The sequence below is a fragment of the Salmo trutta genome, unplaced genomic scaffold (assembly GCF_901001165.1).
Source record: "Salmo trutta unplaced genomic scaffold, fSalTru1.1, whole genome shotgun sequence".
NCBI classification, from domain to species: domain Eukaryota; kingdom Metazoa; phylum Chordata; class Actinopteri; order Salmoniformes; family Salmonidae; genus Salmo; species Salmo trutta.
Genome location: NW_021822480.1, coordinates 129,131 through 234,854, shown reverse-complemented (window position 1 = coordinate 234,854; position 105,724 = coordinate 129,131). Strand labels below are relative to the sequence as shown.

At 44.4% G+C, this 105,724-nt stretch overlaps 4 protein-coding genes, 2 long non-coding RNA genes and 1 pseudogene across 8 annotated transcripts; 4 read left to right on the top strand and 3 right to left on the bottom strand.

Moving 5' to 3' along the window:
* The first annotated feature begins 752 nt into the window (after positions 1-752).
* On the top strand, positions 753-3,058 carry LOC115182384 (uncharacterized). The gene is made up of 3 exons (XM_029744001.1): positions 753-1,480; positions 1,578-1,593; positions 1,879-3,058. Exons 1-3 carry the CDS (start codon positions 1,287-1,289, stop codon positions 2,293-2,295), a joined length of 627 nt encoding a protein of 208 aa, XP_029599861.1. The 5' UTR covers positions 753-1,286; the 3' UTR covers positions 2,296-3,058.
* A 49-nt stretch (positions 3,059-3,107) lies between these two features.
* LOC115182385 (serine/threonine-protein phosphatase 6 regulatory ankyrin repeat subunit B-like) lies at positions 3,108-8,107 on the top strand. Of its 3 annotated transcripts, XM_029744004.1 has the most exons (7): positions 3,666-3,995; positions 4,310-4,397; positions 4,553-5,508; positions 5,737-5,839; positions 6,996-7,074; positions 7,694-7,761; positions 7,864-8,107. In XM_029744004.1, the coding sequence occupies exons 4-7, from the start codon at positions 5,765-5,767 to the stop codon at positions 8,044-8,046; spliced, it is 405 nt and encodes a 134-aa protein (XP_029599864.1). In that variant the 5' UTR covers positions 3,666-3,995; positions 4,310-4,397; positions 4,553-5,508; positions 5,737-5,764; the 3' UTR covers positions 8,047-8,107. The 3 variants fall into 3 exon arrangements, with proteins under 3 accessions (XP_029599862.1, XP_029599864.1, XP_029599863.1); XM_029744002.1 differs by lacking the exons at positions 5,737-5,839; positions 6,996-7,074; positions 7,694-7,761; positions 7,864-8,107 and adding an exon at positions 3,108-3,505 and having other exon boundaries at positions 3,787-3,995; positions 4,553-5,174; XM_029744003.1 differs by lacking the exons at positions 3,666-3,995; positions 4,310-4,397; positions 4,553-5,508; positions 5,737-5,839 and having other exon boundaries at positions 5,878-7,074.
* A 13,106-nt stretch (positions 8,108-21,213) lies between these two features.
* LOC115182381 (polysialoglycoprotein-like) lies at positions 21,214-81,583 on the bottom strand (annotated as a pseudogene).
* LOC115182386 (uncharacterized) lies at positions 24,711-25,404 on the top strand. Its single transcript, XR_003873728.1, has 3 exons — positions 24,711-24,765; positions 25,080-25,167; positions 25,327-25,404. It is a non-coding gene; the product is annotated as an uncharacterized LOC115182386 (long non-coding RNA).
* Positions 60,255-63,628, top strand: LOC115182387 (uncharacterized). The gene is made up of 3 exons (XR_003873729.1): positions 60,255-60,651; positions 63,188-63,275; positions 63,596-63,628. It is a non-coding gene; the product is annotated as an uncharacterized LOC115182387 (long non-coding RNA).
* On the bottom strand, positions 67,398-73,814 carry LOC115182383 (uncharacterized). The gene is made up of 2 exons (XM_029744000.1): positions 73,365-73,814; positions 67,398-67,941 (listed from the first exon to the last, which is right to left on the bottom strand). Exons 1-2 carry the CDS (start codon positions 73,784-73,786, stop codon positions 67,416-67,418), a joined length of 948 nt encoding a protein of 315 aa, XP_029599860.1. The 5' UTR covers positions 73,787-73,814; the 3' UTR covers positions 67,398-67,415.
* A 15,561-nt stretch (positions 81,584-97,144) lies between the features above and the next one.
* On the bottom strand, positions 97,145-99,200 carry LOC115182377 (polysialoglycoprotein-like). The gene is made up of 4 exons (XM_029743996.1): positions 99,095-99,200; positions 98,841-98,906; positions 98,589-98,672; positions 97,145-98,454 (listed from the first exon to the last, which is right to left on the bottom strand). Exons 1-4 carry the CDS (start codon positions 99,192-99,194, stop codon positions 97,271-97,273), a joined length of 1,434 nt encoding a protein of 477 aa, XP_029599856.1. The 5' UTR covers positions 99,195-99,200; the 3' UTR covers positions 97,145-97,270.
* Positions 99,201-105,724: the final 6,524 nt, after the last annotated feature.

Sequence of the window (105,724 nt, the reverse complement as noted above, 5' to 3'; positions counted from 1 at the left end):
TTTTAGAAACATAAAATTAGGGTTGTGTTTCATGTAGACTTACCCTGGTGTGACGTTTTTATAACCATGTAAATCTCACTGACAAGGTGACTTTTAATATATTCGGCTCTATTTACGCTCAGATTAGAAGTAGACATCATGCAAAACTACAAATCCCTGCAAGCTCCTACACTTTATCTCTAGCTGACACCTTTGCTAACAGGTTTTGTATCTATTTGAAACTTAACAGTCCACAGAATTGTCCATTTAAAGAAATGCAGCCAATTTATGTTACATTTAGCTAACATTAGATAGTTAATCAATTGATTCTTATTTGTAGTTCTTTATGATAGCCACATTAGCAGCTACTTAGCATTTCATGTTTGGGGGGTAAATACAGGCGAATATATTGATAAGTCACCTTGACCTAGAGATTTACACAGATATCAAACTGTCACACCAGGGTAAGCCTACACAAAACAGCCCTTATTTTAAGTGTTTCTAAAATCCCCTATGGGAAAAATGAATGGTGGAAAAACAATTTCCCTGTTTGACCGGTAGGTTTAATGGGTATTATGACTCGTACTGTCGCACTCTATAGACCTCACCCTCATAGACCTGGATGAACCCATCAATGACACTGATGTTATGAAGGAAGTCAGGTATGTGATTTACACTAATGACATATTTGTGACTGGTTGCAGGATCACATATTCCTACAAATTCAGTCTGTAGTAGGTCAAAGGTCACCGCCTATGGAGAGGTAGGCCCAGAGCCATGTATTTGGAAAGTTGGGACATTCAAATATCTGCATTGTTGCATTTACATCAATATGTATACATTACATGACACAGTATAATCAAATATATCCATATTTGGCTCCCCATGGGCAATATTGACATTTTAAACAATGCTATGTAACAGAAAATCTATTTTATAATTGACTTGTAATGAAAGGCTCAAAGGTGTTAACATGGAGTCCTTTCTAAAAGTTTGCCAAATTCTCTAAATATATAACTCTGGATAGGCAGAGTCATCTCAGAGTATTGGAACCATAGAATTCCAGTGATTCTATTCTAACTCTAGAATGATTAATTCTACTTCTATTATTCTAATTCTATAATTGGAGCACATCCTCACACTATAGCACATTATAGTGACCTTAGAGAGATTCCTTTTTCTGTATCTAGATCTGATAAAGATCACAGAGCGGTTGAGAGACAGACCAAGTTGAGAGACAGATATCCCAACTCTGTCACTAGAGGCTGAAGGAGAGATTGAGATGCAGGAGGCTGATCTGAAGACAGATGGCACGTCTCAGTCACAGAAGGTTGAAGGAGAGATTGAGTTGGACGATGCTGTTGCCATCCCATCTCAGTCACAGAAGGTTGAAGGAGAGATTGAGTTGGACGATGCTGTTGCCATCCCATCTCAGTCACAGAAGGTTGAAGGAGAGATTGAGTTGGACCAGGCCGTTGTCATCCCATCTCAGTCAAAGGAGGTATGATGTATTGTGTTTTGTGTTTTAATGACACAGTGAAGATTAAAATGACAAATTAATTTTCCAAGCTTGAGCTAGTAAAGGTCTTCTAATCTAGGAGGCCAAAGGAGAGAGTGAGTTGAATCAGGTTGATCTGAAGACAGCCACATCAACTGACACTGGGGGTCGAAGGAGAGAGTGTGATGCAGGAGAGTGATGATCTAGAAACAGCCGGTCCATCTCAATCCCAGGAGACTGAATGAGTGGCAAAGGCAAATGCTTCCAGATAACACTGTGTGTGTGTGTACATGTCTGTTTGTGCGTGCAGACAGTTGTTTGTAAACAGACATTGTGTTAACAGTGCAATGGCGAATTTGATTGAATTCCAGCCTAACTCTGCTTTCTGTTGTCCCCATCAGGCTGCAGTGGTGGGCTTCACTAACGTGACCCCCAAGGCTGCAGCCTCCCAGACCAGCCTCACCCTCAGGGGAAAGAGAAGCTACCCAGAGCTAAAGCACCCAGAGATTTCCACCTCGATAATATACAGGTCTTTGCTTCTCGACTCATCTCTCACCTCCTCTAACATGGTCACTGAGAGCATTATCTTCAACAGTCCACGCCCATCAGAGGAGAATGTGAGTATTCAGAAGGTGCTCCCTGCTGATAAAGTTGACATCCTCCATGGTCAACCAGTGGAGGAGTACATCGTCAAAGCTGAGCAATGCATCACTCAGGTCATTCAGGATGCAGCTGTGACATATACTGCCGTGCTGGATAAAACCGACACTTGTGGGAAACTAAATCCTGTCTGTCCATGTTTCCACAGAGAATATTGAGGAGGCATCCTCTGATCTATTTGGTGCTATTATTTCCGACCTGCATGAGGTATCTGAGGTCAATAAAGGCCTCCATGTGTACGAAAGCAGGTCGCAAATTGTTCTGGGTGGAAGTGAGTTCAGGTTCCCAGAAGATTTATACCAAAACCCTGCACAAACTGAGGAAGCTGTTCACCTCACACCATCTCACTGCAAATCGAGCTCTATGACACTGGACTACTTGTAACTGAGACCACTGTGGAGGTATCTCCTGTATGGAAGACAGACAGTAATACCTCTATGTCCTCAGCCTCAGCCCACCAGCTCACCCTCGACACCTGCACTAAAGGGTCATCAAACAGGTGATCTTGGTGCTGAGATTGGAGACTTCAAGGGAAGACTGCTTCGCTTCCGTTGGGGAGAGCACGTCAAATGCGTCCTTCGACTTCAACCAGAAGTTGGACTCGATCATTTCGAAATTGGAGGACCTCACCATTTCGAGTGACGTGACGTCAGCCCAGACTGCCACGCTCACGCGATCTCGTTGTGCAGCCAGCAGAACCTCTAACATTTCCATCCAGAGCTTTCATAGTGCTGAGTTCCGAGCTACGGCCAAACAGATTGTGCGTGAGGCCATTCTCAGAGCTGCTAGCGAAGCCAACTGTTCTTTGCCACAGAGCATGCCTAGCATCACCTTCTCACACCATGTGGTTTCTACAACTCAAGATATAGTGAATATGATCATGCAAGACCTTGAAAGTGTATCCCAGTACACAGTGGAGGACGCAGACTCCTTCCCACTTGGAGAGAAAAAGCTGCGGTCCAAGCTCAAGCCCAGAGTTGTCTTTGACAACTCATTTTTTGCTGCTCAAATCATGTACCACAGAGTAAAGGATAGACTGACTGTCTTTTTGTCTTTTCCACCCTTGTCTGTCACCACAGCCAAAGATGTGCTGAACTCCACCCCTGTGGAGACACTCAGATGCTCGAAGTCCCCTGACACTGCTCTTGTTAAGGACAGGAGCCGCCCTCCGTCTGTGAGAAGTGAGAAGCCATTTTCAAAAGTCAGTTTGACTAAAAGGTCTAAAGCCCTTGTGTCTTCGAGTGGCTCCTCCACAGACCACCATGTAATTGACACATGCAGTGAGGATGTCACTCTGCCCACCAGGAGTGTGTCAGTTATGAGCGATACCAGTTTGAAGAGAGCCTCTCATCTCGATGGTAGTGGATTGTAAGTGGTACCTCTTTTCATCTGTATAGGACTTCATTGTAACATGATACATTGCGTTTTATGATGTGAACTTCACTGGTTGTGTCCAAAATGGCACCTTCTTCCATATTTAGTGCACTACTTTTGACCAGAATTAGACCATATGGGCCCTGGTCAAAAGTTGTGCACTATAAAGAGAAGAGAATGCCTTTTGGGACGCAGTGACTGCTTTCCATTGTTGCGTCCTCTTCTCCCAGTTATTGCACCCAGGTCGGTCACACCAGCTTGCTCTTCTTACTTAGACACCAGCAATGCCGCAAGTGACATCACTCATGGTGTTGTGGCTGACCTTAATGCTACTGAGGAATTCCCTGCCAGGGGCCTTAGCCCGGCTGATGTAAAGGCTGACGGCATGGCCCGCCTTCCCTCTGCCAGTGGGGAAGAGACTAAGAAGAACAGGAAGTGGCGCTTCCTACCCAAAATTGGCAAGATTCCAAAGATCAGGATGAAGGTAGGGGGCTCTGTGTTTTGAGATTACCTCTGTAAGGCAGGTTCTGAAATGTACCCTACAGATTCACTAAACCCCTATTGTCTCAGCATTAGAACAATGCTGTTGTCATTGTCTTTAGGAGGTTGAGTGAGGCCGCTGTAATACAATCCTAATACACATGGGAGAGAGTCAATGTCTGTGTACCCTATTCCTTATATGGTGCACTACTTTTGACCAGAGCACTATAGTGCCTTACGTAGCCAGTAGGGCGCATTTTGGGATAGATACCATATATTTTACACAGGCTCAGTTGTCCTGATGTGTTTTGTCAACAGCTGTTCAAGACAAAAGGGGAACCGAAGAGCCACCCTGAACAGGATGCGCTGCCTACCAAACGTCTCAGAGAGACTCGTATTTCACAGAGTAAGTGATAAGCATCGATAATGTCATGTTGATGTATCACCCTCTGGCCAGCTTGTTAAAACAGTGACTACAGATACAGGATGGACAGAAAGGCAGACAGACAGACAGACAAACACACACGTTCATTTTCTGATTATGAAATATTCTTATCACAGATGCTGAGTGTGAGGTTCCAGAGGTTCCATCCACTTCCCCACCCAAGGAGGACCTGACAAGCACACTGGCCCCTGCTCCCCAGGAGTCCCAGTCCCGTAAACGCCCTCTCATAGTCAGGGTTGTTGCATCCCCACACCTACCAGTAAAGCACCACAGGCTAGTATGAGCGGTAGCTCCGGGTTGTAGTGAACTAACACCTGGCTACTAAGTAGATGTGTCTTAGGCTTTTCTGGGACCATTCCCATTGTACAACTTCCTGCAGTAGAGCGCTCATAGGCTTAACTATGGCAGACATATTTGGAATGAATTTGCCATAATAGTTAAGTAAGGAAAGAAAAGACCTGAGCTCAGTGGTGTTTGTAGGAATGGGAGCCTTCTCAATAGCTTCAGTTTTCTGTTTCATGGGGTGTATCCCCTCTGCATCTATCACATGACCTAGATAGGCTGTTCTGGAAGAAAGAACATTTCTCTCTTAACCTTCAGATTGCAGACTTTGTCTTTTTAGGACTTCAAGATTTCTCATGTGCTCTTGTGTCACGCCCTGTGTTAAGTGTATCATCAATATAACAGATTACCCCTTCTATACCTTGTAGGATCTGATCCATAATTTTCAAAAAAAAATATCTGACACACAGGCAACACCATAAGGAAGCCTGTTGACCTTAACAACCCCTTATGTGTATTCATGGTGAGATAGTGCTTAGACCGCTCCTCTAACTGTACTTGCTCGTATGCCTGTGACAAATCCAGCTTTGTGAACGTCTCATCCCCGGCCAGCTTTGTGAACAAGTCCTGTGTTTTTGGTAAGGGATTCTGATCTACTTCCATCCACGGATTGATAGTTACCTTGTAATCTCCACATATTCTTACAGTATTGTCTGTTTTCAGGATACACACAATTGGAGCAGCCCATTCACTGTAGTTAACTGGAGTGAGGACCCTTTCTGACTCCAACGTAACTAGCTGTTTTTTAATATTTCTCTAAGTGCATACGGCACTGGGCGAGGACTGCAGAACTTATGTACAGCCCTATTAGTTACAGGTAGCTTGGCTGTGATACCTTTTAGCATTCCTAGCTCTGGCTGAAACAGAGAAATATTTTTCACACAAACCATCTACAGCTGTTACTGTGTACACGTGACCAGTCTAGCTTCAACTGACTGATCCAGTCTCTACCCAGCAGGGCAGGACCATTGCTCCTCTGTGATGGAATGACGTTCTTTTCCTCTCTCGCTGGTGTGCGTTGCCCTGATCATCGTTGCTTCACTCGTCTTCCTGCAGTCACAGTAAGGAGGCCTCCTTCTCTCTCTCTCTCAGTAGCATCCAGGTGCTTATTCCATTTCACTTGTCTCGTTTAATTGTTTCCCACTTTACGCGAGCGGCATGTCCTGGCTATGTGTCCTTTCTTCTTGCACTCCAGACACTCAAAATCCATGTAGCGGCACTCATCTGGCTTGTGCCCTTTTCCCACGCAATGGTAACATGGTTTACGGGTTGCCTCCGTTTTCTTGGCAACGCTTTTCTTCAACTGCATTTGCTTTGAAAGTATTTTGTGTCAACTGCTGTGTGCTTTTCCTTGTTACTTCAAAAGAAAATCCCATATCCACAGCCAGTGCTAATGTTAGTCTTGTGTGAGCTACATTCAGTAAACGGTCTCTCAGCGCTGCACTTTTAACACCGCACACAAATATTCACGTTCTGGCAGACTCAATTTACATGTGACTGAGTTTTCTTAAACTAGCCAAGTACTCACTAATCGACTCCCTCGAGTTGACTCCTTGCATGAAACTTGCATCTTTCAGCAATACAATTTGTCCTCGGTATGTAGTGACTTTAACAGCGCAACCACCTCTGTCAACATTTTTTCATTTGGTTTTTGTGGTGCATTAAGTCCATTAACAAATTGTAAGTCTTTCTGCCAACAATCGTCAGAAACATGGTTTTAGACATATCCTTGTACTTGAGCCCATTAGCTTCAAAACTTTCCTCGAAGTGGAAATCCTCGGCCTTGCCGAATGACCTCTTCCCTGCTAGCTTTTCTACACAGACTGTCTCGATGGATGTAGCACTTTCTTTCTCGCTCTGTTCCCCTTCGGACAAAAACTCCGGTACCTCATCGCCAATCTGTTGCATCCCTGGTTAAGGGAAGCGGGTTGTTTTTAGTTATTGTAAAGAGAAACTCAACAGTATAAAGCATTAACATCACGAAGACGACAGTGGTTACTAAATAGCTGGTTCCAAGCTGAGTCCATCTGCACCCTTTCAAAGGAAACATTGAATATCTTTAGTTACAGTGTGTAGCCTAGTTAGAGCCATAAATATCCAGCTGTCATCTGGGGTATCCAAGCCATGACAATGTATAAACGAGTACGATTAAAATCAAATGTATCCATAATGGCTGAATTTGAAACAGCTATAACGCTTCTTGGCTCTTCCCTACAGGACAATGAGAAGCGGACACCGTTGCATGCCGCTACCTATCTAGGAGATACAGAAATTCTAGAGCTACTCATACTATCAGGTAAGGTTATCATTGAAGAGAAGGATTACGCAATGATTCATGTCCATCGGACTTTGACTTCTGTTTTGATGCTTGTTGTGTTTGCATGTGACCGTTTCCCTCATACTTACCACCATTAAGATCTTATGTGCAGCCGATGTATTTAAAAATGTAAAAAAAACATTCTAATGAAGGCCATTGACAGCTGAAACGTCCCGATTTTAACTTGATTAGTGAAGCATCAAGATTTTAATTGTGAGCGAGAGTCGCACCTGTTACTCCAATGTCCTCATGATTTTGGGTTGCACCTCATCTCACGTTGGCTGAGCTCCTTCTAATCCTCTCCACTCACTGACATAACATTTTCATCAAAGTGTTGCTGTGTAATGAAAGTCCAATTCCCAGAATAGCTCAACAAGAGGCTTTGACTACGTTCTAAATGGCTCCCTATACAGTGCACTACTTTTGACCTGAGCCCTATGGGTAGGCCTATGGGTCCTGGTCAGAAGTAGTGCACTATGAAGGTATTAGGGTGATGTTTTGGACACATCCTTTCTGTGCTCCAGCTATTTAAGATGTTGCCTTATCAACCCCAGAGTGTCTGTCCCCTGTCGGTCTGTCCCCTGCCTCTGTATCCCAGGAGCCAGAGTAAATGCCAAAGACAAGTGTCTCAATACTCTGCACCGGGCCGTGGCTTCCTGCAGTGAGGTACGTGTACTGATAGACACCTGTGCTTTACTGTTAAGTGTGTTGTGATTTTTAAATGCACTTTAAACAAAGTTGAACATGATTTGAACTGTGCTCCTGTAGGAGGCAGTCCAGGTGCTATTGAAACGCTCCGATGTGAACGCCAGGGACAAGAACTGGCAAACGCCGCTACACGTCGCTCCAGCCAATAAGGCGGTCCACTGTGCCGAGGCCCTGGTCCCTCAACAATGTGAACATGTCGGACCGGGCACACGGCGCTGCACCATGCAACGGACACCTTTGTAATGATGGCGCCGGAGAGGATGGCTGCTGTGTCATGGGCTCTTAACCAACCGTGCTATTTAGTTTGTTTGTTCGCATTTTTTGTAACTTATTTTGTACATAATGTTGCTGCTACCATCTCTTATGACCGAAAAGAGATTCTGGAAATCAGAAAAGCGATTACTCACCTTGAACTGGACGAAGAATTTCTCTTTAATGAGTCGGGTGAGAGGGATTTACTCCACACACAGGCCCTCATCCGCAGGAGAAAGAGACGGAAAATATATTGTGGAAAGAGATCGGGATGCCTTGTGAGGATCCGCCAACGAGTGGCTTATCTTTTCCTATTTTGTTGCCTTACAACCTGGAATTAAAATAGATTATTTAGGGGTTTCATTTGATTCCCACAACATGACTACCATTTTGAAGATGCTAAATATTTTTTGTGAAACAAACAAAAAATAAGACAAAAAAACGGAAAACTTGAGCGTGCATAACTATTCACCCCCCCAAAGTCAATACTTTGTAGAGCCACCTTTTGCAGCAATTACAGCTGCAAGTCTCTTGGAGTATGTCTCTATAAGCTTGGCACATCTAGCCACTGGGATTTTTGCCCATTCTTCAAGGCAAAACAGCTCCAGCTCCTTCAAGTTGGATGGGTTCCACTGGTGTACAGCAATCTTTAAGTCATACCACAGATTCTCAATTTGATTGAGGTCTGGGCTTTGACTAGGCCATTCTAAGACATTTAAATCTTTCCCCTTAAACCACTTGAGTGCTGCTTTAGCAGTATGCTTAGGGTCATTGTCCTGCTGGAAGGTCAACCCCTTGTCCCAGTCTCAAATCTCTGGAAGACTGAAACAGGATTCCCTCAAGAATTTCCCTGTATTTAGCGCCATCCATAATTCCTTCAATTCTGGCCAGTTTCCCAGTCCTTGCCGATAAAAAACATCCCCACAGCATGATGCTGCCACCACCATGCTTCACTGTGGGGATGGTATTCTCGGGGTGATGAGAGGTTTTGGGTTTGCGCCAGACATAGCATTTTCCTTGATGGCCAAAAAGCTACATTTTAGTCTCATCTGACCAGAGTACTTTCTTCCATATGTTTGGGAAGTCTCCCACATGCCTTTTGACGAACACCAAACGTGTTTGCTTATTTTTTTCTTTAAGCAATGGCTTTTTTCTGGCCACTCTTCCTTAAAGACCAGCTCTGTGGAGTGTACAGCTTAAAGTGGTCCAATGGACAGATACTCCAATCTCCGCTGTGGAGCTTTGCAGCTCCTTCAGGGTTCTCTTTGGTCTCTTTGTTGCCTCTCTGATTAATGCCCTCCTTGCATGTCTGTTCGTTTTGGTGGGCAGCCCTCTCTTGGCAGGTTTGTTGGGGTGCCATATTTTTTCAATTTTTTTAATAATGGATGTTCAAAGTTTTGGATATTTTTTTTATAACCCAACCCTGATCTATACTTCTCCACAACTTTGTCTCTGACCTGTTTTGAGAGCTCCTTGGTCTTCATGGTGCCGTTTGCTTGGTGGTGCCCCTTGCTTAGTGGTGTTACAGACTATGGGGCCTTTCAGAACAGGTGGATATATACTGAGATCAATTGACAGATCATGTGACATTTAGATTGCACACAGGTGTACTTTATTTAACTAATTATGTGACTTCTGAAGGTAATTGGTTGCACCAGATCTTATTTAGGGGCTTCATAGCAAAGGGGTTGAATACATATGCATGCACCACTTGTTCTTATTTATTTCACTTCACCAATTTGGACTATTTTGTGTATGCCCATTACATGAAATCCAAATAAAAATCAATTTAAATTACAGGTTGTAACGCAACAAAACAGGAAAAACGCCAAGGGGGATGAATACTTTTGCAAGGCACTTTATATCCTACCAACGGGACATAAAAACATTTAATAGCTCATGTTTCACCAAGTCGTGGCTGAACGATGAGATGAATAATATACAGCTGGTGTGTTATACACTGCATCGGCAGGATAGAACAGCAGCCTCTTGTAAGACAAGGGGTGGCCGTCTATGTATATTTGTAAACAACAGCTGGTGCACCGATATCTAAGGAAGTCTCAAGGTTTTGCTCTCCTGAGGTAGAGTATCTCATGATAAGCTGTCGACCACACCATCTACCTAGAACGTTTTCATCTGTATTTTTCGTAGCTGTCTACATACCACCACAGACCGATGCTGGCAATAAGACCGCACTCAATGAGCTGTATACCTCCATAAGCAAACAGGAAAATACTCATCCAGAGGCGTCGCTCCTTTAATGCAGGGAAACTTGAATCCGTTTGACCTAATTTCTAGCAGCATGTTAAATATACAACCAGAGGGAAAAAAACTCTAGACCACCTTTACTCCACACATAGAGACACGTACAAAGCTCTCCCTCGCCCTCCATTTGGCAAATATGACCATAATTCGATCCTCCTGATTACTGCTTACAAGCTAAAATTAACGCAGGAAGCACCAGTGACTCGGTCAATAAAAAAGTGGTAAGATGAAGCAGATGCTAAGCTACAGGACTGTTTTGCTAGCACAAACTGGAATATGTTCCAGGGTCCTTCCGATGGCATTGAGGATTTCACCACATTAGTCACTGGCTTCATCAAAAAGTGCATCGATGACGTCGTCCCCACAGTGACTACGTACATATCCCAACCAGAAGTCATGGATTACAGGCAACATCCACACTGAGCTAAAGGGATGCCACATTCAAGGAGCGGGACTCTAACCCGGAAGCTTATAAGAAATCCCGCTATGCCCTCCGGCGAATCATCAAATCATGCTACACCGGCTCCAATGCTCGTCGATTGTGGCAGGGTTGGCAAACTATTAAAGTGGGTAGAGCTGCCGCTTTCAAGGAGCGGGACTCTAACACGGAAGCTTATAAGAAATCCTTCTATGCCCTCTGGACTTCCTGACGGGCTGCCCTCAGGTTGTAAGGACAGGTAACAACACATCTGCCACGCTGATCCTTAACAGGGGGGCCCCTCAGGGGTTTGTGCTCAGTCCCTCCTGTACTCCCTGTTCAATCATGACTGCATGGACAGGCACGACTCCAACACCTTCATTAAGTTTGCCGATAACACAACAGTGGTTGGCCTGATCACCAACAACGACGAGACAGGATATAGGGAGCAGGTCAGAGAACTGTCCATGTGGTGCCAGGACAACAACCTCTCCCTCAACGTGATCAAGACTAAGGAAATAATTGTGGACTACAGGAAAAGGATGACCGAGTATGCCCCCATTCTCATCGACGGGGCCGTTGTGGAGCAGGTTGAGAGCTTCAAGTTCCTTGGTGTCCACATCACCAACAATCTAACGTGGTCCAAGCACGCCAAGACAGTCGTGAAGAGGGCATGACAAAACCTATTCCCCCTCAGGAGACTGAAAAGATTTGGCATGGGTCTTCAGATCCTCAAAAGGTTCAACAGCTGCACCATCGAGAGCATCCTGACTAGTTGCATCACTGCCCTCTATGGCAACTTCTCGGCCTCCGACCGCACTACAGAGGGTAGTGCGTACGGCCCAGCACATCACTGGGGCCAAGCTTCCTGCCATCCAGGACCTCTATACCAGGCGGTGTCAGAGGAAGTCCCTAAAAATGGTCAAAGACTCCAGCCACCCTAGTCATAGACTGTTCTCTCTGCTACCGCACGGCAAGCGGTACCGGAGTGACAAGTTTGTGTCCAAGAGGCTTCTGAACAGCTTCTCCCCCCAAGCCTTCTGACATCTAATCAAATGGCTACCAAGACTACTTGCATTGCCCCCCCCCCTTTTTATGCTGCTGCTACTCTCTGTTATTATCTATGCATAAGTCACTTTAATAACTCTAGACACATGTATATATTACTTCGACTAACCGGTGCCCCCGCACATTGACTCTGTACCGGTACCCCTTGTATATAGCCTCGCTATTGTTATTTTACTGCTGCTCTTTAATTATTTTTTACTTTATTTCTTAGGTATTTTTCCTAAAGCTTTATTGTTGGTTAAGGGCTTGTCAGTTAGCATTTCACTGTAAGGTCTACACACATGACAAATACAATTTGATTTGATTTTGTTTGAGTATATTGCGTTGATTCGATCACAATTGCCACAATAAAGGGAAACGTTGGTAGTGTTAACTAACATGGAAAACTCTAGAAAGTTGAGTGAAGTTCTATCTTGTGCTTCTCTCTGTGGGCTGATATTTCTTCTGCGCTCTGTATGAGGCAGTCTCAGGCTACTGCGCACTCGAACACGGGCTCAGCTTAGAGGGAACATTGCTTTTGACTAAAAACTTGTTGGCTGCATTTGCAGTTCATTTTGGTTGTGTTTTGAATTACATTGTGTCCAATAGAAATACTTGTAAATAATGTATTGTATCATTTTGGAGTCAATTTTATAGTAAATAAAAATAGAAAATGTTTCTGAACACAATCATGAATGAATCATGAGAAATAAGTGAGAAAGTTAGAGACAACGATCATACCCCTGAAACATGCTAATGTCTCAACATTACCAATAACTGTAGTTTAGCATTTTTTGGTGGGTATGATATTTATGCCTATGTTAATTCATTGTCAATTCATTAATTGTGCTCTTATTTAATACCATGGCAATATGGGATCACTCACATCACGCTAATTAAACTATCACCACTGTAGGAACTTTGCAAGAGTGAGTTAGAGAAAGAGAGATGGCGCCGACTCTCACACCCTGATCTGTTTCACCTGTCTTTGTGATTGTCTCCACCCCCCTCCAGGTGTCGCCCATCTTCCCCATTATCCCCTGTGTATTTATACCTGTGTTCTCTGTTGCCAGTTCGTTTTGTTTCGTCAAGCCTACCAGCGGTTTTCCCTCTGCTCCTGTCTCTCGATTGTTCCTGTTCCTACCGGACGGCAGGCAGGCTCAGGGTACGCAGAGGTCAGTAATCCAGATAGGTGGGGCAAAGGTACAGGACGGCAGGTAGGGTCAGGGCAGGCAGAATGGTCAACACAGTGTTGACCATTCTGCCTGCCCTGACCCTGAGCCTGCCTGCCGTCCTGTACCTTTGCCCCACCTATCTGGATTACCGAGCCCTGCCTGCCCTTGTCTTTTGCCTGCCCCTGGTGGATTAATAAACTGTTGCTATTCTGACGTTGTCTGCATCTGGGTCTTACCTGGAACGTGATAGACTGAGAAGGCTGACATCTTACGAGTCGCAACCCGACGTTGCTATTTAGGGCAAGTCCAAAGGGGGAGGGGTGTGCCTCTCCATAAACAAAGTAAATCTCAAGGTTTTACTCACCTAATATAGAATAGCTCATGGACATTTGTATCTACCAAGACAGTTCTCATCCGTAATTATCACCCCTGCACAAGCCAACACGACCCTGGCACGCAACGAACTGTATGGGGTGATAAACAAGCAAAAAAACGCACACAGAGGCAGCGTTTCTGGTGGGCAGAGACTTTAACATGGAGAGACTTACAGTACAATCGTTCTACCTCACTTCTACCAACACGTCTTTGCGCCGCTATGGGTGCTAAAACACTGGACCACTTTTATTCTACCCACAGAAACGCATACAAGGCCCTTTCTCGCCCTCTAGTGATGCGCTCAATCATGAAGTGGTCCAAAGAGGCAGTTTCGAGGCTACAAGACTGTATTGCTAGTACAGAATTTGATATGTTCCGGGATTCATCTGATAGCATTGAGGAGTTTACCACATCAGTCATTGGCTTCATTAAGTGTATGGACAACATCGTCCACATGAAGAAGCATACTCGAGGCTCCTTTGACAAGACTGCTTTGTGAGTACAGAGGGGAAATAACTATGTGAGAATGCTGTTCATAGACTACAGCCCAGCGTTCAACACCATAGTCCCCTCCAAGCTCGGGACCCTGGGACTGAAGACCTACTTCTGCAACTGGATGCTGGACTTTCTGACGGGCCAGCCCCAGGTGGTGAGGATGGGCAAGAACACCTCTGCCACACTGACCTTCAACACGGGAGGCCCTCAGGGGTGTGTGCTTAGTCCCCTCTTGTACTCCCTGTTCACCCATGACTGTGGCCACACACGTCTCCAACACCATCATCAAGTTTGCTGACGACACAAAGGCGATGAGAGGTCAGAGACTTGGCATTGTGGTTCCAGGACAACCTCTCCCTCAATGCCAGTAAGACCAAGGAGCTGATCGTGGACTACAGGAGCAAGAGGGGAGAGCACATCCCCATCCACATCAACAGGGCTGTTCCTTGGCGACCTAACATGGTCCACACACACCCGCACAGTCATGAAGAGGGCGCGCCAGGAGGCTGAAATATTTGGCACGGGCACTCGCATCCTCAAAAAGTTAAAGGGTCTTGCTCTGACCCTACGCACAATCACTAGACTGTATACAAAGCATATGCACACTCACACACACTACATTCACACTCCCACACACACACACACACACACACACACAAACCGACACAACCCAAACACACATGCATACACATTACACACTCTCACAAACACAGACCTTTACACTCATCATTTGCTGCTGCTGCTCTGTTCTTTATTTTGCTATTATTATTATTATTATCTATCCTGATGCCTAGTCACTTTACCCTGCCTTCTTGTACATATCTACCTCAAATACCTCGTACCCCTGCACACTGATCTGGAACTGGTACTCCTTGTATATAGCTTTATTCTTGGGTATGTTATTCCTTGGGTTACAATATATACAGTACCAGTCAAAAGTTTGGACACACCTTCTCATTCCAGGGTTTCTTTATTTTTACAATTTTCTACATTGTAGAACATCAAAAGTATGAAATAACACATAAGGAATCCTGTAGTAACCAAAAAAAGTGTTAAACAAATTAAAATATATTTGAAATTCTTCAAAGTAGCCACCCTTTGCCTTGATGACAGCTTTGCACACTCTTGGCATTCTCTCAACCAGCTTCATGAGGTACTCACCTGGAATGCATTTCAATTAACAGGTGTGCCTTGTTCAAAGTTAATTTGTGGAATTTATTTCCTTCTTAGTGCGTTTGAGCCAATCACTTGTTTTGTGACAAGGTAGGGGTGGTATACAGAAGATAGCCCTATTTGGTAAAATACCAAGTCCATATCATGGCAAGAACAGCTCAAATAAGCAAAGAGAAACAAAAGTCTATCATCATTTTAAGACATGAAGTTCAGTCAATCGGGAAAATTTCAAGAACTTTGAATGTTTCTTCAAGTGCAGTTGCAAAATCCATCAAGCGCTATGTCTCTCATGAGGACCGCCACAGGAAAGGAAGACCCAGAGTTACCTCTGCTGTAAAGTTCAAGTAACAGACACATCTCAACATCAACTGTTCAGAGGAGACTACGTGAATCAGGCCTTCATGGTCAAATTGCTGCAAAGACACCACTACTAAAGGACACCAATAAGAAGAGACTTGATTGGGCCAAGAAACACAAGCAATGGACATTAAACCGGTAGAAATATGTCCTTTTGGAAAAGCAATCCAGGTGAAGCTGGTTGAGAGAATGCCAAGAGTGTGCAAAGGGTGGCTACATTGAAGACTATATAAATATAAAATAGATTTTGATATGTTTAACACTTTTTTGGTTACTACATGATTCCTTATGTGTTATTTCATAGTTTTGAGTTCATCACTATTATTTCACAATGTAGAAAATAGTCAAAATAAAGAAAAACCTTTGAATGAGTAGGTATGTGCAAACTTTTGATTGGTACTGTGTATAGATATATATATATATATACACTGCTCAAAAAAATAACACTAAAATAACACATCCTAGAACTGAATGAAAGAAATAATCTTATTAAATACTTTTTTCTTTACATAGTTGAATGTGCTGACAACAAAATCACACAAAAATAATCAATGGAAATCCAATTTAATCAACCCATAGAGGTCTGGATTTGGAGTCACACTCAAAATTAAAGTGGAAAACCACACTACAGGCTGATCCAACTTTGATGTAATGTCCTTAAAACAAGTCAAAATGAGGCTCAGTAGTGTGTGTGGCCTCCACGTGCCTGTATGACCTCCCTACAACGCCTGGGCCTGCTCCTGATGAGGTGGCGGATGGTCTCCTGAGGGATCTCCTCCCAGACCTGGACTAAAGCATCCGCCAACTCCTGGACAGTCTGTGGTGCAACGTGGCGTTGGTGGATGGAGCGAGACATGATGTCCCAGATGTGCTCAATTGGATTCAGGTCTGGGGAACAGGCGGGCCAGTCCGTAGCATCAATGCCTTCCTCTTGCAGGAACTGCTGACACACTCCAGCCACATGAGGTCTAGCATTGTCTTGCATTAGGAGGAACCCAGGGCCATCCGCACCAGCATATGGTCTCACAAGGGGTCTGAGGATCTCATCTCGGTACCTAATGGCAGTCAGGCTATCTCTGGCGAGCACATGGAGGGCTGTGCGGCCCCCCAAAGAAATGCCACCCAACACCATGACTGACCCACCGCCAAACCGGTCATGCTGGAGGATGTTGCAGGCAGCAGAACGTTCTGTCACATGTGCTTAGTGTGAACCTGCTTTCATCTGTGAAGAGCACAGGGCGCCAGTGGCGAATTTGCCAATCTTGGTGTTCTCTGGCAAATGCCAAACGTCCTGCACGGTGTTGGGCTGTAAGCACAACCCCCACCTGTGGACGTCGGGCCCTCATACCACCCTCATGGAGTCTGTTTCTGACCGTTTGAGCAGACACATGCACATTTGTGGCCTGCTGGAGGTCATTTTGCAGGGCTCTGGCAGTGCTCCTCCTACTCCTCCTTGCACAAAGGCGGAGGTAGCGGTCCTGCTGCTGGGTTGTTGCCCTCCACGTCTCGTGATGTACTGGCCTGTCTCCTGGTAGTGCCTCTATGCTCTGGACACCTTGCTGACAGACACAGCAAACCTTCTTGCCACAGCTCACATTGATGTGCCATCCTGGATGAGCTGCACTACCTGAGCCACTTGTGTGGGTTGTAGACTCCATCTCATGCTACCACTAGAGTGAAAGCACCGCCAGCATTCAAAAGTGACCAAAACATCAGCCAGGAAGCATAGGAATTGAGACGTGGTCTGTGGTTACCACCTGCAGAACAACTCCTTTATTGGGGGTGTCTTGCTAATTGCCAATAATTTCCACCTGTTGTCTATTCCATTTGCACAAAAGCATGTGAAATGTATTTTCAATCAGTGTTGTTTCCTAAGTGAACAGTTTGATTTCACAGAAGTGTGATTGACTTGGAGTTACATTGAGTTGTTTAAGTGTTCCCTTTATTTTTTTGAGCAGTGTATATATATTTTCTCTAGTTTTGTACACTGCATCGTTGGGGTGGGCTCGTAAGCAAGCATTTCACGGTAAAGAGTTGATTTGAGAGGGAATGACAAAGAGCGAGGGAGTCCAAATGTATTCTGACCTAGTCTTTAGTATGAAACCATTTTTAATGAGACGAGTACAAAACATTAAAGGAACAGTTGTCTCCATGTCTCGTCCGTACCTGGTAGAGTACTCGGGTGGGGGTCCCGCAAAGTTCATCCCAATGGCTGGGGGAGGAGGGTAGGCCTCATTGGTCATGTAGGGACATATCTTTTCCAGAGAATCTACCAATTTTCCTTCCTGAGGAAATTGCAAGAAATTCCCGTTCAAACCAAGTGCTATTTAGAAGCATATGTTTTATTTAACCAGGTAAGTTGACTGAGAACACATTCTCATTTACAGCAATGACCTGGGGAATAGTTACGGGGGGGTGAATGAGCCAATAGTAAGCTTGTGGATGATTAGGTGACCGTGATGGTATGAGGGCCAGATTGGGAATTTTGCCAGGACACCAGGGTTAACACCCCTACTCTAACAATAAGTGCCATGGGATCATTAGTGACCACAGAGAGTCAGGACACCTGTTTAACGTCCCACCCGAAAGACAGCACATGTCCCCAATCACTGCCCTGGGATATTATTTTAGACCAGAGGAAAGAGTGATTCCTACTGGCCCTCCAACACCACTTCCAGCAGCAACTGGTCTCCAATCTAGGGACTGACCAGGACCAACCCTGCTTAGCTTCAGAAGCAAGCCAGCTGTGGGATGCAGGGTGTTAAGCAGCGAATAAAATCCAACATGATTATACCACTCTACATGGAGAAACATACACTAATGGGTTCTTGTATTTGTTGCTATTTAATCAACTCAAAGTTGATGTAGCCTAGTTTTAACCGGTCTATGCGGCACTGTTGGCCGACGGGTCAAATATTAGGTTATTACAGTAGCCTACCTTTCACTGAAAGATGCATTTTTGGTCCTTTCCTCTCCCCTTACACCTGGCTATCAAGGGAATTTGGGAAGGTTGTGGCTGTTTATACTTCGGTTATTGTGATGATTTTGTCAGAGGAATAACCATTCTTCGGCTATATTTACATCAAATCTTCTCAGGCCTACCTATTGCATCTGTTCTTCAGCAATAAAGTCAATTATCAAGTTAATATTCATTAAGTCACAGCATAAATTAAACGTGAGCCTACACAATCAAATTAACTTGTCAAGACCCTGCCATTCTTCTCCGTTATTACTTTTATTCAAGACAAAATACCCCCAGTTCTTGCATTATTTTACAGACTTGGTCAGAAAGGGTAACTGATTTTCAAGACCCAGACAAAAAAATGTAGAATAACATTCAATACACAAACTTAGGCTACATAACAGGGGTGGAAATCCCAGGGGGGACGCGGGATACACGACCCCCCCATCCTGGGAAAAATATGATTTGTCCCCCCCAATATAACACTGTAAACATAACTCTGTAATTTAAATAATATGAATAATACGCAATGAAAGCAATTGTGCTGATTATAGACACTTAATAGCGCTTTTTTAAGTTTCAAAAGATTGCGACCCCCCACCCTTTGCCTCACAATGGTTTGATCCACTGCCAGTTCCTTAGTTGGCAAGGTAACAGAGGGTTCGTATCTACTGTCTGAAAGGCACTCAATGCACGTGACTGACATGAGGTTAATCCAGTCAATCGCGCCATAGCAATGTTTTGTTTTATGTTGGCAGGGTTCACACACACACACACACACTAGCTGAATTTGCAGAGCTAGCGCGCAAATATTAACTATTAAGCTAGCTAGTACCTATTCCATTTATGTGGCGTCGTCAAAGATGGAATCTTTGCGATCGTCAATTTATTCCAAGATCAGCAATGTAAGTTAGTGCTTCAAAGTCCCTGTGATAAGGTTAGCGATAAACTGAAGTCCAAACTGAACAGAACTACACTCTCTTCTACCATTGTCTTAAATATATTTAATGGTCTCGTTGCAAAAGCTAAATTGTCGCAAGGGAACTTTTATTTTATTTCACCTTTATTTAACCCGGGTAGCAAAGATTATAGCAAACACCACTGAAACGGAATTTGTTCTCGCTAGCTTTGCAAATTCAGCTATTGTTGGAAGCCAGCCAATATGAAACAAACGGTTAACATTACAAAAGGTTGCAGCATATGTTGTGTAAATGGTGAACTCATACAGCTGTCAACTCTTGTCACTGCAATCCGTTTCACATTTGCTAGCTACCTTTTAGATCGAAGCCCATATAGAATGATAGATGATAGAAGCCCATCTCCTACTGTAAATAAGCTACACACTGTATGTGTGTGTAGCCAGCCAGGTAGAGAAATGGCAGAAAAAAGACGGACAGAGTATTTTTCAGTACACCAAAACGCAAAGTAAAAACCCTAGTAGCCTAATATCTCAAAGACTAGTTGATAAAATGTTCATAAGAAAGAAGTGAAATGCTAATGAAAATGTTTCACAATGTCATTAGGCAGAGCAGGCAACATATGGCACACAGACAGCAGAGCTGGGGACAGACTGAAGGAGACGGAGTCTCAGGTAAGTTTGTTGAGTCTTTGTTTGGCAACATTATGAAAGGTTCTCCATTTTTTTGACTTGTAAAATAGGAACATAATTGTAAAATGCCATGGATACCCCCACTCTCAACTTACACTGGTGACTGAACTAAGATTTGTTAAAGGCAATGGTATTGCTGTTGTGATTAGTTGTGTAGTTTTGGGTACCGGTAGTTAGGAGTACGGCAAACACCTTATTTCTTTGGTTCCTCAATATACATTTACCATATTACAACGTAGGCTGTGTGTTACAGCACTACTTTTGGTGTCCCCCTCAGGAATTGCTCTTGAGAACATTTCATGTAATTGTCCCCTCCAAAGTTGATAGATTTTCACCCCTGCTACATAAAATAACCTGGAAGGCCTACCCTGTAGCAAACAAAATAATTGCATAGGCCGTAACGGTTTAACTTGCTTCAAAACAGGCTGAATTCAGGTTGGCATAAGTGAGTAAAGCGTTGCCACAGAAATTGTTTTGAATTAAAGCAGATACCTACCGGTAGCTCAAAAGTTGGAGCCAATTTTGTTGCTGTATTAACTGCATTTAAAGGTTGCGTGTAAATGCTCTTTGAATTCATGGCGACTATAAGTACGTTATACTACGACGCACACCCCGAGCGTTGATCATGCGGATAGAGAAGGCCTGTATGAACAGACTTCACCTCATGCTTTTCATAGAAATTAACCGGTTAATTTCTCCCATGTAATCGGAGTGGGTGGAAAATCCTGGTAAAACTGTTCCCCCCCATCAAACCCTAGGTTAGAGGCGCTACAAGCAACTCTGGGAGAGCTAGGACCTGATAGCAGCCTGCCAGCTAAAACAGGTTAGCATTGACTTATTTAACCGGAAAGTTTGGATTGTCACTGGGATATGAAGACCAACCGCCAAAACGATGGGCTAATGAGACGAGAGCTGGTTTCACATGTAAGCATTCACTAATAGGAAACCAAGTCAGTCAGGAGAGAAGACACCCAGCAGAGTAATTTAAATGAAAGTTGACAACCGTGATATTAGTTAGCACTGAAACCAATAACCCCGATTCTAGCAACATCCTCATATGTACCAACCCCAGACACTGTGTTCCACAACCATCAAGTTAAAATGAACTAGAACCCATTCCACATCATGTGATGCTACTAGCATAAATTGACCAACACTTAGCAAATGTAGCTTAAACACAGGGGTCAAAGTATTAATATATTGCTGAGGCCAAAGCATGGTTATAATGCAAAATAAATGTTGCCAAGTAGGAACCGCCAAAACAATACTGAGGACACAAGTATTACAGTTAATGTTTAATTGAGCCAAAACAAGCAAATGCAGTTACACAAACAAACAACCTGGACTAGAGTACCCATGAACTCTTGCATGGACCCCGAGCACCATGTCCCACGTCAGATATCCATGTTTGTGGTCAACGGGGGCTCCGATGAAGCGGTGAACAGTTCCTTAGAGGTAGCGTCGTCAGACGGGCCGGTCGCAGCTTCAGAGGTAGCGTCGTCAGACGGGCCGGTCGCAGCTTAAGAGGTAGCGTCGTCAGACGGGCCGGTCGCAGCTTCAGAGGTAGCGTCGTCAGACGGGCCGGTCGCAGCTTCAGAGGTAGCGTTGTCAGACGGGCTGAAACACAGGCTTCTAGCGAGGGCAATTTTGGGGCTTCACCATGTTTCATTGAAATGTACAGCTGTGTGTCGTCCGCATAGCAGTGAAATTTAACATTATGTTTTTGAATTACATCCCCAAGAGGTAAAATATATAGTGAAAACAATAGTGGTCCTAAAACGGAACCTTGAGGAACACCGAAATTTACAAAGATTGAGGATCTAGGGAGGGTAAGCTGATCCTACATCAGTGCACAGGGGAGACTTCTATCCAGAGCCAGGTACACAGCTAGCAGGTGACAGGCTTCAATGGCCTCAGCCCCCAAATTCTTTATTATCTGCTGTGTTAACATCATGAGGATGTCATCTAGCAACACCACTGTTACTGATATCTGTCTGTTCATGTGAAGGTTATAGTCGTCCAGCAATCTGCTCATATCCTCTCTGTTTATCCTCCTCTAGCTACCAACGGTCAATCATCTGACATTCTTATATCCTCTCTGTTTATCCTCCTCTAGCTAACAACGGTCAAACATCTGACATTCTTATATCCTCTCTGTTTATCTTCCTCTAGCTACCAACGGTCAATCATCTGACATTCTTATATCCTCTCTGTTTATCCTCCTCTAGCTTGATCCTAAATGTGATCAAGTACAGATTGGCCAACTCTGAGAGTTCATCTGTTGGGCAGAATGCAAGTGAGGAGTGTCTGATAGCCACTAACATGCTAGACTCTCTACTGGAGAGCCTTGACCTGTTGCCTGACATGAGCGCTGCCGATGAGATCACAAGGACAGAATGCCATACCTCTAACGCAATGGACAAGACAGGTTCACAGTCAGCGCTTGTGAGCCAAATAGAAATAAACATATCTGACACCAGTATCATAGTGAAAACTATAATGGACACATTGAAGACAGACGACCCAGAGATGACTTCAGCAGAAGAAAATCTGGATAGGCTCCTGTCAATTGAAGCCCTTCAAGATGCATCTGGCAACCTGATCGCAAAGGTCCATGGTCTCATTCAGGAGATAACCATAAGCCGCCAGCTTCAATCCATGACTGGCCACAGAAGCCTCTCTCAACCAGCGCTGCCAAAGCCAGCACTGAGGAAGCTGTCAAAGGACGATGCGTCAGAGCTCGTTTACAGCTTTGCCCAGACTTCTGTTAGCAGACTCCTGGGGCAGTGTTTGGGTAGGCCTATGCCACCCACCGCTGACAGGGTTTTGGATAAGGTCATCAAGTTGATGACAGACATGGTGATGGACAGCCTGACTGATTTGTCCAAGTCTGCAATGGAGGATGGTAAGTGAAAGTACCTCTTTTCATCTGCATAGGACTTCATTGTAACATGATGCTCAATACATTGCGTTTTATGATGTGAACTTTGCTGGTTGCGTCCAAAATGGCACCTTCTTCCATGTTTAGTGCACTACTTTTGACCAGAGCCAGACCCTATGGGCCCTGTTCAAAAGTTGTGCACTATAAAGAGAAGAGAATGCCTTTTGGGACCTAGTGACTGCTTTCCATTGTTGCGTCCTCTTCTCCCAGTTATTGCACCCAGGTCGGTCACACCAGCTTGCTCTTCTTACTTAGACACCAGCAATGCCGCAAGTGACATCACTCATGGTGTTGTCATGACGTTGGCCTGTGGGTAAGGTTTATGACCCCCCCATAAATACCTTTCTCCCTTCCCCTCTCTTTCTGACCCTACTGAAGGACTGCTGTCCTGAAGGAATGCTGTCCTGTTAAATATAGAGAGTCTGGGAACATCAAACAAATGGGGAAAGGAACCATATTTTGGTAATAAAACCAGTTGGAAATATGCTTTGGAACGTAATGAGTATGGATGTCAGTTCGTTTGTCATCTGAGACATTATGACTGATGACAGGACGACATAAACTGTACCTGGGAAAGTATACACCCTCTAGTTATCAGAGCCACATGGAATTGTTATGCAATTGAAATGTTTGATATTGAAATTGTTTGTTAGGAGATTAAATGTAATTTTAGCTTCCAAATGAGAGAATTGGGTTTTCATAAAGAAAGTGCCCTGCTTGATCAGTGGCCCACCCCTGTGAAGAGACAGGGGTTATAAACGATGAAACACATCCTTCCCCCTCTCCACTATATAAGCCTTTGACGAAAAGATAACCACATGTTCCAGTACGAGAGGTGTGCAGCCTCTACGTTAGAAGGACACACGTCAAGTACAGAACTAAGCCAACCTCGGCGTGAGCTTTGGTGGCGAATGGTATGAACTTTGAGCTTAATCACTACAGAAGTGATACTTCCTAGCCGTTGAGTTAGCAGCGGCCGCTGAAGACGTGGGCTAGGAAAGGACGGACGACGGATCCAGTCTAACAAACAGACGAAGATACCACCACTTATCCAATTTACCACCAGAGACATTCTTCCGAGGACAGGAAGATCTGTTGGCCAACCCGGCCAGCATCTACGACCAATCTACCGAAGCGCAGCTCAGAGTAAATATTTATTGCATTTTCCTTTTCCAAATGGGCGGTAATTTAGAATGCATAAGATAATGTATTTACGATAGCTTAGCTGCTGTTTTTGTTCCTAAGTCTTCCCGCTCTTTCATTCAAGCCCAACCCCCTTTCCTTTGTGTAACCAGCTTTCATACAGGTTCCGTCCACCAGGACGTTTTCTGTATGACATCATTTGTATTCTGTGTATTTGTAATTCTGTGTGATTAGTTTAGGTATTTAGTAAATAAATAATTAAACCCAATTTTGTATTGCTGATTCAACTTGTTAGCCAGGGTTCGTGAAGATAGCGAAGAATTTACAACTTTCATTATGAGACTGAAAATAAGATAAGGGTTAATATTGACTGCTATCGATGTAAAATATTACTAAGTATTTTAAGAGTTTATTCGGAAGATAACGGCTCTATAAACGTTATTCCGTGGTGCCCCGACTTTCTAGTTAATTACATTTACATGATTAGCTTAATCAGGTAATATTAATTACAGAGAAAGAATTTTATAGGTTAGCATGTCATATCACTTAATCCGGCATAGCCAAAGACACGACAGTGTTGTGGCTGACCTTAATGCTACTGAGGAATTCCCTGCCAGGGGCCTTAGCCCGGCTGATGTAAAGGCTGACGGCATGGCCCGCCTTCCCTCTGCCAGTGGGGAAGAGACTAAGAAGAACAGGAAGTGGCCCTTCCTACCCAAAATTGGCAAGATTCCAAAGATCAGGATGAAGGTAGGGGGCTCTGTGTTTTGAGATTACCTCTGTAAGGCAGGTTCTGAAATGTACCCTACAGATTCACTAAACCCCTATTGTCTCAGCATTAGAACAATGCTGTTGTCATTGTCTTTAGGAGGTTGAGTGAGGCCGCTGTAATACAATCCTAATACACATGGGAGAGAGTCAATGTCTGTGTACCCTATTCCCTATATAGTGCACTACTTTTGACCAGAGCACTATAGTGCCTTATGTAGCCAGTAAGGTGCCTTTTGGGATAGATACCATATATTTTACACAGGCTCAGCTGTCCTGATGTGTTTTGTCAACAGCTGTTCAAGACAAAAGGGGAACCGAAGAGCCACCCTGAACAGGATGCGCTGCCTACCAAACGTCTCAGAGAGACTCGTATTTCACAGAGTAAGTGATAAGCATCGATAATGTCAAATTGATGTATCACCCTCTGGCCAGCTTGTTAAAACAGTGACTACAGATACAGGATGGACAGAAAGGCAGACAGACAGACGGACAGACAAACACACACGTTCATTTTCTGATTATGAAATATTCTTATCACAGATGCTGAGTGTGAGGTTCCAGAGGTTCCATCCACTTCCCCACCCAAGAAGGACCTGACAACCACACTAGCCCCTGCTCCCCAGGAGTCCCAGTCCCGTAAACGCCCTCTCATAGTCAGGGTGTTACGAGCTATCTCCAGAGCCGTCTCTAAACCATTCAGAGGAGCTTTTGGGAAGAAGAATTAGCCAAATGCCTGATTTTATTACTATTTTAATCAGAGCCTTTATTTAATAAAACATTACTGCATTGATTTCTGTCTATAGTAGACTTACTGTTTGAGCAAGATAATGGTAAAGTACTTCAAACCACACAGTCAAATGTATTTATAGTGAAGCACTTCATATATTTTTTATTTTATTTAACCTTCATTTAACTAGGCAAGTCACTTAAGAACAAATTATTATTTACAATGACGGCCTACCCCGGCCAAACCTGGATGGATAAGATGAACAGGGAACACTTTGTAACACATTCTATGAAGCCCATATCTATAATGCATACACTCAAGTTTACTCATCATTGGGAAAGGTAGGCCAAACGGCCTTTACTCATCATTGGGAAAGGTAGGATGTGTGTTGGACACATCCTTTCTGTGCTCTAGCAATTTAAGAACAGATGCCTCCTTCCATCAGCCGTATGCACCTTGTTCAGTATCAGTCACTTTACAGTACTGTAGTTCATGATCTGGTTCTACTTAGTTTATGACATTCCTCCTCGTTCTTATAGGCTGGAGCAGACTTTGTTTGTCTCAAAATAAGACCGGTTTAAAATAGTTTTAGCCTGTTAAAGCAGGGTTTCCCAAACTTTTTTTTTCAAGGTGAAGGGGGAGGTTCAGACAGAGCTAAAGGACGTCCATTTTTTTTTGCACTGACCACAGACGTGGTCAAGTGTAAATATGACTTCTTACATGAGCCTGACAGTGCATCTCACGAAAGACTGAACACTATCTCAGGCTAACATAGTTTGGAAAGCAATTGGCTATTGCTTCAAAGAGAAGACAATGAAAAGACTAATCTGTCTTTTAGTTATCAAAATTCTCAACTTAATTGAGCGAACAGTATTTTTGGCATTGGCTATATCCCCGGTGAGTGTGCATATTCACTTTCTTTATCCCTGGGTCAGTGCCACTTGAAAGTCATATTGAAAAAGATTCTGCTAATCTCTTGATAAGAGAATTATCTATTAAAGGTAAATGAATCAATAGACCATGATGAATTATTAGTCATACAGCATGGTTAATGAATAATCAATGTAATGATCAATGTAGGGATCGATAAGTTTGATTAGTTCTGGAAAGTCCAGGAACCACGGGATAGGGAAAGAAATGTGTGTATTCAATTAGGAGGGACACCAGGAGACACATGGTCCTGGGAGTAAAAGCTTCAAAGCATTTCTAACCTTGAGGGAAAGGAACAGGCGAGCTCGGGATAGAGATAAACAGTGTGAGAAGTCTATGGGGAATGCAGGTCACCAACAGTTTGTGTGTAAATGCATGTGCGTAAGAAAGCAAGAACTATATAATGACTGTTTTGTTATCCTGACCTCAGAACGTTCTCTGAATAAAAGCTACAGATACCTTTTGCAGAAAGCTGAGTCCTTGCCTAATTATTTTAACCCATTGTCTTACAAACCTTGGGCATTAGTCAAGGCGAATTGATTATTGATTATTATCATCAAAGATATAAAATTCCTTTAACAATTGGTCCTTCGAGCGGGATCTCAAAAACTGCCGCTGTCGTTCCAAGGAGACACCGAAACCGTGCACGGGCGGATGAAATATCCGTAAATCAAAGACCTGGCCCTTTACTGTGGGTTCTTTACAGGCCGGTGGCAAATTGGTATGCGACAGAGGTGGTGACGAGATTCAATGAACATTGAAAAACTCAGCTGCAAATGATAAGGTTATTAGACTTTATTCATACTTTTGGGGAATAGCACCTGTATGATTACATTAAATAAGGGGTGAGTGATATACCTATAGGTTTGCATTGCATGGTAAAATGAGTGATACACCTGTATGTCTGCATTGCATGATGGAATAAGGGACACAATTGGGTGTTGGCATTTGATGAGGAAGCGATTGTTGAGAGTGTAAGGCAAAAGCGAATGTTGTGAGTGAAAGGTACTCTGGGTATTAGACGCTGAGATTGATGAATGTTATAGCTGGTGACCTGGGCTCAGAAGTTCGTGTGGAGAAAAATCGGTTTTAAAGGGAATCAAGTATTCTGCGCGAATAGAAGACAGGAATCAGTTGTAAATTCAAAATCTCATTGATGTAGAGGATTTTAATGTACTCTGGGGGTTAGACGCTGAAAGTCGGGAATGTTATAGCTGGTGACCTGGCTTCAGAAGTTCGCATGGAGAAAAATCGGTTTTAAAGGGAATCAAGTATTCTGCGCGAATGGAAGGCAGAAATTAGTTGTAAATCCAAAACGACGAATTCGAAAACGACGCAGGGTCCGAAATCGACCCTGAGCAACTGTGGCCACTGCATAAAACTAAACTAAGTCTTATGGTGAGAACCTGATAACGTAAAAGGGTTAAAAGTCCATAGGGGGATAGTCGGTACCTAAATACGGCTTTGGGTCTGATATCTATGGGTGAAGTGAGACCTAATATGGTGGAGTGAGATACAGGTATTGGTGTCAAGAGTTACATGAAGCAACAGATAAATAGGCTGTTAACTAGGGCTTTACGACCCCTGGAAAGTAGTTTATAGTTGCATACGTATGCAACCTAATGTCTGATCGACAGTCCCCGCTGTAGATAAAGTTTCGAGAGAGATAGAGTGATTATGCTGGGATGAGTGAGTGCGTGTGAGGAGAATTCTGTCAATAAATCGCGAGGAAAAGACAGACAGTAAAACCTAAATATAAAACGGGTTGCAGTGTTTGCCTATGAGTGAGATAAAGACCGGGTTAGGATAGATACGTATAAATCATTCTAGCAGAACTACTCTATAATTGAAAAGAAGGTTAATAACGAAAACATATTGCTAGAATCAACAGTCGCAAGAAAAAAGCCGTTTGTCCTTTTTGAGCGATGAGATAGAAGCAATTTGTAATATAGAATAATTATTCCCCAAATTGAATAGAAGGTTCATAACGAAAACATATTGTTAGAATCAACAGGCGCAAGAGACATCATTAATAACGATAAAATAGAATACACCTAAAGATTAACAACGAGTAGACACTGATCGTATTTGGTTCGGAGTTGTATAAATTAAAGCACATAGTTTAAGGATCTTACGAATAATATTTCTAAAACTCTAGATTGGGAGAAGAAGCAGAATAAATACGAGGGTACTTTAACGACATGGGTAGTAAATCCTCTAAGGAGATCCCGGTATTGACGGGAGTTGAACGTTTTATGCTGGGAAAAGATAAAAGGAACATTTATTTTGGGCCGAAATGGAGGAAGAAATACGATTTTGATGGGTGTTTGAATGTTGAAAGATTGGAATTAATGTAAAACAAATACATAAGGTCAGTGGGGGTAAGACGGAGAAGCAGCGCACAGAGGGGCTTGACACCGCTCGGGTTTGGCTGGCAGAAGCTAGAAAGAGAGCGGAGGGGGCCAAAAGTAAGGGAGTTACTAAAAATGAATGTTTGGGTAGCCAGGAGCAGACAGAGAGGAGAACAGGATTTAGCAAACTTATTGAGAAAAGTGAATAGAGACACTGTAGACAGAAGGGGAAAAACAGGGAGACGCGCTGACAAAGACGGAGAGAAGAGGTGTTTTAATTGCGATAGAACAGGACATTTCACCAGACTGTGAACATTGTATCCGAGCAGGAAAGAACTACCGAAATTGTAAACATGAACAATAGCATTGTGGTTCAGTGGTAGAATTATTGCCTGCCATGCGGGGGACCCGTGTTCGGATCCCAGCCCAGGCACCATGGGACTAAAATTAAATGTAATTATTGTTATGTTTTGACTGGAACGATACGGTTGTTAGTGTTCGTTTAAGATAGAAACCGAATGTTTTGATAGCTTGTTTAGTTTAAATAGGAAGACAGATTCTTTCAAAATAATAGCGAGGCGAATTCGATAAAGTACGTTGGTTGTGGTCTAAATGGCCTGCTTAAAGGATTTATAGAGAATGGGAGTTGTATTTGAATGACGGAATCAAGGAAAAGGCAGTTACTTAAATCTAATGAATTATAAGGAGCGGAAATTAATAATTGCGACAGAATTGTGGCGATATACATGATATTTTTTTTAAACCCTTGGACATTTCATAAGACTATAAACCAATACCTAGAGAGATTAAAGGACGTGTCCAACGCTAATAGTGGGTTAATAGAACCCCCGGTAGTGGATGGATTTGATGCCCCGTGTTATCAGCAATTAAAAAATTGCTTTCCTCAGTTGAATGCGTCCCGAGATAAATCGTGCCACCAAACAGAACCTCGTAGGGGGGGGGCTAGCAGATTTGAGGGAAGTAAAGAGATATGCTGTACACTATGAGCAACTTGGCAAAGGGGAGAAAGAGAAGAAGGAAAGGAAAGGAAAGGAGCAGAATATCTGATGGCCACTCTAGGAGAGATTGCAGGGAATGGTAGAGGTGACAAAAGAGAACAGAATAGCAGGAAAGGAGAGAAAGAGGAATACGAGTGTTTCAATTGTCACAAGCTAGGACACCTTGCTAGACAGTGTAACGCACCGTGTAACTGCTGCAGGGGGGGAAACCATTCTGGTAGAGATTGTAACAAAAACAGAGACAAGCAAGGCCAGAGAGGGAGTAGAGACAAAGAAAAGAAGGTCAGGCGCCCCCAGCCAGACTCAGAGGAGGAGGATGGGGCATGACTAACTATGGAGAGCGGGGGAACAGACACTAGTGAGGGGAAGGACGATTTTCAGAATTTAGTTATAAACAGCGATTGTGAAGTTTTTGAATTGGCTACAATTGATTTGGCAGTACAACAAGAACAGAAACCCTATTTGACACTAACAGTAATGGGAGAGAGAATCAAATTTCTGTGTGATACTGGGGAGTGTCTTGTTTTCAGAGTTTTAATAAACACATTAAATTCTTTTGATAGGGAATGTTCTGGGAACATGGGATATAAAATGTAGATGAAGTTCTAAGCCTTAATTTGTTTAATGTAATAAGAAACCCGGTTCTGAAAGGGTGGTATGACTTGTTGACCCCTCTGGTGACTTTTCCTGTGTGGTCTGATCAGCCACATTGAAGAGCCATTTGGATGGTGAATTAAGGTCATTGGTGATATTGATTTTAAGGGAATTTGGAGAACTGATAATTATGATGGAGTTAAAGTTCTTAGACACAATTGACAATTTGAACCAATGAGAAGACTAAAAGGGCAAAGCCTTAGACTAAGGGTAGGGTTCCTTAAGTCTATTTTCCTAGAACAATAAGGGTAAAATAATTTTTTGGTGGAGGAAATCAGATTAGTCATTTTGATCTGATTATGTAATTTGAAAATATTTTGACCAGTAGCAGGGGTATTTTTTACATGATCTAGATATGTTTATTTTCCCTTAGGAAGTCAGCTGTTGTTGAATTCAGTGTAAGAGATTTATGAATATATTTTGTTGTGAATAAGTTTAATAATGGTAGACTTATGTCAACAGGACAGGGATACATGACATCTGTAGGTGATCCAGGATTATTGAGGGTATCGAGATAAATTTAAGTAGATATGCAATATCTAGACAGGTTGATTTTTCTAAAGTTCAGGAGTGCAACCAAGGAGACATTTAGTCAATATTTGGAAACAACCCAGATTTGATACTTTCTGTTATGAGAAAAAGCTGGAGACAGATAGAAGGGCAGACAGAGAGATCCTCCCCTGCACTGCTGAAACCTTGAGGGTTGGGGAGTAGCAGGAAGAAAGAAGGGGGGCCAGCAGGAGTAGATAGGAAGAGAATTTGGTTCACTTAGCTTTAGGATATTAATTCATGGAGAGACTATCGGCTCCATTGGCAGGCATGTATTTTAGTTTTGATTTTAAGTTTAAGTTTATGTTTGGTAAAATCGCTAGGAGGAGATATGATCATTTTGTTGAAAGTAATTGTTACCCTAACTAAAAGAGCAATGAAAGCTTAGTTGGTTTCAGGTGTTAGACTCTGAACCATTGCCCAGACACTATTCTGCACAGTAGGCCGAAATAGTAGCATTGACTAGAATTGGTGAAATAAGAAAGGAGAGAAAAGTTACTATTTACACAGACAAGCACATAGACATTTAAAACCATACAAAGCAGCATAGATAAATCTTAAAGACGATAAGAAACTAGACAGAGAATTTTTACAGAATAGCCGAGGATGAAGGCCCCAGGGAGAATTGGACATGTGGCAAATGAAAGGGGGCATCCTACAAGAGAAGATCTGACATAAGGATAATTTACTTATCCTACCAAAGAAATTGTATGGATACGCAGCAATATTGATACATAGGCTAAGCAATGTATCAAGGGGAAGGAAGTATAGTAGAGTAGTTAGGAAAGAGTGATGGCCTAGAGGATAATTACTTAAAAATAAAAAATACATTTGTAAGAAGATCCATTCCAACATTTGGAATTGGACTTATTGAAATATTCCGAAAGGAGGGGAAGAAGGGATGTTTGACAAGAATAGATAAGTATAGCAAATGGGTAGAAGCGTTCCCAACTTACTTGGTTGGACATGATTATGGTAGCTAAAATATTAAGTCAAGATATTATCCCTAGAGTTGGTTTACTAGGAGCCATCTCTTTAAATGATGGATGACAGTTTAACCTTTTGGGGATAGGGGGCAGTATTGAGAATTTTGGAAAAAAGATGTTCCCATTTTTAACTGCCTCCTACACCAACTCAGAAGCTAGAATATGCATATTATTGTTCAGGTTTGGATAGAAAACTCTGAATTTTCTAAAACTGTTTGAATGGTGTCTGTGAGTATAACAGAACTCCTATGGCAGGCAAAAACCTGACAAGGTTTCAAGCAGGAAGTACCCTGTCTGACAAGGAGTCGTGCGTCTTGCATCTTTTTATTGAAAAGTAAGGATCTTAGCTGTAACGTGACAATTCCCAGGGCTCCAATAGGCTCTCAGAACCCGCGAAAAACCTGAAGGTTTATGAGGGAGCCTCAGGCTGAAACACATTATCACCTTTTGTAAGTGGCTGCTCAGAGGACCTTTGAATGAGGCGCGTGCACGATTCGCTCCTGAGGAGAAATTTTATTCGGCTGTTTAGGCTCAATGCATATTCCCGGTCGGAATATTAGCACTTATCTACGAGATAAATGGCATAAAAATTGGTTTTAAACAGCGGTTGACATGCTTCGAAGTACGGTAATGGAATATTTAGACATTTTTGTCACGCCAATGCGCCATGCGCGACACCGTGAAGAAGCATTCTGATAGTGTCTAGAACTCACGAACAAAACGTCGCTGTTTGGATATAACGATGGATTATTTGGGACCAAACCAACATTTGTTATTGAAGTAGAAGTCCTGGCAGTGTATTCTGACGAAGAACAAGCAAGGTAAGAACATTTTTCTTATAGGAAATGTGATTTTGGTGGAGGCTGACTTGGGTGGGTATCTAAATAGCTAGCCCTGTGATGCCGGGCTATGTACTTAGATTATTGCAAAATTGAGGAGGTGAAACTGCTGGCCTCTCATGGATCAGAGGTGTCCTGTAAAGACAAGAAGGCCTACACCCCTCTCCACTCTGCAGCCTTCAGCGGCATGATCAGCACGGTCAAGTAACTCCTGGACCTTGGGGTGGATGTGAGTCAATTCATACATACACCTCCCCGCATTCAACTGTGTAGTCGCTGTTCAATTACAACGCCACGAAAAGACAGAGCTCTAGTGTGTTGGAGAATGATTTCCTTTCAAGTAATGAAGATATGGAGGTTGGGCCAGGGGGTTGGGACCAGTGTGTTGGGGCCAGGGATTTTTCATAAGAAAGTAATGAAGAGAGGTTGGGCCAGTGCGTTGGGGCCAGGGGGTTTTCATAACCAAGTAATGAAGAGATGGAGATTGGATCCAGAGGGTTGGAGACAGGAGGTTGGAGCCAGTGGGTTGGGACCCAGTGTGTCGGGACCCAGTATGTCAAGTTTGCTGACGACACGAAGGCGATGAGAGGTCAGAGACTTGGCATTGTGGTGCCAGGACAACCTCTCCCTCAATGCCAGTAAGACCAAGGAGCTGATCGTGGACTACAGGAGCAAGAGGGGAGAGCACGTCCTCATCCACATCAACAGGGCTGTTCCTTGGCGACCTAACATGGTCCACACACACCCGCACAGTCGTGAAGAGGGCGCGCCAGGAGGCTGAAATATTTGGCATGGGCACTCGCATCCTCAAAAAGTTAAAGGGTCTTGCTCTGACCCTACGCACAATCACTAGACTGTATACAAAGCATATGCACACTCACACACACTACATTCACACTCCCACAAACCGACACAACCCAAACACACATGCATACACATTACACACTCTCACAAACACACACCTTTACACTCATCAGTTGCAGCTGCTGCTCTGTTCTTTATTTTGCTATTATTATTATTATTATTATTATTATTATTATTATTATTATCTATCCTGATGCCTAGTCACTTTACCCTGCCTTCTTGTACATATCTACCTCAAATACCTCGTACCCCTGCACACTGATCTGGAACTGGTACTCCTTGTATATAGCTTTATTCTTGGGTATTTTATTCCTCGTGTTACAATATATACAGTACCAGTCAAAAGTTTGGACACACCTACTCATTCCAGGGATTCTTTATTTTTTTTACAATTTTCTACATTGTAGAACATCAAAAGTATGAAATAACACATAAGGAATCCTGTAGTAACCAAAAAAGTGTTAAACAAATCAAAATATATTTTATATTTGAGATTCTTCAAAGTAGCCACCCTTTGCCTTGATGACAGCTTTGCACACTCTTGGCATTCTCTCAACCAGCTTCATGAGGTACCCCCCTAGAATGCATTTCAATTAACAGGTGTGCCTTGTTCAAAGTTAATTTGTGGAATTTATTTCCTTCTTAGTGCGGTTGAGCCAATCACTTGTTTTGTGACAAGGTAGGGGTGGTATACAGAAGATAGCCCTATTTGGTAAAATACCAAGTCCATATCATGGCAAGAACAGCTCAAATAAGCAAAGAGAATCAAAAGTCTATTATTATTTTAAGACATGAAGTTCAGTCAATCCGGAAAATGTCAAGAACTTTGAATGTTTCTTCAAGTGCAGTTGCAAAATCCATCAAGCGCTATGTCTCTCATGAGGACCGCCACAGGAAAGGAAGACCCAGAGTTACCTCTGCTGTAAAGTTCAAGTAACAGACACATCTCAACATCAACTGTTCAGATGAGACTACGTGAATCAGGCCTTCATGGTCAAATTGCTGCAAAGAAACCACTACTAAAGGACACCAATAAGAAGAAGAGACTTGCTTGGGCCAAGAAACACGAGCAATGGACATTAGACCGGTGGAAATCTGTCCTTTTGGAAAAGCAATCCAGGTGAAGCTGGTTGAGAGAATACCAAGAGTGTGCAAAGGGTGACTACATTGAAGACTCTATATAAATATAAAATAGATTTTGATATGTTTAACCTGTCTGGGCAAGGTGGGACGTTTGCGTCCCACCCTAGTCAACAGCCAGTGGAATCGCGTCGCGCGAATTACAAAACCTCATAAATGCTAAAACTTCAATTTCTCAAACATATGACTATTTTACATCATTTTATAGATACACCTCTCCTGAATCGAACCACGTTGTCCGATTTCAAAAAGGCTTTACAGCAAAAGCAAAACATTAGATTGTGTTAGGAGAGTACCCTGCCAAAAAAAAAAAAACACTGCCATTTTCAAAGCAACTAGATGCATCACAAATACCCAAAACACAGTTAAATGCAGCACTAACCTTTGACAATCTTCATCAGATGACACTCCTAGGACATCATGTTACACAATACATGCATATTTTGTTCGATAAAGTTCATATTTATATATAAAAACAGCATTTTACATCGATGCGTGACGTTCAGAAAATATTTTCCCTCAAATGCTTCCGGTGAATCAGCGCTACATTTTACAAAATTACTATTCGAAAACATTGTTAAAATGTAATATTGTCATTCAAAGAATTATAGATTAACATCTCGTGAATGCAACCGCATTGCCAGATTTAAAAATAACTTTGCTGGGAAATCACACTTTGCAATAAACAACGTGGTATGCTCAGAAAAATAGGCTAGGCGATACATGTTAGCGCCATCTTGGAACCATCTAAAATAAAAAAATTCTCTTGTAAATATTCCCTTACCTTTGATTATCTTCATCAGAAGGCACTTCCAGGAATCCCAGGTCCACAACAAATGTAGTTTTGTTCGAAAAAGTTAATCATTTATGTCCCAATAGTTCCTTCTTGTTAGCGCGTTCCGAAGGCTACTCATAATGTACTGAAGCACGCGGGACTTGTCGTCACGAATGTGCAAAAAATATATATTTACGTTCGTTCAAACATGTCAAACGTTGTATAACATAAATATTTAGGGCCTTTTTCAACCAGAGCTTCAATAATATTCAAGGTGGACGATTGCATTGTCTTACTAAACGTTTCGGAACAAAAGGTTTCCCATGGGCGCCCGCGTCATAGTAGTAATAGCCCTCCCCCTGTGACCAAATTCCCAAGCCTCTCTTTAGGTCAGTTTCTACCATAGAAGACTCAAACCACTTTGTAAAGACTGTTGACATCTAGTGGCCTTAGGAAGTGCTAAATGATTAATAAGTCCCTGGGTCTTTCAATGGCAAAGGTTTGAAGTGATTCCACACATCAGATTTCCATTTCCTGTTAGGATTTGTCTCAGGGTTTTGACTGCCATATGAGTTCTGTTATACTCACAGACACCATTCAAACAGTTTTAGAAACTTGAGTGTTTTCTATCCAAATCTACTAATTATATGCATATTCTAGTTACTGGGCAGGAGTAGTAACCAGATTAAATCGGGTACGTTTTTTTATCCGGCCGTGCAAATACTGCCCCCTATCCCCAACAAGTTAGCACGTTTTTGGTTACTACATGATTCCATATGTGTTATTTCATGGTTTTGAGTTCTTCACTATTATTTTACAATGTAGAAATATATATATTCTCTAGTTTTGTACTCTGCATCGTTGGGGTGGGCTCGTAAGCAAGCATTTCACGGTAAAGAGTTGATTTGAGAGGGAATGACAAAGAGCGAGGGAGTCCAAATGTATTCTGACCTAGTCTTTAGTATGAAACCATTTTTAATGAGACGACTACAAAACATTAAAGGAACAGTTGTCTCCATGTCTCGTCCGTACCTGGTAGAGTACTCGGGTGGGGGTCCCGCAAAGTTCATCCCAATGGCTGGGGGAGGAGGGTAGGCCTCATTGGTCATGTAGGGACATATCTTTTCCAGAGAATCTACCAATTTTCCTTCCTGAGGAAATTGCAAGAAATTACCGGGCTTCCCGTTCAAACCAAGTGCTATTTAGAAGCATATGTTTTATTTAACCAGGTAAGTTGACTGAGAACACATTCTCATTTACAGCAATGACCTGGGGAATAGTTACAGGGGAGTGGGGGTGAATGAGCCAATAGTAAGCTTGGGATGATTAGGTGACCGTGATGGTATGAGGGCCAGATTGGGAATTTAGCCAGGACACCAGGGTTAACACCCCTACTCTAACAATAAGTGCCATGGGATCTTTAGTGACCACAGAGAGTCAGGACTCCTGTTTAATGTCCCACCCAAAAGACAGCACATGTCCCCAATCACTGCCCTGGGATATTATTTTAGACCAGAGGAAAGAGTGACTCCTACTGGCCCTCCAACACCACTTACAGCAGCAACTGGTCTCCAATCTAGGGACTGACCAGGACCAACCCTGCTTAGCTTCAGAAGCAAGCCAGCTGTGGGATGCAGGGTGTTAAGCAGCGAATAAAATCCAACATGATTATACCACTCTACATGGAGAAATATACACTAATGGGTTCTGGTATTTGTTGCTATTTAATCAACTCAAAGTTGATGTAGCCTAGTTTTAACCGGTCTATGAGGCACTGTTGGCCGACAGGTCAAATATGAGGTTATTACAGTAGCCTACCTTTCACTGAAAGATGCATTTTGGTCCTTTCCTTTCCCCTTACACCTGGCTATCAAGGGAATTTGGGAAGGTTGTGGCTGTTTATACTTCGGTTATTGTGATGATTTTGGCAGAGGAAACAAATCTGAATCTCTGATAATCTAACAGTTACGCTGTAGCGGAGATTCAGCACAATGGATAGCGCCGCAGTTGATCAATTGCACGTGAATCTAAACCCGCAGTTTATCATGTGCCATTCTTCGGCTATATTTACATCAAATCTTCTCAGGCCTACCTATTGCATCTGTTCTCCAGCAATAAAGTCAATTATCAAGTTAATATTCATTTAGTCACAGCATAAATTAAACGTGAGCCTACACAATCAAATTAACTTGTCAAGACCCTGCCATTCTTCTCCGTTATTACTTTTATTCAAGACAAAATACCCCCAGTTCTCGCATTATTTTACAGACTTGGTCAGAAAGGGTAACTGATTCTCAAGACCCAGACAAACAAATGTAGAATAACATTCAATACACAAACTTAGGCTACATAACAGGGGCGGAAATCCCAGGGGGGACGGGGGATACACGACCCCCCCATTCTGGGAAAAATATGATTTGTCCCCCCCAATATATCACTGTAAACATAACTCTGTAATTTCAATAATATAAATAATACGCAATGAAAGCAATTGTGCTGATTATCGGCACTTAATAGCGCTTTTTTAAGTTTCAAAAGATTGCGACCCCCCACCCTTTGCCTCACAATGGTTTGATCCACTGCCAGTTCCTTAGTTGGCAAGGTAACAGAGGGTTTGTATCTACTGTCTGAAAGGCACTCAATGCACGTGACTGACATGAGGTTAATCCAGTCAATCGCGCCATAGCAATGTTTTGTTTTATGTTGGCAGGGTTCACACACACACACACACTAGCTGAATTTGCAGAGCTAGCACGCAAATATTAACTATTAAGCTAGCTAGTACCTATTCCATTTATGTGGCGTCGTCAAAGATGGAATCTTTGCTATCGTCAATTTATTCCAAGATCAGCAATGTAAGTTAGTGCTTCAAAGTCCCTGTGATAAGGTTAGCGATAAACTGAAGTCCAAACTGAACAGAACTACACTCTCTTCTACCATTGTCTTAAATATATTTAATGGTCTCGTTGCAAAAGCTAAATTGTCGCAAGGGAACTTTTATTTATTTATTTTATTTCACCTTTATTTAACCCGGGTAGCAAAGATTATAGCAAACACCACTGAAACGGAATTTCTGCTCGCTAGCTTTGCAAATTCAGCTATTGTTGGAAGCCAGCCAATATGAAACAAACGGTTAAAATTACAAAAGATTGCAGCATATGTTGTGTAAATGGTGAACTCATACAGCTGTCAACTCTTGTCACTGCAATCTGTTTCACATTTGCTAGCTACCTTTTAGATCGAAGGCCATATAGAATGATAGAAGATATGATAGAAGCCCATCTCCTACTGTAAATAACCTACACACTGTGTGTGTAGCCAGCCAGGTAGAAAAATGGCAGAAAAAAAGAAAGACGGACAGAGTATTTTTCAGTACACCAAAACGCAAAGTAAAAACCCTAGTAGCCTAATATCTCAAAGACTAGTTGATAAAATGTTCATAAGAAAGAAGTGAAATGCTAATGAAAATGTTTCACAATGTCATTAGGCAGAGCAGGCAACAGATGACACACAGACAGCAGAGCTGGGGACAGACTGGCAGAGACAGGGAGTCTTTGTTTGGCAACATTATGAAAGGTTCTCCATTTTTTGACTTGTAAAATAGGAACATAATTGTAAAATGCCATGGATACCCCCACTCTCAACTTACACTGGTGACTGAACTAAGATTTGTTAAAGGCAATGGTATTGCTGTTGTGATTAGTTGTGTAGTTTTGGGTACCGGTAGTTAGGAGTACGGCAAACACCTTATTTCTTTGGTTCCTCAATATACATTTACCATATTACAACGTAGGCTGTGTGTTACAGCACTACTGTGTGTCCCCCTCAAGAATTGCTCGAGAACATTTCATGTAATTGTCCCCTCCAAAGTTGATAGATTTTCACCCCTGCTACATAAAATAACCTGGAAGGCCTACCCTGTAGCAAACAAAATATTTGCATAGGCTGTAACGGTTTAACTTGCTTCAAAACAGGCTGAATTCAGGTTGGCATGAGTGAGTAAAGCAGTGCCACAGAAATGGTTTTGAATTAAAGCAGATACCTACCGGTAGCTCAAAAGTTGGAGCCAATTTTGTTGCTGTATTAACTGCATTTAAAGGTTGCGTGTACATGCTCTTTGAATTCATGGCGACTATAAGTACAGTATACTACGACGCACACCCCGAGCGTTGATCATGCGGATAGAGAAGGCCTGAATGAACAGACTTCACCTCACGCTTTTCATATTAATTAACCGGTTAATTTCTCCCATGTAATCGGAGTGGGTGGGAAATCCTGGTAAAACTGTTCCCCCCATCAAACCCTAGGTTAGTGGCGCTACAAGCAACTCAAACCCTAGCGTCGTCAGAGGTAGCGTCGTCAGACGGGCCAGTCGCAGCGTCGTCAGAGGTAGCGTCGTCAGACGGGCCAGTCGCAGCGTCGTCAGAGGTAGCGTCGTCAGAGGTAGCGTCGTCAGACGGGCCAGTCGCAGCGTCGTCAGAGGTAGCGTCGTCAGACGGGCCAGTCGCAGCGTCGTCAGAGGTAGCGTCGTCAGACGGGCCAGTCGCAGCGTCGTCAGAGGTAGCGTCGTCAGACGGGCCAGTCGCAGCGTCGTCAGAGGTAGCGTCGTCAGACGGGCCAGTCGCAGCGTCGTCAGAGGTAGCGTCGTCAGAGGACATGCGCCTCAGCTTCTCCTCAGAGGACAGGGCATCATTTGCCTGAGAGCTACCATGGTTTGGAGAAGCTTGGGATTCTACTTCATTAGTCTCTAAATACTCTAGAGAAAAAACTAAAGGAACAGTTGGGTATTCTACAGCAACACATCTGTTCCACACGGTCTAGGCCGAATTGCCAGTCGAATGTTGAACATCAACCCAACACAGTTTTCAAAGTATATGTTTCAGGCCGTACCTTCTCTGTCTTGTTTAGCGTCAGACCCTATGGATCGGAGCAAGGCCAGGGCATGCTCAATGGAGACGTCATTTGATGACAGCTCTGAAAAACGTAGGTTAAGGTACACAAGCAAAATTACCAAATCAAAGGCTTTGACAACGTTATTTAGACTGAGTTACTCTATGGTGTTGAATGAGTGTCAAACACAGCAGCACCATAGACACAGTGACAAAGAACATAGCTAGAAGGGTTGTGGAAAGAAACACTTACCTCCAAGTCTCCTCTGCAGAGAGACTTGATCTTGCTTCTGGGACTTTCCAACAGGGTAACAAGAAACTGAGGAGAAAGTGTTGACAGAAGTTCAGTTCACACAAAACAGCTACATATATTAATAATAGCAGTGAAGAATAAAAGATGACCAATGCGGAAGAAACAAATCCCTTCAATCCAAATAAAATGTTAGTGAACCAACCTTTGACAACCCCCACAGTCATCACAAAGAGCAGCAATTCTCTCACACCTCCCATGATCATGAGAATAGTCTGTGTTATCAACAGGTAATGTCTTCACATGGCCTGTATGAGGCTTATATAGGCCACTAATGACCGTTTACCTGACAAACATGACTTAACGATCAATTAACAAGCTTGATTGAGGTGTTACATTCAGATAGAAATAGACCATGTAGAACATATGTTGATTCTTTGGTGGGCAGGCAATCTTTTCTACTCCATATATTGCATTTATATCTGTAATGTTTAACCCTAATGGTCTCAGAATCTTCAAAGATATTAGGGGGAAATAAACACTGTACCCAAATCCACTTTTTACAATGTTCCTGGGAAATGGGTAGGCCTCCACCATATAGTCCTTCACAGTTTTACAGCTGTGATATATTTATTTATTTACATAGATCACATACTTAAATATATATATATGTTAGCTGTAGGTAGCTTTGGGATAAAATTCCCATATTGTATTGTTACTAACATAAATCATAATATATCATATTTTCCTCATTTGCTCTGTAGGAGGTTCGTCATATGAAGGACATTCAAGTGGATGTGACCCCTAACCTGACATAATGTAAACGTTATACATTAAGCTCTCTCCCTCAGTGACATGAATTAGTATATTTCATATTCTCAGAACCCAACAGTAGGTTTTAATAGTGGCAGTAATAAAGCCTCTTGAAAAAGCCGAATCTTGACCCAGAAATTATAAAAAACTATCGGCCTATATCGAATCTTCCATTCCTTTCAAAAAAAATTGAAAAAGCTGTTGCACAGCAACTCACTGCCTTCCTGAAGACAAACAATGTATAAGAAACGCTTCAGTCTGGTTTTAGACCCCATCATAGCACTGAGACTGCACTTGTGAAGGTGGTAAATGACCTTTTATTGACGTCAGACCGAGGCTCTGCATCTGTCCTCGTGCTCCTAGATCTTAGTGCCGCTTTTGATACCATCGATCACCACATTCTTTTGGAGAGATTGGAAACCCAAATTGGTCTACATGGACAAGTTCTGGCCTGGTTTAGATCACATCTGTCGGAAAGATATCAGTTTGTCTCTGTGAATGGTTTGTCCTCTGAAAAATCAATTGTAAATTTCGGTGTTCCTCAAGGTTCCGTTTTAGGACCACTATTGTTTTCACTATATATTTTACCTCTTGGGGATGTCATTCGAAAACATAATGTTAAATTTCACTGCTATGCGGACTACACACAGCTGTACATTTCAATGAAACATGGTGAAGCCCCAAAATTGCCCTCGCTAGAAGCCTGTGTTTCAGACATAAGGAAGTGGATGGCTGCAAACTTTCTACTTTTAAATTCGGACAAAACAGAGATACTTGTTCTAGGTCCCAAGAAACAAAGAGATCTTCTGTTGTATCTGACAATTAATCTGGATGGCTGTACAGTCGTCTCAAATAAAACTGTGAAGGACCTCGGCGTTACTCTGGACCCTGATCTCTCTTTTGAAGAACATATCAAGACTGTTTCAAGGACAGCTTTTTTTCCATCTACGTAACATTGCAAAAATCAGAAACTTTCTGTCCAAAAATGACGCAGAAAAATTAATCCATGCTTTTGTTACTTCTAGGCTGGACTACTGCAATGCTCTACTTTCCGGCTACCCGGATAAAGCACTAAACAAACTTCAGTTAGTGCTAAATACGGCTGCTAGAATCCTGACTAGAACCAAAAAATGTGATCATATTACTCCAGTGCTAGCCTCCCTACACTGGCTTCCTGTTAAGGCAAGGGCTGATTTCAAGGTTTTACTGCTAACCTACAAAGCATTACATGGGCATGCTCCTACCTATCTTTCCGACTTGGTCCTGCCGTACATACCTACACGTACGCTACGGTCACAAGACGCAGGCCTCCTAATTGTCCCTAGAATTTCTAAGCAAACGGCTGGAGGTAGGGCTTTCTCCTATAGAGCTCCATTTTTATGGAATGGTCTGCCTACCCATGTGAGACGCAGACTCAGTCTCAACCTTTAAGTCTTTACTGAAGACTTATCTCTTCAGTAGGTCCTATGATTAAGTATAGTCTGGCCCAGGAGTGTGAAGGTGAACGGAAAGGCTGGAGCAACGAACCGCCCTTGCTGTCTCTGCCTTGCCGGTTCCCCTCTTTCCACTGGGATTCTCTGTCTCTAGCCCTATTACAGGGGCTGAGTCACTGGCTTACTGGTGTTCTTCCATGTCGTCCATGGGAGGGGTGCATCACTTGAGTGGGTTGAGTCACTCACGTGGTCTTCCTGTCGGGGTTGGCGCCCCCCCCTTGGGTTGTGCCATGGCGGAGATCTTTGTGGGCTATACTCGGCCTTGTCTTCAGACGGTAAGTTGGTGGTTGTAGACATCCCTCTAGTGGTGTGGGGGCTGTGCTTTGGCAAAGTGGGTGGGGTTATATCCTGCCTGTTTGGCCCTGTCCGGGGGTATCATCGGATGGGGCCACAGTGTCTTCTGATCCCTCCTGTCTCAGCATCCAGTATTTATGCTGCAGTAGTTTATGTGTCGGGGGGCTAGGGTCAGTCTGTTACATCTGGAGTATTCTCTTGTCTTATCCGGTGTCCTGTGTGAATTTAAATATGCTCTCTCTAATTCTCTCTTTCTCTCTTTCTTTATTTCTCTCGGAGGACCTGAGCCCTAGGACCATGCCTCAGGACTACCTGGCATGATGACTCCTTGCTGTCCCCAGTCCACCTGGCCATGCTGCTGCTCCAGTTTCAACTGTTCTGCCTGCGGCTACGGAACCCTGACCTGTTCACCGGACGTGCTTGTTGCACCCTCGACAACTACTGTGATTATTATTATTTGACCATGCTGGTAATTTATTAACATTTTAACATCTTGACCATGTTCTGTTATAATATCCACCCGGCACAGCCAGAAGAGGACTGGCCACCCCTCATAGCCTGGTTCCTCTCTAGGTTTCTTCCTAGGTTTTTGGCCTTTCTAGGGAGTTTTTGCTAGGGAGTTTTTCCTAGCCACCGTGCTTCTATCACATGCATTGCTTGCTGTTTGGGGTTTTAGGCTGGGTTTCTGTACAGCACTTTGAGATTTCAGCTGATGTACGAAGGGCTATATAAATACATTTGATTTGATTTGATTTAAGGTGTGGCTGCATGTTTGTCGTGGACGCATCGTCACTCTTGATGTTCTTTTTCCAGATTGCAAGTGAAACACCTTTAGATGTGGTAAGTGCCAGTTGGTAACTTTTCCTCACACTTGCTTGTTTAAGGTATGGATGCAACACCCCAGTATGTCTGCAGGGGCTGGTCACTGAGATGTACCATGTTACACATGCTACTAGACTAACCTTCCAAGTAAATATGTTACAAGTCTGAACTGGCCGTCCTTGTCTTTCCTCAACTAATTGAAAGCTCAGTGACAGACATCCTGAACGACTTTGATGTCAGAGCTCCCATCAGCCCTCTACACCTCGCTGTGAGTAAAGCCTACCTGCTCCTGTAGTGGTCTCCATATGACAAATGGCACCCTATTCCCTATTTAGTACACTACTTTTGACCAGATCCTTATAGGCCCTGATCAAAAGTAGTTCACTACATAGGGAATAGGGTGCTATCTGGGAAGCAGGCATGGTGTTGATTTTCCACAGGAAGTTGACTGTCCAGACAGACTCACACACCAAATTCCTATCTATTCCTGATTTGTGTAAAATACATGCATATTCTACACAGTGATGATGAGGATGATTTCCTTATTTTGCCATTTGAGTTAATCAACCTCAGAGGAGAAGTAGAGTGTTTGTTTCTCAATCCCACGCTTGGCAGGGACCTCCGATGTTGATGCTGGGCGGGAGCAAAAATGGGCTCCCGATTGAAAGACTCCGGTCTACTTTAGAGGTCTAGCACTGTATTTCTGTTCAGGCGTACCACTGGTCTACTATAGGACATTGATTATATATCTATTCAGGCGTACCACTGGACTTTGCTTGAGACTGTGTTTGTGTTTCTATTCAGGCCTACCACGGCCACCACCATGCTATGGAGGTCCTGGTTCAGTCTCTACTGGATCTAGACGTGAGGGACAGCCAGGGGTGCACCCTCTGGACCTGTCTGCCTTAAAAAGCCATGTGGAGTGTGTTGACGTCCTCATCAACCAGGGAGCCTACATCCTGGTTAAAGACTTCACCCTGAAGAGGAACCCCATCCACACTGCAGGTACACATAGGATATCACATAGAGCTTCTGTAATTAAAAAGTTTTCCTGACCAAGATGGCCATTTGTTTGGTCATGTTGCTAGGACGACAATATCCACTCTAGGGATGTTACATGGGATAGTGTGAAAATGCCCAATAGACACTGATCTAAGGTCATTTTTTGTCATGTTCTCCACTAATGATTGAGGATCTAGGGAGGGTAAGCTGATCCTAGATCAGTGCACAGGGGAGAATTCTATCCAGAGCCAGGTACACAGCTAGCAGGTGACAGGCTTCAATGGCCTCAGCCCCAAAATTCTTTATTATCTGCTGTGTTAACATCATGAGGATGTCATCTAGCAACACCACTGTTACTGATATCTGTCTGTTCATGTGAAGGTTATAGTCGTCCAGCAATCTGCTCATATCCTCTCTGTTTATCCTCCTCTAGCTACCAACGGTCAATCATCTGACATTCTTATATCCTCTCTGTTTATCCTCCTCTAGCTACCAACGGTCAATCATCTGACATTATTATATCCTCTCTGTTTTTCGTCCTCTAGCTACCAACGGTCAATCATCTGACATTCTTATATCCTCTCTGTTTATCCTCCTCTAGCTACCAACGGTCAATCATCTGACATTCTTATATCCTCTCTGTTTATCTTCCTCTAGCTAACCAACGGTCAATCATCTGACATTCTTATATCCTCTCTGTTTATCTTCCTCTAGCTACCAACGGTCAGTCGGAGTGTTTGCGTTTGCTGATTGGAAATGCTGACCTCCAGAGTGCAGTGGACGTTCAAGACGGGAATAGACAGTAAGTCACTTGGGTTTTGGGTACAATTCCTGAAATAAAGAGATTTTGACACTAGCCTGCTTCCCAAATGGCAACCTATACCCTACTTGGTGCACTACTTTAATCCAAAGCCCTATGGGCTCAGGTCAAAAGTAGTGTACGGTATAGGGAATAGGGTTGCCATTTGGGAATCAGCCTGGTTATTACCAGTTTTTTGTCTTTTCCACCCTTGTCTGTCACCACAGCCAAATATGTGCTGAACTCCACCCCTGTGGAGACACTCAGATGCTCGAAGTTCCCTGACACTGCTCTTGTTAAGGACAGGAGCCGCCCTCCGTCTGTGAGAAGTGAGAAGCCATTTTCAAAAGTCAGTTTGACCAAAAGGTCTAAAGCCCTTGTGTCTTCGAGTGGCTCCTCCACAGACCACCATGTAATTGACACATGCAGTGAGGATGTCACTCTGCCCACCAGGAGTGTGTCAGTTATGAGCGACACCAGTTTGAAGAGAGCCTCTCCTCTCCATGGTAGTGGATTGAGTGAAAGTTGTGAAACTCTTGTGGCTCTACAAGACAGAACAGTGGCAGTCAGCCAAGAAGGCTTTAGCAAAACTGCAAAGAAGACGTTCAGCTTCATCCTAAATGTGATCAAGTGCAGATTGGCCAACTCTGAGAGTTCATCTGTTGGGCAGAATGCAAGTGAGGAGTGTCTGATAGCCACTAACATGTTAGACTCTCTACTGGAGAGCCTTGACCTGTTGCCTGACATGAGCGCTGCCGATGAGATCACAAGGACAGAATGCCATACCTCTAACGCAATGGACAAGACAGGTTCACAGTCAGCGCTTGTGAGCCAAATAGAAATAAACATATCTGACACCAGTATCATAGTGAAAACTATAATGGACACATTGAAGACAGACGACCCAGAGATGACTTCAGCAGAAGAAAATCTGGATAGGCTCCTGTCAATTGAAGCCCTTCAAGATGCGTATGGCAACCTGATCGCAAAGGTCCATGGTCTCATTCAGGAGATAACCATAAGCCGCCAGCTTCAATCCATGACTGGCCACAGAAGCCTCTCTCAACCAGCGCTGCCAAAGCCAGCACTGAGGAAGCTGTCAAAGAACGAAGCGTCAGAGCTCGTTTACAGCTTTGCCCAGACTTCTGTTAGCAGACTCCTGGGGCAGTGTTTGAGTAGGCCTATGCCACCCACCGCTGACAGGGTTTTGGATCAGGTCATCAAGTTGATGACAGACATGGTGATGGACAGCCTGACTGATTTGTCCAAGTCTGCAATGGAGGATGGTAAGTGAAAGTACATATTTTCATCTGCATAGGACTTCATTGTAACATGATGCTCAATACATTGCGTTTTATGATGTGAACTTTGCTGGTTGCGTCCAAAATGGCACCTTCTTCCATGTTTAGTGCACTACTTTTGACCACAGCCAGACCCTATGGGCCCTGTTCAAAAGTTGTGCACTATAAAGAGAAGAGAATGCCTTTTGGGACGCAGTGACGGCTTTCCATTGTTGCGTCCTCTTCTCCCAGTTATTGCACCCAGGTCGGTCACACCAGCTTGCTCTTCTTACTTAGACACCAGCAATGCCGCAAGTGACATCACTCATCGTGTTGTGGCTGACCTTAATGCTACTGAGGAATTCCCTGCCAGGGGCCTTAGCCCGGCTGATGTAAAGGCTGACGGCATGGCCCGCCTTCCCTCTGCCAGTGGGGAAGAGACTAAGAAGAACAGGGAGTGGCGCTTCCTACCCAAAATTGGCAAGATTCCAAAGATCAGGATGAAGGTAGGGGGCTCTGTGTTTTGAGATTACCTCTGTAAGGCAGGTTCTGAAATGTACCCTACAGATTCACTAAACCCCTATTGTCTCAGCATTAGAACAATGCTGTTGTCATTGTCTTTAGGAGGTTGAGTGAGGCCGCTGTAATACAATCCTAATACACATCGGAGAGAGTCAATGTCTGTGCACCCTATTCCCTACATAGTGCACTACTTTTGACCAGAGCACTATAGTGCCTTACGTAGCCAGTAGGGCGCCTTTTGGGATAGATACCATATATTTTACACAGGCTCAGTTGTCCTGATGTGTTTTGTCAACAGCTGTTCAAGACAAAAGGGGAACCGAAGAGCCACCCTGAACAGGATGCGCTGCCTACCAAACGTCTCAGAGAGACTCGTATTTCACAGAGTAAGTGATAAGCATCGATAATGTCAAATTGATGTATCACCCTCTGGCCAGCTTGTTAAAACAGTGACTACAGATACAGGATGGACAGAAAGGCAGACAGACAGACGGACAGACAAACACACACGTTCATTTTCTGATTATGAAATATTCTTATCACAGATGCTGAGTGTGAGGTTCCAGAGGTTCCATCCACTTCCCCACCCAAGAAGGACCTGACAACCACACTAGCCCCTGCTCCCCAGGAGTCCCAGTCCCGTAAACGCCCTCTCATAGTCAGGGTGTTACGAGCTATCTCCAGAGCCGTCTCTAAACCATTCAGAGGAGCTTTTGGGAAGAAGAATTAGCCAAATGCCTGATTTTATTACTATTTTAATCAGAGCCTTTATTTAATAAAACATTACTGCATTGATTTCTGTCTATAGTAGACTTACTGTTTGAGCAAGATAATGGTAAAGTACTTCAAACCACACAGTCAAATGTATTTATAGTGAAGCACTTCATATATTTTTTATTTTATTTAACCTTCATTTAACTAGGCAAGTCACTTAAGAACAAATTATTATTTACAATGACGGCCTACCCCGGCCAAACCTGGATGGATAAGATGAACAGGGAACACTTTGTAACACATTCTATGAAGCCCATATCTATAATGCATACACTCAAGTTTACTCATCATTGGGAAAGGTAGGCCAAACGGCCTTTAATTATCATTGGGAAAGGTTGGCCAAACGGTCTTTAATTATCATTGGGAAAGGTAGGCCAAACGGCCTTTAATTATCATTGGGAAAGGTAGGCCAAACGGCCTTTAATTATCATTGGGAAAGGTAGGCCACACGGCCTTTACTCAACATTGGGAAAGGTAGGATGTGTGTTGGACACATCCTTTCTGTGCTCTAGCAATTTAAGAACAGATGCCTCCTTCCATCAGCCGTATGCACCTTGTTCAGTATCAGTCACTTTAAAGTACTGTAGTTCATGATCAGGTTCTACTTAGTTTATGACAGTCCTCCTCGTTCTTTTAGGCTGGAGCAGACTTTGTTTGTCTCAAAATAAGACCGGTTTAAAATAGTTTTAGCCTGTTAAAGCAGGGTTTCCCAAACTTTTTTTTTCAAGGTGAAGGGGGAGGTTCGGACAGAGCTAAAGGACGTCCTTTTTTTTTGCACTGACCACAGACGTGGTCAAGTGTAAATATGACTTCTTACATGAGCCTGACAGTGCATCTCACGAAAGACTGAACACTATCTCAGGCTAACATAGTTTGGAAAGCAATTGGCTATTGCTTCAAAGAGAAGACAATGAAAAGACTAATCTGTCTTTTAGTTATCAAAATTCTCAACTTAATTGAGCGAACAGTATTTTTGGCATTGGCTATATCCCCAGTGAGTGTGCATATTCACTTTCTTTATCCCTGGGTCAGTGCCACTTGAAAGTCATATTGAAAAAGATTCTGCTAATCTCTATAGTCATATAAAGTATAGTAGAATTGCACGATAAAACATATTTTAAAAAGGCCAATTATTTTTTCCTGTAAAGAGAAACATATCTGATATAGCCTAGCCTTACTCCATCACGCGCTGCAATGAACAGCCGTTTTTTTGCAAACGGTGATTGAGTTATATTATTAGCCTAAATGATGACTATCCAATTTACTAATCACATTAGCAATAGTTAGCTATCTTACATAAGTCTGTAAATGTGATGATGCATAGAATGCTTTATATATTTTTTATGGTGAAAATTAGCTTCCCCTTAACTTGAGACTCGCATGCCTATGATCAGGACAGTTAGGCCTAAACACTCTGTTTTCCTTTGCTAATGTTTCCACCGTCCGTCCGTCCGTCCGTCCGTCCGTCGGCTGTCAGTTATGTCGATGACTGTGTACATACTGCACGCCAATCACCGACACCGGAAGTCCCATGACCGTCACAGCCCTAGTTGTATGCTTAAGTTTGTTCAAGAGAAGCTTTGACGCCAGATTTTTGCAGATTTTGCTTTAGTTTTCCTCAGCCTGTGTTTTGTTTCTCTCTCCTTTTCCTGTTAGATGGTGAGACTGCTTCTCTCCAAGAGACAAGAAGGACCGCCGAGCAATCCACTGGGCTGCTTACATGGGTAATGAGTTGACCACATCATTTACATTCTGACTAATGTCCTTATCCCAGTGAGTGAATGAATTGGCTGTGTGTTAGCCTCACAGCTCAGCTGTATGGTCTACCTCTAGTGTGTTATTATGTCAGAATGATGGACTAAGTATGTTGATAAGATGTAGGTTTTCAATTGTACTAACACGATGTAGGTATTGCTAATGGTGACGTGTACCACTGTAAACTAACCTCTCTCCCTCTATATCTCAGCCTATCTCTCTGCATCTGTCTCTCTCTCTCTCCATCTCTGTTTCTCTCTCTGTCTCTCTTCCCCTCCCCCATAGGGCACATTGAGGAGGTGAAACTGCTGGCCTCTCATGGATCAGAGGTGTCCTGTAAAGACAAGAAGGCCTACACCCCTCTCCACTCTGCAGCCTTCAGCGGCATGATCAGCACGGTCAAGTAACTCCTGGACCTTGGGGTGGATGTGAGTCAATTCATACATACACCTCCCCGCATTCAACTGTGTAGTCGCTGTTCAATTACAACCCCACGAAAAGACAGAGCTCTAGTGTTGGAGAATGATTTCCTTTCAAGTAATGAAGATATGGAGGTTGGGCCAGGGAGTTGGGACCAGTGTGTTGGGGCCAGGGATTTTTCATAAGAAAGTAATGAAGAGAGGTTGGGCCAGTGCGTTGGGGCCAGGGGGTTTTCATAACCAAGTAATGAAGAGATGGAGGTTGGACCAGGGGGTTGGGACCAGTGTGTTGGGGCCAGGGATTTTTCATAAGAAAGTAATGAAGAGAGGTTAGGCCAGTGCGTTGGGGCCAGGGGGTTTTCATAACCAAGTAATGAAGAGATGGAGATTGGATCCAGAGGGTTGGAGACAGGAGGTTGGAGCCAGTGGGTTGGGACCCAGTGTGTCGGGACCCAGTATGTCAAGTTTGCTGACGACACGAAGGCGATGAGAGGTCAGAGACTTGGCATTGTGGTGCCAGGACAACCTCTCCCTCAATGCCAGTAAGACCAAGGAGCTGATCATGGACTACAGGAGCAAGAGGGGAGAGCACGTCCCCATCCACATCAACAGGGCTGTTCCTTGGCGACCTAACATGGTCCACACACACCCGCACAGTCGTGAAGAGGGCGCGCCAGGAGGCTGAAATATTTGGCATGGGCACTCGCATCCTCAAAAAGTTAAAGGGTCTTGCTCTGACCCTACGCACAATCACTAGACTGTATACAAAGCATATGCACACTCACACACACTACATTCACACTCCCACACACACAAACTGACACAACCCAAACACACATGCATACACATTACACACTCTCACAAACACACACCTTTACACTCATCATTTGCAGCTGCTGCTCTGTTCTTTATTTTGCTATTATTATTATTATTATTATCTATCCTGATGCCTAGTCACTTTACCCTGCCTTCTTGTACATATCTACCTCAAATACCTCGTACCCCTGCACACTGATCTGGAACTGGTACTCCTTGTATATAGCTTTATTCTTGGGTATTTTATTCCTTGTGTTACAATATATACAGTACCAGTCAAAAGTTTGGACACACCTACTCATTCCAGGGTTACTTTATTTTTTTTACAATTTTCTACATTGTAGAACATCAAAAGTATGAAATAACACATAAGGAATCCTGTAGTAACCAAAAAAGTGTTAAACAAATTAAAATATATTTTATATTTGAGATTCTTCAAAGTAGCCACCCTTTGCCTCGATGACAGCTTTGCACACTCTTGGCATTCTCTCAACCAGCTTCATGAGGTACCCCCCTAGAATGCATTTCAATTAACAGGTGTGCCTTGTTCAAAGTTAATTTGTGGAATTTATTTCCTTCTTAGTGCGGTTGAGCCAATCACTTGTTTTGTGACAAGGTAGGGGTGGTATACAGAAGATAGCCCTATTTGGTAAAATACCAAGTCCATATCATGGCAAGAACAGCTCAAATAAGCAAAGAGAAACAAAAGTCTATTATTATTTTAAGACATGAAGTTCAGTCAATCCGGAAAATTTCAAGAACTTTGAATGTTTCTTCAAGTGCAGTTGCAAAATCCATCAAGCGCTATGTCTCTCATGAGGGGGGCCACAGGAAATGAAGACCCAGAGTTACCTCTGCTGTAAAGTTCAAGTAACAGACACATCTCAACATCAACTGTTCAGAGGAGACTACGTGAATCAGGCCTTCATGGTCAAATTGCTGCAAAGAAACCACTACTAAAGGACACCAATAAGAAGAAGAGACTTGCTTGGGCCAAGAAACACGAGCAATGGACATTAGACCGGTGGAAATCTGTCCTTTTGGAAAAGCAATCCAGGTGAAGCTGGTTGAGAGAATGCCAAGAGTGTGCAAAGGGTGGCTACATTAAAGACTCTATATAAATATAAAATAGATTTTGATATGTTTAACACCCTTTTTTGGATACTACATGATTCCATATGTGTAATTTCATGGTTTAGAGTTCTTCAGTATTATTTTACAATGTAGAAAATAGTCAAAATAAAGAAAAACCTTTGAATGAGTAAGTGTGTCCAAACTTTTGATTGGTACTGATATATATATATATATATATATATATATATATTATTCTATAGTTTTGTACTCTGCATCGTTGGGGTGGGCTCGTAAGCAAGCATTTCACGGTAAAGAGTTGATTTGAGAGGGAAAGACAAAGAGCGAGGGAGTCCAAATGTATTCTGACCTAGTCTTTAGTATGAAACCATTTTTAATGAGACGAGTACAAAACATTAAAGGAATAGTTGTCTCCATGTCTCGTCCGTACCTGGTAGAGTACTCGGGTGGGGGTCCCGCAAAGTTCATCCCAATGGCTGGGGGAGGAGGGTAGGCCTCATTGGTCATGTAGGGACATATCTTTTCCAGAGAATCTACCAATTTTCCTTCCTGAGAAAATTGCAAGAAATTACCGGGCTTCCCGTTCAAACCGAAAGTGCTATTTAGAAGCATATGTTTTATTTAACCAGGTAAGTTGACTGAGAACACATTCTCATTTACAGCAATGACCTGGGGAATAGTTACAGGGGAGTGGGGGTGAATGAGCCAATAGTAAGCTTGGGATGATTAGGTGAACGTGATGGTATGAGGGCCAGATTGGGAATTCAGCCAAGAAAGTGAAATGCTAATGAAAATGTTTCACAATGATGTCATTAGGCAGAGCAGGCAACATATGGCACACAGACAGCAGAGCTGGGGACAGACTGGCAGAGACATTGAGTGTCAGGTAAGTTTGTTGAATATTTTTTTGGCAACATGAAAGGTTCTCCATTTTTTGACTTGTAAAATAGGAACATAATTGTAAAATGCCATGGATACCCCCACTCTCAACTTACACTGGTGACTGAACTAAGATTTGTTAAAGGCAATGGTATTGCTGTTGTGATTAGTTGTGTAGTTTTGGGTACCGGTAGTTAGGAGTACGGCAAACACCTTATTTCTTTGGATCCTCAATATACATTTACCATATTACAACGTAGGCTGTGTGTTACAGCAATACTTTTGGTGTCCCCCTCAGGAATTGCTCTTGAGAACATTTCATGTAATTGTCCCCTCCGAAGTTGATATGATTTTCGCCCGTGCTACATAAAATAACCTGGAAGGCCTACCCTGTAGCAAACAAAATAATACATAGGCCGTAACGGTTTAACTTGCTTCAAAACAGGCTGAATTCAGTTTGGCATAAGTGAGTAAAGCGGTGCCACAGAAATTGTTTTGAATTAAAGCAGATACCTACCGGTAGCTCAAAAGTTGGAGCCAATTTTGTTGCTGTATTAACTGCATTTAAAGGTTGCGTGTACATGCTCTTTGAATTCATGGCGACTATAAGTACGGTATACTACGACGCACACCCCGAGCGTTGATCATGCGGATAGAGAAGGCCTGTATGAACAGACTTCACCTCACGCTTTTCATAGAAATTAACCGGTTAATTTCTCCCATGTAATCGGAGTGGGTGGAAAATCCTGGTAAAACTGTTCCCCCCCCCCCATCAAACCCTAGGTTAGAGGTGCTACAAGCAACTCTGGGAGAGCTAGGACCTGATAGCAGCCTGCCAGCTAAAACAAGTTAGCATTGACTTATTTAACCTGAAAGTTTGGATTGTCACTGGGATATGAAGACCAACCGCCAAAACGATGGGCTAATGAGACGAGAGCTGGTTTCACATGTAAGCATTCACTAATAGGAAACCAAGTCAGTCAGGAGAGAAGACACCCAGCAGAGTAATTTAAATGCAAGTTGACAACCGTGATATTAGTTAGCACTGAAACCCCAATTCTAGCAACATCCTCATATGTACCAACCCCAGCCACTGTGTTCCACAACCATCAAGTTAAAATGAACTAGAACCCATTCCACATCATGTGATGCTACTAGCATAAATTGACCAACACTGAGCAAATGTAGCTTAAACACAGGGGTCAAAGTATTAATATATTGCTGAGGCCAAAGCATGGTTATAATGCAAAATAAATGTTGCCAAGTAGTAACTGCCAAAACAATACTGAGGACACAAGTATCACAGTTAATGTTTAATTGAGCCAAAACAAGCAAATGCCGTTACACACACAAACAACCTGGACTAGAGTACCCATGAACTCTTGCATGGACCCCCGAGCACCATGTCCCATGTCAGATATCCATGTTTGTGGTCAACAGGGGCTCCGATGAAGCGGCGAACAGTTCCTCAAAGGCATGGTCAGAGGGGCCAGTCGCAGCTCCAGAGGTAGCGTCGTCAGAGGGGCCAGTCGCAGCTCCAGAGGTAGCGTCGTCAGAGGGGCCAGTCGCAGCTCCAGAGGTAGCGTCGTCAGAGGGGCCAGTCGCAGCTCCAGAGGTAGCGTCGTCAGAGGGGCCAGTCGCAGCTCCAGAGGTAGCGTCGTCAGAGGGGCCAGTCGCAGCTCCAGAGGTAGCGTCGTCAGACGGGCCAGTCGCAGCTTCAGAGGTAGCGGCGAACAGTTCTTCAAAGGCATGGTCAAATGGGCCAGTCGCAGCTTCAGAGGTAGCGTCGTCAGAGGACATGCGCCTCAGCTTCTCCTCAGAGGACAGGGCATCATTTGCCTGAGAGCTACCATGGTTTGGAGACGCTTGGGATTCTACTTCATTAGTCTCTAAATACTCTAGAGAAAAAACAAAAGGAACAGTTGGGTATTCTACAGCAACACATCTGTTCCACACGGTCTAGGCCGAATTGCCAGTCGAATGTTGAACATCAACCCAACACAGTTTTCAAAGTATATGTTTCAGGCCGTACCTTCTCTGTCTTGTTTAGCGTCAGACCCTATGGATCGGAGCAAGGCCAGGGCATGCTCAATGGAGACGTCATTTGATGACAGCTCTGAAAAACGTAGGTTAAGGTACACAAGCAAAATTACCAAATCAAAGGCTTTGCCAACGTTATTTAGACTGAGTTACTCTATGGTGTTGAATGAGTGTCAAACACAGCAGCACCATAGACACAGTGACAAAGAACATAGCTAGAAGGGTTGTGGAAAGAAACACTTACCTCCAAGTCTCCTCTGCAGAGAGACTTGATCTTGCTTCTGGGACTTTCCAACAGGGTAACAAGAAACTGAGGAGAAAGTGTTGACAGAAGTTCAGTTCACACAAAACAGCTACATATATTAATAATAGCAGTGAAGAATAAAAGATGACCAATGCGGAAGAAACAGACAGTCAAATTTGAATCTCCAACTTATAAAGTTAAGCATATTTCCCAAACAAATCCCTTCAATCCAAATAAAACGTTAGTGAACCAACCTTTGACAACCCCCACAGTCATCACAAAGAGCAGCAATTCTCTCACACCTCCCATGATCATGAGAATAGTCTGTGTTATCAACAGGTAATGTCTTCCCATGGCCTGTATGAGGCTTATATAGGCCACTAATGACCGTTTACCTGACAAACATGACTTAACGATCAATTAACAAGCTTGATTGAGGTGTTACATTCAGATAGAAATAGACCATGTAGAACATATGTTGATTCTTTGGTGGGCAGGCAATCTTTTCTACTCCATATATTGCATTTATATCTGTAATGTTTAACCCTAATGGTCTCAGAATCTTCAAAGATATTAGGGGGAAATAAACACTGTACCCAAATCCACTTTTTACAATGTTCCTGGGAAATGGGTAGGCCTCCACCATATAGTCCTTCACAGTTTTACAGCTGTGATATATTTATTTATTTACATAGATCACATACTTAAATATATATATGTTAGCTGTAGGTAGCTTTGGGATAAAATTCCCATATTGTATTGTTACTAACATAAATCATGATATATCATATTTTCCTCATTTGCTCTGTAGGAGGATGTGGATGGCTGCAAACTTTCTACTTTTAAACTCGGACAAAACAGAGATGCTTGTTCTAGGTCCCAAGAAACAAAGAGATCTTCTGTTGAATCTGACAATTAATCTGGATGGCTGTACAGTCGTCTCAAATAAAACTGTGAAGGACCTCGGCGTTACTCTGGACCCTGATCTCTCTTTTGAAGAACATATCAAGACTGTTTCAAGGACAGCTTTTTTCCATCTACGTAACATTGCAAAAAATCAGAAACTTTCTGTCCAAAAATGACGCAGAAAAATTAATCCAGGCTGGACTACTAAATTACTTCTAGGCTGGACTACTGCAATGCTCTACTTTCCGGCTACCCGGATAAAGCACTAAACAAACTTCAGTTAGTGCTAAATACGGCTGCTAGAATCCTGACTAGAACCAAAAAATGTGATCATATTACTTCAGTGCTAGCCTCCCTACACTGGCTTCCTGTTAAGGCAAGGGCTGATTTCAAGGTTTTACTGCTAACCTACAAAGCATCACATGGGCTTGCTCCTACCTATCTTTCCAATTTGGTCCTGCCTTACATACCTACACGTACGCTACGGTCACAAGACGCAGGCATCCTAATTGTCCCTAGAATTTCTAAGCAAACGGCTGGAGGAAGGGCTTTCTCCTATAGAGCTCCATTTTTATGGAATGGTCTGCCTACCCATGTGAGAGACGCAGACTCAGTCTCAACCTTTAAGTCTTTACTGAAGACTTATCTCTTCAGTAGGTCCTATGATTAAATATAGTCTGGCCCAGGAGTGTGAAGGTGAACGGAAAGGCTGGAGCAACGAACCGCCCTTGCTGTCTCTGCCTTGCCGGTTCCCCTCTTTCCACTGGGATTCTCTGCCTCTAGCCCTATTACAGGGGCTGAGTCACTGGCTTACTGGTGTTCTTCTATGCCGTCCATGGGAGGGGTGCGTCACTTGAGTGGGTTGAGTCACTGACGTGGTCTTCCTGTCTGGGTTGGCGCCCCCCCCCCCTTGGGTTGTGCCATGGCGGAGATCTTTGTGGGCAATACTCGGCCTTGTCTTCGGACGGTAAGTTGGTGGTTGTAGACATCCCTCTAGTGGTGTGGGGGCTGTGCTTTGGCAAAGTGGGTGGGGTTATATCCTGCCTGTTTGGCCCTGTCCGGGGGTATCATCGGATGGGGCCACAGTGTCTTCTGATCCCTCCTGTCTCAGCCTCCAGTATTTATGCTGCAGTAGTTTATGTGTCGGGGGGCTAGGGTCAGTCTGTTACATCTGGAGTATTCTCTTGTCTTATCCGGTGTCCTGTGTGAATTTAAATATGCTCTCTCTAATTCTCTCTTTCTCTCTTTCTTTCTCTCGGAGGACCTGAGCCCTAGGACCATGCCTCAGGACTACCTGGCATGATGACTCCTTGCTGTCCCCAGTCCACCTGGCCATGCTGCTGCTCCAGTTTCAACTGTTCTGCCTGCGGCTACGGAACCCTGACCTGTTCACCGGACGTGCTTGTTGCACCCTCGACAACTACTATGATTATTATTATTTGACCATGCTGGTCATTTATGAACATTTTAACATCTTGACCATGTTCTGTTATAATATCCACCCGGCACAGCCAGAAGAGGACTGGCCACCCCTCATAGCCTGGTTCCTCTCTAGGTTTCTTCCTAGGTTTTTGGCCTTTCTAGGGAGTTTTTCCTAGGGAGTTTTTCCTAGCCACTGTGCTTCTTTCACATGCATTGCTTGCTGTTTGGGGTTTTAGGCTGGGTTTCTGTACAGCACTTTGAGATTTCAGCTGATGTACGAAGGGCTATATAAATAAATTTGATTTGATTTGATTTAAGGTGTGGCTGCATGTTTGTCGTGGACGCATCGTCACTCTTGATGTTCTTTTTCCAGATTGCAAGTGAAACACCTTTAGATGTGGTAAGTGCCAGTTGGTAACTTTTCCTCACAATTGCTTGTTTAAGGTATGGATGCAACACCCCAGTATGTCTGCAGGGGCTGGTCATTGAGATTTACCATGTTACACATGCTACTAGACTAACCTTCCAAGTAAATATGTTACAAGTCTGAACTGGCCATCCTTGTCTTTCCTCAACTAATTGAAAGCTCAGGGGCAGACATCCTGAACGACTTTGATGTCAGAGCTCCCATCAACCCTCTACACCTCGCTGTGAGTAAAGCATACCTGCTCCTGTAGTGGTCTCCATATGACAAATGGCACCCTATTCCCTATTTAGTACACTACTTTTGACCAGATCCTTATAGGCCCTGATCAAAAGTAGTTCACTACATAGGGAATAGGGTGCTATCTGGGAAGCAGGCATGGTGTTGATTTTCCACAGGAAGTTGACTGTCCAGACAGACTCACACACCAAATTCCTATCTGTTCCTGATTTGTGTAAAATACATGCATATTCTACACAGTGATGATGAGGATGATTTCCTTATTTTGCCATTTGAGTTAATCAACCTCAGAGGAGAAGTAGAGTGTTTGTTTCTCAATCCCACGCTTGGCAGGGACCTCCGATGTTGATGCTGGGCGGGAGCAAAAATGGGCTCCCGATTGAAAGACTCTGGTCTACTTTATAGGTCTAGCACTGTATTTCTGTTCAGGTGTACCACTGGTCTACTATAGGACATTGATTATATATCTATTCAGGCATACCACTGGACTTTGCTTGAGACTGTGTTTGTGGTTCTATTCAGGCGAACCACGGCCACCACCATGCTATGGAGGTCCTGGTTCAGTCTCTGCTGGATCTAGACGTGAGGGACAGCCAGGGGCGCACCAACTGGACCTGTCTGCCTTAAAAAGCCATGTGGAGTGTGTTGACGTCCTCATCAACCAGGGAGCCTCCATCCTGGTTAAAGACTTCACCCTGAAGAGGACCCCCATCCACACTGCAGGTACACATAGAATATCACATAGAGCTTCTGTAATTAAAAAGTTTTCCTGACCAAGATGGCCATTTGTTTGGTCATGTTGCTAGAACGACAATGTCCACTCTAGGGATGTTACATGGTATAGTGTGAAAATACCCACTAGACACTGATCTAAGGTCATTTTTTTGTCATGTTCTCCACTAATGATTGAGGATCTAGGGAGGGTAAGCTGATCCTAGATCAGTGCACAGGGGAGACTTCTATCCAGAACCAGGTACACAGCTAGCAGGTGACAGGCTTCGATGGCCTCAGCCCCAAACTTCTTTATTATCTGCTGTGTTAACATCATGAGGATGTCATCTAGCAACACCACTGTTCTAGAAATCTGTCTGTTCATGTGAAGGTTATAGTCGTCCAGCAATCTGCTCATATCCTCTGTTTATCCTCCTCTAACTACCAACGGTCAATCATCTGACATTCTTATATCCTCTCTGTTTATCCTCCTCTAGCTACCAACGGTCAATCATCTGACATTCTTATATCCTCTCTGTTTATCCTCCTCTAGCTACCAACGGTCAATCATCTGACATTCTTATATCCTCTCTGTTTTTCCTCCTCTAGCTACCAACGGTCAATCATCTGACATTCTTATATCCTCTCTGTTTATCTTCCTCTAGCTACCAACGGTCAATCATCTGACATTCTTATATCCTCTCTGTTTATCTTCCTCTAGCTACCAACGGTCAATCATCTGACATTCTTATATCCTCTCTGTTTATCATCCTCTAGCTACCAACGGTCAATCATCTGACATTCTTATATCCTCTCTGTTTATCCTCCTCTAGCTACCAACGGTCAATCATCTGACATTCTTATATCCTCTCTGTTTTTCCTCCTCTAGCTACCAACGGTCAATCATCTGACATTCTTATATCCTCTCTGTTTATCCTCCTCTAGCTACCAACGGTCAATCATCTGACATTCTTATATCCTCTCTGTTTTTCCTCCTCTAGCTACCAACGGTCAATCATCTGACATTCTTATATCCTCTCTGTTTATCTTCCTCTCGCTACCTACGGTCATTCGGAGTGTTTGCGTTTGCTGATTGGAAATGCTGACCTCCAGAGTGCAGTGGACGTTCACGACGGGAATAGACAGTAAGTCACTTGGGTTTTGGATACAATTCCTGAAATAAAGTGATTTTGACACTTGTGATGCATCCCAAATGGCAACCTATACCCTACTTCGTGCACTACTTTAAACCAAAGCCCTATGGGCTCAGGTCAAAAGTAGTGTACGATATAGGGAATAGGGTTGCCATTTGGGACTCAAACTGGTTATTACCATTTTTTGTCTTTTCCACCCTTGTCTGTCAGACGTGGTCAAGTGTAAATATGACTTCTTACATTAGCCTGACAGTGCATCTCACGAAAGACTGAACACTATCTCAGGCTAACATAGTTTGGAAAGCAATTGGCTATTGCTTCAAAGAGAAGACAATGAAAAGACTAATCTGTCTTTTAGTTATCAAAATTCTCAACTTAATTGAGCGAACAGTATTTTTGGCATTGGCTATATCCCCGGTGAGTGTGCATATTCACTTTCTTTATCCCTGGGTCAGTGCCACTTGAAAGTCATATTGAAAAATATTCTGCTAATCTCTATAGTCATATAAAGTGTAGTAGAATTGCACGATAAAACATATTTTAAAAAGGCCAATTTTTTTTCCTGTAAAGAGAAACATATCTGATATAGCCTAGCCTAGCCTTACTCCATCAAGCGCTGCAATGAACAGCCATTTTTTTGCAAACGGTGATTGAGTTATATTATTAGCCTAAATGATGACTATCCGATTTACTAATCACATTAGCAATAGTTAGCTATCTTACATAAGTCTGTAAATGTGATGATGCATAGAATGCTTTATATATTTTCTATGGTGAAAATTAGCTTCCCCTTAATAACCTCTTATGGCTAGGGGGCAGTATTTTCACGGCTGGATAAAAAACGTACCCGATTTAATCTGATTATTAGTCCTGCCCAGAAACTGGAATATGCATATAATTATTAGCTTTGGAGAGAAAACACTCCAAAGTTTCTGAAACTGTTTGAATGGTGTCTGTGAGTATAACAGAACTCCTATGGCAGGCAAAAACCTGAGATGCTTCTGTTCAGGAAGTACCCTGTCTGAACATTTCTTGCCCTTCTTTATTATCTCTATCGTTTACAAAGGATCTCTGCTCTTACGTGACAATTCACACGTCTCCAATGAGGTCTCATAGCCCGGGAAAAACAGGAATGACGTAATTCAAAGCCCTGGCTGAAACAAAGGAGAGCAAAAGCTAAGTGGTCACTCAATGGTCTAAGCCTTAGGCGCGTGACACGCCCCGCCCCCGGCTTTCGGTTTTTCCTTAGTTTACAGACAGGCAGATTCCCGGTCGGAATATTATCGCTTCTCTACGAGATAAATTGCATAAATATTGGTTTTAAACAGCGGTTGACATGCTTCGAAGTACGGTAATGGAATATTTAGAAATTTTTTGTCATATTTTGCGTCATGCTAGTGGCCGAGATTTAGCGTTGGGATAGTGTCTAGAACGCACGAACAAAACGTCGCTGTTTGGATATAACGATGGATTATTTGGGACCAAACCTACATTTGTTATTGAAGTAGAAGTCCTGGCAGTGTATTCTGATGAAGAACAAGCAAGATAAGAACATTTTTCTTATAGGAAATGTGATTTTGGTGAAGGCTAAACTTGCAGGGTGTCTAAATAGCTAGCCCTGTAACGCCGGGCTATGTACTTAGATTATTGCAAAATGTGCTTCATCCGAAAAGCTATTTTAAAATCGGACATATCGAGTGCATAGAGGAGTTCTGTATCTATAATTCTTAAAATAATTGTTATGCTTTTTGTGAACGTTTATCATGAGTAATTTAGTAAAATCACCGGAAGTGTTCGGTGGGAATGCTAGTTCTGAACGTCACATGCTAATGTAAAAAGCTGGTTTTTGATATAAATATGAACTTGATTGAACAGACATGCATGTATTGTATAACACAATGTCCTAGGTGTGTCATCTGTTGAAGATCATCAAAGGTTAGTGCTGCATTTAGCTATGGTTTGGGTTTATGTGACATGATATGCTAGCTTGAAAAATGGCTGTGTGATTATTTCTGGCTGGGTACTCTGCTGACATAATCTAATGTTTTGCTTTCGCTGTAAAGCCTTTTTGAAATCGGACAGTTTGGTTAGATAAAGGAGAGTCTTGTCTTTAAATAGCTGTAAAATAGTCATATGTTTGAAAAGTGTACGTTTTCGGATTTAGAGGAGTTTGAATTTCGCGCCCCGCCCATCATTGGATATTGGAGCAATCGTTCCGCTAGCGGAACGTGTAGATGTAAGAGTTAACTTGAGACTCGCATGCCTATGAGCAAGACAGTTAGGCCTAAACACTCTGTTTTCCTTTGCTAATGTTTCCCCCGTCCGTCCGTCCGTCCATCGGCTGTCAGTTATGTCGATGACTGTGTACATACGGCACGCCAATCACCGACACCGGAAGTCCCATGACCGTCACAGCCCTAGTTGTATGCTTGAGTTTGTTCAAAAGAGGCTTTGATGCCAGATTTTTGCAGATTTTGCTTTAGTTTTCCTCAGCCTGTGTTTTGTTTCTCTCTCCTTTTCCTGTTAGATGGTGAGGCTGCTTCTCTCCAGAGGAGCCAACATTAATGCTTTTGACAAGAAGGACCGCCGAGCAATCCACAGGGCTGCTTACATGGGTAATGAGTTGACCACATCATTTACATTCTGACTAATGTCCTTATCCCAGTGAGTGAATGAATTGGCTGTGTGTTAGCCTCACAGCTCAGCTGTATGGTCTACCTCTAGTGTGTTATTATGTAAGAATGATGGACTAAGTATGTTGATAAGATGTAGGTTTTCAATTGTACTAACACGATGTAGGTATTGCTAATGGTGCTGTGTACCACTGTAAACTAACCTCTCTCCCTCAGCCTATCTCTCTGCATCTGTCTCTCTCTCTCTCCATCTCTGTTTCTCTCTCGGTCTCTCTCTCTGTCTCTCTTCCCCTCCCCCATAGGGCACATTGAGGAGGTGAAACTGCTGGCCTCTCATGGATCAGATGTGTCCTGTAAAGACAAGAAGGCCTACACCCCTCTCCACTCTGCAGCATTCAGCGGCATGATCAGCACGGTCAAGTAACTCCTAGACCTTGGGGTGGATGTGAGTCAATTCATACATACACCTCCCCGCATTCAACTGTGTAGTCCCTGTTCAATTACAACGCCACGAAAAGACAGAGCTCTAGTGCGTTGGAGAATGATTTCCTTTCAAGTAATGAAGATATGGAGGTTGGGCCAGGGGGTTGGGGCCAGGGGGTTGGGGCCAGGGGGTTGGGACCAGTGTGTTGGGGCCAGGGATTTTTCATAAGAAAGTAATGAAGAGAGGTTGGGCCAGTGCGTCGTGGCCAGGGAGTTTTCATAACCAAGTAATGAAGAGATGGAGATTGGATCCAGAGGGTTGGGACCCAGTGTGTCGGGACCCAGTATGTCAAGTTTGCTGACGACACGAAGGCGATGAGAGGTCAGAGACTTGGCATTGTGGTGCCAGGACAACCTCTCCCTCATTGCCAGTAAGACCAAGGAGCTGATCATGGACTACAGGAGCAAGAGGGGAGAGCACGTCCCCATCCACATCAACAGGGCTGTTCCTTGGCGACCTAACATGGTCCACACACACCCGCACAGTCGGTAAGAGGGCGCGCCAGGAGGCTGAAATATTTGGCATGGGCACTCGCATCCTCAAAAAGTTAAAGGGTCTTGCTCTGACCCTACGCACAATCACTAGACTGTATACAAAGCATATGCACACTCACACACACTACATTCACACTCCCACACACACACACACAAACCGACACAACCCAAACACACATGCATACACATTACACACTCTCACAAACACACACCTTTACACTCATCATTTGCAGCTGCTGCTCTGTTCTTTATTTTGCTATTATTATTATTATTATTATTATCTATCCTGATGCCTAGTCACTTTACCCTGCCTTCTTGTACATATCTACCTCAAATACCTCGTACCCCTGCACACTGATCTGGAACTGGTACTCCTTGTATATAGCTTTATTCTTGGTTATTTTATTCCTCGTGTTACAATATATACAGTACCAGTCAAAAGTTTGGACACACCTACTCATTCCAGGGTTTCTTTATTTTTTTTTTACAATTTTCTACATTGTAGAACATCAAAAGTATGAAATAACACATAAGGAATCCTGTAGTAACCAAAAATGTGTTAAACAAATCAAAATATATTTTATATTTGAGATTCTTCAAAGTAGCCACCCTTTGCCTCGATGACAGCTTTGCACACTCTTGGCATTCTCTCAACCAGCTTCATGAGGTACTAACCTGGAATGCATTTCAATTAACAGGTGTGCCTTGTTCAAAGTTAATTTGTGGATTTTTTTTCCTTCTTAGTGCGTATGAGCCAATCACTTGTTTTGTGACAAGGTAAGGGTGGTATACAGAAGATAGCCCTATTTGGTAAAATACCAAGTCCATATCATGGCAAGAACAGCTCAAATAAGCAAAGAGAAACAAAAGTCTATTATTATTTTAAGACATGAAGTTCAGTCAATCGGGAAAATGTCAAGAACTTTGAATGTTTCTTCAAGTGCAGTTGCAAAATCCATCAAGCGCTATGTCTCTCATGAGGACCGCCACAGGAAAGGAAGACCCAGAGTTACCTCTGCTGTAAAGTTCAAGTAACAGACACATCTCAACATCAACTGTTCAGAGGAGACTACGTGAATCAGGCCTTCATGGTGAAATTGCTGCCAAGAAACCACTACTAAAGGACACCAATAAGAAGAAGAGACTTGCTTGGGCCAAGAAACATGAGCAATGGACATTAGACCGGTGGAAATCTGTCCTTTTGGGAAAGCAATCCAGGTGAAGCTGGTTGAGAGAACGCCAAGAGTGTGCAAAGGGTGGCTACATTGAAGACTCTATATAAATATAAAATAGATTTTGATATGTTTAACACTTTTTTGGTTACTACATGATTCCATATGTGTTATTTCATGGTTTTGAGTTCTTCACTATTATTTTACAATGTAGAAAATAGTCAAAATAAAGAAAAACCTTTGAATGAGTAGGTGAGTCCAAACATTTGATTGGTACTGTATATATATATATATATATATTCTCTAGTTTTGTACTCTGCATCGTTGGGGTGGGCTCGTAAGCAAGCATTTCACAGTAAAGAGTTGATTTGAGAGGGAAAGACAAAGAGCGAGGGAGTCCAAATGTATTCTGACCTAGTCTTTAGTATGAAACCATTTTTAATGAGACGAGTAAAAAACATTAAAGGAACAGTTGTCTCCATGTCTCGTCCGTACCTGGTAGAGTACTCGGGTGGGGGTCCCGCAAAGTTCATCCCAATGGCTGGGGGAGGAGGGTAGGCCTCATTGGTCATGTAGGGACATATCTTTTCCAGAGAATCTACTAATTTTCCTTCCTGAGGAAATTGCAAGAAATTACCGGGCTTCCCGTTCAAACCGAAAGTGCTATTTAGAAGCATATGTTTTATTTAACCAGGTAAGTTGACTGAGAACACATTCTCATTTACAGCAATGACCTGGGGAATACTTACAGGGGAGGGGGGTGAATGAGCCAATAGTAAGCTTGGGATGATTAGGTGACCATGATAGTATGAGGGCCAGATTGGGAATTTAGCCATGACACCAGGGTTAACACCCCTACTCTAACAATACCGGCCCCTAATTGTTAACTGCACTGAGTGGACAACAATTACTTAATATTCAAACGTAGAGCCAATACACAAAACATTCTATACCAGAGCACCATTACAGTTCATAGCTATATACAAATATACAAGGTGCCATATAGGAAAATAGTCCGTAGATCTCAGTCTGAGTTGAAGTGTTCAGGTGTTCAACTTCCAAAAATGTCAAGAGTATGACGTCCAAAAAATGTATGACTACGACATCAAAGAATGTAAGAGTACAACATCAACGAATCAGAGGTGCACGTGATTCAAAGATGGAGCACTGTGTATGTGTGTGTGTGTGTGTGTGTGTCTCTCACTCCGCCGACTCCAGGAGCAGACAGAGTTTATTGATAGGTCTCTGTAAGATATTGGTCTTGGTCTTAACCATGACGCTCCGGACAAGACCTTTGGCCCCTGGCAAAGCTTCCACCACACGCCCCATTAGCCAAGAGTTCCTAGGGGCGGTGTCGTCGACGATGACCACAAGGTCACCAGGACTAAAGTTTCTCTTAGTTTTGTTCCACTTGTTCCGCTCCTGCATAAGTGGAAGATACTCCCTGATCCATCTCTTCCAGAAGAGGTCAGTAATATATTGTACATGCTTCCATCTCCTTCGTGAGTATAGGTCGCTTCTCTGGAATAGTCCTGGTGGCAGGACTGGCTTTGCTTTCAGATGAAGCAGATGGTTCGGAGTCAGGGGTTCTAGATCATTAGGGTCATTTGTTACAGTTGTGATTGGTCTGTCGTTCATGATCGCCTCAACTTCACACAAGGCTGTCTGCAAAGCCTCATCATCCAGTACTTGCTCTTTAAGGACTGAATAGAGGATCTTTTTCACTAGTCGGATCAACCTCTCCCATACCCCCCCATGGTGGGCTCCAGAAGGAGGATTGAATGAGCATGTCACTCCTTCCTTCAGTAATTCATTTTGAATCTTGTTGTGATCCAGCTCTTTCAGAGCTTCTCCTAGCTCTCTGTGTGTTCCAACAAAGTTGGTGCCATTGTCTGTTCTGATACTTGTGACTGGGCCCCTTCGACAGATGAACCTGCGCAGGGCATTAATGCAGGAATCAGTATCCAGATAACTAGCAACTTCTAGATGGACAGCTCGACTCACAAGGCAAGTAAAGATCACACCATACCGCTTCACATGAACGCAGCCTCGCTTCACCTCTATGGGGCCGAAGTAATCTATGCCCACATGGGTGAAAGGCGGCCCTCCACCACTGTTTTGCTTTCGATAGGTCACGGATCATAGCAACCCTATTAGCCACAAAGGTATGGAATCTCTTGGTATCGTTGCGGATGTATTTTAGCACAGACTGGCTGTCTGTCCAGAAAGTTGAATCCTCAAGTTCAATCTGGAGCTCCAACCTTAACATCCTGTCCACTCTCACTGCCAATGTTGCTGCAGCAAGTTCCAGTCTGGGGATCGTCATCTGCTTGAGTGGAGTGACCCTTGATTTCCCCAGTATGAATGCAATGTGGACCTTTCCCATACCGTTTGTGAACCTAAGGTAGCTTGCCGTGCCATAACCTTGCTCACTTGCGTCACCGAAGTGATGCAGCTGTGCGGTCTTGACTTGACCAAAGTTCTCAGGCATCATACACCTGTCTATCTGGAAAGCTGGTCTAGCTCTGAGAGCCATCTCTTCCATGAAATAGAGTGTTCTTCGGGGATGACTTCGTCCCATCCACACTTTAGCTTGCAGAGCACTTGAAGAATTTGCTTTGCCTTTAATACGAATGGGGCGAGGAAACCTAATGGATCATAAACAGAGCTGACAGTAGAGAGAATACCTCTTCTTATAAGGGGTCTGTTCTTGACAATGACTCGGAAGGTAAACGCATCTCTTTCAATGTTCCATCGGATTCCAAGTGCTCTTTCAACAGGCAGCTTTTCTCTGTCCAGGTCCAGTTCTTTTATCTGCTTGGCTTTGTGTTCATCAGGGATAGAAGCCAGCACAGCACGGCTGTTGCCGACCCACTTGGTCAATTTGAACCCACCCTGAGAGCACACATCCATGAGGTTTTTTGTGAGAGCTATGGCTTGTTCTTCTGTGGCCACTGACTTGAGGCAGTCATCAACGTAGAAGTTGGACTTGACTGTTTGAATCACTTCTTCATCGTACCTCTCACAGTTGTCTTCTGCAGTCTTTCGTAGTGCAAAATTTGCACAACTTGGAGAGGATATAGCACCGAAAAGATGTACTGTCATTCTGTACTCCTCCAATCTTTTGTTAGTGTCACCATCCGGCCACCATAGGAATCGCAGGAAGTCTAAGTCATCTTCATGGACACGTACTTGATGGAACATTCCTTCGATATCTGCCATCATGGCAATGTGCTCTTGCCGAAATCTTAGCAAGACTCCTATAAGCGTGTTTGCCAGGTCAGGGCCTTGAAGGAGTTCACTGTTAAGAGATGTACCTTTATAGGATGATGAACAGTCAAACACCACTCGTATTGTTCCTTTGCGCTTATGGTGAACGCCATGGTGTGGTATGTACCATACCTTGCCTTTCTCTCTGAGAAGCTGTTCTTGTGGTACCTTCTCGGCATAACCTTTTGTTATCATCTCTTCCATGAAGCCTTTGTACTCTGCAGCATAACCTTCATCCTTCTTAAACTTCCTGATGATATTTAGAGCCCGCTGCTTTGCCATGTCACGATTGTTCGGCAGGACTACCTGTTTGTTGCGAAAGGGCAACGGTAAGTAGTAGTGACGGTCTTTGAGGGTTATGGAGCTTGATACTATCTCCATAAACTTACGATCCTCAGCTGACATCTCACTTTTCTCTTCATACTCTCTCTCAGGGAAGTCATGGTTGTATTGATTTACAAGAAGAACCCCCAGGTCGGCCATTGAGATACGATTGGCCATCACCGTAGGACATCCAGATTCTTCTGCCATGGTACAATTGTTAAGAGGACCGTTCATCACCCATCCAAAGATGGTTTTCACTGCATACGGTCCGTTGCCTTGGCTATTTATGATTTGCCAGGGTTCCATTGCCTTTGGAGCATTTACGCCAATCAGGAGTTCGACGTCGGCATCAATTTCCTTCAACTGAACCTCTTTCAGGTATGGCCACCTTTTGAGATCTTTCTGAGTGGGAATGTTCTCTCTTGTCACTGGGATCTTATTTTGGGTGTAGACCTTTGGTAATGCAAGAAATGTGTTGCCTTCCACGTTGCCAATCTCTAATCCAGATATCTCAAAGCTCTTGGTAGGACTCTCCTGCCCCATTGTGCGTAGCAGAATTTCAGTCTCACTGCATTTAGCATTCAGCTGCCTCATAAGTCTTTCCGTACAAAATGTTGCAGAGCTACCAGAATCAAGAAACGCATAGGTTAACACAGACTTGCTTCCATTTGCCACCTTTACTTGAACTGGCACAATTGCAAGTGCACAATCTGTACCGGCCCCGGTATCTTCACCAGCTTCCAGTGAGACAAGAGCACTGCTGACAGTCTCCTCCCGCTTTACTGCTACACCACTCATATCTGCCGTTTGAGATCTAAATCTCTCTCTTCCTTCAATGTGCATGATAGTGGGGTGCTTTCTTTGACAGCTCTGACAGGTCATCCTTCTTTTACATTCTTTGCTTAAGTGTCCTCTCATCAAACAGCCAAAACAAAGGCCTTTTGATCTCAGAAACTCAACCTTGGATTCGTGTGGCTGTGCCTTCACCTGTTGGCAGTCGACCAATAAATGCTCTCCAGCACAAAATACGCATGAGATACTGGGAGCGTCAGAAGGGTAGGTGCCTGGTCTCTTTACTTTTAATGTTTGTTCTTTTAGAGGTTTTTCAGAGTCACAATCTGCCACTACAGCTACTGCAGTGGCAAAGCTGCTTCCCCTACTCTTGGACTTGAACTGCTGTTTAAAGTCAGCTTCTGTTCTGGTTTTTAAAAACTTTTTGTTGGACAGGGGATCTTGAATATCTCCATACAACGGATCATGCAGTATTTTGGCCTGTTTTTCCATGAACGTCACAAGGTCACTGAACTGGGCCCTCAGGTGTCTTCTCTCTAAAATATCACATGCTGTAGACCTCCATTTTTCCCTTAGTTTGTAGGGAAGTTTTGACATGATCAACTTTATGTTGGAGGGAAGATTAAGCTCTTCCATGTTCTGTAGGTCTTGCATAGCGTTACAGCAACCTCTAAGATAGAGTGCATAGCCACCCAGTCCCTTTCCATCATCCGGTTTGATGTTTGTCCAGTTCCAAGCTTTTTCCATGTAAGCAGTGGTGACTTTGATTTCATTGCCAAAGTGTTCCTTTAACAACCTCTTAGCCTCTGCATAGCCTCTTCTGGCTTCCATATGCAGACAACTACGTACCAGATCCTTGGGCTGACCAGTGGTGTACTGTTCCAGGTAATAGAGCCTATCCTGGTGACTGCTCGTCTTATCTTCTATACCATGTTCAAATGCACGCATGAATGGCCTAAAGTTCAGAGGATCACCGTCAAACATAGGTATCTCCCTAACAGGGAGTGTGGCCTGTTTGTGCTGTAGTACAAGAAGGTCAGCAATTTCATTCTGCCTTTGCATGACAGAAGAGAGGTTATCATGGCTGGTATTATCGCTGATACCCGCAGTGTTGATTCTGTGTTGATTGCTAGACCTTGCTGTTGGCTGCTGAAGGATGTGGTTCATGACTGTCCTCTGAATAGGTTTTGATGGCTTTGTTGTCGGTTGTTGTAAAACCCTTTGTAGTGGGGTCTTTGGAACTGCACATAATGCAGCAAACTCAACAGGTGATGGTTCAGGTTCCACATAGACCTCAGGTACCTGGTTCTCAAAATAAGAGTTCATTCCATCTTCTTGGCTTAGTAAATGGGCTGCCACAGCATGGGATTGAGAAGTACACTCAACACTCTCCAGGACCTTCAGTTTGGCATTATATGCTGCTATGTCCGTTTCCAGTGCCATTTTCTCCATCCTAACATTCAGTTGAGCTTTCTCCAGTTCCAGTGCATGCTTGTCCTGTAATGATGCTTGGCGAGCTAGTAGAGCTGCTCGTTCTGCCTCAGCTTTTAGGCGTACAGAGGTCACTGAGGAAGCCGTCTTAGAATACTTTGTTTTACTTGATGTTTTTGACACATTGGAAATGCTGTCATGTGGTTCAATGAGCGTTTGTGGCTCAACTTCAGCTTTTTTCCATATTTCCACCTTTTTCAGGAAATGTTCATAAGTTCTCATTCTTGGTTGATAATAGTTAATGCTCTCCTGTTCTTGTTCCTCCTCTGTGACCAGCTCTAGCACAGATTCATGAGCATTCTTAAAGTCATTGAGAACAGCATCAAATGCTTCAAGACTCTCATTCACAGTTTCAATGTTTCCTCCATCAACAAGAAGGATTTTTATTTCATTCATTTTGCGTGTACACACTCCAAGTTTGCCTCTCCGGGCTGCATAGAGTGAATTTAAATGCTCCTCTGCCCTCTCCAGTGGAGTCTTATTTGGGATTTCATCCTCCATCATTCACTTTTAGTTCACTCAATTTACAATGACACAGTTGTTGGTTTGATTGTTAAACGTAATGCCCCTTTAGACCTCCTTTAATGCTTTAAGACAGTCATCCATTTCAGCATATTGACCCATTTTGAATTGAACATGTGCAAGTTCGGCATTTTAGTTGCGTTTTAAACATTTCATCCATTTATACGTTTTGTCCCTTTAATGAAGTTTGAACACGCAGTATCATTCGTTGCGTGGATGCATTTCCACGTTAGGCCAAATATTAGACATATGATTAGGTTACATTGTGCTTAGGATCTCAGTTTTTCCCAAACTTAAACTTCTTAATTGTTTTCACAGCGCTGTGTTTTTAATTCCATTCCCAAGTTTATCAAACATTCCAATTATAAGCACATTTGCGCTTCCATAATATGCATGATCAAACGATCGCATTGAACAGGGCAGCTCATTCATTCGCAGTGGTTACTCACGGCTGGCGAATTCTAGGAGTTCAAGTCCTTCCAAGCGAGCTGTCCTTATGGTACGAATGCAATTACAAATAGAACAATATCCAGCGTGTGTCCAAAACCGGAGATTTCCTTCCGATAGCAATCCTTCACGGAGTTTTTTGACTTGATTGTAGTGGCTTCCTTTCCTCTTTACCATAGCCACTGCCCAAGCCTGAAGCGGGGTTGTTTGGTACGCATACAGTCCACACTCAAGGTTTCCAAAAAGCCAAACATTCAATGTGATCCAGGGATATGGTGCAACAAAAATGTTTATTCTTCTTATATCTAACAGGAAAATGAATATCCAATCAACTTAAAACATAGGTTACTTGATATGGAAAATACACAATATGACCTGTCTGTATGGTCAAAAAACTATACCGCTCCCGCGTCTAGCAAGGACTCCTCCCCCCAAAGGCCCAACTTCCTGCTTTTATCCTAACACACTTACTGCAGTACAATGAATGGCAAGAGGGGGGGGGACAAAACTAAGTTACACTAACAACAAATGAATACATCTCAATCAGGTAAATATAAATCATAAAGGTACGTACCTAATATTTCATCGTATACATTCATATTTACACAAATATACATGGAGCTCTGAATGTTCTGTCTTTTATACAAATATGTCCAAATCGGCTCTGTGTTTGGAGTTCAAATACCTCCACTGTTTTGCTTTCGATAGGTCACGGATCATAGCAACCCTATTAGCCACAAAGGTATGGAATCTCTTGGTATCGTTGCGGATGTATTTTAGCACAGACTGGCTGTCTGTCCAGAAAGTTGAATCCTCAAGTTCAATCTGGAGCTCCAACCTTAACATCCTGTCCACTCTCACTGCCAATGTTGCTGCAGCAAGTTCCAGTCTGGGGATCGTCATCTGCTTGAGGGGAGTGACCCTTGATTTCCCCAATATGAATGCAATGTGGACCTTTCCCATACCGTTTGTGAACCTAAGGTAGCTTGCCGTGCCATAACCTTGCTCACTTGCGTCACCGAAGTGATGCAGCTGTGCGGTCTTGACTTGACCAAAGTTCTCAGGCATCATACACCTGTCTATCTGGAATCTGGAAAGCTGGTCTAGCTCTGAGAGCCATCTCTTCCATGAAATAGAGTGTTCTTCGGGGATGACTTCGTCCCATCCACACTTTAGCTTGCAGAGCACTTGAAGAATTTGCTTTGCCTTTAATACGAATGGGGCGAGGAAACCTAATGGATCATAAACAGAGCTGACAGTAGAGAGAATACCTCTTCTTGTAAGGGGTCTGTTCTTGACAATGACTCGGAAGGTAAACACATCTCTTTCAATGTTCCATCGGATTCCAAGTGCTCTTTCAACAGGCAGCTTCTCTCTGTCCAGGTCCAGTTCTTTTATCTGCTTGGCTTTGTGTTCATCAGGGATAGAAGCCAGCACAGCACGGCTGTTGCCGACCCACTTGGTCAATTTGAACCCACCCTGAGAGCACACATCCATGAGGTTTTTTGTGAGAGCTATGGCTTGTTCTTCTTTGGCCACTGACTTGAGGCAGTCATCAACGTAGAAGTTGGACTTGACTGTTTGAATCACCTCTTCATCGTAGCTCTCACAGTTAGCCATGACACCAGTGTTAACACCCCTACTCTAACAATAAGTGCCATGGGATCTTTAGTGACCACAGAGAGTCAGGACACCTGTTTAACGTCCCACCCAAAAGACAGCACATGTCCCCAATCACTGCCCTGGGATATTATTTTAGACCAGAGGAAAGAGTGACTTCTACTGGCCCTCCAACACCACTTCCAGCAGCAACTGGTCTCCAATCTAGGGACTGACCAGGACCAACCCTGCTTAGCTTCAGAAGCAAGCCAGCTGTGGGATGCAGGGTGTTAAGCAGCGAATAAAATCCAACATGATTATACCACTCTACATGGAGAAATATACACTAATGGGTTCTTGTATTTGTTGCTATTTAATCAACTCAAAGTCACCACACTATTTCATTGATGTAGCCTAGTTTTAACCGGTCTATGAGGCACTGTTGGCCGACGGGTCAAATATTAGGTTATTACAGTAGCCTACCTTTCACTGAAAGATGCATTTTGGTCCTTTCCTCTCCCCTTACACCTGGCTATCAAGGGAATTTGGGAAGGTTGTGGCTGTTTATACTTCAGTTATTGTGATGATTTTGGCAGAGGAAACAAATCAATCTCTGATAATCTAACAGTTACGCTGTAGCGGAGATTCAGCACAATGGATAGCGCCGCAGTTGATCAATTGCACGTGAACCTAAACCCGCAGTTTATCATGTGCAATTCTTCGGCTATATTTACATCAAATCTTCTCAGGCCTACCTATTTCATCTGTTCTCCAGCAATAAAGTCCATTATCAAGTTAATATTCATTTAGTCACAGCATAAATTAAACGTGAGCCTACACAATCAAATTAACTTGTCAAGACCCTGCCATTCTTCTCCGTTATTTCTTTTATTCAAGACAAAATACCCCCAGTTCTCGCATTATTTTACAGACTTGGTCAGAAAGGGTAACTGATTCTCAAGACCCAGACAAACAAATGTAGAATAACATTCAATACACAAACTTAGGCTACATAACAGGGGCGGAAATCCCAGGGGGGACGGGGGATACACGACCCCTCCATCCTGGGAAAAATATGATTTGTCCCCCCCAATATATCACTGTAAACATAACTCTGTAATTTCAATAATATAAATAATACGCAATGAAAGCAATTGTGCTGATTATAGACACTTAATAGCGCTATTTTAAGTTTCAAAAGATTGCGACCCCCCACCCTTTGCCTCACAATGGTTTGATCCACTGCCAGTTCCTTAGTTGGCAAGGTAACAGAGGGTTTGTATCTACTGTCTGAAAGGCACTCAATGCACGTGACTGACATGAGGTTAATCCAGTCAATCGCGCCATAGCAATGTTTTGTTTTATGTTGGCAGGGTTCACACACACACACACTAGCTGAATTTGCAGAGCTAGCACGCAAATATTAACTATTAAGCTAGCTAGTACCTATTCCATTTATGTGGCGTCGTCAAAGATGGAATCTTTGCTATCGTCAATTTATTCCAAGATCAGCAATGTAAGTTAGTGCTTCAAAGTCCCTGTGATAAGGTTAGCGATAAACTGAAGTCCAAACTGAACAGAACTACACTCTCTTCTAGCATTGTCTTAAATATATTTAATGGTCTCGTTGCAAAAGCTAAATTGTCGCAAGGTAACTTTTATTTATTTATTTTATTTCACCTTTATTTAACCCGGGTAGCAAAGATTATAGCAAACACCACTGAAACGGAATTTGTGCTCGCCAACTTTGCAAATTCAGCTATTGTTGGAAGCCAGCCAATATGAAACAAACGGTTAAAATTACAAAAGGTTGCAACATATGTTGTGTAAATGGTGAACTCATACAGCTGTCAACTCTTGTCACTGCAATCCGTTTCACATTTGCTAGCTACCTTTTAGATCGAAGCCCATATAGAATGATAGAAGATATGATAGAAGCCCATCTCCTACTGTAAATAACCTACACACTGTGTGTGTGTAGCCAGCCAGGTAGAAAAAGGGCAGAAAAAAAGAAAAAAGACGGGCATCAGAGTATTTTTCAGTACACCAAAACGCAAAGTAAAAACCCTAGTAGCCTAATATCTCAAAGACTAGTTGATAAAATGTTCATAAGAAAGAAGTGAAATGCTAATGAAAATGTTTCACAATGTCATTAGGCAGAGCAGGCAACAGATGGCACACAGACAGCAGAGCTGGGGACAGACTGGCAGAGACAGGGAGTCTTTGTTTGGCAACATTATGAAAGGTTCTCCATTTTTTGACTTGTAAAATAGGAACATAATTGGAAAATGCCATGGATACCCCCACTCTCAACTTACACTGGTGACTGAACTAAGATTTGTTAAAGGCAATGGTCTTGCTGTTGTGATTAGTTGTGTAGTTTTGGGTACCGGTAGTTAGGAGTACGGCAAACACCTTATTTCTTTGGTTCCTCAATATACATTTACCATATTACAACGTAGGCTGTGTGTTACAGCACTACTTTTGGTGTCCCCCTCAGGAATTGCTCTGAGAACATTTCATGTAATTGGCCCCTCCGAAGTTGATATCAGATTTTCGCCCCGTGCTACATAAAATAACCTGGAAGGCCTACCCTGTAGCAAACAAAATATTTGCATAGGCCGTAACGGTTTAACTTGCTTCAAAACAGGCTGAATTCAGGTTGGCATAAGCGAGTAAAGCGGTGCCACAGAAATTGTTTTGAATTAAAGCAGATACCTACCGGTAGCTCAAAAGTTGGAGCCAATTTGTTGCTGTATTAACTGCATTTAAAGGTTGCGTGTACATGCTCTTTGAATTCACTGGCGACTATAAGTACGGTATACTACGACGCACACCCCGAGCGTTGATCATGCGGATAGAGAAGGCCTGTATGAACAGACTTCACCTCACGCTTTTCATAGAAATTAACCGGTTAATTTCTCCCATGTAATCGGAGTGGGTGGAAAATCCTGGTAAAACTGTTCCCCCCCCCCCATCAAACCCTAGGTTAGAGGTGCTACAAGCAACTCTGGGAGAGCTAGGACCTGATAGCAGCCTGCCAGCTAAAACAGGTTAGCATTGACTTATTTAACCTGAAAGTTTGGATTGTCACTGGGATATGAAGACCAACCGCCAAAACGATGGGCTAATGAGACGAGAGCTGGTTTCACATGTAAGCATTCACTAATAGGAAACCAAGTCAGTCAGGAGAGAAGACACCCAGCAGAGTAATTTAAATGCAAGTTGACAACCGTGATATTAGTTAGCACTGAAACCAATAACCCCGATTCTAGCAACATCCTCATATGTACCAACCCCAGACACTGTGTTCCACAACCATCAAGTTAAAATGAACTAGAACCCATTCCACATCATGTGATGCTACTAGCATAAATTGACCAACACTGAGCAAATGTAGCTTAAACACAGGGGTCAAAGTATTAATATATTGCTGAGGCCAAAGCATGGTTATAATGCAAAATAAATGTTGCCAAGTAGGAACCGCCAAAACAATTCTGAGGACACAAGTATTACAGTTAATGTTTAATTGAGCCAAAACAAGCAAATGCAGTTACACACACAAACAACCTGGACTAGAGTACCCATGAACTCTTGCATGGACCCCGAGCACCATGTCCCACGTCAGATATCCATGTTTGTGGTCAACGGGGGCTCCGATGAAGCGGTGAACAGTTCCTTAGAGGTAGCGTCGTCAGACGGGCCGGTCGCAGCTTCAGAGGTAGCGTCGTCAGACGGGCCGGTCGCAGCTTCAGAGGTAGCGTCGTCAGACGGGCCGGTCGCAGCTTCAGAGGTAGCGTCGTCAGACGGGCCAGTCGCAGCTTCAGAGGTAGCGTCGTCAGACGGGCCAGTCGCAGCTTCAGAGGTAGCGTCGTCAGACGGGCCAGTCGCAGCTTCAGAGGTAGCGTCGTCAGACGGGCCGTCGCAGCTTCAGAGGTAGCGTCGTCAGACGGGCCAGTCGCAGCTTCAGAGGTAGCGTCGTCAGACGGGCCAGTCGCAGCTTCAGAGGTAGCGTCGGCAGACGGGCCAGTCGCAGCTTCAGAGGTAGCGTCGTCAGACGGGCCAGTCGCAGCTTCAGAGGTAGCGTCGTCAGACGGGCCAGTCGCAGCTTCAGAGGTAGCGTCGTCAGACGGGCCAGTCGCAGCTTCAGAGGTAGCGTCGTCAGACGGGCCAGTCGCAGCTTCAGAGGTAGCGTCGTCAGACGGGCCAGTCGCAGCTTCAGAGGTAGCGTCGTCAGACGGGCCAGTCGCAGCTTCAGAGGTAGCGTCGTCAGACGGGCCAGTCGCAGCTTCAGAGGTAGCGTCAGGCCAGTCAGGTAGCGTCGTCAGACGGGCCAGTCGCAGCCTCAGAGGTAGCGTCGTCAGACGGGCCAGTCGCAGCTTCAGAGGTAGCGTCGTCAGACGGGCCAGTCGCAGCTTCAGAGGTAGCGTCGTCAGACGGGCCAGTCGCAGCTTCAGAGGTAGCGTCGTCAGACGGGCCAGTCGCAGCTTCAGAGGTAGCGTCGTCAGACGGGCCAGTCGCAGCTTCAGAGGTAGCGTCGTCAGACGGGCCAGTCGCAGCTTCAGAGGTAGCGTCGTCAGACGGGCCAGTCGCAGCTTCAGAGGTAGCGTCGTCAGACGGGCCAGTCGCAGCTTCAGAGGTAGCGTCGTCAGACGGGCCAGTCGCAGCTTCAGAGGTAGCGTCGTCAGACGGGCCAGTCGCAGCTTCAGAGGTAGCGTCGTCAGACGGGCCAGTCGCAGCTTCAGAGGTAGCGTCGTCAGACGGGCCAGTCGCAGCTTCAGAGGTAGCGTCGTCAGACGGGCCAGTCGCAGCTTCAGAGGTAGCGTCGTCAGACGGGCCAGTCGCAGCTTCAGAGGTAGCGTCGTCAGACGGGCCAGTCGCAGCTTCAGAGGTAGCGTCGTCAGACGGGCCAGTCGCAGCTTCAGAGGTAGCGTCGTCAGACGGGCCAGTCGCAGCTTCAGAGGTAGCGTCGTCAGACGGGCCAGTCGCAGCTTCAGAGGTAGCGTCGTCAGACGGGCCAGTCGCAGCTTCAGAGGTAGCGTCGTCAGACGGGCCAGTCGCAGCTTCAGAGGTAGCGTCGTCAGACGGGCCAGTCGCAGCTTCAGAGGTAGCGTCGTCAGACGGGCCAGTCGCAGCTTCAGAGGTAGCGTCGTCAGACGGGCCAGTCGCAGCTTCAGAGGTAGCGTCGTCAGACGGGCCAGTCGCAGCTTCAGAGGTAGCGTCGTCAGACGGGCCAGTCGCAGCTTCAGAGGTAGCGTCGTCAGACGGGCCAGTCGCAGCTTCAGAGGTAGCGTCGTCAGACGGGCCAGTCGCAGCTTCAGAGGTAGCGTCGTCAGACGGGCCAGTCGCAGCTTCAGAGGTAGCGTCGTCAGACGGGCCAGTCGCAGCTTCAGAGGTAGCGTCGTCAGACGGGCCAGTCGCAGCTTCAGAGGTAGCGTCGTCAGACGGGCCAGTCGCAGCTTCAGAGGTAGCGTCGTCAGACGGGCCAGTCGCAGCTTCAGAGGTAGCGTCGTCAGACGGGCCAGTCGCAGCTTCAGAGGTAGCGTCGTCAGACGGGCCAGTCGCAGCTTCAGAGGTAGCGTCGTCAGACGGGCCAGTCGCAGCTTCAGAGGTAGCGTCGTCAGACGGGCCAGTCGCAGCTTCAGAGGTAGCGTCGTCAGACGGGCCAGTCGCAGCTTCAGAGGTAGCGTCGTCAGACGGGCCAGTCGCAGCTTCAGAGGTAGCGTCGTCAGACGGGCCAGTCGCAGCTTCAGAGGTAGCGTCGTCAGACGGGCCAGTCGCAGCTTCAGAGGTAGCGTCGTCAGACGGGCCAGTCGCAGCTTCAGAGGTAGCGTCGTCAGACGGGCCAGTCGCAGCTTCAGAGGTAGCGTCGTCAGACGGGCCAGTCGCACTTCAGAGGTAGCGTCGTCATACGGGCCAGTCGCAGCTTCAGAGGTAGCGTCGTCAGACGGGCCAGTCGCAGCTTCAGAGGTAGCGTCGTCAGACGGGCCAGTCGCCAGCTTCAGAGGTAGCGTCGTCAGACGGGCCAGTCGCAGCTTCAGAGGTAGCGTCGTCAGACGGGCCAGTCGCAGCTTCAGAGGTAGCGTCGTCAGACGGGCCAGTCGCAGCTTCAGAGGTAGCGTCGTCAGACGGGCCAGTCGCAGCTTCAGAGGTAGCGTCGTCAGACGGGCCAGTCGCAGCTTCAGAGGTAGCGTCGTCAGACGGGCCAGTCGCAGCTTCAGAGGTAGCGTCGTCAGACGGGCCAGTCGCAGCTTCAGAGGTAGCGTCGTCAGACGGGCCAGTCGCAGCTTCAGAGGTAGCGTCATCAGACGGGCCAGTCGCAGCTTCAGAGGTAGCGTCGTCAGACGGGCCAGTCGCAGCTTCAGAGGTAGCGTCGTCAGACGGGCCAGTCGCAGCTTCAGAGGTAGCGTCGTCGGACGGGCCAGTCGCAGCTTCAGAGGTAGCGTCGTCGGACGGGCCAGTCGCAGCTTCAGAGGTAGCGTCGTCGGACGGGCCAGTCGCAGCTTCAGAGGTAGCGTCGTCAGACGGGCCAGTCGCAGCTTCAGAGGTAGCGTCGTCAGAGGACATGCGCCTCAGCTTCTCCTCAGAGGACAGGGCATCATTTGCCTGAGAGCTACCATGGTTTGGAGACGCTTGGGATTCTACTTCATTAGTCTCTAAATACTCTAGAGAAAAAACAAAAGGAACAGTTGGGTATTCTACAGCAACACATCTGTTCCACACGGTCTAGGCCGAATTGCCAGTCGAATGTTGAACATCAACCCAACACAGTTTTCAAAGTATATGTTTCAGGCCGTACCTTCTCTGTCTTGTTTAGCGTCAGACCCTATGGATCGGAGCAAGGCCAGGGCATGCTCAATGGAGACGTCATTTGATGACAGCTCTGAAAAACGTAGGTTAAGGTACACAAGCAAAATTACCAAATCAAAGGCTTTGACAACGTTATTTAGACTGAGTTACTCTATGGTGTTGAATGAGTGTCAAACACAGCAGCACCATAGACACAGTGACAAAGAACATAGCTAGAAGGGTTGTGGAAAGAAACACTTACCTCCAAGTCTCCTCTGCAGAGAGACTTGATCTTGCTTCTGGGACTTTCCAACAGGGTAACAAGAAACTGAGGAGAAAGTGTTGACAGAAGTTCAGTTCACACAAAACAGCTACATATATTAATAATAGCAGTGAAGAATAAAAGATGACCAATGCGGAAGAAACAGACAGTCAAATTTGAATCTCCAACTTATAAAGTTAAGCATATTTCCCAAACAAATCCCTTCAATCCAAATAAAACGTTAGTGAACCAACCTTTGACAACCCCCACAGTCATCACAAAGAGCAGCAATTCTCTCACACCTCCCATGATCATGAGAATAGTCTGTGTTATCAACAGGTAATGTCTTCCCATGGCCTGTATGAGGCTTATATAGGCCACTAATGACCGTTTACCTGACAAACATGACTTAACGATCAATTAACAAGCTTGATTGAGGTGTTACATTCAGATAGAAATAGACCATGTAGAACATATGTTGATTCTTTGGTGGGCAGGCAATCTTTTCTACTCCATATATTGCATTTATATCTGTAATGTTTAACCCTAATGGTCTCAGAATCTTCAAAGATATTAGGGGGAAATAAACACTGTACCCAAATCCACTTTTTACAATGTTCCTGGGAAATGGGTAGGCCTCCACCATATAGTCCTTCACAGTTTTACAGCTGTGATATATTTATTTATTTACATAGATCACATACTTAAATATATATATGTTAGCTGTAGGTAGCTTTGGGATAAAATTCCCATATTGTATTGTTACTAACATAAATCATAATATATCATATTTTCCTCATTTGCTCTGTAGGAGGATGTGGATGGCTGCAAACTTTCTACTTTTAAACTCGGACAAAACAGAGATGCTTGTTCTAGGTCCCAAGAAACAAAGAGATCTTCTGTTGAATCTGACAATTAATCTGGATGGCTGTACAGTCGTCTCAAATAAAACTGTGAAGGACCTCGGCGTTACTCTGGACCCTGATCTCTCTTTTGAAGAACATATCAAGACTGTTTCAAGGACAGCTTTTTTCCATCTACGTAACATTGCAAAAATCAGAAACTTTCTGTCCAAAAATGACGCAGAAAAATGAATCCATGCTTTTGTTACTTCTAGGCTGGACTACTGCAATGCTCTACTTTCCGGCTACCCGGATAAAGCACTAAACAAACTTCAGTTAGTGCTAAATACGGCTGCTACAATCCTGACTAGAACCAAAAAATGTGATCATATTACTTCAGTGCTAGCCTCCCTACACTGGCTTCCTGTTAAGGCAAGGGCTGATTTCAAGGTTTTACTGCTAACCTACAAAGCATCACATGGGCTTGCTCCTACCTATCTTTCCGATTTGGTCCTGCCTTACATACCTACACGTACGCTACGGTCACAAGACGCAGGCCTCCTAATTGTCCCTAGAATTTCTAAGCAAACGGCTGGAGGTAGGGCTTTCTCCTATAGAGCTCCATTTTTATGGAATGGTCTGCCTACCCATGTGAGAGACGCAGACTCAGTCTCAACCTTTAAGTCTTTACTGAAGACTTATCTCTTCAGTAGGTCCTATGATTAAATATAGTCTGGCCCAGGAGTGTGAAGGTGAACGGAAAGGCTGGAGCAACGAACCGCCCTTGCTGTCTCTGCCTTGCCGGTTCCCCTCTTTCCACTGGGATTCTCTGCCTCTAGCCCTATTACAGGGGCTGAGTCACTGGCTTACTGGTGTTCTTCCATGCCGTCCATGGGAGGGGTGCGTCACTTGAGTGGGTTGAGTCACTGACGTGGTCTTCCTGTCTGGGTTGGCGCCCCCCCCCCCCCTTGGGTTGTGCCATGGCGGAGATCTTTGTGGGCTATACTCGGCCTTGTCTTCGGACGGTAAGTTGGTGGTTGTAGACATCCCTCTAGTGGTGTGGGGGCTGTGCTTTGGCAAAGTGGGTGTCTGTCCGGGGGATGGGGCCACAGTGTCTTCTGATCCCTCCTGTCTCAGCCTCCAGTATTTATGCTGCAGTAGTTTATGTGTCGGGGGGCTAGGGTCAGTCTGTTACATCTGGAGTATTCTCTTGTCTTATCCGGTGTCCTGTGTGAATTTAAATATGCTCTCTCTCTTTCTCTCTTTCTTTCTTTCTTTCTCTCGGAGGACCTGAGCCCTAGGACCATGCCTCAGGACTACCTGGCATGATGACTCCTTGCTGTCCCCAGTCCACCTGGCCATGCTGCTGCTCCAGTTTCAACTGTTCTGCCTGCGGCTACGGAACCCTGACCTGTTCACCGAATGTGCTTGTTGCACCCTCGACAACTACTATGATTATTATTATTTGACCATGCTGGTCATTTATGAACATTTTAACATCTTGACCATGTTCTGTTATAATATCCACCCGGCACAGCCAGAAGAGGACTGGTCACCCCTCATAGCCTGGTTCCTCTCTAGGTTTCTTCCTAGGTTTTTGGCCTTTCTAGGGAGTTTTTCCTAGGGAGTTTTTCCTAGCCACCGTGCTTCTTTCACATGCATTGCTTGCTGTTTGGGGTTTTAGGCTGGGTTTCTGTACAGCACTTTGAGATTTCAGCTGATGTACGAAGGGCTATATAAATAAATTTGATTTGATTTAAGGTGTTGCTGCATGTTTGTCGTGGACGCATCGTCACTCTTGATGTTCTTTTTCCAGATTGCAAGTGAAACACCTTTAGATGTGGTAAGTGCCAGTTGGTAACTTTTCCTCACACTTGCTTGTTTAAGGTATGGATGCAACACCCCAGTATGTCTGCAGGGGCTGGTCATTGAGATTTACCATGTTACACATGCTACTAGACTAACCTTCCAAGTAAACATGTTACAAGTCTGAACTGTACGTCCTTGTCTTTCCTCAACTAATTGAAAGCTCAGGGACAGACATCCTGAACGACTTTGATGTCAGAGCTCCCATCAACCCTCTACACCTCGCTGTGAGTAAAGTCTACCTGCTCCTGTAGTGGTCTCCATATGACAAATGGCACCCTATTCCCTATTTAGTACACTACTTTTGACCAGATCCTTATAGGCCCTGATCAAAAGTAGTTCACTACATAGGGAATAGGGTGCTATCTGGGAAGCAGGCATGGTGTTGATTTTCCACAGGAAGTTGACTGTCCAGACAGACTCACACACCAAATTCCTATCTATTCCTGATTCGTGTAAAATACATGCATATTCTACACAGTGATGATGAGGATGATTTCCTTATTTTGCCATTTGAGTTAATCAACCTCAGAGGAGAAGTAGAGTGTTTGTTTCTCAATCCCACGCTTGGCAGGGACCTCCGATGTTGATGCTGGGCGGGAGCAAAAAAGGGCTCCCGATTGAAAGACTCTGGTCTACTTTAGAGGTCTAGCACTGTATTTCTGTTCAGGCGTACCACTGGTCTACTATAGGACATTGATTATATATCTATTCAGGCGTACCACTGGACTTTGCTTGAGACTGTGTTTGTGTTTCTATTCAGGCGTACCACGGCCACCACCATGCTATGGAGGTCCTGGTTCAGTCTCTGCTGGATCTAGACGTGAGGGACAGCCAGGGGCGCACCCTCTGGACCTGTCTGCCTTAAAAAGTAATGAAGAGAGGTTGGGCCAGTGCGTTGTGGCCAGGGGGTTTTCATAACCAAGTAATGAAGAGATGGAGATTGGATCCAGAGGGTTGGAGACAGGAGGTTGGAGCCAGTGGGTTGGGACCCAGTGTGTCGGGACCCAGTGTGTCAAGTTTGCTGACGACACGAAGGCGATGAGAGGTCAGGGACTTGGCATTGTGGTGCCAGGACAACCTCTCCCTCAATGCCAGTAAGACCAAGGAGCTGATCGTGGACTACAGGAGCAAGAGGGGAGAGCACGTCCCCATCCAAGATAGAACGACCAAAGGGGGCGGTGTTGCAATCTACTGCAGAGATAGCCTGCAGAGTTCTGTCCTGCTATCCAGGTCTGTACCCAAACAATTTGAACTTCTACTTTTAAAAATCCACCTCTCCAAAAACAAGTCTCTCACCGTTGCCGCCTGCTATAGACCCCCCTCGGCCCCTAGCTGTGCTCTGGACACCATATGTGAACTGATTGCCCCCCATCTATCTTCAGAGCTCGTGCTACTAGGTGACCTAAACTGGGACATGCTTAACACCCCAGCCATCCTACAATCCAAGCTTGATGCCCTCAATCTCACACAAATTATTAATGAACCCACCAGGTACAACCCCAAAGCCGCAAACACTGGCACCCTCATAGATATCATCCTAACCAACGTGCCCTCTAAATACACCTCTGCTGTTTTCAACCAAGATCTCAGCGATCACTGCCTCATTGCCTGCACCCGTAATGGGTCAGCGGTCAAACGACCTCCACTCATCACTGTCAAACGCTCCCTGAAAGATTTCAACGAGCAAGCCTTTCTAATCGACCTGGCCCTGGTATCCTGGAAGGATATTGACCTCATCCCGTCAGTAGAGGATGCCTGGTTATTTTTTTTAAATGCCTTCCTCTCCATCTTAAATAAGCATGCCCCTTTCAAGAAATTTAGAACGAGGAACAGATATAGCCCTTGGTTCTCCCCAGACCTGACTGCCCTTAACCAACACAAAAATATCCTGTGGCGTTCTGCATTAGCATCGAACTGCCCCCGCGATATGCAACTTTTTAGGGAAGTTAGAAACCAATACACACAGGCAGTTAGAAACGCCAAGGCTAGCTTTTTCAAACAGAAATTTGCTTCGTGCAACTCCAACTCTAAAAAGTTCTGGGACATTGTAAAGTCCATGGAGAATAAGAACACCTCCTCCCAACTGCCCACTGCACTGAGGATAGGAAACTTTGTCACCACCGATAAGCCCACTATAATTGAGAATTTCAATAAGCATTTTTCTACGGCTGGCCATGCTTTCCACCTAACTACCCCTACTGCATTCAACAGCACTGCACCCCCCACAGCTACTCGCCCAAGCCTCCCCCATTTCTCCTTCTCCCAAATCCATTCAGCTGATGTTCTGAAAGAGCTGCAAAATCTGGACCCCTACAAATCAGCTGGGCTTGACAATCTGGACCCTTACTTTCTAAAATGATCTGCCGAAATTATTGCAACCCCTATTACTAGCCTGTTCAACCTCTCTTTCGTGTCGTCTGAGATTCCCATAGATTGGAAAGCAGCTGCTGTCATCCCCCTCTTCAAAGGAGGTGACACTCTTGACCCAAATTGCTACAGACCTATATCCATCCTACCCTGCCTTTCTAAGGTCTTCGAAAGCCAAGTCAACAAACAGATTACTGACCATTTCGAATCCCACCGCACCCTCTCCGCTATGCAATCTGGTTTCAGAGCTGGTCATGGGTGCACCTCAGCCACGCTCAAGGTCCTAAACGACATCGTAACCGCCATCGATAAGAAACAATACTGTGCTTTGCATCTAAGATAATTGTGTAGTTTAGAGTAATTATTAGTAAGTAGCCAGCCGCAACGCCAGACGTAGTCAACACACCTAGTCATCATTAATCCACTGCTAGCTAGCTAGCCAACAGCTAGCCAACCGTTACCGACTAGCAGCGCTGTAGATACCAATACTTTACAACGGAACGATTTGACTAGTGCAGTGTTGGCTAGCTAGCTACATAGTTGTCTTTGTCATAGCTTGATAATTGTGTAGTTTAGTAATTACCGAGGTTAGCTAGCCAGCTATTGCCGTCCCCCGCGACGCCATTTTTCCTAACCCAGCCAACTAGTAACACTGTAGAAACTAAAATACATTACAAAGGAACGTCTTGATTAGTGTTATGTTAGCTAGCTACAAAGTTGCTTTTGTATCATGACAAGGTGTAGTACTGAAACTATCGAGGTCACCTAGCCAGCTACACCTAGCCAGCTACACGGTCAAACAAAGTCAACAACGCAGCCACTGCTAGCTAGCCTACTCCACCAGCCAGCAGTACTGTATCATTTTCGTCATTTTAGTCAATAGATTTTCTGCAACGTAAGCTTAACTTTCTGAACATTCGAGACGTGTAGTCCACTTGTCATTCCAATCTCCTTTGCATTAGCGTAGCCTCTTCTGTAGCTTGTCAACTATGTGTCTGTCGATCCCGGTTCTCTCCACTCTGCACAGGCCATACAAACGCTTCACACCGCGTGGCCGCTGCCACTCTAACCTGGTGGTCCCAGCGCGCACGACCCACGTGGAGTTCCAGGTCTCCGGCAGCCTCTGGAACTGCCGGTCGGCGGCCAACAAGGCTGAGTTCATCTCAGCCTATGCTACCCTCCAGTCCCTAGACTTCCTGGCGCTGACGGAAACATGGATCACCACAGATAACACTGCTACTCCTACTGCTCTCTCCTCGTCTGGCCACGTGTTCTCGCATACCCCTAGAGCATCGAGCCAGCGGGGTGGTGGCACTGGAATCCTCATCTCTCCCAAGTGGACATTCTCTCTTTCTCCCCTGACCCATCTGTCTATCTCCTCATTTGAATTCCATGCTGTCACAGTTACCAGCCCTTTCAAGCTTAACATCCTCATCATTTATCGCCCTCCAGGTTCCCTTGGAGAGTTCATCAATGAGCTTGACGCCTTGATAAGTTCCTTCCCTGAGGATGGCTCACCTCTCACAGTTCTGGGTGACTTTAACCTCCCCACGTCTACCTTCGACTCATTCCTCTCTGCCTCCTTCTTTCCACTCCTCTCCTCTTTTGACCTCACCCTCTCACCTTCCCCCCCTACTCACAAGGCAGGCAATACGCTTGACCTCATCTTTACTAGATGCTGTTCTTCCACTAATCTCATTGCAACTCCTCTCCAAGTCTCCGACCACTACCTTGTATCCTTTTCCCTCTCGCTCTCATCAAAAACTTCTCACTCTGCCCCTACTCGGATGGTATTGCGCCGTCCCAACCTTCGCTCTCTCTCTCCTGCTACTCTCTCCTCTTCCATCCTATCATCTCTTCCCTCTGCTCAAACCTTCTCCAACCTATCTCCTGATTTTGCCTCCTCAACCCTCCTCTCCTCCCTCTCTGCATCCTTTGATTTTCTCTGTCCCCTATCCTCCAGGCCGGCTCGGTCCTCCCCTCCTGCTCCGTGGCTCGACGACTCACTGCGAGCTCACAGAACAGGGCTCCGGGCAGCCGAGCGGAAATGGAGGAAAACTCGCCTCCCTGCGGACCTCGCATCCTTTCACTCCCTCCTCTCTACATTTTCCTCTTCTGTCTCTGCTGCTAAAGCCACTTTCTACCACTCTAAATTCCAAGCATCTGCCTCTAACCCTAGGAAGCTTTTTGCTACCTTCTCCTCCCTCCTGAATCCTCCTCCCCCTCCCCCCCCCTCCTCCCTCACTGCGGATGACTTCGTCAACCATTTTGAAAAGAAGGTTGACGACATCCGATCCTCGTTTGCTAAGTCAAGCGACACCGCTGGTCCTGCTCACACTGCCCTACCCTGTGCTTTGACCTCTTTCTCCCCTCTCTCTCCAGATGAAATCTCGCGTCTTGTGACGGCCGGCCGCCCAACAACCTGCCCACTTGACCCTATCCCCTCCTCTCTTCTCCAGACCATTTCCGGAGACCTTCTCCCCTACCTCACCTCGCTCATCAACTCATCCTTGACCGCTGGCTACGTCCCTTCCGTCTTCAAGAGAGCGAGAGTTGCACCCCTTCTGAAAAAACCTACACTCGATCCCTCCGATGTCAACAACTACAGACCAGTATCCCTTCTTTCTTTTCTCTCCAAAACTCTTGAACGTGCCGTCCTTGGCCAGCTCTCCTGCTATCTCTCTCAGAACGACCTTCTTGATCCTAATCAGTCAGGTTTCAAGACTGGGCATTCAACTGAGACTGCTCTTCTCTGTGTCACGGAGGCTCTCCGCACTGCTAAAGCTAACTCTCTCTCCTCTGCTCTCATCCTTCTAGACCTATCTGCTGCCTTTGATACTGTGAACCATCAGATCCTCCTCTCCACCCTCTCCGAGCTGGGCATCTCCGGCGCGGCCCACGCTTGGATTGCGTCCTACCTGACAGGTCGCTCCTACCAGGTGGCGTGGCGAGAAGCTGTCTCCGCACCACGTGCTCTCACCACTGGTGTCCCCCAGGGCTCTGTTCTAGGCCCTCTCCTATTCTCGCTATACACCAAGTCACTTGGCTCTGTCATATCCTCACACGGTCTCTCCTATCATTGCTATGCAGACGACACACAATTAATCTTCTCCTTTCCCCCTTCTGACAACCAGGTGGCGAATCGCATCTCTGCATGTCTGGCAGACATATCAGTGTGGATGACGGATCACCACCTCAAGCTGAACCTCGGCAAGACGGAGCTGCTCTTCCTCCCGGGGAAGGACTGCCCGTTCCATGATCTCGCCATCACGGTTGACAACTCCCTTGTGTCCTCCTCCCAGAGTGCTAAGAACCTTGGCGTGATCCTGGACAACACCCTGTCGTTCTCCACTAACATCAAGGCGGTGACCCGATCCTGTAGGTTCATGCTCTACAACATTCGCAGAGTACGACCCTGCCTCACACAGGAAGCGGCGCAGGTCCTAATCCAGGCACTGGTCATCTCCCGTCTGGATTACTGCAACTCGCTGTTGGCTGGGCTCCCTGCCTGTGCCATCAAACCCCTACAACTCATCCAGAACGCCGCAGCCCGTCTGGTGTTCAACCTTCCCAAGTTCTCTCACGTCACCCCGCTCCTCCGCTCTCTCCACTGGCTTCCAGTTGAAGCTCGCATCCGCTACAAGACCATGGTGCTTGCCTACGGAGCTGTGAGGGGAACGGCACCTCCGTACCTTCAGGCTCTGATCAGGCCCTACACCCAAACAAGGGCACTGCGTTCATCCACCTCTGGCCTGCTCGCCTCCCTACCTCTGAGGAAGCACAGTTCCCGCTCAGCCCAGTCAAAACTGTTCGCCGCTCTGGCACCCCAATGGTGGAACAATCTCCCTCACGATGCCAGGACAGCGGAGTCAATCACCACCTTCCGGAGACACCTGAAACCCCACCTCTTTAAGGAATACCTGGGATAGGATAAAGTAATCCTTCTAACCCCCCCCCCCTTTAAAGGATTTAGATGCACTATTGTAAAGTGTTTGTTCTACTGGATATTATAGGTGAATGCACCAATTTGTAAGTCGCTCTGGATAAGAGCGTCTGCTAAATGACTTAAATGTAAATGTTAAAATGCTGCCGTATTCATTGACCTGGCCAAAGCTTTTGACTCTGTTAATCACCACATCCTCATCGGCAGACTCAGTAGCCTTGGTTTCTCAAACGATTGCGTCGCCTGGTTCACCAACTACTTCTCTGACAGAGTTCAGTGTGTCAAATCGGAGGGCCTACTGTCTGGACCTCTGGCAGTCTCTATGGGGGTACCACAGGGTTCAATACTTGGGCCAACTCTTTTCTCTGTATACATAAATGATGTCGCTCTTGCTGCTGGTGAATCTCTGATCCACCTCTACACAGACGGCTCCATTCTGTGTACTTCTGGCCCTTCTTTGGACACTGTGTTAACAACCCTCCAGACGAGCTTCAATGCCATTCAACTCTCCTTCCGTGGTCTCCAACTGCTCCTAAACACAAGTAAAACTAAATGCATGCTCTTCAACCGATCGCTGCCTGCACCTGCCCGCCTGTCCAGCATCACTTCTCTGGACGGTTCTAACTTAGAATTTGTGGACAACTACAAATACCTAGGTGTCTGGTTAGACTGTAAACTCTCCTTCCAGACTCACATCAATCATCTCCAATCCAAAGTGAAATCTAGAATTGGCTTCCTATTTCGCAACAAAGCATCCTTCACTCATGCTGCCAAACATACCCTCGTAAAACTGACCATCCTACCAATCCTCGACTTCGTGCGACGTCATTTACAAAATAGCCTCCAATACCCTACTCAACAAGCTGGATGCAGTCTATCACAGTGCCATCCGTTTTGTCACCAAAGCCCCATATACTACCCACCACTGCGACCTGTACGCTCTCGTTGGCTGGCCTTCGCTTCATAATCGTCGCCAAACACATTGGCTCCAGGTCATCTACAAGACCCTGCTAGGTAAAGTCCCCCCTTATCTCCGCTCACTGGTCACCATAGCAGCACCCACCTGTAGCACGCGCTCCAGCAGGTATATCTCTCTGGTCACCCCTAAAGCCAACTCCTCCTTTGGTCGTCTCTCCTTCCAGTTCTCAGCTGCCAATGACTGGAACGAACTACAAAAATCTCTGAAACTGGAAACACTTATCTCCCTCACTAGCTTTAAGCACCAGCTGTCAGAGCAGCTCACAGATCTCTGCACCTGTACATAGCCCATCTTTAATTTAGTCCAAACTACTACCTCTTCCCCTACTGTATTTATTTATTGTATTTATTTTGCTCCTTTGCACCATATTATTTATATTTTAACTTTGAACTTTCTTCAAACTACAAATCTACCATTCCAGTGTTTTTCTTGCCATACTTTATTTACTTTGCCACCATGGCATTTTTTGCCTTTACCTCCCTTATCTCACATCATTTGCTCACATTGTATATAGTCTTATTTTTTTCTACTGCATCATTGATTGTATGTTTTATTTTCTCCATGTGTAACTCTGTGTTTTTGTATGTTGTCGAACTGCTTTGCTTTATCTTGGCCAGGTCGCAATTGTAAACTTGCCTACCTGGTTAAATAAAGGTGAAATAAAATAAATAAAATAAATAAAACATCCACATCAACAGGGCTGTTCCTTGGCGACCTAACATGGTCCACACACACCCGCACAGTCGTGAAGGGGGCGCGCCAGGAGGCTGAAATATTTGTCATGGGCACTCGCATCCTCAAAAAGTTAAAGGGTCTTGCTCTGACCCTACGCACAATCACTAGACTGTATACAAAGCATATGCACACTCACACACACTACATTCACACTCCCACACACACACACACACACACAAACCGACACAACCCAAACACACATGCATACACATTACACACTCTCACAAACACACACCTTTACACTCATCATTTGCAGCTGCTGCTCTGTTCTTTATTTTGCTATTATTATTATTATTATTATCTATCCTGATGCCTAGTCACTTTACCCTGCCTTCTTGTACATATCTACCTCAAATACCTCGTACCCCTGCACACTGATCTGGAACTGGTACTCCTTGTATATAGCTTTATTCTAGGGTATTTTATTCCTCGTGTTACAATATATACAGTACCAGTCAAAAGTTTGGACACACCTACTCATTCCAGGGTTTCTTTATTTTTTTTTACAATTTTCTACATTGTAGAACATCAAAAGTATGAAATAACACATAAGGAATCCTGTAGTAACCAAAAAAGTGTTAAACAAATCAAAATATATTTTATATTTGAGATTCTTCAAAGTAGCCACCCTTTGCCTCGATGACAGCTTTGCACACTCTTGGCATTCTCTCAACCAGCTTCATGAGGTACTCACCTGGAATGCATTTCAATTAACAGGTGTGCCTTGTTCAAAGTTCATTTGTGGAATTTATTTCCTTCTTTGTGCGTTTGAGCCAATCACTTGTTTTGTGACAAGGTAGGGGTGGTATACAGAAGATAGCCCTATTTGGTAAAATACCAAGTCCATATCATGGCAAGAACAGCTCAAATAAGCAAAGAGAAACAAAAGTATATTATTATTTTAAGACATGAAGTTCAGTCAATCCGGAAAATTTCAAGAACTTTGAATGTTTCTTCAAGTGCAGTTGCAAAATCCATCAAGCGCTATGTCTCTCATGAGGGCCGCCACAGGAAATGAAGACCCAGAGTTACCTCTGCTGTAAAGTTCAAGTAACAGACACATCTCAACAGCAACTGTTCAAAGGAGACTACGTGAATCAGGCCTTCATGGTCAAATTGCTGCAAAGAAACCACTAATAAAGGACACCAATAAGAAGAAGAGACTTGCTTGGCCAAGAAACACGAGCAATGGACATTAGACCGGTGGAAATCTGTCCTTTTGGAAAAGCAATCCAGGTGAAGCTGATTGAGAGAATGCCAAGAGTGTGCAAAGGGTGGCTACATTGAAGACTCTATATAAATATAAAATAGATTTTGATATGTTTAACACCCTTTTTTGGATACTACATGATTCCATATGTGTTATTTCATGGTTTTGAGTTCTTCATTATTATTTTACAATGTAGAAAATAGTCAAAATAAAGAAAAACCTTTGAATGAGTAAGTGTGTCCAAACTTTTGATTGGTACTGATATATATATATATATATATATTATTCTATAGTTTTGAACTCTGCATCGTTGGGGTGGGCTCGTAAGCAAGCATTTCACGGTAAAGAGTTGATTTGAGAGGGAAAGACAAAGAGCGAGGGAGTCCAAATGTATTCTGACCTAGTCTTTAGTATGAAACCATTTTTAATGAGACGAGTACAAAACATTAAAGGAATAGTTGTCTCCATGTCTCGTCCGTACCTGGTAGAGTACTTGGGTGGGGGTCCCGCAAAGTTCATCCCAATGGCTGGGGGAGGAGGGTAGGCCTCATTGGTCATGTAGGGACATATCTTTTCCAGAGAATCTACCAATTTTCCTTCCTGAGGAAATTGCAAGAAATTACCGGGCTTCCCGTTCAAACCAAGTGCTATTTAGAAGCATATGTTTTATTTAACCAGGTAAGTTGACTGAGAACACATTCTCATTTACAGCAATGACCTGGGGAATAGTTACAGGGGAGTGTGGGTGAATGAGCCAATAGTAAGCTTGGGATGATTAGGTGACCGTGATGGTATGAGGGCCAGATTGGGAATTTAGCCAGGACACCAGGGTTAACACCCCTACTCTAACAATAAGTGCCATGGGATCTTTAGTGACCACAGAGAGTCAGGACACCTGTTTAACATCCCACCCAAAAGACAGCACATGTCCCCAATCACTGCCCTGGGATATTATTTTAGACCAGAGGAAAGAGTGACTCCTACTGGCCCTCCAACACCACTTCCAGCAGCAACTGGTCTCCAATCTAGGGACTGACCAGGACCAACCCTGCTTAGCTTCAGAAGCAAGCCAGCTGTGGGATGCAGGGTGTTAAGAAGCGAATAAAATCCAACATGATTATACCACTCTACATGGAGAAATATACACTAATGGGTTCTTGTATTTGTTGCTATTTAATCAACTCAAAGTTGATGTAGCCTAGTTTTAACCGGTCTATGCGGCACTGTTGGCCGACGGGTCAAATATGAGGTTATTACAGTAGCCTACCTTTCACTGAAAGATGCATTTTGGTCCTTTCCTTTCCCCTTACACCTGGCTATCAAGGGAATTTGGGAAGGTTGTGGCTGTTTATACTTCGGTTATTGTGATGATTTTGGCAGAGGAAACAAATCTGAATCTCTGATAATCTAACAGTTACGCTGTAGCGGAGATTCAGCACAATGGATAGCGCCGCAGTTGATCAATTGCACGTGAATCTAAACCCGCAGTTTATCATGTGCAATTCTTCGGCTATATTTACATCAAATCTTCTCAGGCCTACCTATTGCATCTGTTCTCCAGCAATAAAGTCAATTATCAAGTTAATATTCATTTAGTCACAGCATAAATTAAACGTGAGCCTACACAATCAAATTAACTTGTCAAGACCCTGCCATTCTTCTCCATTATTACTTTTATTCAAGACAAAATACCCCCAGTTCTCGCATTATTTTACAGACTTGGTCAGAAAGGGTAACTGATTCTCAAGACCCAGACAAACAAATGTAGAATAACATTCAATACACAAACTTAGGCTACATAACAGGGGCGGAAATCCCAGGGGGGACACGACCCCCCCATCCTGGGAAAAATATGATTTGTCCCCCCCAATATATCACTGTAAACATAACTCTGTAATTTAAATAATATTAATAATTTGCAATGAAAGCAATTGTACTGATTATAGACACTTAATAGCGCTTTTTAAGTTTCAAAAGATTGCGACCCCGCACCCTTTGCCTCACAATGGTTTGATCCACTGCCAGTTCCTTAGTTGGCAAGGTAACAGAGGGTTTGTATCTACTGTCTGAAAGGCACTCAATGCACGTGACTGACATGAGGTTAATCCAGTCAATCGCGCCATAGCAATGTTTTGTTTTATGTTGGCAGGGTTCACACACACACACACTAGCTGAATTTGCAGAGCTAGCACGCAAATATTAACTATTAAGCTAGCTAGTACCTATTCCATTTATGTGGCGTCGTCAAAGATGGAATCTTTGCTATCGTCAATTTATTCCAAGATCAGCAATGTAAGTTAGTGCTTCAAAGTCCCTGTGATAAGGTTAGCGATAAACTGAAGTCCAAACTGAACAGAACTACACTCTCTTCTACCATTGTCTTAAATATATTTAATGGTCTCGTTGCAAAAGCTAAATTGTCGCAAGGGAACTTTTATTTATTTATTTTATTTCACCTTTATTTAACCCGGGTAGCAAAGATTATAGCAAACACCACTGAAACGGAATTTGTGCTCACCAACTTTGCAAATTCAGCTATTGTTGGAAGCCAGCCAATATGAAACAAACGGTTAAAATTACAAAAGGTTGCAGCATATGTTGTGTAAATGGTGATCTCATACAGCTGTCAACTCTTGTCACTGCAATCCATTTCACATTTGCTAGCTACCTTTTAGATCGAAGCCCATATAGAATGATAGAAGATATGATAGAAGCCCATCTCCTACTGTAAATAACCTACACACTGTGTGTGTGTGTAGCCAGCCAGGTAGAAAAATGACAGAAAAAAGAAGACGGACAGAGTATTTTTCAGTACACCAAAACGCAAAGTAAAAACCCTAGTAGCCTAATATCTCAAAGACTAGTTGATAAAATGTTCATAAGAAAGAAGTGAAATGCTAATGAAAATGTTTCACAATGTCATTAGGCAGAGCAGGCAACAGATGGCACACAGACAGCAGAGCTGGGGACAGACTGGCAGAGACAGGGAGTCTTTGTTTGGCAACATTATGAAAGGTTCTCCATTTTTTGACTTGTAAAATAGGAACATAATTGGAAAATGCCATGGATACCCCCACTCTCAACTTACACTGGTGACTGAACTAAGATTTGTTAAAGGCAATGGTATTGCTGTTGTGATTAGTTGTGTAGTTTTGGGTACCGGTAGTTAGGAGTACGGCAAACACCTTATTTCTTTGGTTCCTCAATATACATTTACCATATTACAACGTAGGCTGTGTGTTACAGCACTACTTTTGGTGTCCCCCTCAGGAATTGCTCGAGAACATTTCATGTAATTGGCCCCTCCAAAGTTGATATCAGATTTTCGCCCCTGCTACATAAAATAACCTGGAAGGCCTACCCTGTAGCAAACAAAATATTTGCATAGGCCGTAACGGTTTAACTTGCTTCAAAACAGGCTGAATTCAGGTTGGCATAAGCGAGTAAAGCGGTGCCACAGAAATTGTTTTGAATTAAAGCAGATACCTACCGGTAGCTCAAAAGTTGGAGCCAATTTTGTTGCTGTATTAACTGCATTTAAAGGTTGCGTGTACATGCTCTTTGAATTCACGGCGACTATAAGTACGGTATACTACGACGCACACCCCGAGCGTTGATCATGCGAATAGAGAAGGCCTGTATGAACAGACTTCACCTCACGCTTTTCATAGAAATTAACCGGTTAATTTCTCCCATGTAATCGGAGTGGGTGGAAAATCCTGGTAAAACTGTTCCCCCCCCCCCCATCAAACCCTAGGTTAGAGGTGCTACAAGCAACTCTGGGAGAGCTAGGACCTGATAGCAGCCTGCCAGCTAAAACAGGTTAGCATTGACTTATTTAACCTGAAAGTTTGGATTGTCACTGGGATATGAAGACCAACCGCCAAAACGATGGGCTAATGAGACGAGAGCTGGTTTCACATGTAAGCATTCACTAATAGGAAACCAAGTCAGTCAGGAGAGAAGACACCCAGCAGAGTAATTTAAATGCAAGTTGACAACCGTGATATTAGTTAGCACTGAAACCACGATTCTAGCAACATCCTCATATGTACCAACCCCAGACACTGTGTTCCACAACCATCAAGTTAAAATGAACTAGAACCCATTCCACATCATGTGATGCTACTAGCATATATTGACCAACACTGAGCAAATGTAGCTTAAACACAGGGGTCAAAGTATTAATATATTGCTGAGGCCAAAGCATGGTTATAATGCAAAATAAATGTTGCCAAGTAGGAACCGCCAAAACAGTACTGAGGACACAAGTATTACAGTTAATGTTTAATTGAGCCAAAACAAGCAAATGCAGTTACACACACAAACAACCTGGACTAGAGTACCCATGAACTCTTGCATGGAACCCGAGCACCATGTCCCACGTCAGATATCCATGTTTGTGGTCAACGGGGGCTCCGATGAAGCGGCGAACAGTTCCTCAAAGGCATGGTCAGACGGGCCAGTCGCAGCTTCAGAGGTAGCGTCGTCAGACGGGCCAGTCGCAGCTTCAGAGGTAGCGTCGTCAGACGGGCCAGTCGCAGCTTCAGAGGTAGCGTCGTCAGACGGGCCAGTCGCAGCTTCAGAGGTAGCGTCGTCAGACGGGCCAGTCGCAGCTTCAGAGGTAGCGTCGTCAGACGGGCCAGTCGCAGCTTCAGAGGTAGCGTCGTCAGACGGGCCAGTCGCAGCTTCAGAGGTAGCGTCGTCAGACGGGCCAGTCGCAGCTTCAGAGGTAGCGTCGTCAGACGGGCCAGTCGCAGCTTCAGAGGTAGCGTCGTCAGACGGGCCAGTCGCAGCTTCAGAGGTAGCGTCGTCAGACGGGCCAGTCGCAGCTTCAGAGGTAGCGTCGTCAGACGGGCCAGTCGCAGCTTCAGAGGTAGCGTCGTCAGACGGGCCAGTCGCAGCTTCAGAGGTAGCGTCGTCAGACGGGCCAGTCGCAGCTTCAGAGGTAGCGTCGTCAGACGGGCCAGTCGCAGCTTCAGAGGTAGCGTCGTCAGACGGGCCAGTCGCAGCTTCAGAGGTAGCGTCGTCAGACGGGCCAGTCGCAGCTTCAGAGGTAGCGTCGTCAGACGGGCCAGTCGCAGCTTCAGAGGTAGCGTCGTCAGACGGGCCAGTCGCAGCTTCAGAGGTAGCGTCGTCAGACGGGCCAGTCGCAGCTTCAGAGGTAGCGTCGTCAGACGGGCCAGTCGCAGCTTCAGAGGTAGCGTCGTCAGACGGGCCAGTCGCAGCTTCAGAGGTAGCGTCGTCAGACGGGCCAGTCGCAGCTTCAGAGGTAGCGTCGTCAGACGGGCCAGTCGCAGCTTCAGAGGTAGCGTCGTCAGACGGGCCAGTCGCAGCTTCAGAGGTAGCGTCGTCAGACGGGCCAGTCGCAGCTTCAGAGGTAGCGTCGTCAGACGGGCCAGTCGCAGCTTCAGAGGTAGCGTCGTCAGACGGGCCAGTCGCAGCTTCAGAGGTAGCGTCGTCAGAGGACATGCGCCTCAGCTTCTCCTCAGAGGACAGGGCATCATTTGCCTGAGAGCTACCATGGTTTGGAGACGCTTGGGATTCTACTTCATTAGTCTCTAAATACTCTAGAGAAAAAACAAAAGGAACAGTTGGGTATTCTACAGCAACACATCTGTTCCACACGGTCTAGGCCGAATTGCCAGTCGAATGTTGAACATCAACCCAACACAGTTTTCAAAGTATATGTTTCAGGCCGTACCTTCTCTGTCTTGTTTAGCGTCAGACCCTATGGATCGGAGCAAGGCCAGGGCATGCTCAATGGAGACGTCATTTGATGACAGCTCTGAAAAACGTAGGTTAAGGTACACAAGCAAAATTACCAAATCAAAGGCTTTGACAACGTTATTTAGACTGAGTTACTCTATGGTGTTGAATGAGTGTCAAACACAGCAGCACCATAGACACAGTGACAAAGAACATAGCTAGAAGGGTTGTGGAAAGAAACACTTACCTCCAAGTCTCCTCTGCAGAGAGACTTGATCTTGCTTCTGGGACTTTCCAACAGGGTAACAAGAAACTGAGGAGAAAGTGTTGACAGAAGTTCAGTTCACACAAAACAGCTACATATATTAATAATAGCAGTGAAGAATAAAAGATGACCAATGCGGAAGAAACAGACAGTCAAATTTGAATCTCCAACTTATAAAGTTAAGCATATTTCCCAAACAAATCCCTTCAATCCAAATAAAACGTTAGTGAACCAACCTTTGACAACCCCCACAGTCATCACAAAGAGCAGCAATTCTCTCACACCTCCCATGATCATGAGAATAGTCTGTGTTATCAACAGGTAATGTCTTCCCATGGCCTGTATGAGGCTTATATAGGCCACTAATGACCGTTTACCTGACAAACATGACTTAACGATCAATTAACAAGCTTGATTGAGGTGTTACATTCAGATAGAAATAGACCATGTAGAACATATGTTGATTCTTTGGTGGGCAGGCAATCTTTTCTACTCCATATATTGCATTTATATCTGTAATGTTTAACCCTAATGGTCTCAGAATCTTCAAAGATATTAGGGGGAAATAAACACTGTACCCAAATCCACTTTTTACAATGTTCCTGGGAAATGGGTAGGCCTCCACCATATAGTCCTTCACAGTTTTACAGCTGTGATATATTTATTTATTTACATAGATCACATACTTAAATATATATATGTTAGCTGTAGGTAGCTTTGGGATAAAATTCCCATATTGTATTGTTACTAACATAAATCATAATATATCATATTTTCCTCATTTGCTCTGTAGGAGGATGTGGATGGCTGCAAACTTTCTACTTTTAAACTCGGACAAAACAGAGATGCTTGTTCTAGGTCCCAAGAAACAAAGAGATCTTCTGTTGAATCTGACAATTAATCTGGATGGCTGTACAGTCGTCTCAAATAAAACTGTGAAGGACCTCGGCGTTACTCTGGACCCTGATCTCTCTTTTGAAGAACATATCAAGACTGTTTCAAGGACAGCTTTTTTCCATCTACGTAACATTGCAAAAATCAGAAACTTTCTGTCCAAAAATGACGCAGAAAAATGAATCCATGCTTTTGTTACTTCTAGGCTGGACTACTGCAATGCTCTACTTTCCGGCTACCCGGATAAAGCACTAAACAAACTTCAGTTAGTGCTAAATACGGCTGCTACAATCCTGACTAGAACCAAAAAATGTGATCATATTACTTCAGTGCTAGCCTCCCTACACTGGCTTCCTGTTAAGTCAAGGGCTGATTTCAAGGTTTTACTGCTAACCTACAAAGCATCACATGGGCTTGCTCCTACCTATCTTTCCGATTTGGTCCTGCCTTACATACCTACACGTACGCTACGGTCACAAGACGCAGGCCTCCTAATTGTCCCTAGAATTTCTAAGCAAACGGCTGGAGGTAGGGCTTTCTCCTATAGAGCTCCATTTTTATGGAATGGTCTGCCTACCCATGTGAGAGACGCAGACTCAGTCTCAACCTTTAAGTCTTTACTGAAGACTTATCTCTTCAGTAGGTCCTATGATTAAATATAGTCTGGCCCAGGAGTGTGAAGGTGAACGGAAAGGCTGGAGCAACGAACCGCCCTTGCTGTCTCTGCCTTGCCGGTTCCCCTCTTTCCACTGGGATTCTCTGCCTCTAGCCCTATTACAGGGGCTGAGTCACTGGCTTACTGGTGTTCTTCCATGCCGTCCATGGGAGGGGTGCGTCACTTGAGTGGGTTGAGTCACTGACGTGGTCTTCCTGTCTGGGTTGGCGCCCCCCCCCCCCCCCTTGGGTTGTGCCATGGCGGAGATCTTTGTGGGCTATACTCGGCCTTGTCTTCGGACGGTAAGTTGGTGGTTGTAGACATCCCTCTAGTGGTGTGGGGGCTGTGTTTCGCAAAGTGGGTGGGGTTATATCCTGCCTGTTTGGCCCTGTCCGGGGGTATCATCGGATGGGGCCACAGTGTCTTCTGATCCCTCCTGTCTCAGCCTCCAGTATTTATGCTGCAGTAGTTTATGTGTCGGGGGGCTAGGGTCAGTCTGTTACATCTGGAGTATTCTCTTGTCTTATCCGGTGTCCTGTGTGAATTTAAATATGCTCTCTCTAATTCTCTCTTTCTCTCTTTCTTTCTCTCGGAGGACCTGAGCCCTAGGACCATGCCTCAGGACTACCTGGCATGATGACTCCTTGCTGTCCCCAGTCCACCTGGCCATGCTGCTGCTCCAGTTTCAACTGTTCTGCCTGCGGCTACGGAACCCTGACCTGTTCACCGGACGTGCTTGTTGCACCCTCGACAACTACTATGATTATTATTATTTGACCATGCTGGTCATTTATGAACATTTTAACATCTTGACCATGTTCTGTTATAATATCCACCCGGCACAGCCAGAAGAGGACTGGCCACCCCTCATAGCCTGGTTCCTCTCTAGGTTTCTTCCTAGGTTTTTGGCCTTTCTAGGGAGTTTTTCCTAGGGAGTTTTTCCTAGCCACTGTGCTTCTTTCACATGCATTGCTTGCTGTTTGGGGTTTTAGGCTGGGTTTCTGTACAGCACTTTGAGATTTCAGCTGATGTACGAAGGGCTATATAAATAAATTTGATTTGATTTGATTTAAGGTGTGGCTGCATGTTTGTCGTGGACGCATCATCACTCTTGATGTTCTTTTTCCATATTGCAAGTGAAAATCCTTTAGATGTGGTAAGTGCCAGTTGGTAACTTTTCCTCACAATTGCTTGTTTAAGATATGGATGCAACACCCCAGTATGTCTGCAGGGGCTGGTCACTGAGATTTACCATGTTACACATGCTACTAGACTAACCTTCCAAGTAAATATGTTACAAGTCTGAACTGGCCATCCTTGTCTTTCCTCAACTAATTGAAAGCTCAGGGGCAGACATCCTGAACGACTTTGATGTCAGAGCTCCCATCAACCCTCTACACCTCGCTGTGAGTAAAGCCTACCTGCTCCTGTAGTGGTCTCCATATGACAAATGGCACCCTATTCCCTATTTAGTACACTACTTTTGACCAGATCCTTATAGGCCCTGATCAAAAGTAGTTCACTACATAGGGAATAGGGTGCTATCTGGGAAGCAGGCATGGTGTTGATTTTCCACAGGAAGTTGACTGTCCAGACAGACTCACACACCAAATTCCTATCTGTTCCTGATTTGTGTAAAATACATGCATATTCTACACAGTGATGATGAGGATGATTTCCTTATTTTGCCATTTGAGTTAATCAACCTCAGAGGAGAAGAAGACTGTTTGTTTCTCAATCCCACACTTGGCAGGGACCTCCGATGTTGATGCTGGGCGGGAGCAAAAATGGGCTCCCGATTGAAAGACTCTGGTCTACTTTATAGGTCTAGCACTGTATTTCTGTTCAGGTGTACCACTGGTCTACTATAGGACATTGATTATATATCTATTCAGGCATACCACTGGACTTTGCTTGAGACTGTGTTTGTGTTTCTATTCAGGCGAACCACGGCCACCACCATGCTATGGAGGTCCTGGTTCAGTCTCTGCTGGATCTAGACGTGAGGGACAGCCAGGGGCGCACCAACTGGACCTGTCTGCCTTAAAAAGCCATGTGGAGTGTGTTGACGTCCTCATCAACCAGGGAGCCTCCATCCTGGTTAAAGACTTCACCCTGAAGAGGACCCCCATCCACACTGCAGGTACACATAGAATATCACATAGAGCTTCTGTAATTAAAAAGTTTTCCTGACCAAGATGGCCATTTGTTTGGTCATGTTGCTAGGACGACAATGTCCACTCTAGGGATGTTACATGGTATAGTGTGAAAATACCCACTAGACACTGATCTAAGGTCATTTTTTTGTCATGTTCTCCACTAATGATTGAGGATCTAGGGAGGGTAAGCTGATCCTAGATCAGTGCACAGGGGAGACTTCTATCCAGAGCCAGGTACACAGCTAGCAGGTGACAGGCTTCGATGGCCTCAGCCCCAAACTTCTTTATTATCTGCTGTGTTAACATCATGAGGATGTCATCTAGCAACACCACTGTTCTAGAAATCTGTCTGTTCATGTGAAGGTTATAGTCGTCCAGCAATCTGCTCATATCCTCTCTGTTTATCCTCCTCTAACTACCAACGGTCAATCATCTGACATTCTTATATCCTCTCTGTTTATCCTCCTCTAGCTACCAACGGTCAATCATCTGACATTCTTATATCCTCTCTGTTTATCCTCCTCTAGCTACCAACGGTCAATCATCTGACATTCTTATATCCTCTCTGTTTTTCCTCCTCTAGCTACCAACGGTCAATCATCTGACATTCTTATATCCTCTCTGTTTATCTTCCTCTAGCTACCAACGGTCAATCATCTGACATTCTTATATCCTCTCTGTTTATCTTCCTCTCGCTACCTACGGTCATTCGGAGTGTTTGCGTTTGCTGATTGGAAATGCTGACCTCCAGAGTGCAGTGGACATTCACGACGGGAATAGACAGTAAGTCACTTGGGTTTTGGATACAATTCCTGAAATAAAGAGATTTTGACACTAGGGGTGCATCCCAAATGGCAACCTATACCCTACTTCGTGCACTACTTTAAACCAAAGCCCTATGGGCTCAGGTCAAAAGTAGTGTACGATATAGGGAATAGGGTTGCCATTTGGGACCTAACCTGGTTATTACCATTTTTTGTCTTTTCCACCCTTGTCTGTCAGACGTGGTCAAGTGTAAATATGACTTCTTACATGAGCCTGACAGTGCATCTCACGAAAGACTGAACACTATCTCAGGCTAACATAGTTTGGAAAGCAATTGGCTATTGCTTCAAAGAGAAGACAATGAAAAGACTAATCTGTCTTTTAGTTATCAAAATTCTCAACTTAATTGAGCGAACAGTATTTTTGGCATTGGCTATATCCCCGGTGAGTGTGCATATTCACTTTCTTTATCCCTGGGTCAGTGCCACTTGAAAGTCATATTGAAAAAGATTCTGCTAATCTCTATAGTCATATAAAGTGTAGTAGAATTGCACGATAAAACATATTTTAAAAAGGCCAATTTTTTTTCCTGTAAAGAGAAACATATCTGATATAGCCTAGCCTAGCCTTACTCCATCAAGCGCTGCAATGAACAGCCGTTTTTTTGCAAACGGTGATTGAGTTATATTATTAGCCTAAATGATGACTATCCGATTTACTAATCACATTAGCAATAGTTAGCTATCTTACATAAGTCTGTAAATGTGATGATGCATAGAATGCTTTATATATTTTCTATGGTGAAAATTAGCTTCCCCTTAACTTGAGACTCGCATGCCTATGAGCAAGACAGTTAGGCCTAAACACTCTGTTTTCCTTTGCTAATGTTTCCCCCGTCCGTCCGTCCGTCCATCGGCTGTCAGTTATGTCGATGACTGTGTACATACGGCACGCCAATCACCGACACCGGAAGTCCCATGACCGTCACAGCCCTAGTTGTATGCTTGAGTTTGTTCAAAAGAGGCTTTGATGCCAGATTTTTGCAGATTTTGCTTTAGTTTTCCTCAGCCTGTGTTTTGTTTCTCTTTCCTTTTCCTGTTAGATGGTGAGGCTGCTTCTCTCCAGAGGAGCCAACATTAATGCTTTTGACAAGAAGGACCGCCGAGCAATCCACAGGGCTGCTTACATGGGTAATGAGTTGACCACATCATTTACATTCTGACTAATGTCCTTATCCCAGTGAGTGAATGAATTGGCTGTGTGTTAGCCTCACAGCTCAGCTGTATGGTCTACCTCTAGTGTGTTATTATGTAAGAATGATGGACTAAGTATGTTGATAAGATGTAGGTTTTCAATTGTACTAACACGATGTAGGTATTGCTAATGGTGCTGTGTACCACTGTAAACTAACCTCTCTCCCTCTATATCTCAGCCTATCTCTCTGCATCTGTCTCTCTCTCTCTCCATCTCTGTTTCTCTCTCTGTCTCTCTTCCCCTCCCCCATAGGGCACATTGAGGAGGTGAAACTGCTGGCCTCTCATGGATCAGAGGTGTCCTGTAAAGACAAGAAGGCATACACCCCTCTCCACTCTGCAGCCTTCAGCGGCATGATCAGCACGGTCAAGTAACTCCTGGACCTTGGGGTGGATGTGAGTCAATTCATACATACACCTCCCCGCATTCAACTGTGTAGTCCCTGTTCAATTACAACGCCACGAAAAGACAGAGCTCTAGTGTGTTGGAGAATGATTTCCTTTCAAGTAATGAAGATATGGAGGTTGGGCCAGGGGGTTGGGACCAGGTGGTTGGGACCAGTGTGTTGGGGCCAGGGATTTTTCATAAGAAAGTAATGAAGAGAGGTTGGGCCAGTGCGTTGGGGCCAGGGGGTTTTCATAACCAAGTAATGAAGAGATGGAGATTGGATCCAGAGGGTTGGAGACAGGAGGTTGGAGCCAGTGGGTTGGGACCCAGTGTGTCGGGACCCAGTGTGTCAAGTTTGCTGACGACACGAAGGCGATGAGAGGTCAGAGACTTGGCATTGTGGTGCCAGGACAACCTCTCCCTCAATGCCAGTAAGACCAAGGAGCTGATCATGGACTACAGGAGCAAGAGGGGAGAGCACGTCCCCATCCACATCAACAGGGCTGTTCCTTGGCGACCTAACATGGTCCACACACACCCGCACAGTCGTGAAGAGGGCGCGCCAGGAGGCTAAAATATTTGGCATGGGCACTCGCATCCTCAAAAAGTTAAAGGGTCTTGCTCTGACCCTACGCACAATCACTAGACTGTATACAAAGCATATGCACACTCACACACACTACATTCACACTCCCACACACACACACACACACAAACCGACACAACCCAAACACACATGCATACACATTACA

What these genes read in the sequence shown, in the direction of transcription:
- LOC115182377 (XM_029743996.1), bottom strand. Translation starts at nt 99,194, where the DNA reads ATGGGAAGACATTACCTGTTGATAACACAGACTATTCTCATGATCATG. An exon ending in TCTGCAGAGGAGACTTGGAG is followed by an intron (nt 98,673 to 98,840) that starts GTAAGTGTTTCT and finishes TACGTTTTTCAG; the next exon opens with AGCTGTCATCAAATGACGTC. An exon ending in CGCTAAACAAGACAGAGAAG is followed by an intron (nt 98,455 to 98,588) that starts GTACGGCCTGAA and finishes TTTTTTCTCTAG; the next exon opens with AGTATTTAGAGACTAATGAA.
- LOC115182383 (XM_029744000.1), bottom strand. Translation starts at nt 73,786, where the DNA reads ATGGATGTGTGCTCTCAGGGTGGGTTCAAATTGACCAAGTGGGTCGGC. An exon ending in TCCAGATTCCAGATAGACAG is followed by an intron (nt 67,942 to 73,364) that starts GTGTATGATGCC and finishes CCAGATAGACAG; the next exon opens with GTGTATGATGCCTGAGAACT.
- LOC115182384 (XM_029744001.1), top strand. Translation starts at nt 1,287, where the DNA reads ATGGCACGTCTCAGTCACAGAAGGTTGAAGGAGAGATTGAGTTGGACG.
- LOC115182385 (XM_029744002.1), top strand. An exon ending in TTCCAAAGATCAGGATGAAG is followed by an intron (nt 3,996 to 4,309) that starts GTAGGGGGCTCT and finishes TTTTGTCAACAG; the next exon opens with CTGTTCAAGACAAAAGGGGA. An exon ending in AGAGACTCGTATTTCACAGA is followed by an intron (nt 4,398 to 4,552) that starts GTAAGTGATAAG and finishes TTCTTATCACAG; the next exon opens with ATGCTGAGTGTGAGGTTCCA.